The sequence below is a fragment of the Ranitomeya variabilis genome, chromosome 7 (genome assembly GCF_051348905.1).
Source record: "Ranitomeya variabilis isolate aRanVar5 chromosome 7, aRanVar5.hap1, whole genome shotgun sequence".
NCBI classification, from domain to species: Eukaryota; Metazoa; Chordata; class Amphibia; order Anura; family Dendrobatidae; genus Ranitomeya; species Ranitomeya variabilis.
Window position 1 is genome coordinate 42,256,754 of NC_135238.1, and position 142,726 is coordinate 42,399,479.

At 44.8% G+C, this 142,726-nt stretch overlaps 2 protein-coding genes and 1 long non-coding RNA gene across 3 annotated transcripts; all 3 read left to right on the forward strand.

Annotated features, from left to right (window-relative positions):
• The first annotated feature begins 18,206 nt into the window (after nt 1–18,206).
• Nucleotides 18,207–91,785, forward strand: LMTK2 (lemur tyrosine kinase 2). Its single transcript, XM_077274938.1, has 14 exons — nt 18,207–18,589; nt 38,201–38,322; nt 43,859–44,003; nt 52,462–52,535; nt 55,146–55,264; nt 55,702–55,789; nt 73,770–73,903; nt 79,878–79,962; nt 81,373–81,494; nt 81,649–81,798; nt 81,927–84,402; nt 85,930–86,062; nt 86,696–86,950; nt 89,938–91,785. Exons 1-14 carry the CDS (start codon nt 18,493–18,495, stop codon nt 89,964–89,966), a joined length of 4,029 nt encoding a protein of 1,342 aa, XP_077131053.1. The 5' UTR covers nt 18,207–18,492; the 3' UTR covers nt 89,967–91,785.
• Nucleotides 91,786–92,006: 221 nt separating this feature from the next.
• LOC143785804 (uncharacterized) lies at nt 92,007–97,759 on the forward strand. The gene is made up of 4 exons (XR_013218087.1): nt 92,007–93,902; nt 95,550–95,694; nt 95,993–96,573; nt 96,961–97,759. It is a non-coding gene; the product is annotated as an uncharacterized LOC143785804 (long non-coding RNA).
• Nucleotides 97,760–111,714: 13,955 nt separating this feature from the next.
• BHLHA15 (basic helix-loop-helix family member a15) lies at nt 111,715–135,885 on the forward strand. Its single transcript, XM_077274939.1, has 2 exons — nt 111,715–111,818; nt 134,384–135,885. The coding sequence occupies exon 2, from the start codon at nt 134,463–134,465 to the stop codon at nt 134,994–134,996; it is 534 nt and encodes a 177-aa protein (XP_077131054.1). The 5' UTR covers nt 111,715–111,818; nt 134,384–134,462; the 3' UTR covers nt 134,997–135,885.
• The last annotated feature ends 6,841 nt before the right edge of the window (nt 135,886–142,726 follow it).

The window sequence follows — 142,726 nt, forward strand, 5'->3', positions numbered from 1 at the left end:
AGGGAGGATCCCAGGAATGACCCTAGTAGCGGCCAAGGCACCGGAGCCCCTGGACCGCAAGAGGCGGCGCGTGCATTCCAGCGTGGAGGCCTCAGGACGCAAACCGGAAGTGCGCTTACGTCACTTCGGCACGCACGGACTCCGAACTTCACCAGCACGCTGGGAGGAGGACGCCGGGGAGCTCGGAAGGACCCCGGCAGTACATCACTGACCCGCTTTACCTCTCGGAGAGGCGTGGGAGGGGCAGGAAGGAGGTCCCGAGTCACATGGTCCATGGAGATGGGAGCAGCCACGTGGAGGAGGAGAGGCGAACCACCTGACCTCAGCTGCCCAGCGTGGTAAGGCTTTTCCAAGGGCTCCACTCACCGGCTGCGCCAGCACCTGAGACGAACCTCTTCATGCCCCACACTTGGGGACAGGAAAAACATTGGAGATAGCAGGAAGGGGAGGGTTATTTAAGCTCTTTGTGTTTCCTGTCCCCCATTAGGGCGAGGAGACATCCTCCAGGGTGACTGTCGTGGATGGTGACTGGAGAAATATAAACTGTTTCAGAATCAGTGGAGAAGCAGAAATTGGGTGAGATATTCAGTTTAAATTGAAAAAAAGTCAGTTAAAGATCTTCTTTAAAGAGTTATTACCAGAATTTGAAAATTATTCATAGGATAGAGGATAATTTGATTGCTCAGTGTCTGACGACTGGGAATTCCGAGAATGAAGCTCTGTATCCCAAGAGCGGGGTTCTGTAGAGCTACATTTTGAATGGAGCGGAGATGCGCAAGCTGGACCTCTGCTCTATGTCTATGTGACTGTCAGAGAAAGCCAAGTACAGAGCTCATAGTACCATAGACAATGAATGGACAGGAGATTGGGATTCGACAGGGGGTATGCAGAGCTCCGTTCCCTGGATGACTTGGGATCCCAACGGTTGGACCCCCAGGGCTCAGTAAGTTATCTATCAATGCTCACTTACTGATTTACAGTAGCCATTCTCTATTGAAGTCTTTGAGACTTCTAGAAAGCCGATTGCTCCTTGTCTGACTCCATTAGTAAATCTCACTATTGAAATCTATGGGGGAAAGTGTCGCAGTCAATCGTGGTCACAAACGATCCCAACCGATCCAAGCAACGTTTGGCAGAGAGCTACGTCACATGTACATCCGGGAATAGTAGAGACATTAGACAGTCAGACAACCACTGGGGAAAATCAGTTTTGATACGACTGAATACTCTTTAATGAATGGTTTATATAATTCTCCATTTTGCTTCTTTCCTCCCCTCCAGCGACAGGAGAGGGAAACAACTGGACTCGTGTAATTTCTGTGCAATTTATGTACGGCCTGGAGGTGTAGTAAGAATATCCTGATACGATTAATCATAGAGATCTTGTAAATCTGTACCATGGTTGGAACAGATCCAGATCCCTATATAGAAACAGCACAACCATTAGACTTAAAGGGAAACTCCCCATTGTAACCACAGTGGGGTCCTTTGATAATAACCTGCCGACAGCGCAATTTGCTTAAGACCCAGAGAAATTTGCTGCAATCTTGGGAAAAGAGCGCCACTACAGGGGAAATTAGGCATTACATTATATCTAGTCAAATCAATGAGTTGTCTGTGAAATACAGGACAGAATAAGACCCCTTTCTACTAGCTTAAAATTCCCTACGAAAAGGGTGAAGAAAGGGTTATTTCTAGAGTTGGTGCCACTTGATTCGGAGGACCAGTACATCCGCCAAGTTAGTAATCTGTGGCCACTGCACAGGACTCCTGGCATCCTGCATACTATTTTTTTTTACATTTTTTTATATTTTTTTATTTTCCATATCACTATATTTAAATTTTTTTAAATAAAACAATCTTGCAATTTTTCATACTGTCCACTTGGCCTAATATTACTTTCTAGACATTAGTATTAATATACTGACACCATACCCTGTTTGTTTGTATAGAAGTATAAAACTAGCATGCTCTAATCTGGGCAAAAGTAATTTTGAAGGGAGGAGGATCAGGTGAGCTGTGACATCACTTATTGAAACTTGTGATCCTATGTTATCTACTGTATTTAGAGGTGTTATCAGTCATACCGAAGGAGGTGAGCTGTGACATCACTTATTGAAAAATTGTGATCCTATGTTATCTAATGTATATAGAGGTATTATCAGTTATACGGAGAAGGAGGTGAGCTGTGACATCACCTATTGTGAATGGTGGATCCTATCTTATCTACTGTATATCGAGGTGTTATCAGTCATTGTACAGGAGGAGGATGTGAGCTGTGACATCACCTATTGTGAATGATGGATCCTGTGTCATCTACTGTATATAGAGGTGTTATCAGTCATTGTACAGGAGGAGGAGGAGGTGAGCTGTAACATCACCTATTGTGAATGGTGGATCCTGTGTTATCTACTGTATATAGAGGTGTTATCAGTCATTGTACAGGAGGAGGAGGTGAGCTGTGACATCACCTATTGTGAATGGTGGATCCTGTGTTATCTACTGTATATAGAGGTGTTATCAGTCATTGTACAGGAGGAGGAGGTGAGCTGTAACATCACCTATTGTGAATGGTGGATCCTGTGTTATCTACTGTATATAGAGGTGTTATCAGTCATTGTACAGGAGGAGGTGAGCTGTGACATCACTTATTGTGAATGGTGGATTCTGTGTTATCTACTGTATATAGAGGTGTTATCAGTCATTGTACAGGAGGAGGAGGTGAGCTGTGACATCACCTATTGTGAATGGTGGATCCTGTGTTATCTACTGTATATAGAGATGTTATCAGTCACTGTACAGGAGGAGGAGGTGAGCTGTGACATCACCTATTGTGAATGGTGGATCCTGTGTTATCTACTGTATATAGAGGTGTTATCAGTCATTGTACAGGAGGAGGAGGTGAGCTGTGACATCACCTATTGTGAATGGTGGATTCTGTGTTATCTACTGTATATAGAGGTGTTATCAGTCATTGTACAGGAGGAGGAGGTGAGCTGTGACATCACCTATTGTGAATGGTGGATCCTGTGTTATCTACTGTATATAGAGGTGTAATCAGTCATTGTACAGGATGAGGAGGTGAGCTGTGACATCACCTATTGTGAATGGTGGATCCTGTGTTATCTACTGTATATAGAGGTATTATCAGTCATTGTACAGGAGGAGGTGAGCTGTGACATCACCTATTGTGAATGGTGTATCCTCTGTTATCTACTGTATATAGAGGTGTTATCAGTCATTGTACAGGAGGAGGTGAGCTGTGACATCACCTATTGTGAATGGTGGATCCTGTTATCTACTGTATATAGAGGTGTTATCAGTCATTGTACAGGAGGAGTAGGTGAGCTGTAACATCACCTATTGTGAATGGTGGATCCTGTGTTATCTACTGTATATAGAGGTGTTATCAGTCATTGTACAGGAGGAGGAGGTGAGCTGTAACATCACCTATTGTGAATGGTGGATCCTGTGTTATCTACTGTATATAGAGGTGTTATCAGTCATTGTACAGGAGGAGGAGGTGAGCTGTGATATCACTTATTGAAAATTTTGATCCTATGTTATCTAATGTATACAGAGGTATTATCAGTCATACGGAGAAGGAGGTGAGCTGTGACATCACCTATTGTTCATAAATTGTAGATCATGTTCTATCTACTGTATGTAGAGGTGTTGTTACTTATACAGGAGGGGAGCTGAACTATGATATCACCTATTGTGAATAGTGGATCCTGTGATATCCAATGTATACAGAAGTGTTATCAGTCATTGTACAGGAGGAGGTGAGCTGTGATATTGCCTATTGTGAATGGTGGATTCTGTGGGAACTCTGTAACTAGGGTGATTTAGAAACATTGCCATTAACTATAACTGTATTATCAGATTACAGCCACCTTACCCTTTACCAATTGTTTTTTTATTGCAGATTATATGAATTAATCCTTATTATATTGAAATATAACAAATAATGTATACAATTATTTTTAATAATTAATTTAATAAACAATTTACATCACATTAATACATTTAATTTACATTAATTTATTAACCTCTCGATGTAATACTTTCTGTAAATACAGAATGGCACATTAAGAGGGACCGCTGATATTGATGGTATGACTTCTGCCCCGATGGCTAATGCCATTCCTGGATGACCCACTGGCGCAGTCTCCGTCATTGCTCACCCTCTGTCATACGCCTCTGTCCAGACAGGGCAGACCAGGTGAAGGTTGACTGTCTGGGACCTGCCATGATCTCTGCTCTGCATGTGTCCCTCGCCGTCGCTGTACACTGCTAATACCCAGACGGCTTTGGCCACCTGCTGCGGAGGCTCTCCGATGGTTGGGTCATAATTAAGTTCCTCTGATCAGTGTTGAAAAATCATCTAAAATGCCTTGATATTTGCTCAAGGTGACGTGATCTCCCCTCAAAATGGTTTGCTAGTATGTTGAGGAGCATGATGCTATTTGCACACGTGCACGGATGATGATGATCCCACACCTGTATATCATAAAATTACCTGTCTGTACCAGGAAACCGCAGATTGTAGTAGAATTCAGTAGCCACAACAATGTCATACCTGGATCACTGGTTGTCTAGTCACTTAAACTTTAATACTTTTACTAAAAAAATGGCTAAAAGTTAGTTAAATTCATCTTTTACAAAGTATATGTCATTGTCTGAATGCATCGAAAGTGAAGCAAGGGTGCGAATAGTCTAGATTTACGATCTATTGATTTGTATCTGCAGCCCCTATGGAGATCTATGCGTCTCCATAGTAACAGACTACAAACAAATCCTGTGTAGTCTGCTCGTGCAATCATACCAGCTTTATAATCTAATAATAATCTTTATTTTTATATAGCGCTAACATATTCCGCAGAGCTTTACCGGTTGCACACATTATCGTCGCTGTCCCAGTTGGGTCTCAAAATCTAAATTCCTTATCAGTATGTCTTTGGAATGTGGGAGGAAACTGGAGTACCCGGAGAAAACCCACACAAACTCTTTGCAGATGTTGTCCTTAGTGGGGCTTGAACCCAGGACTCCAGCGCTGCAAGGCTGCTGTGCTATCCACTGCGCCACCGTGCTGCCCAGCTTTCATCTGTCTCCTGATTTTTACTAACAATCATCTGGTAGGTTAAAAGCAAGTAGGGGACAAATGTTACAGAAGGTGTGTATCACACTACACAGCTTTTTTGTGATATGTTACCATAGAGACGCACCGGTCTGCATAAGAGATGCAGACACAAAATGATGGGACACTTTGAAATTGGCGTGAAGTGGATTAATTTCCTATGTTAAACATTGAAGCAATAAATGAAAAAGAAATTCCTTGAAAAAAAAGGATCGGGAAACACCATGCTAGAGTGTATTTTTTTTAACAATGGGTTTAAAAACGAACAGGTAGATAGCTGCTAAGTACCTGCCTGTTGTACCCGGCGCCGGCTCGGGGCGATCACTGACCGCTCCTGTTGGCGATTCAGTGGCTCAACGTCAATAGAGGAGCTCTTCCAGGCTGCTCTGTTAATGGGGCGTGACTGCTGACGTCATGCTGATTGACAGCTGGTTCCCTGCAGTCACACCCTGTCAACAGAGCAGAGCGGAGCGGGAAAGAAGCCGCGGCTTTGTCGGCATGATGTCAGCGGAAGCCGCTGAATCACTGTGTCAGGACTCTGAACATTTTTTATTACCTTTTGTGCATTTACTGCCCTTTTCCAAGATGCCGTCTTTGGCTCATGTGCACTGTGTCTTCCTGCTATAAAACTCCACCCCAGCCTTCAGTCTGTGCTAGATTATTCTGCCTTGCATCCAGCTCCTGACCCTGGTGACTCCTTGGCTATATACCTGCTCCTGTGAACCTGTGTGGTGATCCTGCTACTCTGCTCTGAGTTCCTGCTGCATACACCAGTTTCCAGTAATCCTCCTTCATCTGCTGCTCGTGTTTACTTCCATCTGCATTTGCTGGACATGTAAGCTGTTGCTGCTCTGCAAAAACCTGAGACTATTACCCAGACCTCCCTGGTTGAGCTAAGATATTATTTGAACTGCCTTATAAGCATATCTATCTGTGTTTGGACTAAGCAAGGACTTATTCGTGTCAAGTGTCCTCAAGAATAATTGTGCTTCATAGACTTTCTGCGTGATTGCATTTTCCTCTGAAGTTTCCTATAGACTGCTGAGCTGCATTTGATATTTACTCCAAGTGATGTGGACTTGAGTTTCTCTCTGCACCTGTTTGAATCACCGTGTGATAATATAGACTTTACCACTTATAAAACTGTGTCCTGTAGTTGTCTTGTTCCACGCAAAGAGTCTCCTGAGTTATCCCCTATAATTATTACACACTGGCAGGAGGCGTCATCCACACGAACCAAGAAGGAGGACAACGATCGTAAGAAGATGGGAGGCGTCGGACCAAGAAGAGCGACACCCCTTGGACAGGACAGCTCCGCAGGTGAGTATAATTAAAGTTTTTTGTTCTATTACAGGTCGGGTTGGGGGCAGATATACAGCATTATAGAATTTTGTATATCTGCCCTGAAAGGTGGTGGCTAGTGATGAGCAAATATTCTCGCTACTCGAGATTTCCCGAACATGCTCGGGGGTCCTTCGAGTATTTTTTAGTGCTCGGAGATTTAGTTTTCTTCCCCGCAGCTGAATGATTTACATCTGTTAGCCAGCATAAGTACATGTGGGGGTTCCCTAGCAACCAGGCAACCCCCACATGTACTTATGCTGGCTATCAGATGTAAATCATTCAGCTGCGGGGAAGAAAACTAAATCTCCAAGCACTAAAAAATACTTGGAGGACCCCCGAGCGTGCTCGGGAAATCTCGAGTAACGAGTATATTCGCTCATCACTAGTGGTGACTGTAATTCATATTGGCCTAGTCTGGTGACAGTTTCCCTTTAAAGAACTTTCTAAAATCATAGATAACCCCTTTAAGCATTTATCCTATTTGAACACCTTTGGAATCCATCGGTCATGCTAATTATAAGAAAATTAAAAGCTCCCGCTATCAAGTCACGAGATATTGGCAGGAAAAAAAAAACAAACAAATCCTTGATTTTCCACCAGTTTACACCCTGGAAAGTGAAGTATTGCAGTTTGCCCCCTAAAATCAGTTGGGTTCCATATTTTCCAATCTATGATGGGTTCTACAAAAGTTGAGACTTAGCCTCTGATCCATCAAGCCTTTTTTCTGGAGCAGTTTTTTGTGGTGGGTGTGCAAAACTATTTCAATTTTTGACATTTTTACTCGAGTCCCAGCAAGTTTCACCAACTTTTCAGAAAGTGGGCGAAGCATCGCTGTGAGGTGGCATGGCCAAGCGAGCCTGACAAACGCATAACAATTTTACCACAAAGGTGGCATAAACTACTACAGAAATCATACTCCAGTCTCTGACTGGAATACATTTGTTGCGTTGCCACGCTGCCGCTGACAGATGCATTAAATTCTAGATCTGATGCATCTTACTCCGGCACACACTTCATCACTCATGACCGTTGCGCAAATCGTCAGCCTTGATGATTCAAATCAGGGCTTTAGAGTTTACATGAGCGCCAATTTACCGAGCAGTTTCTTGCTAGTTCTCTGGTGTAAAACTGCTTGGAATGATGCAGACTTTTTGTGTCGTTAGCAGTTGTGCAAAAGTTTTACAATTTTTTACGCCAGCCATGACAATTTTTTAAAAAGTGGTCAAAGCTTCGTCATAAGGGGACATGGCCAAGTATAAAGTACAGATCATCTAAATCTTCACGTCAGCACACCTTACTCCAGCGCAATAAGGACTGGCGTACAAAAAGAATAAACCGGGGCCACAGTTCTTGGATTATTAGCTGCAGCGTGTCCTGGATAGATACCTATGTAGGAACGATTTTCCTAAAATCCTAAAAGGATTTGCAGTTTGTGATGCCAATAACAGCCATACAGCCGGCCAGCCCCGCTAAGCCGAATCACATCTTCCCGGCCAAGTCACGCAGAAAGGATACGGCTTAGCATCAGCAACCATGGAACATGCAAAATATTGCAGCTGCTCGGGAGTTAATGGCATACAGAGGGTTAACAGAGTGCAAGAAGATTACCGAAAGGAAGCTTAAAATTACAGGCCGTGCCCATGTCATTAAAGAACATAACATGCTAATATGCATCGGCAATTGCTGGGTCCACACAAGCGAGAATAGAAAAAAAAAAAAGAAGTATGGTATGCAGATATTCTGATATCCTCCGTCTATAGGAGTAACATGTAATGTGCTGCCATAATGGGGATTTATGTTATCATGTAGATTTAAAGGGGTTGCATCCTATTTTCAACTGGTGACGTCACATAGACAGCGCTGCAGCCAATCACTGAGCTCAGAGGCAATGTTGACTTTATGAGCTGATGAACTCACTGACTGGTTGCAGTGATGTTAAAGTGACATCACCACTGCAGCCAATCAATTGGGGCAGCCGCAGAGGGGCAGCAAAGGACTTGCAGGAGGTAAGTAAAGCTAATTGTATTATCTTGTGCATCATTGATCCTGTAGGATAAAATTAGTGAAAAAGGTATAACCCCTTTAAGAGACACCAGTCTCTAACACTGGCCCAGAACTCTAGCATGCTTTACCGCTGTGTTACCTAATAAAATGTTGCATCACATCGAACCCTTGCTCAAACCAAGGAGTTTATTTGGGAGTGTTGTATGGACTTTATATTAAAGGGGTTCTCCAGTAAAAACAACTTAATACCTATCCATGGGAGAGGTGATAACTTGTTGATAGATGGGGGTCTGAATGTTGTGACCAGAACAGATTGGCAGAACAGGGAACTTTTATCCTTATTAGAATGGAGGTTGGAGTGGCAGTGTGTATGCGAATCCTGCCCTCCATTCATTCCCTATGGATCTGCTGAGTGCTGCGCTCTGCTTTTCCTGGCAGCTCCACAGAGAATGAATGGAGTTGGTGTTTAACCATCTGTTGCTCCATTTTGAAACAGGGATAAAAGTGCTCCTTTGGGGATAAAAATCCCCGTTCCTCCGATTGGTGCAAGTCCCAGCAGTTGGACCCCCACGATCAGTAAATAATCCCCTATCCTGTTGCTTGTTTTCACCGAACAATCCCTTTAAGCCTATACACCTCTTTATCAACTCTCTATATAGTAGCTTCTGCAATCAGTAGGGGTCTCAGTGATCTAATCAACACTATCAAAAATTCTGCATATCAAAATGTAGTTTTTTTTACACTTTAGCTACGTAGAGACTATTTGTATTGGAAAAATACCAAAAAATAGTTGTAAAGATGGACCTCAACTTTCAACATCCATAGTTATTCCCTGCAACAACTGGACCAAACAACAAGAAATGTCTTGATGTCAATTCCCCATGAATTCCACCAACCAAACCCACCTATATATAGTAAGTGCCATTTCCAGCCCGGACATATACTGTATGTGGTATTATTCGGTCACTATGTGGTGGTAATAAGCTATGACTAAGGGCAGCCATGCCAGAAACTCGTTAGAGTTGCCTTGTATTTTGCTGTGTGTGGCAGATGGGACTGTGGAAGGTTCAAGGGGAAGAGTCGAAGCTGGGGTGGAGCCTGGGCAGAGTGGCATAATACTCAGAAGAGCAGCAGAAATAATATAAAAGCAGAATCTGGCCATTTTGACTGTGTGACAGTTTCTCTTCAAATTCATACATAAATAGACCATTCATCCAAATACATAAATTTCAGCATTAAATATGGTCTCTTTAAATGTTCTTTTTTTTGGCAAAATTCTTCTATAAAGCCTTTGCCTGCATTAAATACGGCAGAGCTTACAGATGCTTTTATGTAAGGTTGGAGGCGCTAAATATAAATGCCTCTGTCAGATTGCCATGGAAACCGGATTACTAAGGTTCATGGCCAGTGTACTAAAATCTAAAATTCGTGATGAGGAAAAGATTAAATGATGGACTCAAGATGGGCACAAGAGGATGTGGCGTCAGGTCCCCGAGTGTCTGACTGACTGTCTAACAGCCCATCAGTGGGCAAGGGCCCACCAGTAACATTGATTCTTGGGGCCCACTGCTCAGCTACATGCAAACATAACCTGACCCTAGTACACACATTTACTTTTGCCTCTATGTAATATTAATTTGGCTTGTTTAATAAAAGATTAGATTATACCTTTTTTCTGCAAATTGTGAATCAAGTGTAACAGCACTGCTCATTAGTACTCCTTCACAGGGGCGGCCTACCGGAGGATTCCCCGGTCCTCCTGTGGGCCAGTCCGAGCCTCAACCCTGTTGTCTGCTATGAAAAATAAGAAATACTCTGCGGCAGGGCAGAGGTTTGCACATACAGTGTCTTGAAAAAGTATTCATACCCCGTGTACTTTTCCACATTTTTTTCACATTACACCCACAAACACATATGTATTTTATTGGGATTGTATGTGATATGCCAACACTAAGTAGCAAGTATTTGTGATGTGGAAAGGAAATGATACCTAAAATAATATATACCTGAAAACCGTGACGTGCATTTGTATTCAGCCCCCTGTAGTCCGATGCCCCTAAATAAAATCTTGAGTGACCAATTGTCTCCAGAAGTCATAATGGGTTTGGACTGGTTAGATACGGTACTTGGGCTGAGATGTAACTAATGAGGTACAGCTTTCATGCCATTTTTCGCTTTTGGTTTTTTGCACCTCCTTTTCCAAGACCAAGAGGGTTTTTTTTCTTATTCTATTATATCAGTATGGTCTTTGGAGGGTGGGAGGAAACCGGAGAACCTGGAGGAAACCCACGCAAACACGGGGGGAACATACAAACTCCTTGCAGATGGTGTTGTTGGTTGGATTTGGACCCCAGTGCTACAAACCAACAGTGCTAACCACTGAGCCACTGTGGTAACCACTGAGCCACTGTGCTAACCACTGAGTCACCCTTAGATGTTTCGATACCTTTTTTTAATTTAATTTTTGGTGGCGGTTAGGTGACCAAAAAAACATGCAAATAAGATGGAGGCAACGGGGACCTTCGGAAGACCCCCAACTCACAAGTGAACCTTCATCCACAGCAGGCTCTCATTTTTCAGACCTCATTCAGACATCTGATTTTTTGCGGATAGAACTCGTACCCCTTTATAGTCTATGGGATTGTTCGCATGCCGGTGATTTTTTTGCAGATCGAGTGGTCCTTAAAAAATAAACGGAGGCATGTCCATTGAAAATCTGCAGCAATCCACAACAAAATTTGCAATTTTTTTTGCCGCTATGGACTTTCCACTGTGGATTTTCCACTGTGGTCATACCCTAGTTTATTGGTTATGCACAGAATTATAGCCAAATACATTAGGATTGTGATTTATGGAAGAGATGTTTTTATAGAGCTCTGTCTATACCTTGCATGTGATGCTGCAGTAATAACATCCCGCTCATTGTAATATTACCCGTGACTCCGCAGTTGTACGGTCCGATCCCTGATTACTGTTGACTAAGGTGTCTTCATACAGCAAATACATTCTTATTTATATAACCGGCGCAATGTGTACAGTGCAAACTGATTGGGTGGAGCAGAACATCTTATACAGCGCACACACTGTCAGCCGCTGTCAGTGCTCACGAGATTCTGCCGGTGATTACTGAAATAATGAGGAATATGAAAGTAGAACAGTATATTGTACTGTGTGTGGGGGCATCGTACAATGGAGACATTATACTGTGTGTGGGGGACAATGGGGGCACTATATTAAGTGTAGGGTGGGAGGAATCATACTGTGTGTGTCTGTATAGAGGGGAGCATCATACAATGGGGACATTACACTGTGTATGGGGGATACTGGGGGCACCATACTAAGTGTAAGGTGTGGGGACATCATAGTGTGTGTGTATAGGGCGAAACATCATATCATGGGGACATTACATTGTGTATGGGGACACTGAGGGCACTATACTAGGTGACGAGTGGGGGGGAAACTGTGGGAGCATCCTACTGTGTGTGTGTATAGAGGGGAGCATCATACAATGAGGATATTACATTGTGTGTGGGGACACCATACTAAGTGTTGGGTGTGGGGCATCATACCATGGGGACATTACACTGTGTGAGTGGGGGGACTCTGGGGGCACTATACTGTGTGTGTACAGAGAGGAGCATCATGCCATAGGGACACTGTGTGGGGGACACTGGAGGCACCATATTGTGTGTACAGAAAGGAGCATCATACCATGGGGACATTACACTGTGTGGGGGACACTGGGGCACCATACTGTGTGTGTACAGAGGGGAGCATCATACCGTGGGGACATTACACTGTGTGGAGAACACTGGGGGCACCATACTGTGTGTACAGAGGGGAGCATCATACCATGGGGACATTACACTGTGTGGGGGACACTGGGAGCACCATATTGTGTGTACAGAAAGGAGCATCATACCATGGGGACATTACACTGTGTGGGGGACACTGGGGGCACCATATTGTGTGTACAGAAAGGAGCATCATACCATGGGGACATTACACTGTGCGGGAGACTCTGGGGGCACCATACTGTGTGTACAGAGGGGAGCATCATACCATGGGGACATTACACTGTGTGGGGGACACTGGGGGCACCATACTGTGTGTACAGAGGGGAGCATCATACCATGGGGACATTACACTGTGTGGGGGACACTGGAGGCACCATACTGTGTGTACAGAGGGGAGCATCATACCATGGGGACATTACACTGTGTGGGGGACACTGGGGGCACCATATTGTGTGTACAGAGGGGAGCATCATACCATGGGGACATTACACTGTGTGGGGGACACTGGGGGCACCATATTGTGTGTACAGAGGGGAGCATCATACCATGGGGACATTACACTGTGTGGGGGACACTGGGGGCACCATACTGTGTGTACAGAGGGGCGCATCATACCATGGGGACATTACACTGTGTGGGGGACACTGGGGGCACCATACTGTGTGTACAGAGGGGCGCATCATACCATGGGGACATTACACTGTGTGGGGGACACTGGGGGCACCATATTCTGTGTACAGAGGGGAGCATCATACCATGGGGACATAACACTGTGTGGGGGACACTGTAGGCACCATATTGTGTGTACAGAGGGGGGCATCATACCATGGGGACATTACACTGTGTGGGGGACACTGGGGGCACCATACTGTGTGTACAGAGGGGAGCATCATACCATGGGGACATTACACTGTGTGGGGGACACTGGGGGCACCATATTGTGTGTACAGAGGGGAGCATCATACCATGGGGACATTACACTGTGTGGGAGACTCTGGGGGCACCATACTGTGTGTACAGAGGGGAGCATCATACCATGGGGACATTACACTGTGTGGGAGACACTGGGGGCACCATATTGTGTGTACAGAGGGGAGCATCATACCATGGGGACATTACACTGTGTGGGGGACACTGGGGGCACCATATTGTGTGTACAGAGGGGAGCATCATACCATGGGGACATTACACTGTGTGGGGGACACTGGGGGCACCATACTGTGTGTACAGAGGGGCGCATCATACCATGGGGACATTACACTGTGTGGGGGACACTGGGGGCACCATACTGTGTGTACAGAGGGGCGCATCATACCATGGGGACATTACACTGTGTGGGGGACACTGGGGGCACCATATTCTGTGTACAGAGGGGAGCATCATACCATGGGGACATAACACTGTGTGGGGGACACTGTAGGCACCATATTGTGTGTACAGAGGGGGGCATCATACCATGGGGACATTACACTGTGTGGGGGACACTGGGGGCACCATACTGTGTGTACAGAGGGGAGCATCATACCATGGGGACATTACACTGTGTGGGGGACACTGGGGGCACCATATTGTGTGTACAGAGGGGCGCATCATACCATGGGGACATTACACTGTGTGGGGGACACTGGGGGCACCATATTCTGTGTACAGAGGGGAGCATCATACCATGGGGACATAACACTGTGTGGGGGACACTGTAGGCACCATATTGTGTGTACAGAGGGGGGCATCATACCATGGGGACATTACACTGTGTGGGGGACACTGGGGGCACCATACTGTGTGTACAGAGGGGAGCATCATACCATGGGGACATTACACTGTGTGGGGGACACTGGGGGCACCATATTGTGTGCACAGAGGGGAGCATCATACCATGGGGACATTACACTGTGTGGGAGACTCTGGGGGCACCATACTGTGTGTACAGAGGGGAGCATCATACCATGGGGACATTACACTGTGTGGGAGACTCTGGGGGCACCATACTGTGTGTACAGAGAGGAGCATCATACCATGGGGACATTACACTGTGTGGGGGACACTGGGGCACCATACTGTGTGTACAGAGGGGAGCATCATACCATGGGGACATTACACTGTGTGGGGGACACTGGGGGCACCATACTGTGTGTACAGAGGGGAGCATCATACCATGGGGACATTACACTGTGTGGGGGACACTGGGGCACCATATTGTGTGTACAGAGGGAAGCATCATACCATGGGGACATTACACTGTGTGGGGGACACTGGAGGCACCATACTGTGTGTACAGAGAGGAGCATCATACCATGGGGACATTACACTGTGTGGGAGACTCTGGGGGCACCATACTGTGTGTACAGAGAGGAGCATCATACCATGGTGACATTACACTGTGTGGGGGGACACTGGGGGCACCATACTGTGTGTACAGAGAGGAGCATCATACCATGGGGACATTACACTGTGTGGGGGACACTGGGGCACCATACTGTGTGTACAGAGGGGAGCATCATACCATGGGGACATTACACTGTGTGGGGGACACTGGGGCACCATACTGTGTGTACAGAGAGGAGCATCATACCATGGGGACATTACACTGTGTGGGGGACACTGGGGCACCATATTGTGTATACAGAGGGGAGCATCATACCATGGGGACATTACACTGTGTGGGGGACACTGGGGGCACCATACTGTGTGTACAGAGGGGAGCATCATACCATGGGGACATTACACTGTGTGGGGGACACTGGGGCACCATACTGTGTGTACAGAGAGGAGCATCATACCATGGGGACATTACACTGTGTGGGGGACACTGGGGCACCATATTGTGTGTACAGAGGGGAGCATCATACCATGGGGACATTACACTGTGTGGGGGACACTGGGGGCACCATACTGTGTGTACAGAGGGGAGCATCATACCATGGGGACATTACACTGTGTGGGAGACTCTGGGGGCACCATACTGTGTATACAGAGGGGAGCATCATACCATGGGGACATTACACTGTGTGGGGGACACTGGGGGCACCATACTGTGTGTACAGAGGGGAGCATCATACCATGGGGACATTACACTGTGTGGGGGACACTGGGGCACCATACTGTGTGTACAGAGAGGAGCATCATACCATGGGGACATTACACTGTGTGGGGGACACTGGGGCACCATATTGTGTGTACAGAGGGGAGCATCATACCATGGGGACATTACACTGTGTGGGGGACACTGGGGGCACCATACTGTGTGTACAGAGGGGAGCATCATACCATGGGGACATTACACTGTGTGGGAGACTCTGGGGCACCATATTGTGTATACAGAGGGGAGCATCATACCATGGGGACATTACACTGTGTGGGGGACACTGGGGGCACCATACTGTGTGTACAGAGGGGAGCATCATACCATGGGGACATTACACTGTGTGGGAGACTCTGGGGGCACCATACTGTGTGTACAGAGGGGAGCATCATACCATGGGGACATTACACTGTGTGTGGGAGACTGGGGGCACCATATTGTGTATACAGAGGGGACCATCATACCATGGGGACATTACACTGTGTGGGGGACACTGGGGGCACCATATTGTGTGTACAGAAAGGAGCATCATACCATGGGGACATTACACTGTGTGGGGGACACTGGGGCACCATACTGTGTGTACAGAGGGGAGCATCATACCATGGGGACATTACACTGTGTGGGGGACACTGGGGCACCATACTGTGTGTACAGAGAGGAGCATCATACCATGGGGACATTACACTGTGTGGTTGGCACTGGGGGCACCATATTCTGTGTACAGAGGGGAGCATCATACCATGGGGACATTACACTGTGTGGGGGACACTGGGGGCACCATATTGTGTGTACAGAAAGGAGCATCATACCATGGGGACATTACACTGTGTGGGGGACACTGGGGCACCATATTGTGTGTACAGAGGGGAGCATCATACCATGGGGACATTACACTGTGTGGGGGACACTGGGGGCACCATACTGTGTGTACAGAGGGGAGCATCATACCATGGGGACATTACACTGTGTGGGAGACTCTGGGGGCACCATACTGTGTGTACAGAGGGGAGCATCATACCATGGGGACATTACACTGTGTGTGGGAGACTGGGGGCACCATATTGTGTATACAGAGGGGACCATCATACCATGGGGACATTACACTGTGTGGGGGACACTGGGGGCACCATATTGTGTGTACAGAAAGGAGCATCATACCATGGGGACATTACACTGTGTGGGGGACACTGGGGCACCATACTGTGTGTACAGAGGGGAGCATCATACCATGGGGACATTACACTGTGTGGGGGACACTGGGGCACCATACTGTGTGTACAGAGAGGAGCATCATACCATGGGGACATTACACTGTGTGGTTGGCACTGGGGGCACCATATTCTGTGTACAGAGGGGAGCATCATACCATGGGGACATTACACTGTGTGGGGGACACTGGGGGCACCATATTGTGTGTACAGAAAGGAGCATCATACCATGGGGACATTACACTGTGTGGGGGACACTGGGGCACCATATTGTGTGTACAGAGGGGAGCATCATACCATGGGGACATTACACTGTGTGGGGGACACTGGGGGCACCATACTGTGTGTACAGAGGGGAGCATCATACCATGGGGACATTACACTGTGTGGGAGACTCTGGGGGCACCATACTGTGTGTACAGAGGGGAGCATCATACCATGGGGACATTACACTGTGTGTGGGAGACTGGGGGCACCATATTGTGTATACAGAGGGGACCATCATACCATGGGGACATTACACTGTGTGGGGGACACTGGGGGCACCATATTGTGTGTACAGAAAGGAGCATCATACCATGGGGACATTACACTGTGTGGGGGACACTGGGGCACCATACTGTGTGTACAGAGGGGAGCATCATACCATGGGGACATTACACTGTGTGGGGGACACTGGGGCACCATACTGTGTGTACAGAGAGGAGCATCATACCATGGGGACATTACACTGTGTGGGGGACACTGGGGGCACCATACTGTGTGTACAGAGAGGAGCAACATACCATGGGGACATTACACTGTGTGGGGGGCACTGGGGGCACCATATTCTGTGTACAGAGGGGAGCATCATACCATGGGGACATTACACTGTGTGGGGGACACTGGGGGCACCATACTGTGTGTACAGAGGGGAGCATCATACCATGGGGACATTACACTGTGTGGGGGGCGCTGGGGGCACCATATTGTGTGTACAGAGGGGAGCATCATACCATGGGGACATTACACTGTGTGGGGGGACACTGGAGGCACCATACTGTGTGTACAGAGAGGAGCATCATACCATGGGGACATTACACTGTGTGGGGGGCACTGGGGGCACCATATTGTGTGTACAGAGGGGAACATCATACCATGGGGACATTACACTGTGTGGGTGAATACTGCAGAGGTTATGTGTAAGGAGGGTCACTGTGGGACACCATATTGTGCGCATGCGTGGGTGTGAGGGTCATCATACTGTACGTGTGGGGCATCATGGGGACTAGATTGGGCAGCAGTACAATTTGCTGTGGCTTTTTCTATGTTCCAAAATTGGGGGCTTCAAATGTCTTCACCATTACAGCGCCGCTGTGCATCCTGCGTGTCTCCCCGTGCAGGCACATCTGTAGCTGCGGGTGACGGTTTATGTAATGGTGCACGGCCGCACAGCCATCACAGCCCGCACCGGCGGCAGGGCTCCAAATGACGTCACTGACAGTCTTCACTCAGTCAATGACGTCACCGCACTCACCTTGACAGACGAGCCCCGCCTCTTGGCTGCTATTGGCCGGGATAGCTTAGTATCTGCCTTCCTATTGGACACTAGATTTGCCAATCGGAAATAGAGGTTTTTTTTTTCTCGTCTTTTGCTCCCGCCTTTGGCCGCGGCGAAGTCAGGGAACATGGCGGCCGCTGTGTGGTGAAGCTGCCTGGGAAACTGCGGCGGTGACCGAGCTCCGCGGCCTGGTGAACTATGAGAGCTCCGGGGAGTGCGTTCATGACGAGGCCCGAGGGGAGGCTCTGCAGGACGGCTGTGAGGAGCGTCGGTGTGTGAGTGGCAGGCCGGGTCACTGCTCGGACCCCCTACCGTACTCGGGGAGCAGGACGCCGTGTGTGAGCAGCCGGGAGCCGGCCAGGCCTAGGACAGCCATGCTACGTCCGGCGGGGAGCGCCCTGGGCCTCGGCCTCCTGCTGCTCCTGACTCTGGGGCGAGGACAGGCGGCGCCACTTCCTGATACAGGTGCAGGTGAGCGCGGTGCTGCGCCATGGAGCGGGCGTGACGTCACTACTGTACCGATGTGGGTTATATCTGCCTGCTGGGGCCCAGTGTCCCCTGAGGCCTGTCGCCGTCCGCCTGCGAATGTCGCCGTCCGCCTGCGAATGTCGCCGTCCGCCTGCGAATGTCGCCGTCCGCCTGCGAATGTCGCCGTCCGCCTGCGAATGTCGCCGTCCGCCTGCGAATGTCGCCGTCCGCCTGCGAATGTCGCCGTCCGCCTGCGAATGTCGCCGTCCGCCTGCGAATGTCGCCGTCCGCCTGCGAATGTCGCCGTCCGCCTGCGAATGTCGCCGTCCGCCTGCGAATGTCTCCCTTCGTCTCCGTCCGCCTGCGAATGTCGCCGTCCACCACGCCTGTTGCCATCCGCCTGTCGCCGTCCGCCCGCGAATGTTGCCCTCGTCCGCCCGCGCTTGCCGGCCCTCGTTGCCTGTCGCCCTTCGCAACACGTCCGCCCCTTTCGTCGCTGTCCGCCCACGCCTGTCGCTGTTCCTCTGTGCCTGTCGCTGTTCCTCTGTGCCTGTCGCTGTTCCTCTGTGCCTGTCGCTGTTCCTCTGTGCCTGTCGCTGTTCCTCTGTGCCTGTCGCTGTTCCTCTGTGCCTGTCGCTGTTCCTCTGTGCCTGTCGCTGTTCCTCTGTGCCTGTCGCTGTTCCTCTGTGCCTGTCGCTGTTCCTCTGTGCCTGTCGCTGTTCCTCTGTGCCTGTCGCTGTTCCTCTGTGCCTGTCGCTGTTCCTCTGTGCCTGTCGCTGTTCCTCTGTGCCTGTCGCCGCATGTCCGCCCCTGTCGCCCTTCGTCGCCGTCCGTCCACCCGTCACCCTTCGTCTTTTGCAGTGTCCGATAATATATTCAAGAAGGCCCGTTAGGGTACAGTCATTGAGAACATCACCTACCGATGTGGCCGCACCTCCTACTGTTGTGTTCGCAAAATATTAAATGGGAGATATTGTTATCCTTTGTGTAGGCCGAGGTGGGGGCTGACACCTGGACCCCCACCGATCAGCTGTTACAGCGTGTGTAATCATGGCCTGTAGCTGTACTGCGCAGCCCTGTACAGTGAGTAGCCCCTGTTCCTGGGTACTGCGGATCAGCATTTCAGTATGGGCTGTTCTGCAGGATCCGACAGCAGCCGCTACGCTTTGGATGGGGCTGTACAGGGCAGCTCCATTCTATATGGCCATTCCGAGGCTTGTAGCCTCTGATAAGAGGGTGCCTGCCACCAACCGATCTGATATTGATGATCTCTCGTAAAGATCAGTATTTATTACCTGCTCATATTGACAAGTGACAGATAATGAGACCAAGGGTCTGTTCTTAGTATGATAGGGGCAGCTTCTATATGTCACATCACAATGTATACACCGCAATAACCTCCCTATGAAATTATTTCCTTCCAGGGTCCAGAATAATCAGTGAGCGATGTGATAAGAGAAGCTGGGAGGTCGGGTTCTGTCTTCCCCGTACACCATGCAGTGCTTAATTTCCCATGCTTGGCATCCTTTTTCTGTTCAGTTTAACATAGATTTATATCTTTAATAATCCATATCGGTGTTTGGCGTTGGTCTAGGCCCAATGGTGAGGGGCTAGCTTATTCTTGGGCTCTTTTCACACTTGGTAATTTTTCTTTTGTGCATTGTTGTAGCTAAATGAAGAACTTTTATTTATTTATTTTTTTTTTTCTTCATCCAAAGAAGTTTTGAATTAAACGAATATGTAGATATTGTGCAAGAATGACTAAGATGCCAAATTCTGGCAGAAAAAAAATTGCTGTAGCAAAAAAAAGTGGAGTAGATTGTTTGTCTGGTGTTAGTGATACTTTTATTTTTTTTAAAGAGCAGTGATTAAGAGAAATTGTATTGTATTCACAATTTCTGTGTGGATAGAATTATGGTCAGTCTGTTTAATCCAGCCGTGAGAAGCCCCCAATTAGCATTCATGTAGTTGATGGGTGGTCTTTTCATAGCTGTGGTGGGCTTGTGTAAAATGGCAATAACTTCACTAGCACGAAGATCATTGGTCTGTTGGCTTGGAGCCTGTTTAGAGAGACAGATATTCGTAGAAATGCAAATTTCCCAATTGTTTGTTCCCAATGATCTGACTTTGTATATGCAGCATTCTAACCTGCAAAGGGTTCTTGTACAATTGCTCCATTGTCTTCTGTTATCAAGAGGAATACAATGGCGTCAATTGAGTATCTGCTGCACATCTATTGCTTGCGTGTGGACATTAGGTGCTTTTTAGGACGTGCAGTATCTTTACTTGGCTCTCTGCAGCGCAGAAATCAACCTGTGGGAATCCAGGCCACGTGCCATTTCCAGAGCAGTGATGGAATCTTCAGAATTTTGCTTTAGTTTGACGATTCGCACGACCAGCGCCTGTGCAATCCAGAGTCCAGTCTGCTGAGTTATATTCTCATGGCCATACTTCAGCGTGGGTTTTATGTAAAATAAAGTTGCAGCTCTTGAGTAGATCCACTGTGGATCCTGCCACTGCGGCCATGATATGAATTCCAATTTGTGGCTTTATTATGGTCTTAAATGGGTTGTGTATTTATTTGTTTCGTTTTTTTTTTTCAAATACCGGAACAAGGCTGCCTTTGTAAAATGGCAAAACAAAGCTCTCCCCACCTGCAATGACCTGTGTTTGTTGGCAGGGCTACAGAGATGACATCTACAGAATTTGATTACTGCAGCCGATCACTCTGTTATGAGACGACTGAGGCCAGTGATTGTTAGCAGTGGTCATCTACTGTCAACAAAGACTGGCAGGATGCAGCAGGGTGCTGACCATAGTGCATCAGGAGCTTCAGCAGGTAAATTATGCGCGATTTTTATTTTACCGCATAAGGGCATGTGCCCACAATCAGGAACTGCTGCAGGTTTGACTCTACATATTTAAGCCGTCCAACCCGCATTGTCCAGATGTTACAGCATAGTGTATGGAATTTCAAGAAATCACATGCCCACTATGCGTACACAGATGCCCGCGGCTCACCGGTGGAGATGGACATGTGGCTCGTCTCCAGACCGCAGCATGTCAATTTCCCTTCGGAGACTATGGTTCACATGGCCGTAGTAAATTGTGAAGATAACTGGCTCTGTGCTGGTCTGCATAGACTTTGCAATTATATGGTCTGTAGACTGGACAATACTAGTACAATTTTCATTTTGTTCTTTTTTGGTCCTACAATGACCATCTGTTATCGTCGAGCACCCGGACTACACGCTGACTATCAGAACGAGCTCAAAGTTGATTTGACCCCTGCTTTAATGAAACCTCCTTTAAATGAAAATTAAGCCTCACTAATTTTAATACTTAAAGATTTCAGTGCAGTTTATCATTTAATAAGCAGAAAGAAATCTGCCTTTCCATCTAAAACAGTGCCACCAATGCCTATGGGCACTGTCAGCTAATGCAGCTCAGTCCTGTTCACTTGCATAAGGTGAAATTGTGCACATTGCTTAAATGTTTTAACCTGCACTAGAATAATACCAGCAGGGAAGTAGTACGTTGGCGCCTCCACGTTGATTGTGTGGGGTCCTGTTTTTTTTTGTTTTTTTTTCTGTGCTTCAGGCCAGGGCTCAAAAATGACATCTCGTGTGAAAGATGGAAGGATGGCGCTACAATGTCATGCGGGAGCGCATTGCTATTGGAATATGCTGTGATTGACATCGGTGGGTTATTGGACTTAAAGGGCCACTGTCACCCCCTCCAGCCGTTATAAACTAAAAGAGCCACCTTGTGCAGCAGTAATGCTGCAGTCTAACAAGGTGGCTCTTTTAGTTTTTGATTCATTTATTACCTCAATAAAGCGTTTTAAAAATTGGCCACACATACCAGATATTGTACCAGGAGGCGGTCTGAATCGTCCTTTATCAATCTTCCAACTGCCGTCACTCTTCTCTTCAGAGCCGATGGTACCCGCCCCCTTCGCGTTGTTGCTTCTTAAATCCAGCGCCTGCGCTGTGCGTGCCTGCCTGGGGCCTGCGCAGTGTTCTTTGTCAGTCACATCTCAGATGTCGGGTGCCTGACTGCGCCCTGTTACTGAATCCCCGCCCCGCACTGTGTTATTCATTATGCACAGTGCGGGGCTGGGGTTCCTGGGAAGGCGGGGGAGCGTCAGAGATGGGAGAGCGTCCGAGATGGGGGAGCGCCTGAACAGCGCAGTGCGCATGCCCAGGAATGCCATCCCCGCACTGTGCATAATGAATAACACAGTGCGGGGCGGGGATTCAGTAACAGGGCGGCCGCACTGCCCGCACAGGCGCAGTCAGGCACCCGGCATCTGAGATGTGACTGACAAAGAACACTGCGCAGGCCCCAGGCAGGCACGCACAGCGCAGGCGCCGGATTTAAGAAGCAACAACGCGAAGGGGGCGGGTACCATCGGCCCTGAAGAGAAGAGTGACGGCAGTTGGGGGATTCATACAGGACGCTTCGGACCGCCTCCTGGTACAATATCTGGTATGTGTGGCCAATTTTTAAAACGCTTTATTGAGGTAATAAATGAATCAAAAACTAAAAGAGCCACCTTGTTAGACTGCAGCATTACTGCTGCACAAGGTGGCTCTTTTAGTTTATAATGGCTGGAGGGGGTGACAGTGGCCCTTTAATAAAAAAAAAAGAAAAAATCCAACATGTTGGCGTTTTTGCATATACTTAAAGGGAGCCTGTAACCAGTTCAACTAAAACTCCTCTTATTCAGTACCTGTGCTGCATTCTGTAAGTGGTTATATACCCCCCTGTAGACCCCCAAAACTTTTTTCGAGTTGTATGTTAATCCTGTTTGTCTGGTCAGAGGCGCCCTTTCTGCGCTCTATCCCTCCTCCTGGCTGCTGTTGCATGTGTTGATGTGGATGACGCCTCCTGCGTCATTCACATTGCCGGGTGAATTCGTGGCTCGCGCCTGCGCATTGTTTTGCCCTACTGTATGCATGCACACTTGGGTTTTCAGCTCTGCTTGCCGTAAGGCAAAGCACAGTGCGCAGGTGCAAGCCACGGTTTCTCTGCACAGGATTTTGCCTGGCAATATGGGTGACGCAGGAGCCGTCAATTAAAGCAGTGCCATAGAGCGATGTGTGATGTAGATCTGTTTGGCACCAATTACTTTTCTAGAACTCGATAATGACCAAAATAATTAATTGCAGCAGATCAACTTTTCCATGCTATTTGCCATCGTTAGCCACTTGTATTCATGTAACAGAGGTACTCACAATCGTCAAAAATGGTTCAAGTTGGCCTTTTTTGCCAATTCTGAATCTCTTGTGTTTGGCCAGATTTAGTATTTCGGACTAATGATCCTCAGAGCGAAGCTGTTGCTGCTTCATGCGGACACTAATAGCCTCAAAGGGTTTTGTGTAGGATTGCAGAGTGTTTTCAGTGAAGCCGTGCCTGTTACGTTACAAGCCTTGACATTCTTTTCATTCCTTATCATGGCATTGTGCTTGTTGGAGATCTTCGTGTAAGAAGTTCTTCTTAGGCTTTTTCTTAGGGTACGTGTCCATGTTCAGGATGGCCGGCGCTCTGGACGGAGCGGAAAACCCAATCCGCCCAAAGCTCCGCCCCCTTCTGTAGACTCTATGATGCCGGATGTGTTCATCGCACCCCACACATAGGGCCCTGTGTTTTACCTTGCGGCGGCACAGCGTCGCCGCAAGGTTAACGGAAATGCTGCGTTCTAAAAAGACGCGCCGCATGTCCGGAATCGCAGGGCCGCCGGATGTGTGTTACCACGCATAGTGGAGACGGGATTTCATTAAATCCCCTCCATTATGCTGTAACATCTGGACACTGCGTGTTTGACGCTGCGGCTCTACGCAGCGTCAAACATGCAGCGTTTCCTACACACACTCACTCACTCACTCACTCTTGGGGTTGCAACACTAGGAAGGAAAAGTTGTGCCATGATTGAGATCACAGGATGGATAGACGTAATGATATGCAAATGGTGAAAAAATGGAAACATTTTCACAATAACTCTAGTGTCGAGATTGATGGCCGTATGAAGAATGTTTGTCGAGCTGAATGCACCTGGACAAATCATCAAGATCCGCTGCTGGCAGCTCCCTTTGCAATTGCTGACCAATGATGTCCCAGAAGTGCTCGATGGGTGACAAGTCTGTAGACGCTGCAGGCCACAGTATTATGTTTAGGCCACACATGCTGCTCACAGTATCATGAGCAACATGCAGCCTGGTGTGGTCCCGCTGAGAAACTGCTCCTGAGATACTAGAGAAATGGGATCTGCCTGTAGTGGATTTTGATTTTTCTGCTTTTAGTGCCCTTTGGCCAAATTGAGGTTATCCTTGTCCAATCCTCCAAATTAAACTAATTTTGACTAAGGGTGTGTTTCCATGGTCAGGAAACGCTGCGTGTTTAATGCTGCGTAGAGCTGCAGTGTCAAACACGTAGCGTCCAGATGTTACAGCATAGTGGAGGGGATTTCAGAGCGCAGCATGTCTGTTTACAATGCGGCTAAGCTCCGTCGCCGCACCGTAAATTACCCATAGATAATCATTAGATGCAATAAAACCGCATCTAATGATTAGTCACATGCGTAGTAAGTGCGTAAACGCAGCTTACTACGCATGTCTGCTAATTTACATGCGGGCTTACCTGCCCCACTGCCGGAAGTCCCGCATCTACTGCAGTTCTCGCGATAACTTATCTTATCATGAGAACTGCCGTGCACGTGACCGGGGGTTATCTCCGGTCACTGGGCTGGTTCTCAGCTGATGAGCTGATTGTGAGAACGCTGCAGTGTAGGTGATCGCTGGAGAGTTATCTCCGGCGATCATCTACAGGCTCTGCTACATCTGGATGTCAGGCATCCAGATGTAGCAGAGCTGGACTCATCTAGACTGTGTGCACATGCTGCACGCGACATGCTGCACGCGACATGCTGCACGCGACATGCTGCACGCGACATGCTGCACGCGACATGCTGCACGCGACATGCTGCACGCGACATGCTGCACGCTAAACATGGAGTACATACTCACCATCACCTTGTCACCTTGATCCCCGAAGCCATTGTCACCTGTAACAAATAATAAAATAATAAACACAATATACTCCCTGATCCGCAGATATCCAATTAAAACGAGTGTCCCACGATGATCTCCCATGGGGAGCAGCCACATCAGCTGATGTGACCGCTCTCCAGGGGCTCCAGGAATACAATGATGGAAGGTATCCTTCCACAGTGTATTTCCCACAATGTATTCCTCCGCCCCTGTGAGAAAATAGTCCCTAGTCTCACTTGTGGTACTGCTGTGTGGGAGAATTCCCACACAGCTTTGCCATAAAGTGAGACTCTGAACTAAGGTAACCTCAGTGATACACTGCAGGAGGCATTGTCTCCTGTCAGTGTGTCACTGGAGGCCTATAGAGCAGTGACATCACCGGATGTCACTGTTCTATAGGGGAGATCGTCATGGGACATTAGTTATTAATTGGACTACGGCGGAAAGTAAGTATACGGTTGGTTTATTATTTTTGCTTTTTTTGCAGTCGCTCAAGTATGGTGAAATTTAAAAATACAATACTTTTTTTTTTTTTTCTGGCTGTGTCTTTATATTTTTTTTACACTTTAACTACAATAGGATTAGTAATGGATAGGCGTCTTGTTGACGCCTCTCGATTATTAACCGGGCTTAATGTCACCTTATATTAGCAAAGTGACATTAACCCCTTATTACCCCATATCCCACCTCTACAGGGGATTGGGAAGAGAGGGGCTAAGTGCCAGAATTGGCTCATCTTACAGATGTGCCATTTCCGGGGCGGCTGCGGACTCGTATTTGTAGCCGGGGGGGCCAATATCCATGGCCCCTCTCTAGGCTATGAATATCAGCCCGGAGCTGTCTGCGTAGCCTTTCTGGCTATAAAATATAGGGGGGCCCCACATCACTTTTTTTTTTTTTTTTTTGGGTCCCCCTATTTTTATAGCCAGTAAAGGCTACGCAGACAGCTGCAGGCTGATATTCATAGCCTGGGAAGCTCCATGGGTATTAACCCCTTCCCAGGCTACAAACATCAGTCCCCTAGGCGCTGGCTTTCCCTCTCTGGCGCAGAAAATTGCACGGGAGCCCACGCCATTTATTTATTTATTTTTTAAAACATATTGCGTTTAAGGCTTGGGTCAATACCCGGCACTGCCGCGGGCACTCGGGACCGGAGTGTTCAGCTGCATAGAAATACATGCAGCTGCATACTCTGGTCCCGAGTGCCGGTGGCAGTGCCGGGTATTGAAGCTAGAGACTTGTGTGAGTTTCTCGCGAGTGTGACTCCAGCCTAACGCAGATTTCGTGTGTGTGTGTGTGTGTCTTTATTTAAGGCCGGGATCACACATGCTAGAAACTCGGACGAGTGTCGCATCTTAATACCCGACACTGGCGCTGGCACTCGGGAGCGGAGCGTGCTGCTGCATAGAAATACATGCAGCTGCACGCTCCGCTCCCGAGTGCCGGCGGCAGTGCCGGGAATTAAAATGCGAGACTCGTCAGAGTTTCTCGCTTGTGTGATCGATCTATCGTATCCATCGATCTATCGTATCCATCGATCTATCGTATCCATCGATCTATCGTATCCATCGATCTATCGTATCCATCGATCTATCGTATCCATCGATCTATCGTATCCATCGATCTATCGTATCCATCGATCTATCGTATCCATCGATCTATCGTATCCATCGATCTATCGTATCCATCGATCTATCGTATCCATCGATCTATCGTATCCATCGATCTATCGTATCCATCGATCTATCGTATCCATCGATCTATCGTATCCATCGATCTATCGTATCCATCGATCTATCGTATCCATCGATCTATCGATCTATCGTATCCATCGATCTATCGTATCCATCGATCTATCGTATCCATCGATCTATCGTATCCATCGATCTATCGTATCCATCGATCTATCGTATCCATCGATCTATCGTATCCATCGATCTATCGTATCCATCGATCTATCGTATCCATCGATCTATCGTATCCATCGATCTATCGTATCCATCGATCTATCGTATCCATCGATCTATCGTATCCATCGATCTATCGTATCCATCGATCTATCGTATCCATCGATCTATCGTATCCATCGATCTATCGTATCCATCGATCTATCGTATCCATCGATCTATCGTATCCATCGATCTATCGTATCCATCGATCTATCGTATCCATCGATCTATCGTATCCATCGATCTATCGTATCCATCGATCTATCGTATCCATCGATCTATCGTATCCATCGATCTATCGTATCCATCGATCTATCGTATCCATCGATCTATCGTATCCATCGATCTATCGTATCCATCGATCTATCGTATCCATCGATCTATCGTATCCATCGATCTATCGTATCCATCGATCTATCGTATCCATCGATCTATCGTATCCATCGATCTATCGTATCCATCGATCTATCGTATCCATCGATCTATCGTATCCATCGATCTCTGTATAGATAGACACATATCTATCTAATCCATCTAGCTGTGTGTGTGTGTGTATTCTTCAATGGAGTATGTAAATGAAGAGGTTGGACAAGAAATGACATCACAACTTTTTTTTTTTTTTGTATATCTTTATTTAGCTTACAAAAACACACCCAAATCCGCATGAAAAAAACGCAGGTGACCTGCCAGTGACCTCAGGTGCAGATTTTACCTGCGTCAAATCCTGAGCAAATCCTGATGCAATCCTGACCGTGGAAACATACCCTAATACACGCTGAAATACATTTTTCACGCGGCAGAAAAAAAATGTAACTTCTGTGAACTTTTGTAAACTAGCGCATTGGAAAGTATACTGACTAAATAAGTAATTCTGCACAAAATTGTTGGATTCAACGTTGACCACAAAAGACCCCGCTTACAAGCTGATGTCTGGCCGCCTCAAACTCACAAAAAGTGAGAAGATTTTGGCGTGTTGATGGCTGAATCTTTCTTTCCTGGATAGAAATGCAGTGGCTTTCTTCTTTATCCCCATTTAAAAAGAAAAACCACATGAAGTTTCTGCCGAACTGAGAACTCAAGTTTGTGGGGGAGTCAGGAGAGAAAGCGGTCTACCTAAAGCTGTTGTTCATACTTTTTCTATCTTGTGTATAGCCAACTCGGGGCGTCTTCCCCTACCTCCCTCTGCAACTAATGTTTTAATTGTTGCGATACTTCTATAATAAAATAACGTAATTGGCAGTGCATTTCATAATTATAAAATTCCCTGCCGTTTTGTGAATACATCACCTGTGCCCATTGTAGACCATGAACAGAAGACATTTACCTACAGATTTTGAGAAATGAGGGTCAGGTGGATTCAGAATGGATGGTCTCCTTTTTCGGAAACTGGTCCAGCATTTATCTAAGAGTAGAGTTGAGCAAATAAGATTTGCCAAACCCTAGTCAGTAGATATGTGGGTTTTGTGGTCTGCCAGCATCCATGGCACCTTTTATTAATAGGCCCAACACAACATCATGCCTGCCTACTAATCAAGAGGACTTGAGAACGCAGGTAGGATGTGGTTCTTGTGAGTCTTGTCTGACTGCTACGGATGTGACCGCTGGACCAGGTTCTTGTGACTATTTTTTGCTCTACTCATACGCAGGACACATTGCTGTTCCTGTTTTCCAGTTGTACTATATAGGAGAGATGTTCTTTAGACACTGGGTGTGAAAATGGGAAGTGGACTAGGTGACTCACCTTTATAATGCTACGTGTTGTTTTCTGGTATTGAATCATCATCGAAGTATGTCATAATGTCTGTGTGGCTAGTCTTTATCTCAACTCTGGTTTGAGAATTGCTCCATGACACCACGTTTTGCATGACTCCTCTACCTCCTGGTAGTGTAGGATTCCACATGACCGTAATGACCACATGCGGTAAAATGTCACTCTGTGCCATGAGTTGCAGATAGGCTGCAGTTAGGAGGGGGGGAAGGTTATCCATCCTTTCTATATACACACACACACACACACACACACACACACACACACACACACACACACACACACACACACACACACCCACACCCTTTTTGATCCTCCAACTCCCAAACTCCCACCCCTTCATGAAGATGTCAGAAGAGGGAAGGAAAAAGGTTGGACGAGCAATAAATCAAGCGACAAGGTGTTCTTTCAATTTTGACCGTTTAGGTAAACCAAGGAAGCAATGAGGTCAGGCCTCGGGTGGGGGGGGGGGCGCATTTGTACGCAGTTGGGAAGGACCATCTACGACTAGAGTTTAGCTGCCGTACCCCCAGAAAGATTTTTTTTTTTTTTCAAAAAGAAAGTTCACTCCTCCACCTTAAACCAGTTGGCTATGGAAAAGAAAGTATTAAATATTCCAAAGAAAAAGGTTTTGCATCTAGTACAGCTCTAGAATAGGCTATAGTTATTACAATCCCCCTTTTTGGTGAGGGGGGGGGGGGGAAAAAAAATTAATCTCATAAGACTTTAATCGATCTAAGGCCGAGGTCACACTTGCGAGTGTGATGCAAGGAAACTTTCGCATCAATACCCGGCACTCTGCACCGGAGCATGCAGCTGCATTCTACCCTTGAGTTCTTAAAAATAAATAAATAAATAAAAAAATAAAAATTGACTAGGGAAGGGTCTCCAGCAGTACACTCAAGGTCCAGACTGCAGCCTTGAGCACCTTGTTGACTATAAAATTGCTGACCACCCCTGGATTGTTCGGCTTGTCAGTGCGTCCTATAGATTTGACCCTATTGCAGGATCTAGTGTAGCTTCATAGGATCTTAACCTATTTTTGGGGTCTCTTACTCAGTTTCTGTTGAGCCAATATCTTCCTTTAAAAGTTCTAACCCTTTAAACCAGTTCTAGTAGCCTTGACATCTGCCAGCATGATTAATGAATTGCAGGCTAATTCTATAAATCCTCTTTAAAATCGTTCTTGCAGAAAGTCATTAAACCGTCCCAGCTTTTTTTTGCACAAAGTGGCTTCTAATTTTCATAGTTCCTTAGAAATTGTTCTTTCCTTTTTTTGTGGGAACTTTAAGGCTGGGCAGGTGGAAGGGTTTAACATTCTTTGTTAGGACTCTGAAGTGTTTGCTTCACTATCTAGGACAGAGGTATCAAACTGCATTCCTCGAGGGCCGCCAACAGGTCATGTTTTCAGGATTTCCTTGTATTGCACAGGTGATAATTTAATCACCTGCACAGAATGATTCCAGCACCTTGTGGAATGCTAAGGAAATCCTGAAAACATGACCTGTTGGCGGCCCTCGAGGAATGCAGTTTGACACCTCTGATCTAGGAGCTACTCCTTTTTTGGAAGAAATCTTCGACCACCGTGTTCTTCAACTGCAGTCTTCAAGGCCCACCAACAGATTGTTTCCAGGATTTTATTAGTTATGCAGAGGTGATATACTCATGACCTGTTGGTGGGCCTTGAGGATGGTAGCGGAGGAACATTGCCTATTTGCATTATTTCAGGGCACTAGAAAATGTAAAGCAGCCACTAAGGGATTTTTTTGTCTAGGTGGGTAAGATCTCCAATATTCTTAGCATGTTCCTCGGGTGGTCAGAATAGTCCTCAGGATATCCGAGCGCAGTGGACAAGGACTGTTACTAGTTCCTCAGCTGAGCATTGAACAAATCTGTTTGGTTCGCACCATCTATCTTTGTCAAACACTACAGGGTTGAATTTGGGTAATTCTGACCTTTTTTCTTTTGGAAGGAAAGTTCCTCAGGTGGTAGTTCTTCACTCCCCAAAGAGTCCCTTCAAAATTTACTCTGTGAAACAAGTCAGATTGTCCGGAAAAGATAATTACTGACTGGTAATGATTTTTCCAAACAATAACAGCATTGCCCTCTTATTCACACCCTTTTTGGTTATGGACGCTTTTTTTTTTTTTTCTTTTTTCTTTTGCACAATGTTTGTAATCCACCTAAATATCAATACGGTATATTTTTGTGTTGTAGGAAAACCAGGTAGGCAAGGATTAAATCCTAGCACCGCAGCTCCTGGTTAGATGCACCTGGCTGGCTCTGCCTATAACCAGGCTAGGTGTTCACCTTAGTCAGCTGGGGAAGCTGAACAGTCTGTGTGTTGCAGCTGGAGAGAGACCAGTCAAGTATCTCTCTGAGAAGAGACTGCACAGATCCTGTGCCCCAAACTGCAAGTGTCACTGGTCGCGATGAACCCCCACATGTACTCAGCCTGGCTAGTAGCTGTAAATCATTCAGCTGAGGCAGGCGATGAAAACTTAATCTCTGAGCACTAACAAATACTCGGAGATCACCCGAGCGTGCTTGAGAAAACCCGAGCAACGAGTATATTCGCTCATCACTAATAATGAACATTCATGTCAAGCATCACTGTTGGCAAAGGTTTTCCATATTGTTGGTTTTGATGGCAGCGCAGAAATAAGCAACTCTATGACATACCCGGAATTTATTCTTGTGAAGGAGTTTGCCCTGAACAGAAATCTCTGGATCCTTAGTGTGGTTACTGCTTGTTGGGGTGTATGGAGAACTCTATCCTCTAAGTACAAGAACAGCGCAATCTTGGATGAAAGACAAGAGCCGGAAGCTCTGATGTAAGAAGCCCTCATCACTGACACGGCAGCGGCTCCGGCTCTTCTCTCCCACGAGCTCTGACAATAAATAGCATTGAGTGGTGAGCATCTTGGCAAACCACAAGAACACATGCTATATTTAGAGGACGACCTGGCAGGAAAGTGCTGATTTTTATCATTGCCTCTGTTACTCCTGTATATTTTACATGTGGAATCATGATTCCTAGTGCTACGTACAGACTAAGAAGCCAGATGAGATGGGTGCAAGCGGCAGCGTCTGTGCGCCCTGAGCAGCTCGGATGTAATCGTTAGCAGGATTATGTCTTATGTTATACTGCAGACAGCACCAAAGCCAAGGGTTACCACGTTATCAGGACTACGGAATATAGGTATGACCCAAATTACTTAACGAGGATTGAAGTCAAATTCCTGACAAGTGATCTCCTGGCACACAAGCCATCTTTAATAATGTAGTGATGACCGTCTTCTCTGCTGTACTAGCGCACGTGTCGTGGAATCCACTTGTAAATAACTGAGCTAGAGTTTGAGAATTGTCACCTAACTGTAAAAAGTTGAGTCAATTTATAACTACCACTTCATTGTGTCATAGTGGTCTTACTGCTGTTGTGTTTTGAGGAACACCCTGGAGTATGATTCTGGTGATGCCAGTGATTTCCTTTTATTCATGCTGCCCGAACCACGGACCCTGGGTGCACAATTGCAGCCAGCTAGACAGATATTCTAATATATAATCACTATTGTCTCCATTTCATTTTTTCCTCAATTTCCATTGTGTGATACTTGTCCTGCAAAGAAAAAGCCCTCCTGTGGCTTTGATAGGGGGAAAAAAGTATGGCTTTTTGAAGAAGGGAAAGGGAAAAATGCAAAAGTAATAAAAGCTGGCTGTGTCCTTGAGGGTTAAAAAAAAATAATCTAGAATTGCTGGGGGTGTTTTTTTCCAATTTTTCCTTTCAGAAGTGTAATTAAAAGCAATCAAAAAGTCACGTACCACAAAATAACACCAGTGAACAGTAGTAGATCTTGTGACAATAAATAAGCTTCCTACACCTAAAATTGTGAAACTCCTGGCTGAGAATTTGACAACATGAAAACAAATGAAAGTCCCTGGCATGGGTCAGGAGGTAAAGAGGGGAATCCTAAATGCAGGGACAAGAGATTTCTACATAGAGAGGAATTAGCTGGGCATAAAGGCAAAATGAGCAATTGCTCATTTACTGCTAATTCTCCATGTGAACCACAACTTAAAAATAGTTGACTATTTTTATTATACCATCTAGTAAGATGGATGGCTGCAGTATATTAACAGGATAAACTTTGGGAGTTCTTCTTGAAAGGGGTGGTCCAGAACAAATACTGATTTCAACCATAAACGTCTCTATTTTAATAGTTAATATAGTTTAATTTAAAGTCCCGACCCTTCCCTCTCTAATCTGGCTGCTTTATTTTATTACTTTACCTATTTGCGTTTTGATGACTTCGTTTGAGATTTCAAAGTGCATGCTGGGATACTCACACGTGACATCATGAGGAGGTAGAGGCTGCTCGTCACTTCTGCAGCCTCTGTTCCCACCCTCAAACAAAGTGGTGTCCATTTCAGAGGCTGGGCTTTTCCCTGCTCTACTAAGCATGTGTCGGTTGACAAGTCTCACAGCTCAGTACGAGCTCGCTTGCTGTGCAATATTCTCCGTGCACACTGACAGTGCACTTCATTGCCGACTCTAATTAGAAGTGATGAGCAGGGAAGAGTGCACTGCACTGGAAGGGTACATTCCCACGGTCAGTAAACTCTGCGGGTTGGACGCTGCTTACATCCACAGCGTCCAACCCCCCCCACCCCCCCGCATCCAGATGTTACAGCATAGTGGATGGGATTTCAAGAAATCCCATGCCCATTGTTTATGCACCGACGCCTGCGAATAAACCGCGGAGACGGTCATGCGGCGCATCTTTCCAGACCGCAGCATGTCAATTTATTTTAGGAGACGTGAGCCTGTGCAAGATAAATCTCTCCAGTACAATGTATTGGGCATGGTGATTCTGTGCTGTTCAGTGAACACATGCGGAATCGCCTTCTTTCAGAAGCTGGCAGCACTTTGGACGCAGCGGACATGTGCTGCTTCCAAAGTGCTGCCAATTACTGACCATGTGCACTAGGGTGTTTCATTTTTCCGAAGTTATGATTTTCATATGACTTTGCTTGAATCCTTGGTCTAAGTCATCTAAAAGATCCATGTAAAAAATTTTAGCGAAATCAATTATTTAGAGGTTGCACACTTTGATCACTTTTATCTGAAAGTACCGAAATTCATGAAAATGTATCATCGACATCACACTGTGTATGTTGTGTTTCTATTCTGTTTTGCGGGTAGTTTAACTGAAAGAGTACTAGAAAGGGAATTTCGTTACTTGAACAGGTGCCTGGTGGTGAATTTTTGGGAGCTCAACTCCCTTCCAAGGAACAAGTGCTTTTAGTTTTTATTTACCATCACAAGGAAAAGAGACACTCTTGTGTGCTGCTAAATCCACAAGTATTAAACTAAAGGAAGTGTGGAAGAAAGCAAGTTTCCCTGTCATGACAGAGGGGAATATCTGAACTCGTATACAGAAGTTATACAAGGAAAATCAACATCTGGGTAAAGAGAAATCAAGAAACATTGACAAAGTAAATATGAAGCGGCAGATTTGGAAAGGTGATCTTGTTGAGCTATTTGATATTGCCAGGCAAAATGTGATCTTCATGAATAGCCTACTAGAAGACGATAAAGCATTCCTTATGTCACAAAGAGAGGATTATATGAGTTTATCAATGAGTGGTGTAGATAAGGTTCTTGCCTCACAAATTAAAAAGAAGAAAAATGCAGAAAAAAAGGAGACATTCAAGATGAAACATTATAAAGAAATCGCCAAAATGAACAGTGGAACACTCAGTCTCATCATCATCATCAATTCACGAAGAGGACAAATTTTCTGCACCACCAGTGAAAAAATCTTGTGCTGGTCATAGATTAAAGCCTCTTGATCACACTCATGGCTACATGGGATCGAGAACAACTCTCCATTCGACAAGCAAGTACTTCATTTATTGCAACTGCAAAAAGCTTTGGTCACGATGTTTCATGCATTTCCATATCTCCAGCTACCGTTTTCCGAGCTCGGGCAATTAACAGAGGAGAAATGGCTGAGAACATGGAAAAGTCACTGTTTGAAAATCCTCATTTAGTCTTACATTGGGATAGTGAATTGTTGCCTGAGGGAGTGTCAAAACTCTAGAAGATAGAGCTGCTGTTCTTGAAACTGGAAAAGATTTTGAGCATTTGCTTGGCGTACCTGTTGCCCAGAAAGGTACTGGTGAGCTAATGGCTGAAGTTGTTGTTCAGGAGGTGGATCGATTCGCGCTACGTGACCTTATCATTGGTATATCTTTCGATACAACTGCATTTAATACAGGAATGATCCAAGGAGCATGTATCAGAATTGAAACTGAATTTGGGCCAACATTGTTGTGGTTGGCTTGCCGCCACCACACCCACGAATTAATCTTGAAAGGAGTGTTTGGTAACTGTTGTAACATCCCATCAAGTTGTCCTGACATCCAGATTTTCCAAAAGTTCCAAAATCAGTCGAATTCAGTTGATAAGTCCTATTTCACGAAGAAAATCCCATTCAAGGTTTTCTAGAAGAACGTCTGAAAATAGTGCACTACCTCAACAATGTCTTGCTAGATGGCAGTCATCCAAGAGAAGATTACAAAGAGCTATTAGAACTATCATTTCTATATTTTGGAGGCTGGGATGAAAACTATTTCGAATTTAGGGTTCCAGGGGCTCTGACTGAAGCAAGGTGGATGGCAAAGGCCATATATGTACTCAAAATTGTGCTATTCACTAAACAATTGCATATTTCTAATACCGAATTGAAAGGAATAAGAAAAGTAGTGCATTTTGTCTGTCTAATATATGTCCGCTTTTGGCACGAGGCAGTTGTAAGTCGATGGGCTCCAAAGAATGATTTGGAGATGCTACAGCTTTTGCAATATTATCCAGATAAAGATCTCAGAGAAAGTGCCCTCACAGTGTCTAAGGGTACTGTCTCACAGTGGCACTTTGATCGCTACGACGGCACGATCCGTGACGCTCCAGCGTCGCTCCATTGTCGTAGACAGCGGTCACACTTTGCAATGCACGGCACTGGAGCGATAATTTCATGACGTATTTGCGATGTAGAAGCCGTTGGTTACTGTGCGCACATCGTATACAACCTTTGTTACACGATGCGATCATGCCGCCACAGCGGGACACTTGACGACGAAAGAAAGTTTCAAACGATCTGCTACGGCGTACGATTCTCAGCGGGGTCCCTGATCGCAGTAGCGTGTCAGACACAGCGAGATCGTAACTATATCGCTGGAACGTCACGGATCGTGCCGTTGTAGCGACCAAAGTGCCACTGTGAGACAGTACCCTAAGAGTCACATTTGGTATCTGTCAGAAACTAACATAGGATTGGCATTTTTGGATGAACGTATCGGTCAGGCTGAGAAGGATAAGATGTTTGAAAATTTAAGAATGAAACCTGCAAAGAAAAAGGAGCTGAAACAGTTGGAAGGTAAAAAACTAGTTTTTAGGAAAAGACCTCAGCGATTTTGTTACAAGTAAAACAAAGACATTCTTTGAATTGAATTTTGGGATCCACGATATAGAAAAATATTGCAGTGATACACTAAGAAGCTCCATCAATGCTTTTAAGGTGGTGAATGACACCACAGAAAGGGGCATTGCTCTGATAAAGAAGTTTAATAATTCAATCAGAGATGAACAACAGAAACAGTTCTTGTTAAGAGTTGTCGAGTATCATAGAAAAGCCGTCACCAAGCAAACAAAAGGAGTTGCAACTTTCACAGCACATTAGTGTAAATCATTTAATACGCAAGATACTGCCTATCAATGTTACTGTTTATTGTCACTATTCTAAGGTTTTAATTGTTTGAATTTCTAATAAAAAATACTTAACATTGAAAATCTGTTTATTTTTGCGTGCTTTTATTAAACTGATAAGTGTGCAACCTCTAAACATAGTTCGATCATCTTGAAAATTGGCATATATACTTTTTACATTAGTGAGACTTGGGGCGTAAGAAAAGTCTGCAAAAATGTGACATTTTAATTTTTACCATACAAAATGAAACACCCTAATGTGCTCCTACCCCGAGAAGAGAATGCGGTGGGCAGAGACCAGCCCTTCCCCTGAAACTGGCATCTGTCAGTCTGAAATCAAGGTTTTAATGTTCTTGGTGTAAGGCCTCGTTCAGACATTAGTGAAATCAGTTTTACTCAGTGTTTGGGCTGCATCTGTTTTTTACTGCCAATGTTTGAAAAAACAATTGTAAGTCTTCTCCTCCCCATTAGAATGCTGATCGAAAAGCAAACTGGTGGTATCTGTGTGTTGTCCGTGACTTCCATAGACCCATAGACTTAAATGGGTATTTTTGGTCTTGGTCCTGCGGCTGTGTAGCCCCATAGACTACAATAAATGTGTCTGAACTGTGAAAAACAGAAGACAACTGAGGCCTTAAGGCCCCTTTCACACATCAGTTTTTTGCCATCAGTTGCAATCCGTCGAATTTTGAAAAAAAAAACAAAAAAAAACGGATCCGGCGACTAATGCTTAGAATAGAAGCCTATAGCGCCGGATCTGTCAAATGACTGAATCCGTTGACGGATTCCGTGTTTTTTTTGTTTTTTTGTTTTTTTTAACTGAGCATGCTCCGATCCAATTAGCCAGATCTGCTAGTTGGATCCATCCAAAAAACGGATCTGTCGCATCAGTTTTTTACAATCTGCAATGGGTCTGTCAATCCATCGAGCCAATGGATTGTGACTGACGGCAAAAAACTGTGTGAAAGGGGCCTAAGAAATCAAATAGGCCAATACACGCAGTATGTTTAGCTCGATAGTGATCTTCCGGCCGCCGGTCTGTGTATATCTAACAGTGATTTGCTTTCTTCCTTTCAGATGTTACCAGCAGTGACGTCCCGGTGTCCCTGGTGCTGCTGTCTGTCTGCAGTTTCGTTGCTTTGGTTGTGCTACTCATAAGCTGTATATCCTGCTGCAAAGAGACCGAAATAGATTTCAAGGTGAGACGATACCAGCACCGTAATCTTTTATCAAGATGTATGTGGGGTTTGCTATCGGCACTGGGAACTCGTCATTCTTGCTTTTTTGTAGCGAGCAAACATTGCCGAGTGGGTTCCGTACATGCGGTGACCTTGTTCCGCCTCCACATTTACAAGTTGAAAAACTGGGATGCAAATAACATTATCCAGTCTCGGTGATGGAAATCTGAGCACGAATTGCTGGTTTAGCGAGAACTTCCGGCAGCTCGTAGCGCAGATCTGCTCTCCTGTAATGAGTCACATCTGCTCGGTCCTATCCTTCCACACACAAGTGCTGACTGAGGGCCTAATTGTGTGATGTCTGCTTGTACCGTAGTAATGATTTTGGGGAATGACACGCTTTCTTTTCTATTTCTGCTTACATCCAGTCTGGTTACATTCCAGGGAGGAATTTTGGCATTTAGTCAGCTCTAAACACAATGGATTTCACTGTACTAATATTGCTATCCCACACCCTCCCCTGACTCATTAAATGTCAGTGAATGTTGATGTGGACAGGAAGCCTTGTATTTACATAGGATAGATCATATAGGGGATTGATGACGCCATATTTCAATCACTGCCCTTTCTAGGATCTTTGCCATCACGGGACATCATGTGCTGATGGATATATATGGCTAAAATCCATACATTGCAGGCACCTAATGTTTTTTTTATTTTGTTTTCTCAAAGTATGTCCTTTTATTAAATGGGTAAAATTGTAGCTTTGCCATTTACCTCTTATTAACCCCTTCCCGACATTTGACGTACTATCCCGTCGAGGTGGGGTGGGCCCGTATGACCGCCGACGGGATAGTACGTCATCACCGATCAGCGGCGCTCACGGGGGGAGCGCGGCCGATCGCGGCCGGGTGTCAGCTGCATATCGCAGCTGACATCCGGCACTATGTGCCAGGAGCGGTCACGGACCGCCCCCGGCACATTAACCCCCGGCACACCGCGATCAAACATGATCGCGGTGTACCGGCGGTATAGGGAAGCATCGCGCAGGGAGGGGGCTCCCTGCGGGCTTCCCTGAGACCCCCGGAGCAACGCGATGTGATCGCGTTGCTCTGAGGGTCTCCTACCTCCCTCCTCGCCGCAGGTCCCGGATCCAAGATGGCCGCGGCATCCGGGTCCTGCAGGGAGGGAGGTGGCTTACCGAGTGTCTGCTCAGAGCAGACACTTGGTAAGCCTGCAGCCCTGCACAGCAGATCGCAGATCTGGCAGAGTGCTGTGCACACTGCCAGATCAATGATCTGTGATGTCCCCCCCTGGGACAAAGTAAAAAAGTAAAAAAAAAATTCCCCACATGTGTGTAAAAAAAAAATAAAAAAAATATCCTAAATAAAGAAAAAAAAATAAAAATATTATTCCCATAAATACATTTCTTTAGCTAAATAAAATAAAAAAAACAATAAAAGTACACATATTTAGTATCGCCGCGTCCGTAACGACCCAACCTATAAAACTGCCCCACTAGTTAACCCCTTCAGTAAACACCGTAAGAAAAGAGGCAAAAAACAACGCTTTATTATCATACCGCCAAACAAAAAGTGGAATAACACGCGATCAAAAAGACTGATATAAATAACCATGGTACCGCTGAAAACGTCATCTTGTCCCGCAAAAAACGAGCCGCCATACAGCATCATCAGCAAAAAAATAAAAGTTATAGTCCTGAGAATAAAGCAATACCAAAATAATTATTTTTTCTATAAAATAGTTTTTATCGTATAAAAGCGCCAAAACATAAAAAAAATGATATAAATGAGATCGCTGTAATCGTACTGACCCGACGAATAAAACTGCTTTATCAATTTTACCAAACGCGGAACGGTATAAACGCCTCCCCCAAAAGAAATTCATGAATAGCTGGTTTTTGATCACTCTGCCTCACAAAAATCGGAATAAAAAGCGATCAAAAAATGTCACGTGTCCGAAAATGTTACCAGTAAAAACGTCAACTCGTCCCGCAAAAAACAAGATCTCACATGACTCTGTGGACTCAAATATGGAAAAATTACAGCTCTCAAAATGTGGTAACGCAAAAAATATTTTTTGCAATGAAAAGCGTCTATATGATTTTTTATTTTTACGGCTCTGCATTATAAACTTCTGTGAAGCACTTGTTGGGTCAAAGTGCTCACCACACATCTAGATAAGATCCTTAGGGGGTCTACTTTCCAAAATGGTGTCACTTGTGGGGGGTTTCAATGTTTAGGCACATCAGGGGCTCTCCAAATGCAACATGGCGTCCCATCTCAATTCCAGTCAATTTTGCATTGAAAAGTCAAATGGCGCTCCTTTCCTTCCGAGCTCTGCCATGCGCCCAAACAGTGGTTTACCCCCACATTTGGGGTATCAGCATACTCAGGACAAATTGTACAACAAATTTTGGGGTCTATTTTCTCCTGTTACCCTTGGTAAAATAAAACAAATTGGAGCTGAAATAAATTTTGTGTGAAAAAAAGTTAAATGTTTATTTTTATTTAAACATTCCAAAAATTCCTGTGAAACACCTGAAGGGTTAATAAACTTCTTGAAAGTGGTTTTGAGTACCTTGAGGGGTGCAGTTTTTAGAATGGTGTCACACTTGGGTATTTTCTATCAAATAGACCCCTCAAAATGACTTCAAATGAGATGTGGTCCCTAAAAAAAAAAATGGTGTTGTAAAAATGAGAAATTGCTGGTCAACTTTTAACCCTTATAACTCCGTCACAAAAAAAAATTTTGGTTCCAAAATTGTGCTGATGTAAAGTAGACATGTGGGAAATGTTACTTATTAAGTATTTTGCATGACATATGTCTGTGATTTAAGGGCATAAAAATTCAAAGTTGGAAAATTGCGAAATTTTCAAAATTTTTGCCAAATATTCGTTTTTTTCGCAAATAAATGCAAGTTATATCGAAGAAATTTTACCACTATCATGAAGTACAATATGTCTCGAGAAAACAATGTCAGAATCGCCAAGATCCGTTGAAGCGTTCCAGAGTTATAACCTCATAAAGGGACAGTGGTCAGAATTGTAAAAATTGGCCCGGTCATTAACGTGCAAACCACCCTTGGGGGTGAAGGGGTTAAATATCCCTTCTATTCTCAATAATATAGGGATTTTCATTTTTTTTTATTTTTACTGCTATGTTGAAAGGGTTGTCTGGCACTTCTGCTGATATTGTCCGCACATACCTGTGCATGATTGTTTGGTATTGCACCCCTCTCCGGCGTCTACCAGTGAGGATGTGAGCGGTGTCTGACAACCTTTTCAAAGGAAAAAAATAAGTAGTTGACATGTCCTTGGGATGATGAATCCTCATGAGACCAGTGGGCATCTCACCAATCAGTTGAAATCTGCTCGTTCCAGATATAAGCACTGTATGGGGCGGAACGCTGTAGCCCCCTGCATTATTTATGGTCGATGCCGGATCCTGCATTGTATCGACTATTCAAGTAAATAGGAGGGAAGGCGTAGTACAGGGCAGTGGCAGCTCCGTACATTGCTTACATCTCTGAGCTGTCAGAGCAGATCTCGGCTGGCACCCCCAACCGATCCACTGAAATCTGCCAGATATGAGCAATGTACAGGGAAGGTCAGGAAGTTTAGTCCAGAACAACCCCCTTAAGCATTAGGAATACCCTTGGTGTTAGAGGACCGTTCTGCCTCCCAAATCTGTCTTAATCTTTTACTAGATGGTGGCCCAATTCTAGCGCATCGGGTATTCTAGAATATGTATGTATGTATATAGCAGCCACATAGTATATAGCACAGGCCACGTAGTATATAGCAGACAAACATTACGTGGCCTGTGCTATATACTATGTGGCTGCTATATACATACATACATATTGTAGAATACCCGATGCGTTAATACAGGCCACGCAATATATAACAGTGGCCACGCAGTATATACCACAGGCCACGTAGTATAAAACACAGCCCACGCAGTATGTAACACTGCCCACGTAATATATAGCACAACCCACGCAGTACAAAACACAGCCCACATAGTATCTAACACTGGCCATGTAGTATATAGCAGCCACGCAGTATATAGGACAGCCCGCGCAGTGTGTAACGCAGCCTGCGCAGTAAACAGCAGTGTGGACGCCATATCCCTTTTAAAAACAATAATTAAAATAAAAAATAGTTATATACTCAACCGCCGGGATCCAGCGAAGCTCTGGCGATGCGTGCGCCGCTGCCGCCATCCTCCGTTCCCAGGATGCATTGCGAAATTACCCAGATGACTTGGCGGTCTCGCGAGACCGCTAAGTCTTCTGGGTAATTTCGCAATGCATCTCTGGTAACGGAAGCTGGCGGCAGCCGCACGCGCCTCGACGGAAGATATGAATAGGAGTTTTTTTATTATTTTTTAACATTACATCTTTTTACTATTGATGCTGCATAGGCAGCATCAATAGTAAAAAGTTGGGGACACACAGGGTTAATAGCAGCGATAACGGAGTGCGTTATCTGAGGCATAACGCGGTCCATTACTGCTGGCATTAACCCTGTGTTTGCGGTGACTGGAGGGGAGTATGCGGGCGCCGGGCACTGACTGCAGGGGAGTAGGGAGGGACTAATTGGACTGTGGCCATCGCTGATTGGTCGAGGCAGCCATGACAGGCAGCTGGGGAGACCAATCAGCGACGCGGGATTTCCGTGACGGAAGTTGCTGACAGAAAGACGGAAGTACCCCTTAGGCTGCTTTCACGCTAGCGTCGGTACGGGGCCGTCGCGCTGCGTCGGCCCAACGCATACTGTGCAAAAAAATGCCCGACGTGGGCACTGGAAGCAGTCTTACGACGCTTCCGCTGCCCCATTGCAAGCTCCGGGGAGGAGGGGGCGGAGTTTCGGCCGTGCATGCGCGGTCGAAAATGGCGGTCTCGACGCACAAAAAAAAATACATGTAACTTTTTTTGTGGCGGCTGTCCGCCGAAACACGACGCAACCGTCGCACGACTGTTGAGATGTGTGGCACTGCGTCGCTAATAAGTCTATGGAGAAAAAACGCATCCTGCGGGCAACTTTGCAGGATGCGTTTTTTTTTATCCACAACGACGCATTGCGACGTGCAGTGCACGACGCTAGTGTGAAAGTAGCCTTAGACAAATATATATATAACATAGATAGAGAGATATATAGAGAGAGATAAATATAGATAGATTTTGTAACCTCTTTTATTAAAACTGTGTTGTGCTGCCTCTCTGATGTTCCCAGTAGAAAGTTATGAATAAATTGACACCTGGGTGTTACCAGCTGGTGGCATGTCCCAGTTGAGTCTGACATTGTTCAGTCTGGCCATTGTTTTTTGCCAAATTTATTACTAAATGTTCAGAAAGAATATATATGAATATATATATATATATAATAGAGTTGTAAAACAAAGTTTTCTTAGAAGTGTTGTGATGTGAAGTGGTGACAGATCCTCTTTAAGATAAATCATTGTGCAGCCTCCCTTCTACCCTTATTTGTGTTCGATCTTTCTCTCATCAAAGCTTTTATTTTCATTGTAGGAGTTTGAAGATCATTTTGACGATGAAATTGAGTTTACCCCTCCAGCAGAAGACACACCATCCAACCAGTCTCCTGCAGATGTTTTTACCTTAACGGTCCCGACGGTTTCTTTGTCTGTTCCAGCACAGCTGCAAACTCCGCAAGGTCAGGAACGGGCTCTGCTCCCTGTTTTATTTTTGGGTTATATTGCTTTGCTCACCTCTATTCTCAGACCATATTATTTTCCACAAGATCAGTGCACATTCTCCACTTCTGCCTATGACTTTCTGGCCAATGAGCTCCATTGATGGGCAGGTAGTGAAGGTGTTTAGAAGTTGTCCACATTCAGAAACATTTTGTCCCTATAAGTTCCTTCAGTCATAAAACACTATAATAATAATAAAAAAATATATATATATATATATATATATATATATATATATATATATATATATATATATATATATATATATATATATAATTTTTTTTTTTTTTTTTCTCCCCCTTCTCCAGGTCCATCGCTTAGTCTCCGTTGGCAGCAGTGCATACATATGTGCCGCTGAGCTCACCGTATGATTGTCACCCCAGCCAGTTGGTGAACTCGGCAGCTTGTGCTGTCTACTTAGTCTGAGTTGCGATCCTCCGTTGTCATTAGCTTTTTAAATAGAGACAGAGAGCATCAAATGACACTCAATGCTGGACCCAGGCAGGGTATATAAAGCACTAACAAAATTCTTGGGGGGGGGGGGGGGTTGGAATTCCTTGAGCGAGGATAACCCATTTGATACTAATTGAAAAAAAAACAAACTTATGTTCTTTGAGCATAAGGGTGAATAAAGAATTCAGGATGCTGGCGTTCTGTGGTTATTCCCTTATTGTACTCTTTTTGCTATGGCGCTGTCCTTGTACTGCTTAGTACCTTTGATTTACTGTACATACATGTGTATAAACTGACCAGAGTATAAGCCGAGGCATCTAAATTTGCCTAAAAAAACTGGGAAAACGTATTGACTCAAGTATAAACCGGGTATGCATTGTCCCCTAATCCGTTCTCCAGGTATGCATGGCTCCTTATCCCCATCCTTGTATGCATGGCCCCCATGAGAAAAGCATTAAAAAAAAATCCTACATAACTTCCAGCAGCTCCTGCGGCCGAGCGATCACATGTCCCCCCTCATTAAGGTTATGAATATTCACCTCTCCACACCTATGGGAGTGAAGAGAGGTGAATATGCATTACCTTAATGAGCGGGCACCCGTGATCGCCGATGGCTGTAACTGTGCATGCTATAAGGGAAATGAATATTCAGCAGCCACTGATTGGTTACATCTGTGCCAGTAGAAATTATATCCTAGTCCTATCTTCTTTAACCCCTTCCCGACATGTGACGGAATAGTACGTCACATGTCGGGACCCCCGCTTTGATGTGCGCTCCGGCGGTGAGCACACATCAAAGTCGCGACATGTCAGCTGTTTTTTACAGCTGACATGTGCGCGCAATAGCGGCGGGTGAAATCGCGATCACCCGCCGCTATTAACTAGTTAAATGCCGCTGTCAAACGCAGACAGCGGCATTTAACTACCGCATCCGGCCGTGCGGCCGGATATGAGCGCATCGCCGACCCCTGTCACATGATCGGGGGTCGGCGATGCTCCTCCATTGTAACCATAGAGGTCCTTGAGACCTCTATGGTTACTGATTGCCGGTGGCTGTGAGCGCCCCCCTGTGGTCGGCGCTCACAGCACACCTGCATTTTAGCTACATAACAGCGATCTGATGATCGCTGTTATGTAGCAGAGCCGATCCGGCTGTGCCTGCTTCTAGCCTCCCATGGAGGCTATAGAAGCATGGCAAAAGTAAAAAAAAAAAAGTGTTTAAAAATGTGAAAAAAATAAAAAAAACATAAAAGTTTAAATCACCCCCCTTTCGCCCCAGTCAAAATAAATCAATAAAAAAAAAACCAAAACCTACACATATTTGGTATCGCCGCGTTCAGAATCGCCCGATCTATCAATTAAAAAAAAGCATTAACCTGATCGCTAAATGGCGTAATGAGAAAAAAAATTGAAACGCCAGATTTACGTTTTTTTGGTCGCCACGACATTGCATTAAAATGCAATAACGGGCGATCAAAAGAACGTATCTACACCAAAATGCTATCATTAAAAACGCCAGCTCGGCACGCAAAAAATAAGCCCTCACCTGACCCCAGATCACGAAAAATGGAGACGCTACGAGTATCGGAAAATGGCGCAATTTTGTTTTGTTTTGTTTTTTGCAAAGTTTGGAATTTTTTTTCACCACTTAGGTGAAAAATAACCTAGTCATGTTAGGTGTCTATGAACTCGTAGTGACCTGGAGAATCATAATGGCAGGTCAGTTTTAGCATTTAGTGAACCTAGCAAAATAGGCAAGCAAAAAACAAGTGTGGGATTGCACTTTTTTTGCAATTTCACTGCACTTGGAATTTTTTTCCCGTTTTCTAGTACACGACATGCTAAAACCAATGATGTCGTTCAAAAGTACAACTCGTCCCGCAAAAAATAAGCCCTCACATGGCCAAATTGACGGAAAAATAAAAAAGTTATGGCTCTGGGAAGGAGGGGAGCGAAAAACGAAAACGGAAAAACGGAAAAAGCTCCGGGGGTGAAGGGGTTAAGCACAGCGTGACCACTTTAGTCAGTCCTAGCCCCTGATTGGCTGCAGCAGTCACAAGAGTCTCACTGCTGGAGTCCTGCAGAGGAGTATGATAGATATATATATATATATAGATATATAGATATATAGATATATAGATATATAATATTTTATATTATATTATAGTATTATTATTATATATTATTATTGTATTATAAATATAATATAAAATATATTATAATATTTATATTATAGTATTAATATTATATTATATTTATATTATTTATATATTATTTGTATTATATTTATATTAATACCACTATGACCCATTTGAGAACTCCCCTGTGGGGTGTGCAGTGCCCTGATTTGTTGGGGTATTGAAGCAGAATAATGGGTAATGGTAAGATTCGGCACGCACTACAACTGGGGAGTGCGGATGACCCAGATTACTTCAGTCTCCATTAGTTTTACTCGCTCTTCATAAGGAAGTGAAGGTTTTCTTTATGAAGTATGACATTTGTCACATCTAATCCTCTCCAGTCCTCGCTGACTGGGTAAAGAGAATCTCTGGTAACAGAGCTGGATTATATCGGCTCAGGGAGACGCTGCAGAGCACGATTTGCGGCTTTTTCCTTTAATGAAATCCAGCTAAATATCGCTGGAATCATTCAGACTTTAGATTCTGAGTTTGGAGGGTTTTGTGTTTTGGGGGAGAGAGTTATTTTAAAAAACACATTGTCAGTGGTTATATAATAATGAAATCATTATTGATCACTTGCTGCCCCTTCGGTGGTCTCCATGTCTTACGTGTCCACCCCGTCCATCAGTGAGCACTCGCCTTAGCAGTGAGGATTGCACATAGGGTCAGCGGCTGCAGGCAATAGGGGCAGCTATGCAGTGCCTGGCTGAGGCCATGGCTATCTAATTACTGCAATGCCCTGCACATGGGGTAAGCATCATAGCTACTCAGAAGAACTAAACTCTTTCTAATCGGAGGTACCGTATATACTTGAGTATAAGCCGAGATTTTCAACCCATTTTTTTAGGCTGAAAGTTCCCCTCTCGCATTATAGTAGTCATTGTCCCAGGGAGTCGGCGGGTGAGGGGGGCAACAGCTGTCCATCATACTCACCTGCTCCCGGCACGTCCCTGCTTGTCCGGCGCCCGCAGCTCTTGTGTTCAGCGGCCACGTGGTACTGTTCATTAAAGTAATAAATAGGGACACCATTCCACTCCCATAGGCGGAGCGCATATTCATTACTTTAATGAGCGGTACCAGTGAACGGGATACGGCGCTGGATTCCTGTGTTTGACGGTCAGTGACGGATCCTGTGCCCATAGGCTTCCATTATAGCCAACGACGGACAGTGCAGGACCCGTCGCTGAGCGATTTTCCGACGTGCAGAAAAAACGTTCCTCTGAACGTTTTCTCTGCACGACAGACTGCTGTTTTCCGACGGATACAGTGCACTGCGGATGAAACGGATGGCCAACCGTCACAATCCGTCGCTAATACAAGTCTATGGGGAAAAAACTGGATCCTGCACAAAAATTTGCAGGATCCTGTCTTTTAAAAACTCGACGGATTTCGACGACAGAGAAAAGACTGAAGTGTGAAAGAGGCCTTAGGCTACTTTCACTCTTGTGGCGTCCGTCGCAATGCTTCGTTTTGGGAATCAAACGCATCCTGCAAATGTGCCCACAGGATGCGTTTTTTTTTCCCATAGACTTGTATTGCCGACGCATCGCGACGTATGGCCATTCGTCGCGTCCGTCTTGCACTGGATGCGTTGTGTTTACAATGGGACTTTACAATGGGCAGCGGATGCGTTGAACAATTGCATCCGCTGCCTACGTTGTCCCAAATTTTCACAACGTCCGTCGGTACGTCGTGCCGACGCTTAGCGACGGACCCGAACTGACGGAAGTGTGAAAGAAGCCTTAGTCCTCTCATCCTGCTCTCCTACTTCAGAACGCTTTCTCCCCTGCAGATGGAGGGGGACAGGAGCGCTTTTGACCTTTGCCCTATGACTCTGAGTTTTGCAGACGACAGATGGCCTCCTGTAGGTGGTCACCAAACAATAATGCGTCAGAGTTGGCATCTGAATCACATCTCCTAATACTAATTCCAAACCTTCTTTCACCATTTTGATTGGTTCTTTTTGTATCACCCAATAACTTTAACAAATGCCAAGTTTTGATAATTCAGACTTTTAATGTCTTCATTCATTAATTCTGCAATTTAAAAAAAGGAAGTTCTTGAGGTCACACTTTTTTTTTTTTTTTTTTGTAATCTGATAAGATATGAACAGTAGATATTGGGTCATTCCATATCAAGTGATCCAAATATGAATATTTTTTTTACCTTACGTCTTTAGATTTTTTTTATTTTTTGTTTTTATGAAGTACAACTTTAGTTAATTACAAATTAAAAGTTCAGAATTTTTTTCTTCATCAGTTAATTTTTTACAGATTTTTAAAGTTTTGAAAGCGCGGATTTTGGCCTGGTATGGCTTTACATTTTTTATCATATCTCGGGCTAGAATTAAGATATAGAGGCGGGAGAGGCATCATTTTTCTCAGAACGGTACCGGCTTTCTTTTGATATGTCACAAGACTATGTTTCTTTATATTTTGTTTTGGAGAAATCAAATTAAAAATTTTGATGCGCAATTCTGGAAAAAACGTATGTTTTTAAATTGTGAAAACATGCATGTGTTACTTGTGTCCTTGATTATATTTGTACAGGGATTCAACTTGGGATCTATCAAATTTGTATTTTTTTTTTAAGCCTTGAATCATCTGATTTTATGTTTGTGTGAGTTTCTTCCTTTTTTCCTTTCAAATTACAACTTATTGCATTCAACACTTATATGTAACAATAAAGAAACGCAAAAAACAAATACCAAAGTGCCAGAATAAATACATCTTAATCATCATAACACAACTTGCTCAGCATTTTCAACCTGAATTCATTGAACAAGCCAAAAGATAAAAGGTGATCACATCCTCAAGTGTGGTTTTCTAAATACAGTCTGATCCTAATTATATGTTAAAAACCAGATTAAAAGAACCAATATTTCTACCACCTATTTATACATGGAACAATTTTTTTTCTACTATATCACTAAACATGTAATTTCTGAAGTGTTTAAGAAGAATAGTCCAGTAGTTAAATCCTCGTACTATAAAATATGAACTAATCAAACAATTAATAGTAGGTTTTTACACTGGCCTTCTATCATCAGTGTGTCCCTTCTAGTGGGTGAAATGTCATCTTGTCCATAAGCGCTCACTAGCAATGGCCGTCTCCTTCTGTGTGAGTATGTGCGGCTGTCATGGTGCTCGGCTCCACCTGAGTTATATCTGATTTTTGTTCACTTTTAAAATGTCTGATTTTCTTGGATACACACAGGACGGCGCTGGGCCAGAAGGTGCAGAAAAGTCCTTTCAACGTCTTCATTTTCACAATCTTTGTGAGTCCAGTAGCCGCCAGCACCGATCATATTCACAGGTCACATCACCAGTTGTGTCATCCATTGCTGATCTTGTGCCGCCTTCTACCACGTCATGGACGTCACTGTCTTTATTTCCACTACATGGGATGACAGTCCGGTATTGCTGAGTCCCCTGTGATGGGTTCTGCTTCCTGTAACCGATGATATAACAAACTCTCCTCCTCCTCGTAGTCCTGGTTTGTACAATACATGAACTGGATGTTAAGAATATTTTTCTCCCTCCATTTGAGGAGTTGCCTGGGTGATAAGATTTGGTGTGAATACGGCCTCTGGAGGCCCGAGCTGCCGGCCGGTCATCTGCTCTGCAGTCACTGTCTACCCCTGGTCATCCTCAGCCCCAACACTAAATCTAGACCCCACACTGTTAGACCACAAGCTGAACAGATCTGAAATCAAGATTTTTGAACTGACACTGTAATAGTTTTATTTTTTAAAATATGATCCCATCAAGATCCCAGCTTGTATTTTGGTATAGATGTGGCTAGGAGCATAGCAGGCACATGTGCAGCTTTTGAAATTTTTAAATTAAACGTTTTTTTCGGAAATGCGTTTTAAAGTTTTACGCTTGCGTTCGCATAGGTAAAATATTATCAAAGATACTCTTGTGACATATCTGGTGAAAGCCTGTACTGTTCTGAGTAGAATGGTGTTTATTTTGTTTCTCTATCTCTTTTCTAGCCTGAGTTATGGGGAGAAATGTAAAGGCAGGCAACACCGAAATTCGCACTTTTTCCGAACTTTGAAAATCAATTAAAAAAAAAAAAATATATATATATCTAGAATTTTTTCTTCTTCACATTTTGCATTCTCTGACACACTATTACCAAATAACAAAATCTCAAAAGAATTAAAAATATAGTGGTAAAAATCATTGGTTCACTTGACATGGAATGACCCTATTTAGATAATGAGGCAGAGGTGGAGAATAACCTTCTTGTACTTTGTGCTAAAGTAGGCGATCTGGGATCTTACAGTTCCCAGCTCCAGTCCTCAAGTAATCCCATTAGGTTGTGATCTTAAAGGGGCTTTCCATGAAATCACAACTTGTCATCTGGGAACAGAGTACGTACTGGATCTCCCCTATTCAGACTTGACTACTGCCCGGAATCAACCGTGAGAACAGTCTCCCTGTGTGAATGAGGCATGCAGTAGTGGCCGTGCATCCTGTGTGACTGGGGCTCGAGGTAGTGGCCGCGCGGCCCGTGTGACTGGGGCTCGAGGTAGTGGCCGCGCGGCCCGTGTGACTGGGGCTCGAGGTAGTGGCCGCGCGGCCCGTGTGACTGGGGCTCGAGGTAGTGGCCGCGCGGCCCGTGTGACTGGGGCTCGAGGTAGTGGCCGCGCGGCCCGTGTGACTGGGGCTCGAGGTAGTGGCCGCGCGGCCCGTGTGACTGGGGCTCGAGGTAGTGGCCGCGCGGCCCGTGTGACTGGGGCTCGAGGTAGTGGCCGCGCGGCCCGTGTGACTGGGGCTCGAGGTAGTGGCCGCGCGGCCCGTGTGACTGGGGCTCGAGGTAGTGGCCGCGCGGCCCGTGTGACTGGGGCTCGAGGTAGTGGCCGCGCGGCCCGTGTGACTGGGGCTCGAGGTAGTGGCCGCGCGGCCCGTGTGACTGGGGCTCGAGGTAGTGGCCGCGCGGCCCGTGTGACTGGGGCTCGAGGTAGTGGCCGCGCGGCCCGTGTGACTGGGGCTCGAGGTAGTGGCCGCGCGGCCCGTGTGACTTGGGTTCGCGGTAGTGGCCACCTTCACCTTAGTGAACCATGGATCTGGATTAGATGGGTAGTCACCATTGGCTTTCTATTGCGCCCATTCAGGAGTTGAGCGTTTGTTTTTCTTAAACGCGTGCTGTAGAGGATTTTTGATTGTTCGGCGAGGGTCTCCAGCTACAGACCCCCACAGATCTTCAATAGGTATAATACAAAATGGACATATTGGGGAGGGGAAAAAAACAAATGTAGGTATGCTTGGTATTTTCCTAATCACATATAACTAATTGAAGTATTATTTCACCACTGACCTTTAGATGCACCATCACACTCATACATGGGCTGTGCCTGGTTTTGCCAATTTGCCATTCAAGTGACTCTTTTACTTTGCTGCTGTGTTGGACAGGAGTAGTTGTGGTTACGGAGTGAAGAATGGTTACTGTATTTATTTCTTAGTATTGGCTATGGCATGAGATGTGCCGCTCGCTTATCCCACAGTTGTAGCTCCTGCGCTGTGAAGGTGGTGGAATTACCCACACTTTTCATCTTTACAAGTCAGTACAATCTTTCTAAAGGAGTCCTGTTGTTCTCCGCGCTGCATACTCCACGTTTTCTTCGTGGCATTATTCTCCCACACGTCAAGCATTTTTAAATACAAGCGATGTGTTTTGTTTTGTCTTAGTTTGTACTGAGACACTGTCTGATCCAGTTCTCGCTCTTCTATGCACCGTATGTATCTGAGGATTTTCCATCTTTCTGTCCCTCTAGATGCATCCAAGTTCCAAATCGCCCGCCACAGCCTGAGCTACATCCAGGAGATCGGGAACGGCTCCTTTGGCAAGGTATGATTTAATTACCGCCTTAGAATACAGTGTAAGGAAATATTACAGATGAGGCTAGCTTCACACTATGTCCTGAAGGCTCGAAAAAAAAATTATTTGGCCACCTCCAATAGAGTGTAATGAGGCAAACTGAGTCCAAAGTCTGTAACGGTGAAACTGCCATAATTTCCTGCGGTGCCATGCTTGATGCAATAGTAAAGTCTGAATAATTTTGGGGGGGTTTTGGACAAAGCCCCTCAATAGACTGCAAAATATAAGTGAATGTAGCCGAACACATTTGTAATATTTGTAATGTTTCATCTGGTTTTCTTTATTATGTACGTGGGAAGGGGTCTTGTCCCCTGGTCAATGGAGGACTTTGTATCACATAGAATCACCTTTACTGGATAGCTTTTTTGACCACTGCTTGGTAGTAGGAATGAGCATCTATGAGGGGTATTCTTGTCGCCTATCGGTCAAACCAATACTTTCTATTAAACCTGTCTGCTGCTCTACTTGTCGTCAATGATGAGCTCCACTCTTCTGCCCCTTGGTTTAAGTGATTAGTTGGGAGACTTTGGGATCTGAGCACCCCAACTCCCACTGATCAACGCTTCCAAGTGAGGGCTCTGCATAAAATGTATGGAAGTGCAACGCCCACTAGGGCTGTGGGGTACTCAGAACTGGGTCGGGACGATTCTTAAAGGGGTGGTCACGGCAGCAGTGACCCGGTCCGTGGCCCTGGGCGCGCAATAGAAGTGATGAGGTAATCTTTGTAGGGGATTTCACATGACGCCACCTGTGGCGTTCGGCAATAGGTAGCCGACGCTGCTTAAGGAGACCGCTGGGGCCGATGGTGTCGCAGCTGAGATGGTTCTGCTCCCCACAGGTGGAGCAGGGCCCCAGAGCTATGAGTACAGTCTATCAGGGATCATAGACATTGGGGTGCAGAACTGAGGGTGTGGGAAAAGGACTTGAGGACACAAAGACTGTAGTTTCTTTTACTTTTAATGGCAGATGCAGTCCGGGGCACTAGTGACGGGTGGTCATGTAGATCCGGGAAGCTTGGAAGCATTTCAGGGTCCACCTAGCCAGGTGGATTTGGAGGCCTTCCCTTGCGCTGCTCCCTAGGTCCTTGGTGCCTTAAGCTCCCCACAAGTCCTTGTTACAGTCTGTCCATGAAATGGAAAATTTCCCCGCATGGCAGGCAGCTTGATCCTGTTCCAGGTGTCACTCCCTCGTGGTGGCTCCGGCCTCTTGTATGCTGCTGTGCCCCAGGGTGTCAGCTGGGGCCAGGAGACTTGCAAGCTTCTGCCCTCCGGTTTTAGTTGCTGGACCTGCAGTTCCCACACTACCACGGACTCTGGTGTCCAGTCTTTGGCGCTCAGTCACAGCTCCAAGCCCCCAGATTCTCCTCACTTGCCTCTTCCTCCTTCACTGTCTGCTCTCCAGACTCACACTGACACCTCTAACCCCGCCTCCAGGCCAGAATTTATAGGAAAGCTCCCCTAAAACAGGTGTTAGAGCTCCCCCTTCAGGTCTGGAGTCTGGAAAGGTATTGTATGCTGATGTTACCTGGTAAGGGGACCCCTCTTTGCTCCCAGGCATGACATCAAACCCTGTGAGGGAGGCAATGCCACTGTGGCAACCGGACTCCTGGGGTGCCACATAAGTATATATAAAAAAAAAAAAATTGGAGCTGCTATTCCAGTTTTGAAAACGATATGTTCTTAATCAGTTTGGTCCTGGTGAGGAGGACAAGCTATTCTTGAAACAGTGTCCTGAAATAAAATGCCTTGCTTGCTTGATCTGGAGGTTCCTGACTGTCGGCAGCACATCTTACACCAGTTTTTTTGCATGCCTACATTTTATACTGTGCTTTTGGTGGACCTTGTTTGAGAACTGGAGATTCTTATCATATGCCTTACCGGCGTACACAACACGGCCGGGTGAGCAGACATCGCTATACTAGGAACATTTCATCCTGTACCACCACATTGTTCTCTGGTGTTTTTTATCGATTGCTGAAGAAAGGCTCAGAAATATCAAAGTATTTTAAGCTTTAGTTACCCCTTAAAGGTGATTCTCTACCATTTTGTATCCATTATTTGTTTATTTTTTTTCTTCTGGCCGGTGGAAGTCCCTCTGCTGGTACCACTTCAGATCTTCATTATGAAGGACTTCCGATCCCTTCATTCTCAGGATCTGTATAACTTCAAAGGTTTATTCTCATCTTCTCACATCAATAGCCGTTCCCTAGCAATGTAATATTGCGCTGCTGTGCCAGCCTTATATCAGGCTTTATGCCGTCCTTTACAGGATCAGGTCACAGTCGGATGGCTTTGAGTCTACTTATGGCATTTATGAGACGGCTCCTAATTACAATGTTAATATAAAATTTGGGAGTCGCATGTTCGTGAGGAAATCTGTTTTCGCACAAAATCCTGAAATGGCTCCATAGGGGAATTAAACTTGTAGATTAAAAGCGCCGCCATGATCAAAGCCCAGAATGTAATGTCTGAAGCTGAGCCGGATGTCTCTTCCTAAGATTTGTGTTTATGCCTGTCCTCATCTGCTAGTAAATTCAGTGCTTCACCTTATGACTTAATCTAAACCCACCATCCTTTTCAGGTTCTGTTGGGCGAGATTTTCAGAGACAACAGCGTGGCGAGAGTGATCGTAAAAGAGCTGAGAGCCAGTGCGAGCGCAAAGGAGCAGGATCACTTCATTAAAAATGGAGAGCCGTATAGGTAAGTTACACTTTGGATGAAGGTCAACGTAGTAGACGGTCTTTATAGGTGGACACAAGTGTAGATGCCACCGAAACTGAGTCCAAAACGCTTCCATTTTTTTTCAGGGGTTTAGACTGACACCCTGACGTAGAGCGCAGTATAAATATGTTCCTAGTGTAGAAATGCTATATAGCTTTGTGCAGACTGTGCTGGAAATATCTCCCTATGTATTCTCAGAACATGTCCCCGACATACGCAGATATATACCATACAAGCAGTTTCTAGCGACGCACCCCTGATCATATGCCTAAAAGCTGCAAGTCCATGCGCCGTATTTCTATTTACTGGACAAATGTTATCTAACATAGTGATGTATGGCTCATTTCTGTAAAGCTGGACTTGATACTACAGCTTTTAATACATTAATTTTCTTTTTCTTTTTTTTTTTTTCTAAGCTATCTGCATCATCCAAATATTGTGCAGTGTGTCGGGCAGTGCCTGGAGACTTTGCCCTACCTCATGGTGTTTGAGATCTGTGACTTGGTAAGTTATTTACAGCGCCATAAAAATACTCTTGAAGTTATGGATCCCGTGAATGATCACCTGGTTTACAATACGAGTGTCGCTTTGAAAGTTTTCTTCTCATGTCTTAGGCCATGTTCACACAGTGCGTTTTTTACCGCGGAATCGCGGCGGTTTTGCCGCTGCGGTTCCGCAGCTGTTTTCCATGCAGGGTACAGTACACTGTACCCTATGGAAAACAGGACACACTGTGCACATGGTCCGGAAATTTAAAAAAAAAAGCCGTGCTGAATAGCTCCCGGAAAAAAGGAGCATGTCAATTCTTCTTCCTGAACCGCAGCGGTTCTGCACCCATAGACCTCCATTGTGAGGTCAAAATCGCAGTAAAACCCGCAGATCAAAAATATATCTGCGGGTTTTACTGCGGTTTGTTGTGCAGAACCGCTGCAGCCGGAAGTGCGGGGAAGCCGGCGGAAGTGCGGGGCCGGAAGTGCGTGGGCGGAGAGACATGGAGGCGTACCGGCGCATGGGGATCGTGTCGGCCGTTTGATTGATTTGGTATGTGTGTCTGTGTGTGTGTGTATGCGTGTGTGTGTGTGTGTGTGTGTGCGCGTGTGTGTGCGCGTGTGTGTGTGCGTGTGTGTGTGCGTGTCCCCATGCGACGCTAGTGCCTCCATTGTGCTAAGTCGCCGTATGGACTACTACTCCCATCCGGTATTAGGATGGGAGAGTTGTCCCTGTGTCCGGCGACTTAGCACAATGGTAAAGTTACACCAAACACCTACACACAATACACATACATGACACACAGTACAGTACATACAACATATACACAGAGTATATACTCACCAACAGCACACTTGTAGGCGAAGCCCTCGATCCTCCAGGAAAAAATCCCAAAATAATAAACCAAATCCATACTCCCTGTCCGCAGAATCCATAAAACGAGTGTCCCACGCCGATCCCCTGCTCTCCGGCGATACACTGCCAGGAGCGAAGCTCCTAGCAGTGTATCGCGTACTGTCCCGGAGCTCAATGACTCCGGCGTCTCGGTTAACAGCAGTACAGCTGCGTTGAACTTTCCCACGCAGCACTGCCGTTAAGCGAGAGTGCCGGGGTCAATGACCGCCGGTAAACTCGCTCGCGCATGCGCAGTGACACACCGACAGGAACTATGGCTCCTGTCAGTGTGTTGCTGCATCCGTGGAGAGCAGACATATCTCTGGATGTGTCTGTTCTCCATGGAAAATCTTCGTGGGATACGTGGCACTTAAATACGTGGCACTTAAATACGTGACACGTGTCACTTATACGTGATACGTGTCACTTAAATACGTGACACGTGTCACTTATACGTGATACGTGTCACTTAAATACATGATACGTGTCACTTAAATACGTGGCACGTGGCACTTAAATACGTGGCACTGAAATACGTGATACGTGGCACGTGGCACTTAAATACGTGGCACTGAAATACGTGGCACGTGGCACTGAAATACGTGGCACGTGGCACTTAAATATGTGGCACGTGGCACTAAAATACGTGGCACGTGGCACTTAAATACGTGGCACGTGGCACTGAGATACGTGGCATGTGGCACTGAGATACGTGGCACGTGGCACTGAAATACGTGGCACGTGGCACTGAAATATGTGGCACGTGGCACTGAAATACGTGGCACGTGGCACTGAAATACGTGGCACTTAAATATGTGGCACGTGGCACTAAAATACGTGGCACGTGGCACTTAAATACGTGGCACGTAGCACTGAGATACGTGGCACGTGGCACTGAGATACGTGGCACGTGGCACTGAAATATGTGGCACGTGGCACTGAAATACGTGGCACGTGGCACTGAAATACGTGGCACGTGGCACTTAAATATGTGGCACGTGGCACTAAAATACGTGGCACGTGGCACTTAAATACGTGGCACGTAGCACTGAGATACGTGGCACGTGGCACTGAGATACGTGGCACGTGGCACTTAAATATGTGGCACGTGGCACTTAAATACGTGGCACGTGGCACTTAAATATGTGGCACGTGGCACTGAGATACGTGGCACGTGGCACTGAGATACGTGGCACGTGGCACTTAAATATGTGGCACGTGGCACTTAAATACGTGGCACGTGGCACTACAATACGTGGCACGTGGCACTGAGATACGTGGCACGTGGCACTGAGATACGTGGCACGTGGCACTTAAATACGTGGCACGTGGCACTAAAATACGTGGCACTGAAATATGTGGCACGTGGCACTTAAATACGTGGCACGTGGCACTGAAATACGTGGCACTTAGGCTATGTTCACATTTGCGTTGTGCGCCGCGGCGTCGGCGCCGCAACACACAACGCAAAGTAAAACGCAGCAAAACGCATGCACAACGCTGCGTTTTGCGCCGCATGCGTCCTTTTTTTGATTGATTTTGGACGCAGCAAAAATGCAACTTGCTGCGTCCTCTGCGCCCGGATGCGTGCGCTGCAGTGACGCATGCGGCGCAAAACGCGGAGCGCTGTCATTCAAAACACGTCCACTCATTTTGGTGTTTAGTCCCAAAATGGAGGATGGAAGAAGAAAAGGGTTGGACAAGGAAATGACATCATTTCTTTTTTTTTTTTCCCCCACTGCAGTTAAAGCTTTATTTGTGTCAAACACAGACAATTTGCAGAGAAAACTGCATAAAAAAACGCACAAAAAACCGCACTAAAAAACGCACCAAAAAACGCACCAAAAACGCACAAAAAACGCACAAAAAACGCACCTGCGTTTTCTGCAGAGACCTGCAGATTCAGTCAGGAAAAAAAAAGGATGGAAATCCTGAACGTGTGAACATAGCCTTACAGTCATTTTCATTCAAAACTGACACCATGACTTAAAATCACGGGGCAAAGTTCTGGTATAAGTTGGAAGGGAGCACGAGAAGTGTCATGGTTTGTAGGGGTTGTTTTTTTTTTTTTGTTTTTTTTTTGGGGGGGGGGGGGTTATTTTTACTATGCTTTACTTGTATAGCGCCATCATATTCCATAGCATCTTGCGTCCCCATTGGGGCCCAGTCTAAACTCCCTATCAATATGTCTTTGGAGTGTAATAATGTATTTTAGTTGAAAATCAGATTTATTTTTTCTTTCTGGCAAAAGAGAAGACAAACTTTGCTTTCATCAATGCTTCTATCTTCTACGTCGTGACACCCAGAAACCGGACCTGCTTCTTTTAGACTGCAGGAGGTTTGTTCCTTTTTAAAGGGTTTGTCCACTACTTGGGCAACCCTTTCTCAATCCCGGTTTCCCCCCAGTAAGATAACACCTATACTTACCTCTGGGATGGCGCCGGCCCTGGCTCTCCCAGGGATCAGATCGACGGCGCTGTTGCGGTGTCGATATACCGGACCATAATATACCCAGGGACTCCATGCTGGACATGGGAGGGTGAGTACAGGGACTCCATGCTGGACACAGGAGGGCGAGTACAAATTGATTGTTGCATGGGAGTCATTAAGGCAGCCTTAAATATCCTTTTTCACTGTTTCCATACTTTTGAGCTGTAGATCCCTGAGAGTTGTCTCTAACTTTGAATGCAGAAGATTGATGGCTTAATGAGTGCCCAGTTTCTGGTGTATATGTTTTAGTATCTATAACCCAGGAGACTTTTAGGGACACGAGGGAGAGCCGCCGAGGAGCGGGGGCGCCATTTTGCGTCCAAGAGGGTGCCAACCTCCGCTGATAGGCAGGGATTACTCTAGGGACCTGGTAGGCAAGATATCCTTATCTATATTTATGCTCCCAGAATATCAGATTGGTTTTATTCACTGCACTTTTTTGGGTTGGTTTTGTATATTGCTGTCCTACTCCCCTTTTTTTTTTTTTTGGTTATAATCAAGAAAAGTCATTGTGTGCTGTATCCCTGTGTAGTGGCATTTTTCGTGAATCCCCCTATTGGTGTATATACAAGGGATTTGCTAGGGAGATAAGGGCAAGCCGCCGAGGAGCGGGGGCGCCACATTGCGTCCAAGAGGGTGCCAACCTCCGCAGACAGGTAGGGTACAGATAGGGATTATTAGGGTGTAACAGGGATACCCATGCCCACCTGCGAGTGTTGTCTAGTATAGTTGATTAATTATTGCTTGTTGTGGTTTGTTTTTAGGTCATTGGTTGTATTTTTTTTTTTTAAAAAGCAGTTTAATAAATTATTTTTATGGTATTAGTTTTTTTGTTGAGACGTTGTTTACACTAATCCAGCAATATAGGTAATATACTTTTTTAAGTGGCTATTATGGAGGGTTCCTCAGGTTGGTCTGGTCTGTGGACAGAACATTGAGCTCCTTTTATTAAGGGTGTTGCCTCCATTCTGTTTTTACTTAACAGTATTGAAGCTGTGTTATTCACACCTTAATAGAGAATGTGTAATAAAGGCGTTTGTGAAATTGAGCATGGTAATGAGAATATTAAACCTATTTATGGACTACCTGCACTGGTTTCACTAAGTCTAGAATTTAACAAGGGCCTATTGGATTTAAAGAAGTTTTCCCATTAACATAGTTCATTTTAATCAATAAATATTTGAATAGCTTTCACAATTGGCTGTGTTTAAGAAAAACCTTCCTGTCTGTACTCTTTTTCGCGTCCTCCCCTGCCCAGGAGATGTGGTATGATCACACCATGTTCCTGCCCGGTCAGACACGGCCATTACACAGTACGCAGCAGGGGACATTTATAAGATTATCTCGGCACAGGAACATTTTATTTATACACATCCAATTGTGGATATTATTATTATTCCAAGATCTATTGATTAAAATCAACTTTAAAATAAAATTTTATTCGTGGGAGAACCCCTTTAAGGCTTTGTGCATTGAAATGATGTGATATTTAATGGCAAAGTTTTAAAGGCTATAAACACCTTAGGACATGGAAAAATATATATGTATTTTTTTTACACGTTAGAACTTATATTTAGGTAATAAAAATTCAGTTTCCAGTTGCAGTCTTAATTGCTTTTTTTGTCTTTCTTTCCTCCTCCCCTCATTTTCAGCATTCTTTAAAGGCAGTTTGTAGCCTGATCCAAGTCTTTGCTTTTTCTCTGAGTGTCTCTCTCCATGGTATTTAGGCTGGATGTCCAGTTTGTGTATTCAGAGCACTGCTATTCCCATGTACGCCTAGCTCCGCAAACACTCTATTCTGCACTTAATTACTCATGTTTCCTTCCTTGTCTTTTTTTTTTTTCCTGCCCTCCCCGAGACTGTAGATACTTTGTTCCCTCTCTACGCACGCACACACCTCCTTTAGACTGAGGGAGGAGTGTGAGGAGGAGATGGAGCTGTCAGAAGCAGGAGCTCTGATGGACTTGTAGTGTTTTTGCAGATTACTCAGCTAGATAAAGTATTTGCTGACACACAGCAGCAGCAAAATGGTGTAGGGAGTATTTTTGAAGACTGTTTAGAAAATTGTCAACTTTGCACCTAGAAAGCAAATTACCAGTAAAAATAAAATTTGCGCAAAGGTGTACATGGCCGGTTTCACGCAAGTAACATTGCCCTATAAAATATCGTAAAGCTGACAATGTGTTACGTTCTTTTGGAATGTGCGATGACTTGTTGGAAGCAGTTTTGTGGCTCTTAAGAATTGGGATCATGACGCTAGTTTTACATTGGTTTTTTTTACAGAAATATTAGCACTCCGTTACAGCCAATTTTGCAACTACCTGGTTTACAACTGGTTTTGGTTTTCTGCCTTTATTTTTACAGACTTTTTTGGGACCTATTATTACTGCTAACTTGTTAAGCCCCATTTCTGCTCCTGACATGTCTGTTTTTTTTTTAACCTTTTTGAGGTCTACATTCCTCTGTTCTTCTTCCTGGAAATGTATGACTAATTGTCGTATCAATGTTACTTTAAGGGAAAATAAATCATTCCCTAAAGCATGAAGATATGCTAACACGGTACCAAGGTATATTTATTTTCTGTCCCTAAAGCATGCACATTCTTAGCACTTGGTGATCCATTGTATTTGATAGTAACCAGGGCATTTGCTTTGCGCTGTCGCGTCTTTATGGTGTAAGAAATATTTTGCATATCGTGTAATTTGACAAAATTAATGATGAAAAAAGGAAGTAAAAGCAGCCAAACTTTCCCTACTTCATGGCGTTTGTCTGCTGCCATCTAGTGGTGCATAAAGGATAAGTCTTGCTTGCAAAAAGAGGGGGGATAGTAGGCTGATTAATGTTACCACCACAGCAAATATAAATGTTACTGGCTGCAGCTAGTCAGGTGATACTGTGCTGATGCATCTTGGGATTGATAGCAGAGCACAGAAGAGGGAGCAGAGTAGTTTGAAGAGAACAAAAGGAGGAACTACAGGGAAGCAAGTGCACTGTATATAAGATGTGCAGCTTGTGGAAGGGGGGTGCAGGGATGCAAGAAAGAAGCCCCGGGTGCTACTTATAGGGATTGACTTTTTGCACCATTAATCAAGTTATACACGTTTAATATGTTGTGTAACAGGTTTTGGTGTCCTCTTCTTATATACTTGCTGAACTCAAAAGTGTAGTGATCCAAACTTTTAAAATGAAGCAATTTGTCACAACCAAATGTGGCCTTTATGACAAGCCAGTTTTCTTAGTCATTTCCCAGGAGCCATCACTTTTTGTTTTTTTGGTCACCCCCACGTATGTGAGCTTTTACTTTTTTCCCTGATTAATTGTATTTAAGTGGAATCATTTGGTGCACATATAAAGTACTAACAAACTTTCATTAACTCTTTACTGGGAAGTATATAAGACATTCAGCCTCTGTTGCATTACTAAATTTTACACTCTTCGTCACGCTGCACTGTCTTAATTTTATTTTCAGGTGAATTATGAATATGGCGATGGCAAATTTACTGTATATTTTTTTGTTCTCATGTATAATATACACTTTGTGGGGGAAAAAAAAAATCACTTGTTTTTGTGTCTCAATTGTTTGAGATCCATAATTTTACAATTTTCTGCCAGTGGAGCTGTATGAGGGCTTACGGTCTGTGGGTTTCATTTGTGCAATTTTTATGGCATATGGGGTTTGAAACCTATTCTTAGGCAATCAATAGTACATCAGTGGGGGTCTGATTCTTGGGACAGACATCGGTCCACTGTAAGAAGAGGTTACAGCGCTCGTCAGGGAGCGGAAAGGCTTCTCTGCCACATAGGACTCTAGTAATGGCACATGGGAGGTGGGTACAGATTGTTATAGGGCCCAGGAGCCTCCGGTTATGCCTCTGATGGTCACCATCCTCTGAGTTCTCAACATATAGCTACTGATTTCCATCAGAACAAAATCTTAAATTGATATTCGCCTGGTGGCTCAGTGGTTAGCACTGCAGCCTAGCAGCGCTTGGGTCCTGGGTATAAATCCCACCAAGGACAACATCTGCAAGGAGTTGTCTGTTCTCCCTGTGGTTTGCATGGGTTTCCTCCGGGTTCTTTGTTTTTTTTCCCACACTCCAAAGACCTACTGATGGGGAATGTACATTGTGAGCCCCAATGGGGACAGTGATCTAAAGTGCTGAGGAATTAATGGCGCTATATAAGTGAATAAATGAATTTTGGCGATTGCATGTGAGATGTATTATTGGTTGCAGTACTGGCTTTTAATGCACACTTTGTGTACTCGAATTATTAATTTCCCATGAAGTGATGCTCCAGAGGAATTGTAGGGATAGGAAGGAGTCTACAGAAAATGACTGAGGGTCCCTGCAGGTAGACTCGGTGTGATCGACTTAGGCCCCTTTCACGCATCACGGTCATTCCACATCAAGTGGACCAGTTTTAAAAATCGTCCCCACTCGACCTCCGATTTTGCTGAAAATTTATAAGGATGTAGATGTATGTTTGAAAAGAGGTTCTGTAAATTTTTAGGGCCAGATCTCAAATACATTGGGCACTGTTGACCTTTCACTGGAGGTTCCACCAAGCCTGCGGCTTCAGTTAAGAGGATTTTGCAAACTTTGGCACATAGCCATTAGAGTTCTATACTGCCTATGATGCTGAAATTTGGCATACTAGCTCAACTTTTGCTGCTAAACACGATAAAATTATTACCAGCTATGACAAAACAATATTTCGGCCGCAATTTTGTGTCAAAGTAGCTTGAAAAACGCGTTGCATAAAATTTATGCCAAACTTTGCCCATATATAACTCAAGACCAAAAACCAATAGTAACTGGTGCTTTGCCCTGTACACCAAACATCTACATGACTTTGCATTGCTGCAATATCACGGTCAAAGCATATGTATTTGTGGAAATATTCACACCCACATATGATGAAAAACTTTAAAAAACGAATTTTACCTATTTTTAGGTCAAATTTCTCAAAAAGGTACCCCTAAAATATATTAATTCTGATATCATTAGAAAGAGCACATTTCCAGTCCACCACCTGACAGCACCATTGGAGGACGTCCTTCTTATCTGTAGTGGGACAGGAACCACAAGTTAAAAGGACCCTCCCCACTCCACCCATCAGTGTTTTTCCTGTCCCACTGCGGATAGGAACTGCAAGACGCCCTCCGACGGTGCTGTGCAGATGGTGGGGATCGGGGGGCCCAGCCTTTCCCTTCCCCGCCGCAAGATATCTGCGGCTGATACCTGCCATGGGGGGTCCCTCAGCCTCCCCAGTGTAGCGCTGCTCCTGGGGTCCGGTCCGCTTCCTCCTCGGGGGGCTCTCGGCCCGGGTGCCTGCATGCCGGGAGGTGTATGCGGCGACCGCTTCCAGCAGCGGCCGGCTCCAGCGTGCGGCCGCGGTTTCCGGGTCCAGCGGCCGCGTCACTTCCGGTCGCGACGACCGCGTCACTTCCGGTGCGACCAGCATGGAGGATGACGCCGGTAGCAGCGCCGGCCTCGGTGAGGGGCTCAGCGCGGTCACCGCAGCGGCGGTAAGGAGGGCAGGATCAACCAGGTAAAACCTATATAATCTCACCAGGGGGGTCTGTATACCGCCGGCCATCCTGACAAAGGGAGCACTCGGCTATACGTAGAATTGTCACTAATGGAGGAGACTGCCAGACCTGAGGGGACTGACCAGCTTCAGGGGCACGTGAGTGGGCTATGCAAAGCCATACCACAAAGCTCACCCCTCCCCCTGCTTCCTACTTACGGTGCCACGTGTCTCTATTTTACCCTAGGCTGAGCCTTCCATCCCCACAGCCGAAAGAAAAAAATCGGGGAAAAATAAATGCCCGATATGTTCCACTAAGTTTCCGGAAAACTGGCGGAAACCATTGTGCAAATCATGCACATCCAAAATTGTGGGTGATGAGCAGACAGCGCTGCTATCCAGTATGAGGACCATGATACGACAGGAGGTTCAGGCTTCTATCTCAAGCTTGAATCTACCCCAGGCTACTCAGTCAGAACCGCAGACTTCACGGAAGAGGCCGAGGGAATCTAGCCCCTCTTCCGAGGGTGAGGTTTCGGGGGATTCTGACCAGGAAGAAAGAGACGGATCTGTGGGCAGAGGGAAGAGATATCTCTTCTCCGCAACAGACACTGATGAGCTTCTTTATGCTGTGCGTAACACCATGCAGCTACAAGATACACCAGAGGAGACCTCGATCCAGGACGAGATGTTTGGCGGATTACATGCCCAAGTGACAAAAGTCTTCCCCGTCAACAACCACATTCGTTCCATGATCCTGGAAGAGTGGCAGGAAGCGGAGAAGAAGCTAGTGATTCCCAGGGACTTTAGACTTCGTTTGCCCTACAACCCTGAGGACATTAAAGTGTGGGATGAAGTTCCCAAGATCGATGTCCCACTAGCAAAGGTGGCGAAGAAGACCTCAATCCCATTTGAGGACTCTTCCGCATTAAAAGATCCTATGGATCGTAAAGCAGACGGTTTGCTAAGGAGAACTTGGGAGTCCTCCGCGGCAATAATACGGGCCAATATAGCGGCAACCTCCGTAGCCCGGTCAATGCACTTATGGATTGACGATTTAGAGGATCACCTCAAAGCCAAAACTTCCAGAGAGGTTATCCTTAAATCATTGCCATTGCTCAAACTCGCAACAGGCTTTATGGCAGACGCTTCTGCCGAATCTGTAAGGTTCGCGGCTAGAAGCGAATCCCTGTCTAATGCGGCCAGAAGAGCCATATGGCTTAAAACCTGGTCGGGGGATCTCCAGTCAAAAAGTAAATTGTGTGGAATCCAATTCTCAGGAAATAAAGTATTTGGGCCAATTCTAGACAATATTCTAGAAAAGGCCTCAGATAAAAAGAAAGGTTTCCCTGAGGAGAATACCAAAAAATATCAGCCCTTTCGTAGGTCCCGACCTGGTCAGAGGACAGACTACAAGGGGAAAGGGAAGACTGGGAGGTGGTCTTATCCCAAGGGTGGAAAAGGTAGAGATTCCATCTTCCCTAGTGCAGGTACACCAAAGTCAAATAAATGACATAAAGGTGGGAGGTCGATTACAGAAATTTCTAGGGGGTTGGCAGAAGGTGTCCCAGAATCCTTGGATTCTACAAGTAATTGCACAGGGATACAAATTAGAATTCTCCGGCAGTCCCCCAGAAAGATTTGTAGTAACCCGACCATGCCCGCTCTCCGACTCCTCCATGTGGACAAACATCCAGGAGCTGTTAGAATTAGAAGCGATTGTGCCAGTTCCCATCTCAGAAAGAGGCGAAGGCCATTATTCTCATTTATTTTCAATAAAGAAACCGTCCGGGGACTCCCGGACGATTATAAACTTAAAACCATTAAACAAATGGGTACGGTACAAAAGATTTCGGATGGAATCTATAAGATCCACGACACCTCTAATAGACAAAGACATGGTAATGTGTACCCTAGATCTGAGCAATGCATACTATCATGTCCCGATACACCTCTCCTACCAAAAATTCCTGAGGTTTGCCATAATGAACAGGGGGATTGTACATCACTTTCAGTTCAGATGTCTCCCCTTCGGGCTTGCTTCAGCGCCCAGGATCTTTACCAAGCTGATGTCGGAAGTGGTGGCCTATCTGAGGAATCAGAATGTGACCATAGTCCCATACCTGGACGACTTCCTGATAATGGCGAAATCACAGAAACTCCTCAAGATAGACTGCACTTTCACCCTTTCCATCCTACAAGAGCTGGGGTGGATTGTGAACTGGAAAAAGTCCTGCCTGGTCCCAAAATCCAGAATAAAATTTTTGGGGGTGATCTTGGATTCCAACCTAAGAACATCTTTCTTACCAGAAGACAGACAAGAGGCCTTGATCAGACACATCCATCAATTCAGAAGAAGTACCCCCTCCATAAGAGATGCAATGAGGATACTTGGCTTCATGACAGCATGCATACCCTGTGTGAAATGGAGCCAATTCCACTCATGGGAGTTGCAAAGAGAAGTCCTAGGATCCTGGAACAGGAAACAGAGTTCCCTAGACAGGAAGATGCTTGTGTCTCCGTCAGTGAAGAGATCCCTAACCTGGTGGACCAGACCGAGGAACCTGAGAGAGGGAGTACCGTGGGTACTCGATCCCTGTGTTACGGTTACCACAGACGCCAGTCAATACGGATGGGGCGGTCATATAGGAAGAACATACTACCAGGGAGAATGGACTCCTCAGATTGCGGCAAGATCATCAAATTTCAGAGAGCTGTATGCGATCTGGAAAGTGTTGAGCCAGGCCCAGTCATTGGTCCGAGACAGACACGTGAGAATACTGTCCGACAATGTCACAGCAGTGGCATTTCTGAGACACCAGGGAGGTCCGAGACATCCACCACTGCAACACTTAGCAGACCAGATTTTCAGGTGGGCAGAAAGATCTGTCAAATCCATCTCGGCAGTTCACCTGGAAGGTACCAAGAATCAACTAGCAGATTTCTTGAGCCGAAAGTCGGTACATCCCGGAGAGTGGGAACTGAACCCGGAAGTATTCAGCTGTCTATGCCAGAAATGGGGCACACCTCAGGTGGACCTCTTTGCCGCCAGGTCAAACGCAAAGGTCAGAGCATTTTTTTCTCTGAATCCTCTAGATGGAGCCACAGCAGTAGACGCCTTGTCTCAGTATTGGGGAGAAGGCCTCCTGTACGCCTTTCCGCCTCTTCCTCTGATATCGAAGACACTCAGGAAGATACGAGACGAGAGAGCAACTGTAATCCTGGTGGTTCCCTTCTGGCCAAAAAGAAGCTGGTTTTCTCTACTGTCCAGGATGTCAACAGAAGAACCAGTCTTTCTACCGAACAGGCAGGACCTTCTGCTTCAGGGTCCGGTGTTCCACAAGAATCCAGACTCTCTGCACCTATCTGCTTGGATCCTGAACGGCAAGCCTTAAGATCCAGAGGCCTGTCAGAAGAGGTCATTATCACTCTCCAGGCAAGCAGAAAGCCGGTGACTTCGGCGATTTACAACAAGATCTGGAAGCGGTATTGTTCCTTTCTGGGAGAAGGTCATGTGGATACTTCAAAACCAGATATCCCCAAGATCCTCGATTTCCTGCAACTCGGATTTGACAAGGGCCTTCGGCCTAGTACTCTAAAAGTACAGATTGCAGCACTTAGTGTATTTTTTGATACATCACTAGCCTCCCATCCCTGGATAGCAAGATTTTCCAGGGCCACACAGAGAATGAGGCCACTTGTGAGGAAATCAACTCCTCCTTGGGACCTAAACCTGGTCCTTAACACTTTGTGTAAAACCCCTTACTTACTGTCAGAAGATATGGACATAGCCAATCTCTCCTTTAAAACCGCCTTCCTAATTGCCATCACATCGGCTAAAAGGCTAGGGGAGATGCAGGCTCTTTCTATCCAGAACCCATATCTTCAAATCTTTGACGACAGAATAGTCTTCAAACATAACCCAGCTTTCCTCCCCAAAGTAGTATCATCTACCAATATAAATCAGGAAATAATCCTTCCTTCTTTCTGCCAACACCCTAAAAACGCAAAAGAAGGGGTCTACCATAACCTTGACGTTAGGGAGACTGTTCTAAAATACCTGGGGGCGACAGAAAGCTGGAGACGGGACACTAACTTATTTATTCAATACGGTGGTCCAAATAGGGGTTGCAAGGCAGCAAAATCAACCATTGCTAGGTGGATTAAAAACATGATTAGCCTAGCATATACAAACCAAGGGAAAGATCCCCTGGATACTCTTAGGGCCCACTCAACACGAGCTATCTCTACATCATGGGCAGAGAAGGGGGGAGCCTCAGCTGAGCAAATCTGTAGGGCGGCGACTTGGACTAGTCTTTCTACCTTTGCTAGACACTATAAAATAGATGTCGTATCAGACCAATTAGCCTTTGGTAGGAAAGTCTTACATGCAGTAGTCCCACCCTAGTTAACATCCTTTGGTATTCTCCAATGGTGCTGTCAGGTGGTGGACTGGAAAACTGTAATTAGTTCTTACCGGTAATTGTATTTCCAGGAATCCACCTGACAGCACTACTAGTTCCCTCCCACTGCAAACTTTTACTACTGACTAATGTGATGTAACATTGGTGTGTAATTGTAAATAAACTCTTTTTTGCATCCATCCAGATGTGGTACTTAGAAGATCACTGATGGGTGGAGTGGGGAGGGTCCTTTTAACTTGTGGTTCCTGTCCCACTACGGATAAGAAGGACGTCCTCCAATGGTGCTGTCAGGTGGATTCCTGGAAATACAATTACCGGTAAGAACTAATTACCGTTTTTTGTCTACAAGGATCATTGGTGGTTTTTTTTGGGGAGTCTCTCAGTTTAAGAAATGAAAAATGCCACTGAACATGGTGTTATTTATTAATACGCAATGAATGGTAACTGCACTATTCAAACCCTTGCGTTGGTCCATGGTGGTTATACCACAACCAATTCCCTAAGAATTGGTATTATAATCCTATTAAGAATTGTAGTAATGCTGTCTTTCGAGAATTGGCAGCCCCATCGCCTAGGAGCCATGGCCGATAGCCGTGCAAGGCGAGCCTCGGGCGGTCTCTATCGCAGGTTCCGAAGCCTGAGGGTGGGTGTCTTTGCCTAGGATCCCAAGCTTAATATTGGGTATCTTTTGTTGGTTCCCAAGCCATAATGTTCAGTCTAAGTGGTCTGGAATTGTTGCTGAATTTGCAACATAATCGGCTCAGAGAAGCTGTATTGTCGGCCCATTGCTGTTGCAGCTGTGCTGGAATTTTTGCAATGATTGACTGCTCGGGAATCCAGCATGTATAATTTCTCACAGGCCAGTGAAAGAAGCTAGCTGGTCCATGAGGATGCATAAAATTAATGCATCATGCTCTTCGACGGAAGTTTCAGAAATATTTCCAATCCACCAGTTCCTATCGTAAATGCAGGGAATGTATTGCCCTGGCTGGAGGTTTACAATTGGCACAAAAGGCATTTCTGATCTGACAGATCTATCTACATAGGCAATGAAAGATGATGGGTCATTTGACACCCTTGAAATGCGAATCTTTTTGTCATCAATTGGCACAAACTGGTGATTTTCTCTTGTTCCAGCAATCGTATGTCCATCTTTGAACCTTTCCTCTTGAACTACCCGTATTTCGTCAATTTTTTCTTTTGGAACAAAAAAAAACTTGATTCCATGCAGTTGCTCATTGCAAAAGTTGAATAAATCCACCGGGTTCAGTATTTGGTTTTCAGTTGGGCGTTGAAGACTGGCACGAGCTGCCAACCTCTTTGCTGTCCCTCCAATCCCATCACAGGGCCACTTTCCAAGACTGGTACCAAAAAGATTCCATTCAGCGCTGATATTGAAATCAGCATTGTGGTGGCACAAGTAGAGAACATTTTTGAAATTTTTGTACTGGGCTGCAGATCCATCGCTGAAGTAGTGGATATGACGAATCCCATAGATGAGAGTCTTGAGATACTCCACAATTACTGTTAAGAAAGTGTGGACTGCAACTGTGTCATGTTGTGAGCAATCACTGATTATGCACAAGCTGATGTTCTGCGCAGCTTCAACATTTAACTCCTTGAAGTAAATTACAAATGGGTGTACTGTAGCTTGACTATTTTCCCAGTGGAAACCTTGAATGGCATCTTGAACAATAAATGAGTAATTTTCAGCAAAGTCCATAAGGATCACAAGCTCTCCAGGTCTCAGATTTTCCTTCAACGATTTCAGATATCTACTTTGATACTTGGCGATGTAGTGATGGCTACAAAGTTTAGAAATTTTCAAAACCAATTCTTCAATGAAATCTTCTATAGTCAGTTGTTACGTACCAAGCGTGTCTCGATCAGTGTGAATCCATTGTTTGAACTCGATAATATCTTCAGGGTCACTGTTGACAAACACATTGACTAGAAATTCTTTTAAAACTTCAGGACCCGGGCATTTATCACAACGGCCAAGCATACAGTCCTTGGATTCAATTCCACAGACCATTTTGCATATGAGCTCTTTGTAGTCATCATTGATTGGGCATGCTGCAAGCATTAGTTTGACATTTTGGTGAATGGTACACACACAAACGGAATGTGTTCCAGCAGATCCAACGGTTACGCACCACTTTGGCTGAAGCTCACAAAACTTGGAAAACCCAGTTTCAGGGCCATTCCGATCCCGATAGGCAACAAACATTTCCCTCCTATTGCTCAGTAATAGTCACTTTTGCATCTGCTTTTTTTCTCCTGCTATTCGCACTGATACATAGTCTTTTTTACCAGGGCACATTCGACTGAATTCATCATCCTCAAAAAATGCCTGCACCTTTTTCTTCACTTCCTCAGAAACTTTCTTGCCACACTTGATTCTAGGTAAGGCTAAGATCCCATGTTCACATTTAAGCTTTCGAGCTTGTTTGGCCATTCGTTCAGAGACACCGAATTCGTCTGATATAGCCTTAATGGACCAACTTTTAGGTGCCAATGTCAAGATTTGGACCTTTTTAGACAGCAATGGGCCGACAATACAGCTTCTCTGACCCGATTATGTTGCAAATTCAGCAACAATTCCAGACGACTTGGACTGAACATTATGGCTTGGGAACCAACAAAAGATACCCAATATTAGGCTTGGGATCCTAGGCAAAGACACCCACCCTCAGGCTTCGGAACCTGCGATAAAGAGACCGCCCGAGGCTCGCCTTGCACGGCTATCGGCCATGGCTCCTAGGCGATGGGGCTGCCAATTCTCGAAAGACAGCATTATTACAATTCTTAATAGGATAATACCAATTCTTAGGGAATTGGTTGTGGTATAACCACCATGGACCAACGCAAGGGTTTGAATAGTGCAGTTACCATTCATTGCGTATTAATAAATAACACCATGTTCAGTGGCATTTTTCATTTCTTAAACTGAGAGACTCCAAAAAAAACAAACAATGATCCTTGTAGAGAAAAATGTGCTCTTTCTAATGATACCAGAATTAATATATTTTAGGGGTACCCTTTTTGAGAAATTTGACCTAAAAATAGGTAAAATTCGTTTTTTTTAAGTTTTTCATCATATGTGGGTGTGAATATTTCCACAAATACATATGCTTTGACCGTGATATTGCAGCAATGCAAAGTCATGTAGATGTTTGGTGTACAGGGCAAAGCACCAGTTACTATTGGTTTTTGGTCTTGAGTTATATATGGGCAAAGTTTGGCATAAATTTTATGCAACGAGTTTTTCAAGCTACTTTGACACAATTGCGGCCGAAATATTGTTTTGTCATAGCCAGTAATAATTTTATCATGTTTAGCAGCAAAAGTTGAGCTAGTATGCCAAATTTCAGCATCATAGCCAGTATAGAACTCTAATGGCTATGTGCCAAAGTTTGCAAAATCCTCTTAGCTGAAGCCGCAGGCTTGGTGGAACCTCCAGTGAAAGGTCAACAGTGCCCAATGTATTTGAGATCTGGCCCTAAAAATAAACAGAACCTCTTTTCAAACATACATGTACATCCTTATAAATTTTCAGCAAAATCGGAGAAGGTCGAGTGGGGTCCACTTGACATGGAATGACCCATCAGTATTTTGCCATCAGTCGCAATCCGTCGAATTTAAAAAAAAAAAAAAAATGGATCTGTCGCAGATTGTGAAAAACTGATGCAACAGATCCGTTTTTTTCACCGCATCAGACCGCCTAATTGGATCCTAAAAAATAAATCGGAGCTTGCTCAGTTTTAAAAAAAAAAAAAACGAATCAGTCACTGGATTCTGTCATTTGACAGATCCGGCACCCGTACGCTTCTATTCTAGCAAATGACGGACGGTGGCGGATCCGTCGCCGTCCGTTTTCTCGACGGACACAAAAAACTTTACTTTGTACCCTGTCCCTGGCCGTCGGACAAACAATTTTCAATAGATCCAGCGAACGACTGATGAAACGTGAGGCCATCCGTCGCAATCCGTCACTAATACAAGTCTATGAGAAACCAAACGGATCCGGCGGCATCAGTCGCTGGATCCGTATTTTTCAAAATTCGACGGATTATGACTGATGGCAAAAAACTGATGTGTACTGTTGGGGTGGCCCTTCCGACAAAAATGGGAAGAGGACAACACCTTAGTTTTCATTCCGCTTACCTTGAGGCTTCTATGGTGGACGTGCTCGGCGTCTACTGACTGCATGCACGTATGGCTCGCAAAATTCCTCCTTCATTTCCGTAGTCCAGGTAAAAGAAAAAATAAAGGCGAACTGGAAGAAATTGAGTTTCCAGCGTCTTGTGTGCTTTATAGGGCACATTGTAAAGCTGACGGTGACTTTCTCGCACCCGATCTGTGTGGTCTCCGTGCTGCGATATTCAGCATGCATTCGGTAAAGGCACATGGGTGAAATTGTGATGTAAATGGCAAGAACCAATAATTACCCATAAAAGGAAGATTGCTGTGTGCGCCGCTGGGAAACACGACACTTGATGAGCTGAAGACTGTGAAGCCGGACAACTTTACTAATAATAACCCTGTTGACTGATTAGTCCTAAGTAATGTATTTAGTTGCTGCTTTTTAAGCATCTCTGAAGTGCAATCAGCAGACTAACAAGCTGACGATGAGCTGTTGCTTTCTGTTGCAGGGCGACCTGAAGACCTATTTGAGTAATGAGAAGGAGAAACTGAGCGGGGACTCGGAGGTCCTGCTGCTGCAGCGCATGGCGTGTGAAATCGCTGCCGGCCTGGCCATCATGCACAAACACAATTTTGTACACTGGTATGTTCACATTACGCACTGTATAGATTCGTATTTAATGGTGAAATAAAATCCATGTTCGATCTTCCAAGGGACAGAAAAGTAGCCCTGCTCCTCTAGGAATGGTGAGAAATGTCTGAAAACAACTTACTGTGGAGGGACACCCACTGATCGGCAAATTGTCCGCTATCCTGTGGGTAGGTGACAATTTGCCACCAGACTTCCCCCTTTACAAAAGTATGCCCACCTCATGCATATCCCCATCATTCACCTTTTAAATGTATATCACCATTGGGATCTTCATCCAGCTTGTACGCTTGGGCTTGATACATGTTCCACTATCGGTGGAGAGGTGATCGGAAATCCTATTGTATGGGAATTCTGAGAACCTGCAAGCAGCACATGATGGGGCCCCATTCTCGAGATTCTAAACCCACCACACTATTGTATAGACTTTTAAAATATAAGTAAGTTGATCCCTTTATGACCCTAAAGTGATGCTCCCTCAGGGAGAAATTACGCTTGTAAGGTCTGTTTATTTTTGTCTGCAAGTGTAAAGTGTTACGATGCACTTGCGGCTCCGCAAATTCACGCTTTATTCCCTGCCGTGTATTCGAGCCAACGACCGGTCAATCGGCCGGAGGAGCATGGCACTGTGGAGGGAATACAGCGTGAGGCTGAGGAGCGGGGAGTTTATCTTCAAAACGTGTTTTCTCCATGCTGGAGCATCACTTTGGGGTCATATGTCATACTTCTACACCCCCACAGTCATATGCGTTGGGGTTGTAGACGTTTCAGACTGACTTCCTTTAAGCATTACTGTCCCTACTTTAATCAAGTGTTCTCCCTGTGTAATGTGGGACAGGAAAGGTCTGCCAATACAAGAGACCCTCTGCGTAATGGATTCCTCTATGACGGAGCTCTCCTGATCAGAGGACCATCCTAGAGGAATAGTACATAGTCGTGTATATGACACTGGGTTTACTAACCTAGTCTACCCCCAAGTGTAACTACCATTTTATAAAACTTATTATGTAGTCTAAGCTGTACACAGTGTTGCAACTTGGACGGATATTGGGTAAAGAACCCTACTGATCGAAGCGCCGCTCTTAGAGCGGTCTATGGAATCAGCAGTAAGTCCATACACAACTGTGATAGTGAACATACAGGCCCATAGACTTACTAATGAGCACGTACACCGCTCTATGCGCACATCATGCAGGAGCTTTTCAATTCGGAGTGGTGCTTTGACCGGTGGCGGTCTCGGGATCCAGTCTGCATCACGATGACATCTATAACATATAAAAAGTCTTACACAGTGATGGTTACACTTAAAGGGAATCTGTCACCTCCTTTATGTTCCTTAATGTTGTATTTTGTCACAAACCAAGGTGTGCTCTGGCCAAGAACTGCGCTACATAAAGCTGCTATGATGTCTTCTGCGTTGACTGTTCAGAAAATGTTAGTGTTAATGAATTAATGCACTGTTATCTGATGCACAGACGTGGTCCATGGTGGCTGCCGCATTAAGAAAAAAAATGAGTTTTACAGCAGAATTTTACACTTATCTGTAAGCTATGGCCACCACATGAGGACGGGTTTCAGCCAACTTTAGGGCTATATAGCAGTATTTCTGCAGTTGACCCACCATTTGGTTATGTTCTTTTGGTTTCTTCTAAAGGAACAGCTGGACGTTGCTGAGGCACCTTGTGCTGTTACATCCCTTCCTTCGGTATGGATTATTTCAGTGTGCAGACACCTAATCTGTGGCCTGAGAAAGCTCTTGTTGCCCTTCTTTACTAATAGTTGACATGACACTCGGTTTGGAGTGGATTTACCGACCTCTTGGTTTAAGAAGTCCCACATGCCGTCTAGACCAAGCTCTAGGCATCTTGGTCCAGGAACTGCATGTTCGCCATGTTTCTGGGCTTTGTAGTTCTGTACCATCAGCGCGCTAAAGATGTATGTTTTACTAACCGCAGTCACAAATGTTTTCTTCTCCAAAATCAGATGTGTTGCATACACATACCGTGGACTTCTGTGCATAAGGAGTTACCACGAGGATCAGATCGAAATGGATAGAAAGGCTTGTGATCTAATGTGGAAAAAAAACAAAACCTGTCCTTGTAGTGAAGGCTAAGATCACTTGGATGATTAGTTCTCCTAGAGGTGGATCCCATACTATACGCACATCAGCAGCGGGGATACATTCAGCGTAAGCTCGGCTGAGGCCGATCAGCGTCTCCTCTTAGACACGGTGTCAGCGCCATCTGCTATGTGTGTGTTGGTGAATTAACACTTTACATTAGATATTCGTTATACATCTGAAGAAGTCATTGTTGCCGTGTGGTTGAAAGTCTGCATTCTCTACCAGTGGCCGGAGTTGGGGTCAGGGTGGATTTCCTTGGCTTTATTATATGTATGTGTTATTGGATTCATACTACAGAGACTTAAAGAGAGAACCAAGGATTAAACCAAAATGAGCAAATACCCTGCAGTTTGCAAATAGTACATGTAATAACATAAAGTACTTAGTTGACACCATTTGGATCAAGAGCGTAAAGGCCATCCCACCGCGATCAGGCTGGACCCTAATTCTTGTATAAACATAGCTTAGTTCACCTCTAATTTTAGAACCGTACCCATTATCCCCACCGTGTACAGATGCGCAGCAGCACGGCTCTGTATACAGTGTAGTTGACGCTCTTGGGTACTGCAGCATGGCTCTGTATACGGTGTAGCTGCCGCTCTTGGGTACTGCAGCACGGCTCTGTATACAGTGTAGTTGCCGCTCTTGGGTACTGCAGCATGGCTCTGTATACGGTGTAGCTGCCGCTCTTGGGTACTGCAGCACGACTCTGTATACGGTGTAGTTGCCGCTCTTGGGTACTGCAGCACGGCTCTGTATACAGTGTAGTTGACGCTCTTGAGTACTGCAGCACGGCTCTGTATACAGTGTAGTTGACGCTCTTGGGTACTGCAGCACGGCGCTGTATACAGTGTAGCTGCCGCTCTTGGGTACTGCAGCATGGCTCTGTATACGGTGTAGCTGCCGCTCTTGGGTACTGCAGCACGGCTCTGTATACGGTGTAGCTGCCGCTCTTGGGTACTGCAGCATGGCTCTGTATACGGTGTAGCTGCCGCTCTTGGGTACTGCAGCACGGCTCTGTATACAGTGTAGTTGCCGCTCTTGGGTACTGCAGCACGGCTCTGTATACGGTGTAGTTGCCGCTCTTGAGTACTGCAGCACGGCTCTGTATACAGTGTAGTTGACGCTCTTGAGTACTGCAGCACGGCTCTGTATACAGTGTAGTTGACGCTCTTGGGTACTGCAGCACGGCGCTGTATACAGTGTAGCTGCCGCTCTTGGGTACTGCAGCATGGCTCTGTATACGGTGTAGCTGCCGCTCTTGGGTACTGCAGCACGGCTCTGTATACGGTGTAGCTGCCGCTCTTGGGTACTGCAGCATGGCTCTGTATACGGTGTAGCTGCCGCTCTTGGGTACTGCAGCACGGCTCTGTATACAGTGTAGTTGCCGCTCTTGGGTACTGCAGCACGGCTCTGTATACGGTGTAGTTGCCGCTCTTGGGTACTGCAGCACGACTCTGTATACGGTGTAGTTGCCGCTCTTGGGTACTGCAGTACAGCTCATGTGAGTGGTAGCTGAGCTGCAGCAACTGAGAGCAGTCCCTACGGTGCAGGGCTGTGACCTCTCTTGCACGCCGTACTGCGGTCAGCAGTCTAATGTGCACAGAGGCCTTGTGGACGCTCAACAACCGGTCTGTAGTGGTGGACATAAGAACACTCTTGTTCTGGGCCGAGTATGGCTGCACCTGTAAGATGCTGTGTGCACATACCCTTAGGGAATAGCCACACCGAGGCCCCAGTTAGTCATAATTGTCGATCTTCATGCCAGGGGGTGGGGTGGAGTGCGACGCTCCCGATTCATTAGGAGGCATATGCCTGTTAATGACAAGTGGGGTGCACCGCGCCAGAAATCTGACACCAGTTCCCATCATGAATTTGCCCCTCCCGTGCCCCTTCCCACCTCCTCTCCGTCCACTTTGACCAAGCTGGTCGAAAATTATGTAAGAAAGGCAAGTCACAAAATTTTAGCATAGCCTCAAATTGCACCAACATTTTGTGACTCTTCAAACCTTTTTTACGCCATGTCGGCTTTGATGAAACGGCCTTGCGTTTTGGGCTTTGTGGAATGGAAATTCTCCAATCAAAACTCATGGTTTTTGAAGATTTTTCTGCTTCAGAAGCTCAACAAAAAAAAACCCTCAGTATAAACACATCTTTGAGGAGAGTTTCCTGACGAGGTTAACTCTAGAAAACTCCAGTTTTGACTTCCGGTGTGCTCACAGCCTTAGACAATGGGACCTCAGAAATGTCACCGTGGTATCCTAGGCTAAAAAATGGTTAGGAGGAAATGTGATGAATGGTTGCTTCTATTAATAATAATAATTACAATTATTATTATCTCTTTATATAGCACCAACATATTCCGCAGCTCTTTACAGACATTATCATCGCTGTCCCTGATGGGGATCGCAATCTTAATTCCCTATCAGTATGTCTTTGCGGTTTCTAGTTGCTGCCAATTAGTGAGATGATCTGGTATTTAGTGCGTGACCTGTGCCATAGTGTGGTAGGGCCTGTTCTCACAGAGGCTTTTAACATTGATTTTTGCATTCTGAAGCTGGTCCGCTTCACAATCTAAGTCAAAAGTTGTGTGAACAATCCCTTTTGCTTGTTTTCATAGTCCGAAATGGTGATCTGTCCTGAGTCCATTGATGGAAGGGCCGTTGTGCCACCTTGGCCGTATGTCGGTGGCTGTGCATCCATCGTGTGTAGTAATGTGATGTCCGGTGGGCGCAGTCCATGCCCACGTGCGAGCTCCCACTGTCTACTTCCAGCAGCATTATCCTGGTGCTGTCTGAGTTACAGGCAAATCTCCAGCATCAGTGATTTTGTTGTTGATGGTGAATGATTGCCGCCTCTCCGGATACCCGCACCCTCACCCAGCGTAGTCATGCACATTACTATTTGCCAGGTAAACCTGTTTTTGGCCAAGCTTTAGTAAAAATGTCCATACACAATAGATGACCGTAGGTTGATCTGGGTGCTTGTTTTTTCCTTCTGAAATGCTGGTCTATTGGGCTAAATTATTTTTGCTAAATGGTTTCCTTCTATAGCTTTGTATTGCACTGTCTCCATGTCTCGGGCCCCTGTTTGACATCTGCAACCCATACAGGGACTGCCTTGCAGCTGTCAAACAGTGGCCCGAGACATGCAGGGATTGGAATATATTTTACTCAAGAGGCGAGCTGCTGCCAGGAGGGTCTGGCAGCGACTTATTACGATTTCCTCATTGAGCACGCAGTCAGATCACTTTAACGCCAAAGCTTTTGTTGGGGATCCCGCCATATTGCCATTACTACATTGTTACTATTGAGGTGTTTCTTTTCATTGCCTTATTCACTTAGACCTGACGGGTATTTCTGCCCCCCAATCCAATGTCTATGCAGCTGCGTATGTCCAAATAGAGTAACCCCTTTAAGCGATTTCGGTGTGTCGCCCGTGGTTTAGTGTTTCTGAGCATCTTCATGGTTAAAGATTGTTGTGTCTGGCAGCACGGACCGGAACCAAAGCAGCGGGTCACTGGCTGCAGGGACAGTGGTATTTTCTGGGTCACGTTTTTGCAATATGAAAAGGTTAAATGTTGCACCTGAATGCTCTGCTGAGAGCCCTCCCTGTGTGGTTTGGCTTTAGCCTGTCTAGAATATCCTGTGAGGGAAGAATTTCTTCGGAATATTTACTTGTACTGACATTTGTGCTGAAAGATACAGACCGGCCGACATAGCAGCCCGGATTGTGTTCACGACTGCACAGACATGGCTTTTTCATTACCGTGTGTATATAATAGATGGATATCGCTTTTTTTTTTTCTTCCAGATCTCATTGATATGACCCCGTTTTGTTTTTCAGTGATCTGGCTCTACGAAATTGCTTTGTGACATCGGACTTGACCGTAAAAATCGGCGACTACGGTATAGGATTCAGCAGGTATAAGGTATGTATGGAAGAACGGCCTGTGTAGTGTCATGGATTCTCTCTGGCGTACCTCTGATTATCAGTTTTGTTAAAATCGAATATTGGATGAGTGTATCCACTAAATGCAGCATGCAAACTGGAGGATCATCAATGATGCAGCATGCCAGTGTACGGACATATTAACCCACCGCTGTGGAGCTCTGTGCAGGAGTCTGTGCTTATCCCCACGCTCCTCTGGGGATGGCATGGCCACCTCTCTGCTGCTCCTGGCCAGTCTACATGATCATCATGGCTGCTGGTCGGCTGCAGCACTCACTATAGTGGAGAAAATGGTTTTGCAGGACCCTGGCTCAGTGGCCACCAGATGGGACCCGTGCGATCTGCCCCCCACCTGATATATACCCACCAGACGGCGGCCGAAAGACTTTTTAGGCTGCATAGGAAATCCAAGGCAAACTTGACTTCTGGTTGCCTGCTCACATATCACAAAAGGTGGACTAGTCACAAAAGCAAGGAATCCTCTTATATAAAGATCATATCAGAAGAGGATGTGTGCAACAAAGTTCAGCGACAGCTCTTCCCATAAGGAAGTCTTCCTTTTTTCTTTTTTTTTTTTTGCCTCAGTGTGACTATGGACATGTCTAGAGTGTATGTTCGGAGTTTGCTAAAACTACCTGGTAAGCTTAAAGGGTTTCTGTTTTTTAAATGACAGATGGAGGCCAAGACAAGTCAATATGGCCCCTGGGAATCCGCTCTCCTGCACCAAGGAGAACGATGGCTGCCTGACCACCAGTGTCTCAGCCCTGCTGCCAATCAGGGGTCCAGTGGCTGTGATCACTTCTGGTCTGGCAGACACCACTGGAGCAGGAGCCGTTTTATAGGGAGACTATAGCCTTTCATATCAATAGCTTCTCCCCTGTTACTCCCTTTAAAGAAAAAGTTTGCTGTTAACTGGCCAATGTGCGTATCTTGTTACATAGGTGTGTGAGCTTGTCTGCAGTGTTGGAGCTCCTAAAGCTTTGCCACTTTACCTATATGGGGAGAATTTTTAGGGAAAGGTTCTCTAGGTGTGTAATTGTGGTGTAGTTTAACATCTCGTCAATAGGGGGCAGCAGCGCCCTAATTCTGAGACCATGTGTTGCTGTAGACAGTATAGCGCCATGGCCGGTGCTGTGTGAATGGACAAAGTAAAAAGTCTCATCTGCAAGTGGATTTCCTTTTTCTTTTTTTTTTTTTTTTTAATAGGCGCCAGTTGCACATCAAACGAGTAATAAATGGAATGTTAATATATAAGCCTAATAAATATCAGGGAGCGTACTGTATGTCTTCCCCATGCATGAAGTTGATCTGTACTGGTATCTTTGCTTGCAGTAAGTTTATTTTTAATGTATTTTTTTTTTTTTTTTTGTTCTTTTTAAATAATGTGTAGGAAGACTACATGGAGACATCTGAAGAGAAATGTATCCCGGTGCGATGGACGGCGCCAGAGCTTGTAACTTTATTTCAAGAACGAGTAATAGTTGCAGATCAAACCCGTGCCAGCAATATATGGTACGTCCGGAGTCAAAGGAAGCTGCAGACTACCACTTTTACTTTTTTTTTTTTTTGGCTACCGATCAGTGCTGTTTTTCTCTCAACGTAAATTTCTTCCAGAATTAAAGATCTAATTGTATTAATGCTAATATTCTCTGTTTTTTCCCCATAGGTCTCTCGGTGTAACTCTGTGGGAACTTTTTGATGGCTGCGCCACTCCTTATGCTGAACTTTCAGACAACGAGGTCTTATCCTATGTTATAAAAGAAAAAGAAGTTAAACTCCCTAAACCTCTACTTGAACAGCCATATGAAGACAGATGGTAAGAAGCTTGTTCTTATGGAGCAGCTCCATCTTGTTCCCATTGCACTTGTCTTCCACTATTTCCTCCAGTGTTAAAGAAATATGTTCCTTTAGGCAAACGCTGATTTTTGTCTTTTCTTTCCTAAGGTTTGAAGTCCTGCAGTTTTGTTGGCTACCTCCAGATAAGAGACTGACGGCAGAAGAAGTCCACAGACTACTGACATACCTCCGGATGCAGAGCTACAAGGAGAGTGAAGTGGACTTCGAGCAACGCTGGAATTCCCTGAAACCAAACACTAACAGCCGGCAACCTGCAGTCAATAATCTGGCGTTTCCAATCTTGGAGCACTTCAGTGGCGATGAATTGGGCCGTGAACTGGATGAAGTTCTTACGGTGACTGAAACTAGCCAGGGCCTCAGCTTTGAGTACGTGTGGGAGGCAGCCAAAGAGGATCATTTCGAAGAGCACAGTCATCCGGACTCGGACACTACGGTCAATTACAATAGCATATTTTTCCCTGTGCCTGTAGATATTTTTCAGAAATCTATTTTGGAATCGGAGCAGGGAATCCCGGAGCAATCTAACAGAGACGATGGCCTTTCTGTGCCCGAGGTTGTTCCTGTTTTCGATTCCCACAATGCTTCTGTATCCAACGAATACTACATCCGATTGGAAGAGCAAGGTGAAAGCCGGTTGGACTTTGATAGCCGCAGTGATCACAAAGAACGCAAAGATGAAAACCTACAATTCATTGCACTGACCGATCTTAGCTCTGCGGGAGCCAGTAAAAATAACAATTGCTCCAAAGTACCCGAAAAGTCAAGTGTTCCCGAGTACCTTTCCTTCTCAGATCGCCCAGATTTTCCTCCCCATAAAACCGTAACCAACGTGGATCCGTCAGACAATAGATCAACCGAAGTGTCTCTTTGTGACTTTACCGAGATAAATGATCCTGACTCTCCTCTGACTGGTTCCAAAACTGACTTTTCAAAAAAGGGGGTGCACCATCTTTTCGATCCAAACACTTTCCTCTTTGACAGTATTTCAGACTCGAGGTTGGGACTAGCAGAATTGGAAGAACTGTCAGACAATTTTTTCTTCTTACAAGAGAAGAATCTATTGTCTGACCATCCCAAGTCGTTGCAGAGCAATGTTGGGTCAAAGAGCATTTATGAAAACGGTAGTAATTTGGACATCGAGTTGACCCTGGCGGAGCTCGATAATTCCTTCCTAAATTTCTCGAGCGAAGTGTTGACGGGCAAAAAAGAGAGCGCTCAAATAATGGTCTTGGGACCAATAGAACAATCTGGTTCTGCTGCACATGACAATTTTTTACAAGAACTTATTACCGACCCACAACTTTCTAAAAAAGAAATAGAAAGCACAGCCAGGGATGTTTTTGGAGATTCAGCTGAAGAATTCGTCATAATTGACTCTCAAGCCGGTACAGAGAGCAATGATCTGTCCTTCGATCCTAAGGTTCATAATGATGACACGTGTAATGGTCAAGTCTCTCCTGAACCCAACGATGAGCAGTTCACTGTAGATGCTAAAAATTCCAGAGGACATGTCAACGGGGATCTTAATGGATCTCCACTATTAAAAACCTCTGCGTCACTTGATGTAACTAGTCAAGACAGCTTGTTAGATGATACTGCGTCCAACTGTACACCACCCTTAGTCCCATCTGTAGGAACACCCGACTCTCTCGACTCTCTAGATGTCCAGAATATTTTAGAGAGTGACGATTCGCACAAGTTTATACCGTCTGACAAACCCGCCGATAGCGGCTATGAGACGGAGAACTTAGAATCACCAGAGTGGACCTCGCACGTCACCGGCTCTTCCAGCCATTCTGTGACCAATTCTGAGGTGTCCTCTCTCGCCACACCTATTATTATAATATCAGAAGTTGGTGAAAATGACGTGGAACTTGATTTTATAACTCAAAAACCTACTAATGGCGGTAACCATTCCTATCGGGACTCGGCTTATTTCTCTGATAATGAATCGGAGTCGGAGAAGAAGCTCGATGCATCAGAGTTCCAAGCCATTGAAAATGAGAGTACAAGTTTGTCATTGGAAGAGACCGCTAGTAGCTTTCAGAGAAAGGTCCTAGTCCCAGAGGAGTGGGCTGCAAATCTCACTTCAGACCTAAATTTTCCAGCTGATGACATCACATCCGAAAATGATGAGGAAATTGTAAACCCGTTCGGTCCTTCCGAAGTGTACTGTTCGGTGAATGCCATCAAAGATCTGCCGTTTTTGAGCCACAATGAAGGGCAGAAACTTAAAGAGCCCGACATGGAGGGGAAATACCTTGGAAAGCTTGACGCCTCTGGGCTGCTTGATTTATCTGAGGATGGCATGGATGCTGACGAAGAGGACGAAAACAGCGACGACTCTGATGACGACATAAGAGCCTTCAACCTTCACAGTTTCAGTTCAGACAGTGATGACGACACCATCCATCCCGTTCCTGTCGTGCACATGGAAAGAGATGATGGGAAGAACTTAAAAAGCCTGATCAAAGTTCGCAAACCTGCTTCAGACAAGCACATGAAAAGAAGCAGGAAAGCCGTCACCTTTTTTGATGACGTTACTATTTACCTATTTGATCAGGTAAACTATTTGCAGTCTATTTTTTGGGGAGTGGGGTCAGCACCAGCCATTTGTTTAGTGTGTATACTATATGTAGTGAGGCTATTGTCCTGGATTAGTACTGGCTGGTTACACAATCTGGGTGGTTCTGTGTTCTTCATTAATGGAAATGAGTGAAACCTTGACAATTTGCACATGCAAATGTATTTCCTCTGTCTAAATTAGCAACATTTCCTTATGTCAGACTTGTATAATTAAAAAAATGATGAGTTGGAAAACTGGGGGAAATTGCTTATCTGCAGAATGAGGCCAACCTGCAAATTTTACTTCTAAAAGCCTGAGAGTAAATATACTCTACCTAGTTGTACACTAGATGGTTTTTCTTCTTGGCTTCTTGAAAGAAAACCTCGAAGTAATATTAGCTGCAGAGCAAAATAAGAGGTTTTTGTTTTTAGTAATTTTTATTCTTTAACGTGGAGATATTTGCAATCCAAGTATGACATCCACATGGACTTATCAGGACTGGGGGCGTGTACTTCTTCTCCCTGTAAGATGCTGACCAATTGTAAGCAGGCAGCAACACAGCATGAAAAGAACTTGTGCCCCTCCATGGCTTAGAGCAGGTTTCTCAGTGTGTGAAATTTATGAATACAGCTCTGGTCTAACCTCCTGCATGATTAGAAAGCACCGATGACTGATATCTTTCAGATAAAGTCCCTGTGGGGGTAAAGGGCTGCACAACTGAGGTTAGCTGTCACATTACAAACCCTCATATCCTCTCTTCCTTACATAGTACTGTCAGCTTTGCTATATACCCCTCCCTTACCGCCACCATCTCCTCCTCCACACTGTCCTGTGATGTCACCCAGCACACTAATGTCTGGTGTTCTCCACAGGGAGATCAGGGCTGTCATTGTATCTTACACAGGAGTAACCTGCCTTTTCTGGGCCCCTCCTGTGTGTGACAAGACACCTGCTCTACTCTCACTGCTGAGTGATTATTAGTTAAGCACAACAGACCAGTGTGATACTGACACCTCTCCAGACAGTCCATGTGTGGGTAGGGGCAGTGCAGCAGAGGTGACAGTGCTATTAAGAGGAGAGCTGATGGAAGGGTTTGTATGTGACACAACTAAACTCAGCTGTGCTGTCCCTTCTCACTGACTCATGCAGGTGGTTACGGCAGATGTTTCAGTAGGTGAGATGTAATGATGCAGCTCAGATTGAAATCACCTATTCTAAGCCGTGGGGAGGGGGGACAAATTCTTCTTTGCTTTTGAGTGTTGCTGCCTGCTTATTATTCATTAGCATCATATAGGGGGAAAAAGTATGTGCCCTCAGAAAAAACTGGAGTTGACTCCCTTTTTTTCCCCTCATTAATACCTCGATTTCTAATATTTCTGTCATCGAGAGGCAAAAGTAAAGAACAAAATAAATCATTTTTGTTCCCCTCTGCATTTACTATTCTTAGAGTGTTTAATTCACTGATACATTTGGTGAAAGGTCCTCTTTAACACCCATTCACGGTCCACTTCTCTTTTAATTTAGGAAACCCCAACCAAAGAATTAGGATCTCGAGCTTTGGACACCAGCAGTCAAAGGTCCAGCAGCAGCAGTCCAGTGTCTCCGTCTGCTCCTGGATATAGATTTACGAATTCTGAAAGCTCTACGGATGAAGAAGGTACGGGACCTTTCCAAAGTCTTTTCAACTTAGATTTGTTTTGGACGTGACCGTTCTTCGGGATAGATTTCATACCACAAATTACAATACAATATATGTGAACAGGATTTAGAAAAAATGTTGCAGAAATTTTCCCTGCAAAGAAATGAATTTTTTTCATTTCTGCCAAAGAATGAGCATTCTGTGCATCAGAACTGGCGCGTTCCATCATGGATTTCACCCCTTTTACTCCATAGTCGTAAAATCCATAGTGAATCTGCTGGATTTTGCAGCGTGATCCACTGCAGAAATGGGACCCCCACAGACATTAGATGGGTGTCGGTCGAACGATGACTATCTCCTGAGTCCTCCCTACACAGTCGTACTTCTCTGGCGGCAGCTTATATAGTGAAGAACTAAAAGGGATTGACAGATTAAAATGGGAAATATCAAATCCATATTTCCTTGACATCATCTGTCGGAGGTTGGGGGTGTGTTTAGAGACCCCCATAGACATTTTCTATGGGCTTGTCTATTGGTAGGTTCAGCTGTTGTTAGTGTGTGTATGGGGGCCTCTACAGACGTGGAAGCTTTACTGTAATCCCATTATGTGTGCAGTTTCAATCCTGTAAAGTAAGATATCTCTGTTCTTAGGTGGCGGATTTGAGTGGGAAGACGACTTCACATCTCCGGAGCCAGCCTTTATAAACAAACCAGCAGCGAACCCAATCGGCTCCAAATTGTCCGTCAATCCATCAAAATACTTCTCCCCTCCGCCACCTCCTCGGAGTCCCGATCAAAGCTGGACCCATGCACCCGCCCCATTTTTTTCAAGATTCTCCATTTCTCCAGCAAACATAGCAAATTTTTCCCTGACGCACCTCACAGACTCTGATATGGAGCAGGGCGGTAAGTGACCACTTCTCTATGTATTGTCCAGTTACAAATATATTAATTTTTTTTTTTTTCTGGTTAAGAAATGGCTGTTTGCACTTGAAAGTGATAAGATAACCAAAAAAAAACAACAAAATCAGCTGGACCCAACGTTTATTTCCAGATTAGTGGTAAAGTGACATTGAACTAATGTGTGATTGAAGCAGATGTGTGCAGGTATGAGAGAGGAGCAGGTGGAGAACCGTGGCTGCGGTTAATGATTTACTGCTGCTAGTTGTAAGGAGACCATGTGGCTGTAGGAACTGCTGGCTTCTGCTCAACTCGCCCTTTTAATTTTGCCATATTTTTTGCATGGTCTGGAGAACTTGCAGCCCTATTTCCACACGACCGTGGATAGCCAGCTCATTGCAAACTGTACTACTTAACACATGTGGATAAAATACACATGACAGTAGGAGGTGACGATATACTAAATGGGTGCCTAATACATTGACACGTTAGCAAATGTTTTGATTGGTGAAACCCCCTGCTAATTGCTAAAGCGAAGCTCCGTGCCCCCTCGGCTTTGTGGTGCCATCAAAAGTTTCACAGAATGGTTTACACTTTACACAGCTGGCAATGGAAGGGGTTAAGAGAAATTAATCCCAGGTGTTCTATAAAAGATTTCTACAAGACTGTTTGCATAAGGAACAGGCAGAAGATCTCGCAGACTGACAAACACCCTGGAGGATGTTTGTCTCCTGTTTACCAGTATCATTCATTTCTAGGTTCCTTTCATAAGCTAGCAGGTGCTATAAACCCTCATGCCAATGTGCCAGTTTCTGCACTGTGGGTCAATGGCCATCATAGCGTGGAGTGCATTGTATGTTAAACAGGCCTTTAGGGAACACGTTACTGGTTCCACAACTCCTAGCACAAAAGGTGCTGTTTGTAGCCGGTCCTGGGATCTCCCTCAGCCAGTCAGCAGTGAGGAATGCATTGCTTAAAGGGGTTCAGCAGCGCATCTCCTGTACCCACCTCCACACGCTCTGCCATACCCGGGATATGACCGCTAACGTAAATGACTGGCCTCGGCAGCGCTCCTTACATCAGCGCTCCTGCCAGGTGAGCATCAGATTCTTGGTGCTTGTGCTGCATTAATTGCAATTTCTGTTGCTTTTAACACTTGGAGGTGAAGAATGTTAATAATTGTACCTGATTACTTTAACGGAAACCTGAAAGGAGATTTGGGGGCGGCCCGAGCCTTGGGCGGCCCGAGCCTTGGGCGGCCCGAGCCTTGGGCGGCCCGAGCCTTGGGCGGCCCAAACGTGACTGACTGCATTATTGCAGACGTATGTTTTTGAAAACCTACTTTGAAAAGCTGGCTAGAAAAGACTAGTATCAATTACTAGTCCCAGAGGCCAAGCTTCTCCCCGCCCCGTTTCCCTTGACTGACAGGTCTTTCCATACACACAGGGATAAACCTGTCAGTCGTAGGGAGTGGAGAATTTGCTGGGTACCGGCGTCAGACTAATTACCGTATTTTTTGGACTATAAGACGCACCGGACCATAAGACGCACCCCAAATTTTCAGAAGGAAATTGGGGGAAAAAATGCATTAAATGGGGGGGTCTGTCTTACAGTCCTAAATTCAGCTTACCTGGGGAGGATCTGCAGCGGTGTCACAGGGGGTATTTGGTGGTCCAGCGATGATATGACCCAGACTGGTGCGCAGGTTCGGCATAGTTCGGCAGTGGGGGCTATGGCGACATTTTGTGAAAACCCGGAGCCCCCACATCCATTGCTGCGATGCTATGGTCTCTGGGAAATCCCATCCCAGTCTGGTGCTGCAGGGCGATGATCTCTCTCCCATCCCAGCCCGGTGCGGCTGGTGCTGCAGGTTCGGTGGTGATTGGTGGTGCGCAGTGGTGTGGGGACTACGGTGAGATTTTGTAAAAGCCCAAAGCCCCGCACTTCTATTGGCTCGATGCTGTGGCATCTGGGAAAATGGCCACCGGAGGCGGTGATTGCGCAGATTGAGATTTTGTCCCGAGATCTCAATCTGCACATGCTCCGCCTCTGGCAGCCATTTTCCAGGAGGCCACAGCATCAAGGCAATAGAAGCTCAGGGGCTCCGGGCTTTCACAAAAATGTCACTGGAGCCCCCCGCACCGCTAAACCTGTCGCACCAGGCTGGGATTGGAGCGAGGTCATTGCCCTGCAGCGTCGGACCACCGAAAGAATCTCCCGACTCCTGCTGCCACCACGCTAACTGTAAGTACATTCCGACAAGAAGACGCTCCCCTGTTTTCCCCAAAAAATTTTTTGGGAAAAAAGTGCGTCTTATAGTCCAAAAAATACGGTAACCAAGACACAATACCTGACTGGCTTTTCATAGTATGTTTTCTGTCTCAATCATGCTGCAGTTGCTTGGGCAGTACGATTTCTCCGGTCAGGGTACCTTATATAAAATAATTAAAGGGAATCGGTCAGTAGGAGCAACCCTCCTAAGCCGTCTATATGGTCATGTAGGTCATAGGAAGCTGAATAAAATGATACCTTGATGTCTGCGATCTGATATCTTATTCTAGAGAAATCCACTTTTTTTCTTAATATGTAAACAAGCTGTTGAGATCTATGGGTCAGATATAGATCTCCCTGAGAATCCAGACCGTTTTATAAATGAAAGGGGACATTACCAGTGTGAGACACGTAATGACTGACAGTCTGCTCTCCTGACTTGCATGTCTCGCTGGTAACACCTCCTTTTCATTTTAAATCTCTGGAGGCAGATTCTCAGGGGAGAGCCTTGTCCAGCCCATAGATCTTAACAGATCTTTTATTCTGCTTTCTATGACCCTCCCGAAGGTTGATCCTACTGGTGGATTCCCTTCCAATTGTTTTCGTGAAAGCTCTCTACAATTTTTCCGAATTTGTAATGTCTGTGTTTCCTATTACTCAGACCCTGTAGTCTTAAAATTGTATACATCTTCCTCTAAATAATATATATATTCTACCAACAGGTAGCAGTGAGGATGGTGAGAAGGACTGACTCCATACTTGAAGAACTACTGCTGAAAATGCGCTAAGCGGAGGACATACGTGCAATCTTGCGATCTCTGTACGAGAGGTCTGGGGGACGGCGTGTAAAATGTACAGAGGGTGTAAATGACTATTGTGCAATCGTCCTCTCCACTCCTCCAGCCATGCTGGGGGTCCGCGTGCTACTACTGTCTGTACGTGCGGAGATGGGACTGGGAACGCCACATCTTATTGTGCCCAAATAGTGTGTGATTTCCAGGCTGTGTACATAAGGTATATAATGTATCTCCAGTGTCTGTGCTCATGTAACGGTAAGTGACGTGTACCCAATGACGTTATCAAACACTATGTATTGCTCATTATTGCACTGTAATGTTTCTTGCATATCGATATCTGTACAGATTATTTTTTAAGTAAGAGGAAACACTGCTTGTTATACATTTTATCTGTATGAATGTTTGTGTAAATTGTGTAATAAGCTGCTGCTGGGACTCGAGCTCAGTCTAATATGCTGTATTTTTTTTTTTTTTTTTTTTTTATCAGCAATTCTTCCTCGGTTAACCGTTAGGGATTTCCTTTGTGTATCTTATAGAAGTATATGTTGTACGTGGACTGTCAGTGGTCGGACGGCGCTGACTTTTGTACCGGCAGTCCCGATACTAGGTCTAGGAATGGGTTGGCTATTTGACAACCTCTAGTTGAGTCTTAATTCTTCTTGCATGCTGCACAGTTTCTGGAATCGAATCCAACACATTATAATTTACTGCACTACATAAAAGGACTCGTCTGCTTCCCTGACATGTGAGATTTAGTAGTAACCTTGTGTTGTGCCACAGTTTCTCTTTCAGGAAACGTATCCCTAAGCTCTGAGTTTTTACTGTTACCCCTGTCAATGGGGTGTGCCACTATACGTTGTCACTGGTTGTATGTCGTCAGACCGGGTAGAAACGACGACGCCCTTTGTCAGGGGGAACGGTAACACAATTTATACGTTTCCAGGAGGAATGACAGAGGAATGGCGCAATGCAAATTATTTACTAATGCTCACATGCCAGAAGAAAAAATCATTTTATAGGTCTAGTTCACGTTTTGCTGTTATCGGGGGTGTTTTGCCACTTTTTCTTTTTTTCCTAATATTTTTGTACATCAGAACCAAATGGAGCGAGGTGCAAAGGTTTCTTGTGTTAGATAAAAATCAAACTAATTTCTGAATTTTAGCCTTATTGCTGCCTAAGACTGGTTAGTCTCCAAAATTAGGTCCTTTTGGTTCCAGATAAATAGAGCATCTACGAGTGGCCATTCCTTAGAGGCAGACCATGAAGTCGTTGTAGTGCCCCTGAGGGAGCGGTGGGTAGGAAATTGGCCTGAAGACCATGACGGCCTAGATTGTGAAACAAACAGATCCTCATGTTCCCGGGAGAGAAATCTGGAACCATAGAGGGGTCCCACCTTCTCTTTCCTGTAGGTCACTGGAGCTCATTCTCTAATATCTGTCTACAACCAGTTTTTTTTTGTTTTGTTTTTTTCACTTTTTGTTTTGTTTTTCTATTTTCTTGTGTTTACCCTTTTTGACCAGGATGACATGTCTCACCTCTCCTCGCCTATAATGCTGATTTTTGACACAGATGTTCTGTGTAATACCTGACTAACTTTTTTCATATTTTTTTTTCTTTTTTCTTTTTGTTTGTTTGTTTTTTTTTCTTCTCGTGCAGTTTAATAAACTTGACAGGCTTACCCCATGATTGGGAAGGTCTCCTCTCTGCTGCTATGCGGGGTATAGTATGAGCTTTTGTATATTTTGTCCATAAATATACCGGTGTGTATGTATGTGTATATATATATATATATATATATATATATATATATATATATATATATATATATATATATATATATATATATATATATATATATATATATATACATATATATATATACACATATATATATATATATACACATATATATATATATATACACATATATATATATATATACACATATATATATATATACACATATATATATATACTGCCCCTTCTGATGGTGCGGATCACACTGCTGGTCCCATTGCTGTTTGCAGTGCGTATTTGTGGATATTTTGGGTTTATTTCTGACTAGTGCTGATCTCTGGTCGTAGTGTCTGTGGTACTAGGAGTTGTTTTTTTTTTTTTTTTTTGTAGGTTTGCCCCAAGCTAATTCTGCTTGAAAAATGGCCAATTAGGATATACAGTGTGAGATGGACTAGAGATGAGCAGTGTGATTTGCACTGCCAAGTCTGATTTTCCATGTTTGGCTGTCTTCACTTGTGCTCCGGCCTGGGACTAGCCTTGTCGTTAGGCTGCACATGGCATCATGTCATTCGAGTAGTGATGAGCGAACGTGCTGGGGTAAGGTGTTATCTGAGCATGCTCTGGTTCTAACACTGTCTTCTGTGTGCCTGAAAAATGTTCGCGTCCCCGTGGCTGTTCGTCTGCAACAACACAGGCAGTGATTGTCTAACAAATAGGCAATCCCTGCATTCAGGGGCTTGAACATATTATTCGAGCACGCGGAAGTCACCCTGTTAGTACAGAAGCATGCTCAGATAACACCTTATCCCAGCACGTTCGCTCCTCACTGTTCAATGCCTATAAACATAGATAACGATGCGTGATGTGTAGGGATGGGAGTTGCAAACACAACCATAGAATATACAAAAAGTATGCTAGCAGAAAGGGAATAGGCCTCTCCTTTGAGCGCAGTCCATATATTGGGAGATTTTACTGCACAGAAGGGGGTATAAGGTCCGGACAGTGGCCCCTGTATTGCTCCCTACTAAGTCAAGGTGTCGTCATAGGTTAAAAATAAAGTTGGACTATTGCAAAACTAACTCTGTAAATAAACGAGCATTAGTCATAGGAATACGCTATCTGCTTTGTAACTGAATAAATTAGGTGACAAAACATGGTTGCACATCAGGGTATAAATATTTATTGATTTTTCCATTCATTTTTTTTCATAAATGATCAATGGAAATATAGTAAGAAACCAAAACTAATGAAGGAAAGCTTGTTCCTTTCTAGATACTATATATGGACGAAGGTGTTCAGGGAAATGTGGCGTAATGAATCCTATACCTATGGGGAATTATCTTCCACCTTCATAGAATATGTTCCCGTCTCAGCAGGGGCCACAATGCTGCATCTCGTGGACGGCGCATGGTACTGAGAGTAGGAGGCGCACAGGTTTTCTCCAACTAAAATACGAGCTAAACCCGTTGTATTGTTCCTCGGCTCTGGGAGATGGACGTCTTAATGAATGGAATATATCACCAGATTGTCCGGGATCAGTAAACCTTGCAGTCTATTCATTTACATTTCTGTTCTTTTTGGGCTCAAGTCCAACGGGCGGCTCTGAGTGATTGACGGCAGTCTCTATGCTCACATTAAATGTAACTGCACTTTTAGGTAGTTTTCAGAATAAGTTGTGGGGGCTGTACATGAGGAGTGATACCGTCTAGTCATTGTGGCACTATAAACAGCAGGTGTCATTGGATTTCTTACTGTGGGCAGAACTGTAGACAGATTTGAGCAGAGTTGAATAATCCGTGCTGAAAAAGTGGGATTTTTCTCTGATATATTCAGAAAGGAAGTTTTAAATTAGCTTATACTGTTGATTAATGAAAAATGAAATTAGAAATGTTTTCACTATTTAAACATGCTGTCAAACACTGATGAGACCGCCCACTGGACTCCTAAGCCTAAAAAGAGCAGGAATTTAAGGGAATAGATTAACTATTACTGAATATTTTTTTACAAACCCATATATCAACCTACTCGGCTCTATTCCACCAGAGCAGGCGACGTGTTCAACCCATCATGTCCCTATTTATTTAATCGGGTTCTATGGAACTCGACATTAGAAGACCTATCCTTTTGGAGGGATATCCACGTCATACAGTTAGGTCCATATATATTTGGACAGAGACAACATTTTTCTAATTTTGGTTATAGACATTACCACAATGAATTTTAAACAAAACAATTCAGATGCAGTTGAAGTTCAGACTTTCAGCTTTCATTTGAGGGAATCCACATTAAAATTGGATGAAGGGTTTAGGAGTTTCAGCTCCTTAACATGTGCCACCCTGTTTTTAAAGGGACCAAAAGTAATTGGACAGATTCAATAATTTTAAATATAATGTTCGTTTTCAGTACTTGGTTGAAAACCCTTTGTTGGCAATGACTGCCTGAAGTCTTGAACTCATGAACATCACCAGACGCTGTGTTTCCTCCTTTTTGATGCTCTGCCAGGCCTTCACTGCGGTGGTTTTCAGTTGCTGTTTGTTTGTGGGCCTTTCTGTCTGAAGTTTAGACTTTAACAAGTGAAATGCTGCTCAATTGGGTTGAGATCAGGTGACTGACTTGGCCATTCAAGAATATTCCACTTCTTTGCTATAATAAACTCCTGGGTTGCTTTGGCTTTATGTTTTGGGTCATTGTCCATCTGTAGTATGAAACGACGACCAATCAGTTTGGCTGCATTTGGCTGGATCTGAGCACACAGTATGGTTCTGAATACCTCAGAATTCATTTGGCTGCTTCTGTCCTGTGTCACATCATCAATAAACACTAGTGACCCAGTGCCACTGGCAGCCATGCATGCCCAAGCCATCACACTGCCTCCACCATGTTTTACAGATGATGTGGTATGCTTTGGATCATGAGCTGTACCACGCCTTCGCCATACTTTTCTCTTTCCATCATTCTGGTAGAGGTTGATCTTGGTTACATCTGTCCAAAGAATGTTCTTCCAGAACTGTGCTGGCTTTTTTAGATGTTTTTTAGCAAAGTCCAGTCTAGCCTTTTTATTCTTGATGCTTATGAGTGGCTTGCACCGTGCAGTGAACCCTCTGCATTTATTTTGATGTAGTCTTCTCTTTATGGTAGATTTGGATATTGATACGCCGACCTCCTGGAGAGTGTTGGTCACTTGGTTGGCTGTTGTGAAGGGGTTTCTCTTCACCATGGAGAATATTCTGCGATCATCCACTAATGTTGTCTTCCTTGTGCTCCCAGGTCTTTTTGCATTGATGAGTTCACCAGTGCTTTCTTTCTTTCTCAGGATGTACCAAACTGTAGATTTTGCCACTCCTAATATTGTAGCAATTTCTCGGATGTTTTTTTTCTGTTTTTGCAGCTTAAGGATGGCTTGTTTCACCTGCATGGAGAGCTCCTTTGACTGCATGTTTACTTCATAGGAAAACCTTCCAAATGCAAGCACCACACCTCAAATCAACTCCAGGCCTTTTATCTGCTTAATTGAGAATGACATAACAAAGGGATTGCCCATACCTGTCCATGAAAGAGCCTTGGAGTCAATTGTCCAATTACTTTTGGTCCCTTTAAAAACAGGGTGGCACATGTTAAGGAGCTGAAACTCCTAAACCCTTCATCCAATTTTAATGTGGATACCCTCAAATGAAAGCTGAAAGTCTGAACTTCAACTGTATCTGAATTGTTTTGTTCAAAATTCATTGTGGTAAAGTCTATAACCAAAATTAGAAAAATGTTGTCTCTGTCCAAATATATATGGACCTAACTGTATATAGGTGGAGGACTGACATCCAGTACCTCCAACCACACAGCTGAATTCTGCTCCAGCCGAGGCTCGAATACAAGCGAAGTAGAGGACAGAACGCAGTCACCCTACTTATCGGCTGCTGCACAATACTGCACATGATCTCCCATTCAGGTGTAATGCTACGTTCACATTAGCGGCGGGCGGCGCCACATGCGTCATGCGCCCCTATATTTAACATGGGGGCGCGTGGACATGCGTCGCACTTGCGTTTTGCGCCGCATGCGTCGCTGCGGCGCCCTCGTCCGGGCGCAGAGGAAGCAGCAAGTTGCATTTTTGCTGCGTCCAAAATGAATTAAAAAAAGGACGCATGCGGCGCAAAACGCAGCGTTGTGCATGCGTTTTGCTGCGTTTTTGTTTGCGTTGTGCGCTGCGGCGCCGACGCTGCGGCGCACAACGCAAATGTGAACGTAGCATAAGAGTGATGGACAGCAGTGCTCGACACCCACCCTAAGCGGTGTACACCTCCGCTGTGTTGTCTCTGGCAAAGTAGGTTTCAGCTGATTGTTGGGGGGGGGGAGAGAAATGTGTCTCCGATTAAGAGTCCTACTCTTTATGAAAACACAGGGGGATCCTTTCATTTGGCTCAGCAAAATATGCTAGAGTGCATCTGCATTGACGAACTAGGCCCCCTGAGAATTTCCAGTATAAGGGGATGAGTGGAGGTTCTTATAGTGTATACACATGCCTCCCACTCATTTGTGTATTTAAAGGGGCTGATATTGGTTACCATACCCCCTTCACCCCTCATTTAATACCCGTTCACACTCCACAATTTTGACCAGCAATGAGCGAACATTCTCTGGTGCTAAGGGTCTTCGGCGTGCTCGACAAGTATGTTCTAGTCCCCGCAGTTGCATGTCTCGCAGTGGTCAGGCAATCCCTGCATGTGTTGCGTCTTACAGCTGTGAGACCTGCAGGTGCGGGGACTCCTGTTTTTCATGCATTCCGTAGACACTCTGCTAGCACCAGAGCATGCTCGCTCATCACTAAAGGTACCGTCTCACAGTGGCACTTTGGTCGCTACGACGGCACGATCCGTGATGCTCCAGCGTCGCTCCATTATCGCTCCAGCGTCGTAGACTGCCTTCACACTTCGCAATGCACGGCGCTGGAGCGATAATTTCATGACGTATTTGCGATGTAGAATCAGCAGAGGTGGAGAATATCGTGCACACCTTTGTTACACAATGCGATCATGCCGTCACAGCGGGACACTTGACGACGAAAGTTTCAAACGATCTGCTACGACATACGATTCTCAGCGGGGTCCCTGATCGCAGTAGCGTGTCAGACAAAGCGAGATCGTAAGTATATCGCTGGAACGTCACGGATCGTGCCGTCGTAGCGACCAAAGTGCCACTGTGAGACGGTACCCTAAGGGTTATAATTTCCCAGGTGACTGGATCAGATCGCGATATCTGCCCTGATAACACATATGGGGAATAATGAGGGGTCTACTCCACACCATGTACCGTTTCGTTCCTGCTGCCCTCTCACCGCTTCCTGACACTGTACCTCGATGTCTTGCTCTTTTGGTTCTGAACTCTGCACTGATCCCATTTCAGCAATCCGTCAGTATTTCTAATAGTTATTGTACCCTAAACCCTGCTCTAAATATGAGATTAAAGCATGTGGATTTATTTTGCAACCTGCTGTAAAGCACGACCTTGTACTGAATATCCAGTATGCGTGCAGACATTGATTGGGGGAGGCGATGTAGGAGGTGCGGGAATGTGTGTAAATTGCCTTAACTCGAGTATATGCAGTGGGGTTTCGTTTTTGTTTTTTTTCCCCCCCATAATAGGGTCGTTTTGACTTCCAATTGAAGGTAATGTCGGCAACTTTGTAAGCGTTAGTGACTGCGGACTATATTTACCGAGAGAAAAACCCGAACTTGAATTCCAATGAATCTGCTGATCGGATTGTTGCCTTGCACAATGACTGTATATACAGAAGAGCGCCGGGGATTGTAATTTACATAACGTATGTAAGGTAGATGGCAATATCTTACTGATGAATTTTCAGATACTATTGTCTTTAAATGGTGTACATTTTTGTTTTTTCTTTTTAATTTGTAAAATTTTTATTGTACATTTGATTCTCATGCATAGTGTGATTCCAACTGCTTGTAATTTAAAACACTATTTAATATTCAGAATAAAAGCTATATATTTATAAGAGCTGTGTCAACGCTTTTTTCCTTGCATTTCTGTACATTTGTGTAAGTGAATATATTGAGTAATTGAGGGTGGGGAGGGACCATGTACTAAACTACACTTCCTTTTTTTCTTTTTTTTTTTCCCTTATATACATATCACAAAATAAGCTGGATTATTTGCTACGGATGGTGCTATTTATTTTTATTTTTTTTAATTCGTCCATCTTTGTGTGTATGGTCATACCGGGATCCACCCCACCCCTCGTTAATGTATACATGCAATTAATGCATCCCACTGTGAGTCTGTGCTCTTCTACAGGATCACTGACCTAAAATCACAGCCGGCAAGATTGTAGTACTTTCCTGGCACCTTTTATGGAATCTTCCAAGTTTATAGTTCCCTGATGAGTCCCTTTCATTCTTTTTGGAAAGAAACGTGCCATGTTGGAACAGTGCTCATTTCTAAAGGGCCATTTTGGGGACTTTTTAATAGGACAAGGTTCCTGTTTCTGAGGCTACTTTACAAGGAAGGTGGGCATCTAGGGTTACTGTCCATAGGAAATACTAGCTCCCCCCATTAGGGCATGCTGGTGGCGAGAGCTGGATTATCTGTTGGTGGACTTTGAGGACTGGAGTTGAGGAACATTACTCTACATGGGACTTGTTCAGGTAGGCTCTTTGCCACGTTTCTACACATTTATTGTGATCAGTTATATAGCACCATTAATTCCACAGCACTTTGCACACATTATCATCAATGTCCCCGATGGGACTCCCAATCTAAATTTGTTATCAGTATGTCTTTGGAGTGTGGGAGGAAACTGGAGAACCCAGAGGAAACCTACGCAAACACGGGGAGAACATACAAACTCCTTGCAGATGGTGGTCTTTGACTTGAACCTAGGACTCCAAAGTAGCAGGCAGTTCTAACCACTGAACCACTGTGCTAACCACTGAGCCTGCCTTTAATCTAATCAAATCATGCACATTTTCCATTCTATATCTCTCTCAAAAAAACGGATCAGTTGCATCAGTTTTTCACTATTTGCAAAGGATCTGTTTTTTCAAAAATACGCTGGATCCTGCCTGATGGGATAGATGTAGATGGATATATGGATAGTTAAGCTACTTTCACACATCAGTTTGTTTCCGTCAGGCAGGATCGAGCGAATTTTTGAAAAAACTGATCCGTTGCAAAGAGTGAAAAACTGATGCAACGGATCCGTTTTTTTTTTTTTTTTTTTTTTTTTTTTTTCTAGAGAGCGAGAGAGAACGGAAGATGTACATGATATCAATGGAAAAATGCATGAAAAGGCCATCAGGCGCAGTCCGGCGCTAATACAACTGAGAAAAAAACGGATCCGGTGAAAAAAAGATCAGTTTTTTCAAAACTCGCCAGATTATGCCTGACGGCAAAAACCTGATGTGTGAAAGTAGCCTAAAGGTACCTTCACACTAAGCGACTTTGCAGCGAGAACGAAGACGATCCGTGACGTTGCAGCATCCTGGATAGCGATCTCGTTGTGTTTGACACGCAGCAGCGATCTGGATCCCGCTGTGATATCGCTGGTCGGAGCTAGAAGTCCAGAACTTTATTTCGTCGCTGATCACCCGCTGTCCATCGCTGGATCGGCGTGTGTGACGCCGATCCAGCGATGTGTTCACTTGTAACCAGGGTAAATATCGGGTTACTAAGCGCAGGGCCGTTCTTAGTAACCCGATATTTACCCTGGTTACCATTGTAAAAGTAAAAAAAAAAAAAAAAAAACAGTACATACTCACATTCTGATGTCTGTCACGTCCCCCGGCGTCCACAGGGTTACGCGCTGCTGCTCAGAGCTTCCTGCACTGACTGTGTCAGCGCCGGCCGTAAAGCAGAGCTCAGCGGTGACGTTATTGATGTGCTCTGCTTTACTGCCGGCGCTGACACATTCAGTGCAGGAAGCTCTGAGCAGCAGCGTGTAACCCTGTGGACGCCGGCGGGGGACGTGACAGACATCAGAATGTGAGTATGTACTGTTTTTTGTTTATTTTCATTCCATCCATCTGTTTGTGTCTGTCTATCTATCTGTCTATGTGTGTAATGGAGTGTGGGTTGGACAAATGTAAAAGAGGAGGTTGGACAAATGTAAAAGAGGAGGTTGGACAAGACATGACATCACAAATCTTTTTTTTTTTTTTGTTCAATAATACATCTTTATTTAGCTTTCAAAAACGCAACAAAAAACGCATCTGCGTTTTCTGCCAAGAGCTGCGGATTTAGTGTAGAAAAATCCGCAGGCAAATCTGCAACGTGTGCACATAGCCTAAAATACAATTATCAGCATTTCATAAGGGTTTTTATACTTTTATTAATACATCACAAGTTTATGCAAAGACTTGATATTTACAGTGTTTTCCCTTATTTTTCAAGACTTCTGTAATTCACTCTGGCAGCTGGATGTCAGCTTCTGGGTAAGGTAATCTTACAAGCAGCAATGTCCTTGCCTGTAAAGCCCTTTTTGTGATAATTTTCATGGCAAGTCATGGCTGCAATTTTTTGCCGGTCATCTGATTCTAACAATTTAGAGTTAACGTACATTAGCACAATTAAAAACTAAAGTAATTAAATTTGTGAAAGACAAAATGTGTTAGTCTCAAAACCTTTGGTGGTCATTGTATATTCGCACTAGCCTTTATGGCATCTGTGACACCTTTCATTGACTTTATAATAGACCCAAAAATCCAGACAAATTCTATTATTTTTCATAGCAAGACTGTTCTTCATTTAAAAAAAAAAAAAAAGCAACCAGCACCAGGGCTGTGGAGTCAGTAAGCCAAACCTCCAACTCCTCGATTTCCATGGACTCCACCAAAATGGGCTCCGACTCCACAGCCCTGACCAGCACAGCAATTCCAGTTCTGTGTCAGGGTGGTCTCACATTCTAAAATCCCATATAAATTTCCAAACTGGCCACTGACCTATCGATCAGCCAGGGGAGGGTGCAGCTAGTTAGAAAATACAGTGGAGGATGAGGAGCTGTAAGTGCACCGTTAAACCCCAATGCAAACCCAGGCAACGGCGCACTTACAGCTCCTCATCCTCCGCTGTATTTTCTAACTAGCTGCACCCACCCCTGGCTGATTGATGGGTCAGTGGCCAGTTGACCTCCGCTAGATTTCCTAACTGGCCACTGACCTATCAATCAGCCAGAGGAGGGTGCAGCTAGTCAGAAAATACAGTGGAGCTGTAAGTGCACCGTTACGCCCCAGTGCATTTCCAGACTGAACTTCAAAGTGACTTTTCTCGAGGTGGAATCAGCACTTTGGGGTCATAAGAGGATTTACTCCTCTGTTAGAGGGCTACACAGTCCTATAAAGAGTATTTGGGAAGAGGCGTGGTAAAATTTCCCATTTTAACCAAATTTGAGCAAGGGTACGTGGACATGTTTATGCTATAAAAGGTCATTTTGAAAACCGCTCCAGTATCAGACTCTATCCATAAATCAAAGTGGCACAGTTTCTGCAAGAAGGCAACCAGATGATTGATATACGACCTCTCATGAACTTGAAGGACTGATGTTGAGAAACCTCAAACTAGGCTCCTAATGTGGAGTGGTCGCCGCTATAACAAATAAGTAGGGCACACCCCATTGACGAGGAGTAAATTTGAAGTAAAGATGTTCCAAAGTTGTGTTTTTATCACAAGGAACATGTTTTCCCAAATCAAGATGGTTGCTTTCAGGAGGAGACACCAGCAAGAGCCTCGAAACTTCAAACCGTGATGTCTCAGGAATACTTCTCATGTTTCTAAAAACACTTTGAGGAGGCTGGAAAATGGCTCTTCGGGTATTTTACTATATCAGTCTAGTTTATATTATAAATGTTCTTGTCTTAACATCAGAAACTTTTCCATATCTTTGGGACAGTTTGGCAGTAGACCTGCATTCCTTCCAGAACTTTGGTGACAAATATTGGACATCTGAGAGGTTGCCAGATTTGATAATGTGGTATACATAAGCAACCGGTGCAATGTCCTTGGGGTTTTTTTTATTCTTTATTTGAGGGCATATAAATTTGCTTTTCAGCTCTTAAATTTTAAGATAATCAGATAACAAACACAACTAATTGTGTGGATGTGGTCTCTAGTCTGATTTCTAGGCCTCACTGATTGCGTACAATTTGTTTTATTACCTTTAAAGAAAATCCTTAAAGGGATTGTCCAGGCTTGGGCCTCAATTCTGCGGGCACTCTGTGTGACTCCGGACTTGTGAAACTTCACAGAGCACAGCGTATGCTGTCGGGATTCTGCGGGAGCGAGCAGGCCTGTGGATGCAAGTATGAGATGTGCATAGTTACATCCCGACTAGACTTGCACGTGCTCACTTAATGCTAGTGAACTGATTGAGGCTGACCAAGTTTAGTCTGAATGTGGCCAGAAGTATTCAAATTGCATACTTATGGTCACATAGTGTGCGGTTATCAGGAATCGCAAGTCTGCAGTCACACAGTGACTCGAACCACAAGCCTGGACTGCCTAGGATTTAAAAAAAAAAATCCATAAATTGCACCATGCCTTTCCCAAGAATGTCTCCATTCCCTTGAAAGAGGATAATACCGGACACTACAGGTCTGGGGCTGAGTCTGGAAAAACATCATAACCTTTTTAATGGGTTTTTCAGGAATTGCAAAAAAAATATAATTGGCTCGGAGGCTCATCCAGTATGGGACATGGTTTGAGATTTTTTTATTTTTGTCTTGGAAAATCCTTCAGGTATGATTCCATGTTCAGATTTATTTATTTTTTTAAATGCAATTTTTGACGCAAGGGTAAATCATAAATGGAAGATGACTGTGAGGATGAGACTGACGCTCTTCCTGTTTTGTTTTTTTAAATTTGCTTTTGGATTTAAAAACTGCATTAAAAAAATCTGTACGTGTGAACACACCCCCAAAGGTGTTCTGCTGCTGAAAACTCCAGTGCTCAAATATAGTGTGGAGGTCTGCTGTTTAAATCCCCATAGCGCCACTGCAGGCAAACCTAAGCATTACACAATCCTAATGGATTACATGGCCAATAAGTCTCTTTACTCTGGCACGTCACATTACCTCTTAGACCCCAGTCAGGTGCCTCTCATACAGCCAAATCAGATCTCATGCTTAGCACTAAGGAGCGGCAACAGCCTGTAACACTTATCTGCAAACTGAGATCCCGGTTTGGGTCATCTGTGTCCTCAATCCATAGACACCATAGAGCGATAAACATGCTGTATTAAAGGCTTATTCTTATATTAAATGTGTAAAATTGCAAAATGTCTTTTAAAGTCAAGCAATTTTGCTAATAACTTATTAACAATTCTCTCCATTCTCAAGAACAGAGGGCTTTTTAATTTTGTTGTTTACTTGGTTACCGGCTACCCCTGCATTGATCTGTCTCCTGAAGCATAGTCCTCACAAGCTCTATCCAGTAGCGCTTGTCTGATGTCAGAGTGCATAGTTTGGTCCTCTGTCACTCCAGCTCTATCTCCCGCCCAGTGCCACCTATTCCAGCTTTACTGATCGCCTTATATGCTGTGACTTGAGGCAAAGGAGTCGTCAGTCAAGCTGGTGGGGAATAGAGCCGGAATGACAGAAGCTTCAGATCTACCATAGCTCTTCAGCCTCATTTGCATATAAATTTCAATGCTGATTTCTCGATAATGAAGAAATGGACTGACCATGTAAAGATATCGCTGGACTTGCCTTTGAAATACATGCACATACAAATAGTTTGGGGGGTGAAATCCTGCTGACAGATTCCCTTTAAAGAAGCATCTCATAATCAACATATGGGAACAGTCAGACGGCCGAATAACTGGGACAAGTATCGCAACGCTCGGACTGGCGAGTGGCTCTTCCAACCAGTGTGTCACAACCTATTTTTATGGAGCTGTCACGCTAAGGTTGGGAGAGCCGACGGCCAGTCCGAGAACTGTTGCGATCCTTGACCGAGTTATACAGCCGTCTGACTATTTTCTAATAATGAAAAGCAAGATCAATGTCATGTTTCGGGATTCCTCGTCTCCTTTTTCGTCTATAAATGTCACACAGAATTTAACTTGCATCTGCTACTAAAGATTACGACCAGGTATTTTCCCAAGTATTCTCGTATGTTGATCAATATTAAACACTTATGTTAACGAGGTGGTTAGCTTCTTAAAACCCCTTCATCTCTTACCACAAAGTGAAAGTTACCCTCGTTTTAATTGATTTTTTTATCCTCCTTTTTTAATTTAGTGTTACTCCACATAATAGGAAGTAGACATGCTTGGACTGGCCCACTGGAGAACTGTAGAATCCTCCGGTGGGCCACCACCCTCTTATATGAGCATACTTGGTGCTATATACTGGAATCACTGTGTACAGACAATGGCGGCATCTTATTCATGAAACAATCTACCCAGGTCATTGTTATATAAATTTGTGATTGAGGATGATGTCACATTTGTATGTAGTCGAGAACTGCGGCAATGGAGTTGGTTACTGGTGGGCCTTTGGCTGCCCAGTCCGACTCTGGAAGTAGGAATAGAATTCCTCCCCGGGATTATGTTTGGTCATTTGAGTCATGTTTGTTCTTCTCTGTTCCCTTTAAAATAACAAAGTGTGAACACGAGCCAAGTGCCTGTAGCTGTTCTGCTCCATAACATAAATCCTGTTTGTCGGGCAGGAGGCCTGTAGCTGGCGGTGGCCTTTTCCCCGATGCTGTAATAAGACGTTTATCAGTTGAGTGTGTGCCGATAAGGTCATCATAACAGATGAGCATGATTAAATTTCATGCTTAACCTCATGGATATAATGCCGGTTATTCTCCCCCGTGTGCCGGCCTCTGATACTGAATTGCACAAGACATTAGGATTTGGCAATGCAATAAAAGGACAAGTGTTTTTCTCCACACCTCAGTTACAAAAGCAAAGGGTGAGCGTGGATTTCAGAGTCCACTTGTCAAGCTGCTCTGTACCTGTGTAGAAATGATGTTGTCATGTCAGGAGAGGTACTACATCCTCCCGTAAGGATCGTATGTGCTCAGGTTGGCGATCTCCGGCTTCCATTAAGAGGGTCCGGTTTCGCCTAGAAGTAAGGGGTCATCTGTGGTTGAGCAGCAATATTAATGCAGAGCAGATAGAGGGCCAAGCAGAAGATCGCCCTCTACTGGCTAAATGTCTCCTAACCGTGTACACAGCGAGGCATTTCTGTTGCAAACAATCTCTTAAAGAGGTTGTCAACCTTAAAAAAAAAATTTTTTAATGTGTGTAAAATGATGATACAACTTTTGAAAAAGCCGCCCGATCTTGATATATCAGCATCTCCACTTCTGGCTTTGCAGTGATGCAGGACAAAGCTTCCACAGATGGCATGTGATCTGTGTAAAGGAGGCTGGCTGGCTGGCTTATTACAATAGATAATCCAGCCCCCTTCTATGGGTATGAATCTAGCATGAGAGAGAAGGTGGCTGGCTTGGGTATTGAAATGAGCCGTGAAACCAGCCCCCTGTGCTGTAGACCTCCAAAGGCATCGCTGTCTCATGCCTGTGCACTTTGCTCTGTGGTACATAGGCTGGTGACAGAAAGTGTGTGTTTGTGTTTACTTATCAGCTTAGTAATGAGGGGGTCGGGCTGACAGCTTTTCATTACTAAAGGTACCGTTACACTAAACGACTTACCAACGATCACGACCAGCGATACGACCTGGCCGTGATTGCTGCAGCGTCGCTGTTTAGGTCGCTGGGGAGCTGTCACACAGACAGCTCTCTCCAGCGACCAACGATCAGGGGAACGACTTCGGCATCGTTGAAACTGTCTTCAACAATGCCGAAGTCCCCCTGCAGCACCTGGGTAACCAGGGTAAACATTGGGTTACTAAGTGCAGGGCCGCGCTTAGTAACCCGATATTTACCCTGGTTACCATTGTAAAAGTAAAAAAAAAAAAAACACTACATACTCACATTCTGATGTCTGTCAAGTCCCCCGCCGGCATCCACAGGGTTAAAACTGCTTTCAGCAGGAGCGCTCGCTAGCGCTGCTGCCGAGAGCTTCCCTGCACTGAATGTGTGAGCGCCGGCACTAACAGCGGTGACGTCACCGCTGTGCTCTGCTTTACAGCCCGTGCTGACAGTCAGTGCAGGGAAGCTCTCGGCAGCAGCGCTAGCAAGCGCTCCTGCCTAAAGCAGTTTTAACCCTGTGGACGCCGGCGGGGGACGTGACAGACATCAGAATGTGAGTATGTAGTGTTTTGTTGTTTTTTTTTTTTTTTACTTTCACACTTGTAACCAGGGTAAATATCGGGTTACTAAGCGCGGCCCTGCGCTTAGTAACCCGATATTTACCCTGGTTACCATTGTAAAACATTGCTGGCATCGTTGCTTTTGCTGTCAAACACGACGATACACGCCGACCTGACGACCAAATAAAGTTCTGGACTTCTAGCTCCGACCAGTGATATCACAGCAGGATCCAGATCGCTGCTGCGTGTCAAACACAACGAGATCGCTATCCAGGATGCTGCAACGTCACGGATCGTTGTTGTTCTCGTTGGAAAGTCGCTCAGTGTGACAGTACCTTAAGCCTAGGGCTAGGTGTCATTGACAGCTGCTGACACCAAGCCCTAATCCCATTACCCTGATGCCACTACATCAGCATGAAAAAGGTGGTATTGAGCCAAGAAATTACATCAGAAAAACCTTTTTTTTAAATATATTTTGCTAAAAAAAAAAAGCCTTCATTACTGTACAAAACGTGCGTTTTTTTCCGTACCATTTTTCCTGCGAAGAGATGCAGAAACCTTGCAGAAATTTCTTCAAGCAAATACTCAACATGCTCACATAACCTAAAGCTGTTATTCCAGAATTGTTTTGTGGCGGTCATCGACTTAAAGGATGCCTATTATCACATCCCAATTCATTGGGACCATCAAAAATTGTCCAAGGACGGGTCAGACATTACCAGTATACAGCCCTTCCATTCGGACTGTCAGTAGCTCAGAGAGTATTTTCCAAGGTAATATCAGAGGAGATGGCCTACCTTCGTTCTCAAAACACCCTTATCCCCTCCCTGGAAGACTTCCTTATAGTCGGAAGATCACTATGCAGAGCAGGAGAGAGCGGTAACTGGTCCTGGAAGAGCTGGACTGGATGGTAAATACCCTCAAATCGAGGCTAAAACCAGAAAGGATACAATCCTTCCTGGGGTTCGCTTTGGACTCCGAGTGCCAGATCTGTCTTCTACCAGAGGACAAAGTAGCCAAGATAATGGCCCTGCCACTGTCAGCGATACATCAGCCAAAAATGACACTAAGAAAAGCAATGACCTTGCTAGGATCCCTAACATCTTGTATCCCGGCATTAAGATGGGCTGAATTTCACCTAAGGCAACTACAGTGGGAGGTCCTGTCTGCACAGAGGTCGTTAAAAGGGTATTTAGAGGGAAAGTTATATCTTTCTTTGGCAATAAAGGTACCTTCACACTCAGCAACTTTACAACGAGAACGACAACGATCCGTGACGTTGCAGCGTCCTGGATAGCGATCTCGTTGTGTTTGACACGCAGCAGCGATCTGGATCCCGCTGTGATATCGCTGGTCGGAGCTAGAAGTCCAGAACTTTATTTCGTCGCTGATGACCCGCTGTCATCGCTGGATCGGCGTGTGTGACGCCGATCCAGCGATGTTTTCACTTGTAACCAGGGTAAATATCGGGTTACTAAGCGCAGGGCTGCGCTTAGTAACCCGATATTTACCCTGGTTACCATTGTAAAAGTTAAAAAAAAAAACACTACATACTCACATTCTGATGGCGCGCTGCTGCCGAGAGCTTCCCTGCACTGACTGTATCAGCGCTGGCCGTAAAGCAAAGCACAGCGGTGACGTCACCGCTGTTACTGCCGGCGCTGACACATTCAGTGCAGGGAAGCTCTCGGCAGCAGCGCGCCATCAGAATGTGAGTATGTAGTGTTTTTTTTTTTAACACTTACAATGGTAACCAGGGTAAATATCGGGTTACTAAGCGCGGCCCTGCACTTAGTAACCCGATGTTTACCCGGGTGCTGCAGGGGGACTTCGGCATCGTTGAAGACAGTTTCAACGATGCCGAAGTCGTTCCCCTGATCGTTGGTCGCTGGAGAGAGCTGTCTGTATGACAGCTCCCCAGCGACCACACAACGACTTACCAACGATCACAGCCAGGTCGTATCGCTGGTCGTGATCGTTGGTAAGTCGTTTAGTGTAACGGTACCTTTAGGGAATCCCTATCTTGGTGGACAGTAAGAAAACATTTGTCCTCAAGAGTGCAGTGGATAAGACCAGTGGAGGACATTATCACGACAGATGCAAGCAATACCAGATAGGGGGCACATCAATGGTCTCACTCAGTTCAGGGGACCTGGTCTCTATAGAGGGGCCATGGTTCGAACTTGAAAGAGCTGAGGCCTGTGGAGTGAGCTTTGAGACGCTTTCTCCTCTTCCTCCAGGGTTGCCATGTCCGAGTCATGTCGGACAATCGCGCAGTCATGGCTAATATCAACCGCCAGTGGGGAAGAAGGTCCGATATCCTAATGATGGCAGCGGACATCATACTCCAGCTAGCAGAGCAACACCTACTGTCCCTTACGGCACAACACAAAGTCAGACTTCCTGTGAGAATGGTCTCTAAATTCCCAAATTTTCCAACAGATAGTGTGGGCATTGGGACAACCGGAGATAGATCTGTTTGCCAGCTTACACAACAGAAAAGTGAGGAACTTCTGTTCGTTAATCCCAAAGGAAGAACCCATTCGCAGTGGATGCTCTTCAGATTCCTTGGCATTTTCAGGATGTCCTATGCACTTCTCCAATAGCGATGATTCCAGCATTCGTGAGGAAGATCAGGGAGGGAGGATCAGGTGAGGGTAATTCTCATTGCTCCATTCTGGCCAAAGAGACCATGGTTTTCCCTGCTAAGGCTAATGTCTGTGTCCGATCCAAGGATTCTACCAGAGATCCCGGACCTTCTTACCCAGGGGCCAGTTTGCCACTTACTCTCAAGTAAAGGGCTTCCATCTAGCAGCATGGAATTTGAGAGGGCATTACTGATTTGGCAAGGGTTCTCACCAGGGCTAGTCTCCATCCTTTTGAAAAGTAGGAAACAGATTACATCAAGGATCTATGGTAGAACATGGAAAAGATTCTTGGATTTTTTAGGGCAGTCCTTACAGGATGAGGCCCCGGTTGGGTCTATTCTAGAGTTTCTGCAGTCGGAGTTGGAAGTAGGGTTAGCAAGGTGCAGGTATCGGCCCTGAGTGCCTTGTATAATTGCAACCTAGCAGCAAATAAATGGGTGTCTCCGTTTATAAGATCCTGTAAAAAATCAAGACCGGTTATAGTCCCAAAAATTCCTCCATGGCACCTGAACCTAGTTTTAGAGACGCTAGCAAGGGACCCATTTGAGCCCTTACGGGATTTATCTGCGAACTTCCTTGCGCTTAAGACTGTGTTGCTAGTGGCCCTAACATCAGCCCGCAGGGTGAGCGATATACAAGCCCTGTCCATATGCCCCCCCTACACACAGGTGTATGATGACAGAGTTGTTCTAAGGCCAGACCCGGCATATCTCCCCAAGGTGGTTCTTAAATTCCATAGGAGCCAAGAGATTACTTTGCCTTCTTTCAAGGGGAAGAAAAATTCCATAGCTTAGACGTGAGGAGGTCCATGTTAGAATATATGTCCATGACCAGTCAGTGGAGAAAGGACCAGTCCCTAGTCGTAGCCTTTTGGGGTAGCAGAAAGGGGTATGGGGTGTCTGAGTACCATTGCCAGATGGATCAGGCAGGCCAATAGTTTGTCTTACACTACAAGTGGTGCTCTGGTTCCTGAAGGCATCAAGGCTTAAGGTACCTTCACACGAAGCGACGCTGCAGCGATAGCGACCAACGATGCCGAGGTCCCCGGGTAACCAGGGTAAACATCGGGTTGCTAAGCGCAGGGCCGCGCTTAGTAACCCGATGTTTACCCTGGTTACCAGCGTAAAAGTAAAAAAAACAAACAGTACATACTCACCTGCGCGTCCCCCAGCGTCTGCTTCCTGACACTCAGTAAGTGTCAGGAAGCAGACGCTGGGGGACGCGCAGGTGAGTATGTACTGTTTGTTTTTTTTACTTTTACGCTGGTAACCAGGGTAAACATCGGGTTACTAAGCGTGGCCCTGCGCTTGGTAACCCGATATTTACCCTGGTTACCAGTGTAAAACATCGCTGGTATCGTTGCTTTTGCTTTCAAACACAACGATACACGGCGATCGGACGACCAAATAAAGTTCTGGACTTTATTCAGCGACCAGCGACATCACAGCAGGATCCTGATCGCTGCTGCGTGTCAAACTAAACGATATCGCTAGCGAGTACGCTGCAACGTCACGGATCGCTAGCGATATCGTTACAAAGTCGTTTCGTGTGAAGGTACCTTTACTCCATCAGAGCCATGGCTACCTCCTGGGCAGACAAAGTGGTGGTATCAATTGATCAGATCTGTAAGGCCGCTACCTGGTCCTCACCATCTACCTTCCTTAAGCCCTACAGACTGAATCTGTCCTCCTCTGCTGACTTGACCTTTGGTAGAAGGGTGCTGAAAGTGGAGGTTCCTCCCTAAGGCTTTTCATTTCTCCAAAAATCTCTCAGGTGTGCTGTCATGGGTGAAGGGAAAATACCAAGGTTACTTACCGGTAGCTGTTTTTTCCTGAACCCATGACAGCACCCATATATTCCCCCCTTCTCACCTTTTGGGTGTCCTCTATAGTTTGGGTCTTTTTTATAATGTGGTGTTGGTTATGTGTGTAAATTTAACCGAAAGTCCTCTCATACTCTGTAACCCAAATGAAGTTCGGTAGAGCTACTGCTCTTTTATTTCAGTAGGTTTTTTTTTCAGACTCTCAGGTGCTGTCATGGGTTCCGGAAAAAACGTCTACCGGTAAGTAACCTTGATGTTTCCTAATGCTCTTACAATGGACACACATCTTTTCTCAATGAACATCGGATGATTTTTCATACGCTCGTGTGAACCCAGGATTGTCCAGGCTTTGGGTTCAAATCTACAATCACTCTCTGCACAGTGCGTGCTGTCAAGATTTGCCGGGAGCTCTTACGATTTGCATATTTCCAGCCACATTCCAACTAAACGTGTGGCCTCGCTCAATTCACTTATGTTGAACGAGACTGCTCTCGTCTAGTGGGCATGTGACTGCATGTCTACAAATCACATACTCGCATTCATGCGCCCGCACCAGAGAATCCTGACAGTGCGCAGTGTGCACGCTATAAGGAGACTGTCTGTAAACATGAACCCTAAACCTCTTTAAGGAAATAGAGCTCTGGGATTAGCGCTGCTGCTAATCTGGTGTACTGGGTCAAATCCAACCATTGTCCTCGTGGGTTTCACATAGTGATAGGTTAATGGACTTCCTACTAAAGTGGCCCCAGCGGGTGTCAGACAGGAATATTAGGTTGTGTGGTGACGATCTGGGTGCTGCATCGCAGAATACGCTGATGCAACCGAAACCAATAGTTGGGTCTCCCCTAGTGTGCCCACCTTTACTGTTCTCAGGGGTTCTCATTGCTCTACATCCAAATTGTTTGTCTCCGAACTTTACCAAAAACAGAATCTATTTTTTTGTATTGGTCAGTGCATGCTGGGAGTTGTAGTTTGGCCACTTTGATGCTTTTGGGAATAGTCTCTTCGCCTGTAGGATTGCAGACGTCTCCATATTGGGGCAGTATAATGCAGGGCATTGTCTCGGGAACATTGTGCAGATACGTATCGTATTTACCTAGGCGTTCTTTCTAAATAAGAACGGGAACATTTCCTTGCAGAATGACAATGGGGCGACGACTGGCAGAGCGGAGCGTGTGCCACAGCTGGGACAGCTTCTGGGGCTTGTTTGGTTTTTGCATGTGGGATGCTGCCAGACCCCACCCCTTCCCTAACTGTGCACTAAAGCGACGTGTACTATCCCCAGGCTCACAGCAGTCGCCTGCTACCTACCTCCCTGCTCCTGACCTGCACCTGTATCCTCACCTGGGCTGAAGGCACTGGACAAAGCAGGTAATGTGCATGGGGGTCACCCTAACCACCCTAGGCCATGGATGGGGGGTTATATGGTGCGACAGCCAGATCCATTCACGTGCAGTTATTCTGATTAGCTTCTCCTACACGAATAGTTGTACTTTATAAGACTGGGTATTAGGAGAACAAGGCTGTCACTTAGGAAAGTGATATGTAGCATGCACAATGGACGCCTTCATGCTTGTGACTCACTTGTGTGCACAGTGATTGCCAAGGTCCACACTTTGCACCTTAACCCTGTTGGGCACAAGGTGCCCAGAAATGCACAAAGTTCATCACTAGAATCTATTGGTCACGGATCCGAAATCGTAATTAGTACCGATGGGTGGCTCGATAAATATCAGGACCCCCCGGATATGATTGACGGTGACAAGTTTAGTGGCCACGACTATCAACCTGGAGGGTGAACTGTGGGCAGAACATCAGTGGGGGTCTTGACTAGTAGAATCCCCCAATTCACAATATCTGTATGATGTCAGAAAATGCCAGATCCTTCATGCAATACAGCAGGATTGTGGAGCCGGAGGACGCTTGTGTTCCAGGGGGAAATGCTTTACGGTCAGATTGTCCTTCAGACATAATGAAAGACGACCGAAAATATTCACACAATGGTTTTAGCATCCTGGCTGCCAGGTCCTTGTCCACAGACATGTATGTACCGTGTGTCCCCGGAATAAGAGAGGGTCTTATATTATTTGTTTGCTTCATAAGATTGGATAGGCGTTATTTTCCAGCGATGGTTAATTTTGTTTTTCCATGAACAATCCACACATACATACACATGTATACAGACACTGCACATACATACACATGTGTATACACACTGCACATACATACATATGTATACACTCACTGCACATACATACACGTGTGTACACTCACTGCACATACATACACATGTATACAGACACTGCACATACATACACATGTGTACACACACTGCACATACATACACATGTGTATACACACTGCACATACATACACATGTGTATACACACTGCACATACATACATATGTATACACTCACTGCCCATACATACACGTGTGTACACTCACTGCACATACATACACATGTATACAGACACTGCACATACATATACATGTGTATACACACTGCACATACATACACATGTGTACACTCCCTGCCCATACATACACGTGTATACACTCACTGCACATACATACACGTGTATACACACTGCACATACATACACGTGTATACACACTGCACATACATACACATGTATACACTCACTGCACGTACATACACATGTGTACACACACTGCACATACATACAGATGTGTATACACACTACACGTACATACACATGTATACTCACTGCACGTACATACACATGTGTACACACACTGCACATACATACAGATGTGTATACACACTGCACGTACATACACATGTAACATGTATACATACATATGTATACGCACACTGCCCACACATACACATGTATACACACACTGCACATACATACACATGTATACAGACACTGCACATACATACACATGTGTATACACACTGCACATACATACATATGTATACACTCACTGCCCATACATACACGTGTGTACACTCACTGCACATACATACACATGTATACAGACACTGCACATACATATACATGTGTATACACACTGCACATACATACACATGTGTACACTCCCTGCCCATACATACACGTGTATACACTCACTGCACATACATACACGTGTATACACACTGCACATACATACACGTGTATACACACTGCACATACATACACATGTATACACTCACTGCACGTACATACACATGTGTACACACACTGCACATACATACAGATGTGTATACACACTACACGTACATACACATGTATACTCACTGCACGTACATACACATGTGTACACACACTGCACGTACATACAGATGTGTATACACACTGCACGTACATACACATGTAACATGTATACATACATATGTATACGCACACTGCCCACACATACACATGTATACACACACTGCACATACATACACATGTGTACACACACTGCACATACACATGTATACACACACTGCACATACACATGTATACACTCACTGCACATACACATGTATACACACACTGCACATACATACACATGTGTACACACACTGCACATACACATGTATACACACACTGCACATACACATGTATACACTCACTGCACATACACATGTATACACACACTGCACATACACATGTATACACACACTGCATATACACATTTATACACTCACTGCACATACATACACATGTATACACACACTGCACATGCATACACATGTGTATACTCACTGCACATACACATGTATACACACACTGCACATACATACACATGTGTACACACACTGCCCACACATACACGTGTACACACACTGCACATATATACACTCACTGCACATACATACACATGTATACACACTGCACATACACATGTATACACTCACTGCACATACATACACATGTATACACACACTGCTCGCACATTGACATGTATACGCACACTGCCCGCACATACACATGTATGTGTATGTGCGGGCAGTGTGCGTATACATGTGAATGTGCGCACACACTGTACATACACCTGTATATATTTATATATGTGTATGTACAGTCTGTGTGTGTGTATATATACATGTGACATGTGCAGTGTATAAATAAGTGTATATGCAGTGTGTGTGTATATACGTGTGTGTGCAGTGTATATAAATATATATACATGTGATTGTGAAGTGTGTAAATATGTGTATGTACAGTGCGTGTGTGTATATACATGTGTATGTGTATGTGCAGTGTGTATAATATATTTATACAATGGACATGTCACATATATACACACACACTGCATATACACGTGTATATATATTTATACACACTGCACATACACATGTGTAAATATTTCTACACATTGCACATGTCATATGTCTATATACACATACGCTGTGCATACACACACAAAAAAAAGGATTTAGTCAGCCACCAATTGTGCAAGTTATCCCACTCAAAAAGATGGGAGAGGCCTGTAATTGACGTCATAGGTAGAACACAACTATGAGAGTCAAAATGAGAAAACAAATCCAGAAAATTACCTTGTCTGATTTGGCAAGATTTATTTTGCAAATTATGGTGGAAAATAAGTATCATCACCTGGTATGGCCACCTAAAAACATACAGGATTTCTGGCTCTCACAGACCAGTAACTTCTTCTTTAAGAGGCTCCTCTGTCCTCCACTCATTACCTGTAGTAATGGAACCTGTTTGAACTTGTTATCAGTATAAAAGACATCTGTCCACAACCTCAAACAGTCACACTCCATACTCCACTACGGTGAAGACCAAAGAGCTGTCGAAGGACACCAGAAACAAAATTGTAGCCCTGCACCAGGCTGGGAAGACTGAATCTGCAATAGGCGAGCAGCTTGGTGTGATGAAATCAACTGTGGGAGCAATAATAAGAAAATGGAAGACATTCAAGACCACTGATAATCTCCCTCAATCTGGGGCTCCACGGAAGATTTCACCCCGTGGGGCCAAAATGATCATAAGAACGGTGAGCAAAAATCCCAGAACCACAAAGGGGGACCTAGTGAATGACCTGCATAGAGCTGGGACCACTGTAAAGGCTACTATCAGTAACACACTACGCCGCCAGGGACTCAGATCTTGCAGTGCCAGACGTGTCCCCCTGCTTAAGCCAGTACATGTCCGGGCCTGTCTGAAGTTTGCTAGAGAGCATTTGGATGATCCAGGAGAGTATTGGGAGAATGTCATATGGTCAGATGAAACCAAATTAGAACTGTTTGGTAGAAGCAAAACTCGTAGTGTTTGGAGGAGACAGAATGCTGAGTTGCATCCAAAGAACACTATACCTACTGTGAAGCATGGGGGGTGGCAACATCATGCATTGGGGCTGTTTCTCTGCAAAGGGACCAGGACTACTGATCTGTGTACATGAAATAATTAATGGGGCAATGTATCATGAGATTTTGAGTGCAAACCTCCTTCCATCAGCAAGAGCATTGAAGACGAAATGTGGATGGGTCTTTGGGCATTATAATGATCCCTAGCACACAGCCAGGGCAACGAAGGAGTGGCTTTGTAAGAAGCATATGAAGGTCCTGGAGTGGCCTAGCCAGTCTTCAGATCTCAACTCCATAGAAAAAGTTTGGTGGGAGTTGAAAGTCCGTGTTGCCCAGTGACAGGCCCAAAACATCACTGCTCTAGAGGAGATCTGCATGGAAGAATGGGCCAACATACCAACAACAGTGTGTGGCAACCTTGTGAAGACTTACACAAAACGTTTGACCACTGTCATTGCCAACAAAGGTTATATAACAAAATATTGAGATGAACTTTTGTTAATGACCAAATACTTATGTTCCACCATAAATTGCAAAATAAATAAATCAAGGTGATTTTCTGGATTTGTTTTCTCATTTTGACTCTCATAGTTGTGGTCTACCTATGATGTCAATTACAGGCCTCTCTCAACTTTTTAAGTGGGAGAACTTGCACAATTGGTCGCTGACTAAATACTTTTTTTCCCCACTGTAAATTTGACTTGCAACTATTTAGCATGTGATTAGTTATGCAGATTTATGTCACTGCATTATTACAATGATGACCGCTTGCAGCTAGCTTCTATTAACTGATCTCTTCCTCCTTCTCTTTTGCATTCTCCTCCTTCTCCTGCCCTTTTCTCTTTCTCCCTTATTTTCCCCTTCTCCTTCTCCCCCTTTCCCTCCTTCTTCTTTTCTTTCTAAGATGGTCCATGCTGTCTTGATTGGCCGCATGTCTCTTTACCTGAACTCAATAACCTCATACATGCCTATGACACTGTAGAGTTTGGGTCAGGAGATCACCAATGGTCAGTCTGTCCATCACAATCCATATTCAGACCATGAAAAAAACGATGTGTGAAATTGGCCTAAATTCTATCAGACTGATGGAGATCTAATGTATAATCTGTGACATTGGGCCCTCAGACACCGAGGTTTGGATGTGACGGCTACCTCTGCACCTCCCAGATCTTACCCACACTGTGTGGATCCAGTTGGCTCATCCAATCCTTTATCTACCTTCCAGTCCTGCTTCTCTCTATATATTAGCCATTTATATGTACATCAGGCTTTTTAGCTGTTTGCATTATTATGTTAAGCTCTAAGGAGTATTTGAGTTTATGATTCATAGTTTCAATATGACACCGCCATAACAAACTCCCCGCAAAAGCAAATCGCTTGCTTGTTAATTGTTTTCAGTTTTCTACAGGGTTAGGCGATGTCTGGACTGGCAGTGGCTCTCCTGACAACAACAATTTGATAGTCATATATAAAGCTGTCGAATTCGGGTTAGGAAACCTGCGGCCGGTACCGTAAATGCCGGCTGTAAATTTGGTATTATAAAGTCAGTGTACTTACATGTGCTTATGATATAACCTTTACCCAAGGAAATTAGTGTTTACCATATCACCATTTTCCAAGTCCACGCAAACAGCCCTCTATGAAATAGTTTTGTCAATATACTTTCTATGAGGTATCTGATGTTTTCTTACCCTTTGCTCTCATATACTGATCAATAAGCATTTATAATAGATATTTGGGGATGAAGGGGTATGGACTGGCCCACAGGAGAACAGGAGAATCCTCTGGTGGGCCACCACCACCAACTCTATATGAGCAGTACATGGCACAATACACTTGATTCACCATATACAGGCAAAGGCAACATCTTATTAGTTTAACAATTAACCTAATTTATTGCTATGGAATTTTGTGAATGAGGATAACGTCAAATTTGCATGTAGCTGTAAAGTGGGGCCCTGGAATTGAAGTTACTGGTGGGGCCCTAGGCACCAACCCCAGTCCCACACTGGGTATGGGAGCATATTGCTCAGATTTGTACATTGCATCCTTCTGTTATGTACACGATAATAAGTCCTTGTCCCAACATGATAGTATTTAGTTCAGTGGCAGAGAGTGATGGGTATTAGGCAGGTAGATGGATCAATAGTACAGTCCATCCACTGTACTCTCTCGGAGGTCTCACTCATCAATAGTGATGGGTATTACTCGGGCAGATCCTTTACCTGAATGTCAGCAGCTCAGAGAAAACCCATAATCCCAATACTACAACTGGGGTTTGGATTCTCGGGTTCTGCGGAGGCTGACAGAAGGCGAGTCTAGTGGTTGTGTCCTATACGAGCCCACCAGGCGAGCACCTCCTGTATTTCTACAGTTTCAACTAACATGGATAGGACCCTCTTTGGTTAAACAACGTAGCGAGAAAAAGTCAAAACGGCAGAATTTCGTTTTTTTGGTCACCACAACATTGCATTAAAATGCAATAACGGGCGATCAAAAGATTAAAAACGCCAGCTCGGCATGCAAAAAATAAGTCCTCACCCGACCCGAGATCACGAACAATGGAGACGCTACAGGTATCGAAAAATTGTGCTTTTTTTTTTTTTTTAGCAAAGTTTCGAATTTTTTTTTACCACTTAGATAAAAAAGAACCTAGTCATGTTAGGTGTCTATGAACTCGTAATGACCTGGAGAATCACAATGGCAGGTCAGCTTTAGCATTTAGTGAACCTAGCAAAAAAGCCAAACAAAAAAACAAGTGTGGGATTGCACATTTTTTTGCAATTTCACCGCACTTGGAATTTTTTCCCTGTTTTCGAGTGCATGACATGGTAAAACCAATGGTGTCGTTCAAAAGTACAACTTGTCCCGCAAAAAAACAAACCCTCAAATGGCCATTTTGACCAAAAAATAAAAAAGTTATGGGTCTGGGAAGAAGGGGAGCAAAAAATGAAAAATGCAAAATCCAAAATACCTCTGTTCTTTAAGGAGTTAATACTACAATAATGCAGTATATAGTGAAATCTCTGAGCTTCACAGGCCCAAGCTGCCGTGATAATTCATCAGTTCCCCTAAATTACGTAATTTAAATGCTGCTATCTGGGATTGACAGCTGTATTTATATGGTAAGATTGCAGTGATCGGAGTAAGCTCCGGTTGCTGCAGTTACAGGCAGATGCCGGCAATGTAACGCAGCCGGCATCTGCCTCGTATCAAGCTGGTTCTGTTCCTGAGCTGGCTTCATACTTTTATTAGCAATCTATGGTGAAAATGTACATCATAGGTAGTAAAGTAGTTACATCAACTTCCTTTTCCTCAAACATAGATATAAAAATGTACAAAAATCAGCAGTTTGTGTTTTGGTGTTGCGGCATAATTACCCAAATTGATGACAATTACAAATATTTACCCTATAAGTTAAACACAAAAACAGGAGGAAAAAAAATAAAAACAGCAGACATTTTTTACAATTCTGACCACTGTCACTTTTTGAGGTTATAACTCCGAAACGCTTCAACGGATCCTGATGATTCTGAGACTAATTTCTCATGTCATATTGTACTTTATTATAGTGGTAAAATTTATTTGATATAACTTGCGTTTATTTGTGAAAAAAAGCAGAAATTTGGCGAAAATGTTGAAAATGTCACAATTTTCAAACTTTTAGTTTTTATGCCCTTTAATTAGCAAATCATATCACACAAAATACTTAATAAATAACATTTCCCACATGTCTACATTACATCGGCACAATTTTGGAAACATAATTTTTTTTGTTAGGGAGTTATAAGGGTTAAAAGTTGACCAGCGATTTCTAATTTTTTTTACAACAAAATTTGCAAAACCATTTTTTTTAGGGACCACCTCCCACTTGAAGTGGCTTTGAGGGGCCTATATGACCAAAAATGCCCAAAAGTGACACCATTCTAAAAACTGCACCCCTCAAGGTGCCCAAAACCACATTCAAGAAGTTTATTAACCCTTGAGGTGCTTCACAGGAATTTTGAAAATATTTAAAAAAAAATTAACATTTAACTTTATTTCACAAAAAAAATTACTTCAGATCCAATTTGTTTTATTTTACTAAGGGTAACAGGAGAAATTGGACCCCAAAAGTTGTTGTACAATTTATCCTGAGTACGCTGATACCCCATATGTGCAGGTAAACCACTGTAACACACCCCTAACCCTAATCCCAACCATAACCACAAACCTAATGCTAACCCTAATTCCAACCCTAATCCCAACCCTAACCCTAACTTTAGCACCAACCCTAACCCTAATGGGAAAATGGAAATAAATACATTTTTTTATTTTATTATTTTACCCTAACTAAGGGGGTGATGAAGGAGGTTTGATTTACTTTTATAGCGTTTTTTTAGCGGGTTTTTATGTTTGGCAGCTGTCACACACTAAAAGACGCTTTTTATTGCAAAAAATGCTTTTGCATCACCACATTTTGATAGCTATAATTTATCCATATTTTGGTCCACAGAGTCATGTGAGGTCTTGTTTATTGCGGGACGAGTTGATGTTTTTATTGGTACCATTTTCGGGCACATGACATTTTTTGATCGCTTTTTATTCCGATTTTTGGGAGGCAGAATGAACAAAAAACAGCAATTCAGGAATTTCTTTTTGGGGGGAGGGGCGTTTATACCATTCCACGTGTGGTAAAATTGATTAAGCAGTTTTATTCTTCAGATCAGTATCATGACAGCGATATCTCATTTATATCATTTTTTATGTTTTGGTGCTTTTGCACAATAAAAACTATTTTATAGAAAAAATATTTCTGCATCGCTTTATTCTGAGAGCTATAACTTTTTTATTTTTTTGCTGATGATGCCGTATGGCGGCTCATTTTCTGCGGGACAAAATGACGTTTTCAGCGGTACCATGGTTATTTATATCCGTCTTTTTGATCGCGTTTTATTGCACTTTTTGTTTGGCAGTATGATGATAAAGCATTGTTTTTTACCTCGTTTTTTTACGGTGTTCACTGAAGGGCTTAACTAGTGGGACAGTTTTATAGGTCGGGTCGTTACGGATGCGGCGATACTAAATATGTGTACTTTTATTGTTTTTTATTTACATAAATTGATTTATTGGAAAATATATTTATTATTTTTTTTTCTTTATTTGGGGATTTTAAAAAAATCTATTTTTACACATTCACATTTTTTTTTTTTTTTATTACATTGTCCCAGAGGGGGACATCACTATATAATGTCAGATCTCTGATCTGACACTTTGCATAGCACAGTGTCATATCAGCAATCTGACAGGCAGTGTAGGAAGCTTGCCAGTGCTGACAAGCCACCCCACTGAAGGACCCGGAAGGACCCCGCGGCCATCTTGGATCCAGGGGTCTCGATGGGGACCAGCAAAACAACGCCACCACATCACGTTGTTCTGGTGGGAGCGCGCAGGGAGCGCCCCTCCCTGCGCGATTATTCTCTATGCCCCTGTCACTACTGACAGCGGCATCAGAGGGGTTAAATGCCCACGATCGGCGCTAGTTAGAGCAGTACTAGTACGGCGCATGTCAGGAAGGGGTTAAAGTGAATCTGTCACCAGTTTTTGCCGCCTAATCTAAAAGCAGTATAATGTAGGTAAAGAGACCCCAATTCCAGTTATTGGGCTGCTTGCTGAAATTTTGATAAAATCACTGATTTATAAGCAGGAGATTATCACTAGAGGACTAGTAATCCTGCTGCTATGTAGTCCTCCATGTTTATGAGCTCTGTATAACCCCGCCCTCACCACTGATTGGCCACTTTCTGCCTATGTACAGTGTACACAGAAAGCTGCCAATCAGTGGAGGGGGCGGGGTTATACAAAGCTCAACATTAGAGAACTGCTAGATCTGCAGCAGATAAAAGAGGGATTTTATCCAAACTACAGCAAGTAGCCCAGTAAGTGATACATCACTGGAATCAGTGTCTCTTCCCCTATATAATGCTGCTCTCAGATGGGGGAGCAAAAACCTGGTGACAGATTCTACGGATAGTCAGATACACACAGCACCTTGAGGTCCAGTCATTGCTAGGAGGAGACAATCTTCCAAGAGCAGGAATAGAAAATAAAGCAACCAGATAGGAACACATTGTTCCTGATAAGTAGTAGGACAGGCTCAGCCTTGCCGGAGCTGTGGTCTTACGTGTCGTCATACTTCAGTGCAAGTGACCTAGAGCCGGGGACTCTGAAGGCCAAAAGCTCTCGGTACGGTAGAAGAACAAATAGAAAATACAGCTATTTGCCATGATGGGAGAGGTGAGGCTGTTCCACCGTCAGCAGAGGGTCACTCAGCGTCCTGTTATGGACTGGTAATTTAGGAGCGACATGCGACTAGCTCTGAGCAGGTGGTAACTATACAGACCGCAGTTCCTGATCTTAACACAACACTAGCAGTAGCCGTGGGATGTTCCTGTCACTCCCTGGACACCTCGTCACAGCCGGAGAACTAGCTACCCCTAAAGGTAGAAACAGGAAAGCTTCTCTTCAACATATTCATTAATGATCTGGTAGAAGGTTTACACAGTAAAATATTGATATTTGCAGATGATACAAAACTATGTAAAGCAGTTAATACAAGAGAAGATAGTATTCTGCTACAGATGGATCTGGATAAGTTGGAAACTTGGGCTGAAAGGTGGCAGATGAGGTTTCACAATGATAAATGTAAGGTTATACACATGGGAAGAAGGAATCAATATCACCATTACACACTGAACGGGAAACCACTGGGTAAATCTGACAGGGAGAAGGACTTGGGGATCCTAGTTAATGATAAACTTACCTGGAGCAGCCAGTGCCAGGCAGCAGCTGCCAAGGCAAACAGGATCATGGGGTGCATTAAAAGAGGTCTGGATACACATGATGAGAGCATTATACTGCCTCTGTACAAATCCCTAGTTAGACCGCACATGGAGTACTGTGTCCAGTTTTGGGCACCGGTGCTCAGGAAGGATATAATGGAACTAGAGAGAGTACAAAGGAGGGCAACAAAGTTAATAAAGGGGATGGGAGAACTACAATACCCAGATAGATTAGCGAAATTAGGATTATTTAGTCTAGAAAAAAGACGACTGAGGGGCGATCTAATAACCATGTATAAGTATATAAGGGGACAATACAAATATCTCGCTGAGGATCTGTTTATACCAAGGAAGGTGACGGGCACAAGGGGGCATTCTTTGCGTCTGGAGGAGAGAAGGTTTTTCCACCAACATAGAAGAGGATTCTTTACTGTTAGGGCAGTGAGAATCTGGAATTGCTTGCCTGAGGAGGTGGTGATGGCGAACTCAGTCGAGGGGTTCAAGAGAGGCCTGGATGTCTTCCTGGAGCAGAACAATATTGTATCATACAATTATTAGGTTCTGTAGAAGGATGTAGATCTGGGGATTTATTATGATGGAATATAGGAATATAGGCTGAACTGGATGGACAAATGTCTTTTTTCGGCCTTACTAACTATGTTATCTTGCCTCAGAGAAAATCCCCAAAGGATAGGACAGCCCCCCACAAATAATGACTGTGAGAGGAGAAGGAAATGACATACGTAGTATGAAACAAGATTTAGCAAAGGAGGCCACTTCTAGCTAGATAGTACAGGAAAGAACACTGTGCGGTCAGTAATAAAAACTAGAAAAAGTCCACCGCAGAGATATGCAAAAATCTCCACACCTGACTAAAGGTGTGGAGGGCAAAATCTGCTGCCCAGAGCTTCCAGCTTAGCTGAATAGATCCATACTGATAAGCTGGACAAATGAGCAAAACATAGAATGTGCTGAACAATAAAGTCCACAACAAGTGGACTGCAAAAGGACAAGCAAGGACTTAGCTTTGCAGAACTGGTCAGAGTGTCAGGGAAATCCAAAAGAGCAGTGGCTCCAAGCAGGAACAATTGACAACTGGCATTGATTGAGGGATAAGGCCAGATTAAAATAGCCGAGCCAGAAAGATGATCAGTGGAAGCAGCTGCTGATGCTAAATCCAAGAAGCAGCTATACCACTCAAAACCACAGGAGGGAGCCCAAGAGCAGAATTCACAAAAGTGCTACTTACAACCACCGGAGGGAGCCCAAGAACGGAATTCACAACAGCGTCCCCCTCGCTGCCAATGGGCGGCGAGGACTTTTATCTTTCTGGTGACCTAGAAGACATTTCCGATATTAGTTGGGACCAGTCCAGACTCATACAGACATGATCCGCATGCATTTCTTTAGTAGTTTTTCTTCACCTCTTCCTCATCTTTCCCTGCACATGACAACTCATTTAATCAGCCATCAAGGTCCTCTAACAGCCGCGGGTGGAGTGGTGTTCCACCCGTGGATGTTAACCTGTTATATACTGCTGTCAATCACCGACAGTGGGATTTAACACACGCAGGCGGGAGCGCGTCATTTCTCCCTCCCTGCCCTGCTCTATTTAGCACAAGCGATCGGATGATCGCAGCTTCTAGTCTCCCATGGAGAATACTGAAGCAAGGGAAAAGTACAAAAAAGTTTTTAAAAATATTAACTGTATTGCGACCTGCCGCATTTATGACATATCCATTCATTCCTCTGTAAACTGCCATAGAGGTGACCAAGTGGTCGATGTGGGGTCACAGGATCCCTCCTGATGGAAAATGCTCCAGTCTAAGCACTGTCCTATCAAAAGTCTGCAATAAAAACGCATCAGGAAAAAAAAAAAGATTTAAAAAAATGCTTCAGGAAATGAAAAAAAACTTCACCAAAATCTCCTCACAGAGGAAGTATTTTCAGCTCTGGTGGCGGTCGACTGTAAATGGTGCGCGGAGTATAACTATACCAGCACAGCGCCATACAGTGTTAGTGGCCGCTCCGAGTACTGCACATCAGCGCCTATTACACTGACTCAGCTGCGCTGCTGCACGATGTCAGCTCCCACTGATTTCATATTGATGACCTATCCTTGTCGATAAGTCAGCAAAGAGAAAAACAGTGGGCAACCCCTGTTAGGCGAGGATCCGGCCGCAACACATGCAAAGATTTCCTGTTTGTAGGGCAATCCTTACATGTGTTGCAAATGTCGAACAACTGCGAGACATGCAGCCGCTGGGACTCGACATATTATTCGAGCAGGAAGATGTCACTGGGTTAGCACCCGAGCATGCTCAGATAACACCTTATCAAACCACGTTTGCTCATCACTACTGGGAACCATAATTTAGCAGTGAAAAATGCAGCCTTAATCGTGATGTAGAAGTTTAAAGGGATTATCTAGGACTCTTTTTCCCTATGGGTCCAGCAGTTAGGCAGCTGTCAGTCAGCATGATGTCAGCAGTGGTTCCCTGTAGACAGAGTCGGGCGGAATAGAAGGAACTGTCCTGTCGATGTGACATCACAAAAAGCCAATGCCAAGAGTGAGAGATCGGTGCACAGCAGAACAGGCAGGTAGTTAGCAACTACCCGCTGATTTCTGCTACGACCCCAAGGAAAAAAAAAACAGTCTTTAACATTTCAATTTTATATTTCATGGCCACCGGATGCTGTGTAACGTTAGCCATAATGATAGAATTCTATCTGACTGCAGCTGCCACTAGGGGGAGCACTTAATGGTAATACATTGGAACTCCATGAGAAAATAGTATCCAGTAGGCGCCCTCTGCTGGGAAAACGCCAGATAGCAGTCTATTATTTCATGCAAGGTTTTGGATCTGTTTTATCTAGACAAGAAAAAAAGTATATATATATATATTTATCTGTTCTGTATTCTGTAGTGATAAAAGTTCTGTTTGTGGAAATATGTCCCATCATTTCTTTCTGCTGCTAATAAATCCAACGGCTCTGACCCTTGTAGGATGCAGTGAGGAGGGTCTTTTGCTTGTGTCCCCCATAGGAGCACCGATCCTCTACCTTATAATGTTGTTTTGCTCAGTCTTGTTGTGTATTGTGGACCTGGGTCACCGTGTGCCTGTTTTCTGCCCTGGCACTGTACCCTACCCTGGCACCGTACCCTACCCTGGCACCGTACCCCCGGCTTATTTCTGAAGTTCACCTTTGTATTTCATTCTCCCAGTGATATTTTGGCCTCATTGACTATTATCAGGAGGGCAGGATGATCTGAGATTTATTTATAAACTGGTTTCATCATCAGAACATTGAGCAGAAAATAAAAAAAAACAAAAAAGATTCCAACGCTGTGCCCGGCGCAGGACAATAAAGTCTTCTCCATCGCTTTCTACCTTCTGACTTCTCATGACCAAGTCGGTGGTGTAGATCTCAGAAACTCCTGTGAAACCTGCACGACTATGCAAATGTGCCGCGCCGAAAAGCCCGGTGTGACTTTCATATGACAGTAACCCAGATGTTCAGCTGCAGATCTGTTCCTAACATCTGTGAGAGGGAGCGGTGGTAAAATATGTCGGTGTCCATTCTACCAATGCCCCCCCACCCCCCAGGGTTACAGGAGCAGAAGGTGATCATCGAATGAACGTTAATATGGAATCAATGGTGCAGACGTGCGTTCACACAAGGTGGATTTTTGACAAAGATGTCTGCAACTAAAAACCTGTTGCAAGCACTTATTAAGCCATAGACGGGCCGCACCAATACCAAGAGGGGAGCACTGGTTAAGCCATAGATGGGCACCAATACCAAGAAGGGAGCACTGATTAAGCCATAGACGGGCACCAATACCAAGAAGGGAGCACTGATTAAGCCATAGATGGGCCGCACCGATACCAAGAGGAGAGCACTGAATAAGCCATAGACGGCCACACCAATACCAAGAGGGGAGCATTGATTAAGCCATAGATGGGCCGCACCAATACCAAGAGGGGAGCACTGAATAAGCCATAGATGGCACCAATACCAAGAGGGGAGCATTGATTAAGCCATAGACGGGCCGCACCAATATGAAGAGGGGAGCACTGAATAAGCCATAGATGGCACCAATACCAAGAGGGGAACACTGAATAAGCCATAGACAGGCTGCACCAATACCAAGAGGGGAGCACTGATTAAGCCATAGACGGGCACCAATACCAAGAGGGAAACACTGATTAAGCCATTGATGGGCACCACACCATTAATAAGAGGGGAGCACTGATTAAGCCACAGACGGGCCGCACCAATACCAAGAGGGGAGCACTGATTAAGCCATAGACGGGCACCAATACCAAGAGGGGAGCACTGATTAAGCCATTGATGGGCACCACACCATTAATAAGAGGGGAGCACTGGGTAAGTTATAGACGGGCAGCACCAATACCAAGAGGGGAGCACTGATTAAGCCATAGACGGGCACCAATACCAAGAGGGGAGCACTGATTAAGCCATAGACGGGCACCAATACCAAGAGGGGAGCACTGAATAAGCCATAGATGGGCTGCACCAATACCAAGAGGGGAGCACTGAATAAGCCATAGACGGGCCACACCAATACCAAGAGGGGAGCACTGAATAAGCCATAGACGGGCCGCACCAATACCAAGAGGGGAGCACTGAATAAGTCATAGATGGGCCGCACCAATACTAAGAGGAGAGCCCTGATTAGGCCATAGACAGGCGCAGCACCAAAACCAAGATGGGAGCCCATGCACACTGTCAAATGGACGTGAAAACTAGGAGGAGCACTGACAAACATAGAAATTGTTACATCTAAGTATATAAAATCAAAAATTGCTTCACATTTATTATGAAGTCACAAAAACATTGTTCCAAAAAAGCAGACAAAATGGTTCAAATGTTTTCAAGACACAGACTTGTACATAAGAAGGGGGTTGGACACGGAGGTCCCTTCACCGCTAACACTCTGTGATTCTGTAGGAAGCAGTTGGGCTTCTCCGGGGAGATGTGAGCATTGTGCTGCTCTTATCGGAGCCGCCGTGACTCACATTTCCTGAACAGATAGTTGTAAAAGCTTCTTAACTGATTTTCTTTTTTTGTGTTTTTTTTTTTTTTATCCTGCAGTTTCTCAATCACTTGAGTGAAACGTTATTTAATAGTTTTTGAGGTTTTTTTTTTTTTTTTTTTTTACATCCGATTAGTACAAAACCCCGCACAGTTGTCTCATTGTGTAATTCGTTCATCTTGTGTGGTGAAGAGGTAGTTTAAGAAATGTATAATGGGCTTTCTCCTTAAAGGAGCACTTACAAGTATCACAAAAAAATGCATTTAATGTTCAGTTGCACCTATGTAGCTGGAGGTTCTTGAGATGTGAGAGATGAAGTAATGATCTCGGGGGGGGGGGGGGGGGCAGCGATTTATCTGGACTTCCTGACTGTAGTGCCAGTGCGATATGGCTATCCCCAGACTATAGCCGCCGGTCAGTTCTGTGTTTCATTGTGATAAGATCCCTTTAAGGGTGGGGGCACACGACGTCTTTTTCAGGCGGAATCTGCCTGAATAAAAAAATTGCAAAACAGCCTCAAAAAAATGAACATAGTACAGAAATGTATAAAAGACAGTGCTGCCATCTTTTACCACTTCTGTGTTTAAAAGTGGTTAAAAGTAGCACAGTCATTTTTTTGGGCGGCTTCCATTTAGAAACCACTCGCTAGTTATAGTTTAAAGTAATTATTAACAAATGTCGCTGGTGGCGAAACAATGGCGGAAGTGCCGCCAACGAAGCTCCTTCAGTAAAAAGGCCACCAGCTTTTTCGTGAAGAACATCTTGGCTGGAGGGCAGGAAATAGAGCTGGAGTGACAGATGCTTCAGATCTACACATAGATCTTCAGCCTCATTTGCATAACAATTCAAATGCTGATTTCTCAGTATCGGAGAAATGGATCGGCCATGTAAGGACTTGTCTTTGTCCTCTGCATGTACATATAGTTTACAAATAAAATCCTACAAATTAAGTGCAGATTTACTTCCGTCCAACTGGAAGAGAAGGGAACGTAAGGCTTCAGCCAATCAGCCGCCACTGATTGGCTGCAGTGGTCAAGTCACACCTCCTTCAAACAAATGGAAGAAGACTGGACGCCGGAAGCAGAATGAAGGAGCAGTGCCGTCTGGTATTTTTTTTTTTTTACTTTTGCACCACTTTAGGCCTATTAATAAAATTTGCAAAAGTTATAGACAAACCCTTTAAACATGATTTTAGTGTGTAAAATTAGTAAAACAAAAAAAAAACCCTATATATTAATTAACCATAACAATAAAGCCCCTGAAAGGTGAAGTACATGACATTGGCTCAGTGGTTAAGTGCTGGGCTTTAATAGTGTAATAGGCTTTTACCCTATTAAAGAAAAAGATGTAAAAAAATGAATAAATATATTTGGTATTGTGGCGTGAAAATAGCACAGGAGGAGACGGAGACATTATGGCGGCTGAATGCCATTACGTGCATGTTATTGAGGTACAGAGCAGTGCGGGGACATGGAGCCGCACAATGGGGCTTTGTGTCTGGCGCATTGGTTTGGGCACAGCTATTTGGCTGGCAGAATTTCATGAATAATTATAGGTTCTGTTTGTATCTGGTATGGCCGACTGTGTGTGAATGTGCGCCAGTAATCTCCATGGCTTATGTCTGGTCAGCAGTCGGGTCAACTCAAGACACCATCCACACTCGCTTCTGAAAGTTGGCGCTTCTTTATGGTCCCACATGAAAACATGACGCTCCCAAAGCCTATTATAGTGCCTCCTAAGAGTATGAGAGCCGGCCACTTCTGGATGTAGCATAGAAGCCATCAGTCCATGGATGTAGCATGTTAGCCAGCCACCTCTGGATGTAGCATGTTTGCCGGCCACCTCTGGACATTACTCCCTCGGTGTTCCGGCTACCGGGCTTCTGCACCTCAGAAGGAGGCAGCCTGTGTAGGGCTGGTCCCCTTCTGGTATCCTCTCCTTTGCTACGACTTCTTTTGCACGCTCGCTGCAATACAATTCTGCCTTCGATGTCTCTTTCTAAGAGCTGCAGCTCTGAGGGCATGCACAGCTCCGTGTCCTTCTCCCTCCTCAGACTACAGTCTGGAACTTTCTCTGCTGATGTTCTTTCCTTCTCAGTTTCATCTTTCTGCCAGGAGCTGCAGACCCCCACGTCTGCTCAGCTATTCTCCTATCGTACCAGCTCCGCCTCAGCTGATGTTCCACGACAAGCTCCCTTCTGGCAATCTCTCTAGCACATCTTTCTGTTTCCTTCCCCACTGTCTCTCTGACAGGAACTGACTGACTTTCCCTACAGGACCACAAAAAACAAAGAGACAGCGCCACAATGGATGGTGAAAAAATAGGAGCTTACATTTATTCTGCCTCCTGTAGCGACGTTTCGGTCAACAGTGCTTGATAAAGGTCTGTTTTTTGTGGTCCTGGTACTGTCCGGGATGGGCTCCCTGGTTTTGGACGTGCGCCCTTGTGTCCGCTGAGACCTTCAATCTTTATATAAAAGGGTGCGTTTTTGACTTTCTTTTGTTTTGACTCTGATGACTTTCCCTACAGGTCACCAGTTTTACAAATGTGGGGAGTGACCTAATAAATAGGAGCAAGAGCTCCCCCTGGCGGCCTGGAGTGTGAAATGTGTTGCATGTTTGTGATACCTGGATGCATTTATCCTTCTTTGCCTCCAAACGTAACACCACTCTCCCCTAGAGGAAAATGACATTACTGCAACGACCAGGACCCTGGGGCGCCGCAGTAGCATAGTAGCTGGGTACCCCTGGATGTAGCATGTTAGCCGGCCACCTATGGATGTAGCATGTTAGCCGGTCACCCCTGGATGTAGCATGTTAGCCGGCCACCTCTGGATGTAGCATGTTAGCCGGTCACCCCTGGATGTAGCATAGTAGCCGGTCACCTCTGGATGTAGCATTTTAGCCGGCCACCTCTGGATGTAGCATGTTAGCCGGTCACCCCTGGATGTAGCATGTTAGCCGGCCACCCCTGGATGTAGCATGTTAGCCGGCCACCTCTGGATGTAGCATGTTAGCCGGTCACCCCTGGATGTAGCATGTTAGCCGGCCACCCCTGGATGTAGCATGTTAGCCGGTCACCTCTGGATGTAGCATGTTAGCCGGTCACCCCTGGATGTAGCACGTTAGCCGGTCACCCCTGGATGTAGCATGTTAGCCGGTCACCCCTGGATGTAGCATGTTAGCCGGCCACCTCTGGATGTAGCATGTTAGCCGGTCACCCCTGGATGTAGCATGTTAGCCGGTCACCCCTGGATGTAGCATGTTAGCCGGTCACCCCTGGATGTAGCATGTTAGCCGGCCACCTCTGGATGTAGCATGTTAGCCGGCCACCCCTGGATGTAGCATGTTAGCCGGTCACCCCTGGATGTAGCATGTTAGCCGGCCACCCCTGGATGTAGCATGTTAGCCGGCCATCCCTGGATGTAGCATGTTAGCCGGCCACCTCTGGATGTAGCATGTTAGCCGGCCACCCCTGGATGTAGCATGTTAGCCGGTCACCCCTGGATGTAGCATGTTAGCCGGCCACCTCTGGATGTAGCATGTTAGCCGGCCACCCCTGGATGTAGCATGTTAGCCGGTCACTCCTGGATGTAGCATGTTAGCCGGCCACCCCTGGATGTAGCATGTTAGCCGGTCACCCCTGGATGTAGCATGTTAGCCGGCCACCCCTGGATGTAGCATGTTAGCCGGCCACCTCTGGATGTAGCATGTTAGCCGGTCACCCCTGGATGTAGCATGTTAGCCGGCCACCTCTGGATGTAGCATGTTAGCCGGCCACCTCTGGATGTAGCATGTTAGCCGGTCACTCCTGGATGTAGCATGTTAGCCGGCCACCCCTGGATGTAGCATGTTAGCCGGCCACCTCTGGATGTAGCATGTTAGCCGGTCACCCCTGGATGTAGCATGTTAGCCGGCCACCTCTGGATGTAGCATGTTAGCCGGCCACCTCTGGATGTAGCATGTTAGCCGGTCACCCCTGGATGTAGCATGTTAGCCGGCCACCCCTGGATGTAGCATGTTAGCCGGCCACCCCTGGATGTAGCATGTTAGCCGGCCACCTCTGGATGTAGCATGTTAGCCGGCCACCTCTGGATGTAGCATGTTAGCCGGTCACCCCTGGATGTAGCATGTTAGCCGGCCACCCCTGGATGTAGCATGTTAGCCGGCCACCCCTGGATGTAGCATGTTAGCCGGTCACCCCTGGATGTAGCATGTTAGCCGGTCACCCCTGGATGTAGCATGTTAGCCGGTCACTCCTGGATGTAGCATGTTAGCCGGCCACCCCTGGATGTAGCATGTTAGCCGGCCACCTCTGGATGTAGCATGTTAGCCGGTCACCCCTGGATGTAGCATGTTAGCCGGCCACCTCTGGATGTAGCATGTTAGCCGGCCACCTCTGGATGTAGCATGTTAGCCGGTCACCCCTGGATGTAGCATGTTAGCCGGCCACCCCTGGATGTAGCATGTTAGCCGGCCACCCCTGGATGTAGCATGTTAGCCGGCCACCTCTGGATGTAGCATGTTAGCCGGCCACCTCTGGATGTAGCATGTTAGCCGGTCACCCCTGGATGTAGCATGTTAGCCGGCCACCCCTGGATGTAGCATGTTAGCCGGCCACCCCTGGATGTAGCATGTTAGCCGGCCACCTCTGGATGTAGCATGTTAGCCGGTCACCCCTGGTTGTAGCATGTTAGCCGGCCACCTCTGGATGTAGCATGTTAGCCGGCCACCCCTGGATGTAGCATGTTAGCCGGTCACTCCTGGATGTAGCATGTTAGCCGGCCACCTCTGGATGTAGCATGTTAGCCGGTCACCCCTGGATGTAGCATGTTAGCCGGCCACCCCTGGATGTAGCATGTTAGCCGGCCACCTCTGGATGTAGCATGTTAGCCGGCCACCCCTGGATGTAGCATGTTAGCCGGTCACTCCTGGATGTAGCATGTTAGCCGGCCACCCCTGGATGTAGCATGTTAGCCGGCCACCTCTGGATGTAGCATGTTAGCCGGCCACCTCTGGATGTAGGATGTTAGCCGGTCACCCCTGGATGTAGCATGTTAGCCGGTCACCCCTGGATGTAGCATAGTAGCCGGCCACCTCTGGATGTAGCATGTTAGCCGGCCACCTCTGGATGTAGCATGTTAGCCGGCCACCCCTGGATGTGATCTATTATGCCCTATTCCCCTCACCCTTGTTGGACGTCTTGCCTCGCTTCAGGCTCTCTGTTACGCCTTCATCTTCTCTGCATACAAGGTTCTGCCATGTTCCTGGGCCTATCTTTGTATCTTTGATGTGTGTTTGCTCTTTATTTGTCACGTTGAAGATCAGATTTCTTATCTGTAATCATCAGGCTCCGGGCTGCCTTCATAGACTACAGATTAAGGCTCATTAGTAAATATCACTGGAAGATTTAGAAATCCTAATCATACACTTAACCCCATTCACGTCCCACACAAAGAGCCAATTGTCCCACGGCCACCATACGTCGCCGCCACTAATGAGCGCTGGGCTCACCGGGCTCGTCTTACAGCATTTTATATCATTAGCAAACCCTTTACTTTCCATTCATTGTTCTGAATAAACATATAGAATCGTCATCGAGTACGGGGTCCCATAATGTCTATCCCTCCGGGGCTGCACGACCCCCAAGCCCACCAGACATTGATCATTTGTAAAAAAGAAATGAGCACAAATTATGAACAAAAATAGAAGAATTAAATATATAACACAATGAATGAGTTTTCTTATAGGTGTGATCAAGTAAAACAATCAAAATTACCGTATATAAGCCCTTGTCACTTGACACATATATGCATTCTTTTTTTACCAGGCGTAAAAACTGCTGTTCTGAATCCAGCGCTATTTTTCTTTTGTTTCTGAGTCCCTCCGTTCCTGAGATATGGTCCTTTCTTCACTGTATATAGATGTAGACTTTTTAGCCAAATGGGCGTAGTCCTGAACTCTTCTCTGTGGGTGTCTACTTGACAATCCCGCCCCCTTGGCTAAGGAAACTAGAATTATACACAGTGAAGAGGAGGCCATATCTAATAAACAGAGTGGTGCAGGAACAGAAGAAAATAACATCAAATTCAGGAGAACTGCGGCATTCACACCAGGTAATATAAAAATTATATATTTAAGGCAAGTGACAAGTCGTCTTTAGGGCTGTGGAGATTTTTTACACTTTTGTTTGGATACGCCCTTCCCTCGCCCCATAATAGGCTGATTCCAATCAATCAGGTTAGATCTGCCAGAGAACCTGATAACAAGTGTTCAATTCCCCACCAGCGCCTCCGCAGGAGAAATGAGGAATTTCATAGTTTACAATATATTGAATATGTAATGCAGGGAAGTGCACAGTCCTCCAGAGCGACAGACGCTCTTTGTAACGTTGGGTGATAAGTGAGGGTCCTGAATTGCGGACCTCCTCCTGTATTAAATCAGACGCTCCTAGTATTGAATGTGAAAATTAGTTTTGTAAATCAGATAATCTATTTAAAAGCAGAATATTATAAAAGATCATAGAATGCACAATTTCCTAGTTTACCTCCGAAGCCGGTTTAGATAATTGTGGTCTTCTACTACAGTCCACTATTCCATTACCAATGGTGGCACTGAGCAATAGCTGTTTGTCTTTTTTTTTACGAGAGGCACCACAATGTCTTTCGTTGGGCGGCGATTTGTGATTTTTTCCACCATGCACCAGGTGCAGTGAACTTTCAGTACCCAGTTTCAGGGCAGTTTCTAATTGACTCGTGTTTTCACAGATCTCACTTTGATGAATAAAGTCAGAAGAAGCTTTTTGGGAGAAAGATCAATCCGCCTTGTTTCTTTTTACCCTAAAATATGAAGACAAACCCAAGATCAACGAGACGAAGACTGGAAATCGACTTGGAGGACGAAGAGAGTCCGGAACAGCAAACTTCCAGCGAGGATGATAACGATAAGTGCTACGTGTATCGCGAGAAGAGTAAGAGTAAAAGCCAAGAACCCGGTAAGAGCGGCAACCGGAGGAAGAGACAGTCATCCCAAGGGAAGGAGCACAGCGTCCGTAGGCTGGAGAGCAACGAACGGGAACGGCAGAGGATGCACAAGCTCAACAACGCCTTCCAGGCTCTACGAGAAGTCATTCCACACGTCAGGGCGGAGAAGAAATTGTCCAAAATCGAAACGCTTACCTTGGCCAAAAACTACATAAATACTTTAACCGCCACCGTACTGAATATGTCCAGCGGTGGCTTGCCCGGGGACCCGAGGACGGATACAAGGAGAGGGGGAAAGCTCTATCGACATTACCAGCAGCAACACGGGGAGGAGGACAATGATGAACACCTAGAAAAGTACTCTACACAAATCCACAGCTTTCGGCAAGGTAGTTGATGCAAAGCTCAATGGATTTGCTTTTTTTAAACTTTAGTGCCGAAGAAACATAAAAGACTCTATTGTCCTATGACAATGATGTATCATACAAAATATTCCATCCAGAAACCAATTATCCGCATTTTACTGGTAATTAATGGGAACTTGGCACATTGGACGTGATATCTGCACATAAACAGGGAAGGAGGAATGGAGCAGATTAATATATAAGTTTGGTATAGGTTCTCGAAATTCCTGCTCTTTTTAGGCGTCCAGTGGGTGGGCCCATTACCAAGTAGGACCGCCCACTGGACCCCTAAGCCTAGAAAAAGCAGGGATATAAATAATCTTTCAACATAAAGCTATATATGAATCTGCTTTATACCAACAGGACGGCATGTACAATGTGACAGGTTAACCTTTAATGGTGGATAATTGGATTTAGGATTAGCGTAGTATGAATGTTATGTAAATTATTAAATTATGGGGTCGCAATGAGCTGTAATGTCATAATCACTGGTTTTAGGATAAATATTTTGTAAAGAGAAAGGGACCTTGTAATAATGTCATTGGCACAAGTGATAAGTATACCTGCAGCAGTAACGTCGTACAGAACATGAAGACAATTGAATATCCTAGGGCTGGACTGGGGCTGAGGATATCACTGCACAGAGGGAAAATATGTTTAAGGCTAAAACGTGAATTCTCCCATAAGAAATACTCTACTGACAAATAAATGACCTTTGGGGCCCATTACTGTGACGGAGCTCTGACCGAGACTGATAGCATATGAAGGTTATGATATACATTATATAGAAATATATGCTATATAGCAGCTATGGGGTTAAATCCCATAAAAACGGAGCTGCATTAAGCACTTCCCTGCTGCAATCGTCATTCTGCACTGGAGAAAATATATTGAAAAAAATGTGAAAAAGTCCAGAAGGTCAACATGATGTATATATTATATATTTTTTTTCCTAAAAAAAAGGACTTTTTTTTGTCTTGGGTAAAACTGGAAAAATAAGAAAGTAATTTTTTTTTCCTATAATTACTGGAAATATTGGGGAATGGTTCCACTGTACAGTAAAGCACATTGAGTAGGCATTATAGTGTAGAATGAGTAGATTCTGGCAGAGGATGAAGAATAGAAAAGGCAAAAGCTCAACTCTTCATTATAGTGAACTATTGATTGTACAGGGTACTTTTTTTTTTTATTTTTTACGAAACAGCGCCACAGCTATCTACTGGTTGTGTGTGGTACTGCAGTTCAGTCTCCATTACATTTAATGGTGCTGAATTGCCATAGCAGACACAACCCAGGGACAGGTGAAGAACACACTTTGATTTTTTTTTTTTACCTCTGCCATTAAACAAGGTTTAGCTCAAGGTGCGAGAGAATGTGTATATTATCTTTAGGTGTTTTGCTTTATAACAAAATATGATGTTTTTATGAATATGCTGCTGTTTAAAGGAAACCGGTCATGAAGATTTTACAAGTGGAACCAGTGGTATGGCTGTATAGGTTGTAGTACAGCAACAAAAATAATGCCTGTTTTGTAGTAATCCGATGTGTAAGCGCTGAGAAATCTAGCTTTGAAACTACATGCAAATTAACCTGGAAGTGCATTGGGGGTGTGGTGAGGCACTGACACGCCCCCAATGCACTTTTAAGTCTCATCAGATTCTTCACTCTGAGCACTGCCTGGGTCTGGTTCTTGGTCATTTACTGGCCTGAGTTATCCCACCATAGCAGTCTCTTGAAGAATGTCCACTGACCACTATATTTGTAGATTATGACCAATTTCCAAATTTTGGTGTTAAGCATAGGTTACCAAATAGGGGGCGTGACTGAGCATAGCCAACAAAAGTCATTATAATTTGACCATAACAGTGGTGTAAAGTACTAGAGAAAAAAATCTTCTGTTCTTGCAAAATATTTCTTGGGATGTCACATGGCAGCTAAAATATGCGCCACCCCAGGAGGTGTTCTGTAGCCAGGGACATAACTACTTTTCTCTTGTACTTTACACCACTTTATGGGTAAATTATAATTGTGTTTGCTGTGCTCAGTCAAGCCCCCTCTTAGCTATCCTACGCTCGACACATTCCTCTGTATCAATTTGGTGCACACTTCTTAATGAATTTTGTGTTCCAGCTAACTCTTCGAAACTAGTTTTGGGCACCAGTCTTGCTGATGAATTGCAACCCCATAAGGATAAAGGAACAGCCATTATGTTGACGTTTCTTCCCTGTAGCAGTCTATGACCATCTTTTCCTTCTCGCCGGATAAAGGAACAGCCATTATGTTGACGTTTCTTCCCTGTAGCGGTCTATGACCATCTTTTCCTTCTCGCCTTCAGCACATACAGCGAGTCGAATCGTTTTATCTAGAAGACAGTTACCTCTCCTGGTACAGAATGTCTTAATCTCTCAGCTTCTGTTTTGCCTGGAGGCGACAGGTGGATGTTGGTAATGAATGGCCTCGGTGCAGCACTTTAGCATCGACTCTGGGCGCTGCTGCTTTTTGTGACAGTAGCAATGATCTTCTGGCAGCAGATCACGTCCCAGACTCTTCGGAGCAGGATCTGCACAGAAGAATTAATTTTCAAAGTAAATAAATGGCAACCGCTGAAATGTCAGGAAAGTTTGGAAGATCTCGTCTTCCTTTTTGCCAGAGGGGCACACAACGGATAGACTTGCCTGCCAAGTGACAGTCTTTAAAGATATCTAGCTATGTGTGTACCTTGTTAGTGAGCGTACTCGCTTCTCCAGGTATATTAAATCACTGTTTATCTTCTGGCTTAGGAGTTAGGAAAAAATCTTGTTTGATCAATCTGCATTTCCTTCTTATGGCATTAGCCAGTTGGCAGCGACACGGGAGCTAATGACATCACCGGTAAAGTTAAACATTTGCTGCAGTTTTAGAGTTCTGAAAAAGTTGGTGCGACACGGGGAGCCGTGTTAGGAGAGCTCTCGCATGGAGATCCTATGGGTTCTCCTGGTCTTATTATCTGAGTGCCGCCCAAACAGCACCCCTGACTTCAGTCAATTGTGTCAGTCATTGCAGTTTATTTTCAGAGAATGCAATAACAGACAAACCCCATGCACTAGAATGATGCCATCAGGCCATGTTTGCATGGCATTTTTTTTCAGTGGAGCTGCTTCAATATCCACATCAAAAACTGCATCAAATTCTCCATGATTTGGATATTGAAGCAGAATGAAAATCCACATAAAAAACCCCATGTGAACCTAGACCTTAGGGTATGAGCACATGGCATCTTTTTCAGGTCACTTCAAGAACGAAGGCAAAGTCGCCTCAGGAAAACGGCCACAGACTGCGCCTGGGAACATTTGGCGGCTGCGCTGGCATCTAAAAGTTACGATGTGCACATAGCCATAGGCAGATTTCTGCCACTAAAGTGTAAGAAAGCAGCCATAGATATTCTCATATGTACAAGTGAGACATCTAAATGCACACTAGTGGTTTTGGAGGCGACAGGTTCCCTTTAAATGCTCGAAGCAGCGGCTGCAGGGGGAATATAAACTTTATTTCCTCCCTGTAGCTGCTTCAGTAAGGTTTGAACACTATTTACCTGCAGGTGAATAATACCATGGTGCACATAGATGTGGCACTCTATACTGTTATAACTACGTACTGAATTTGGTATATGCCACTTTTCATAGGACCATACCTAAAGGTTATGGTAACATGAAAGTTTTTGGTCCTTATGAAAAATGGACCGCACACTGCCTCAATGTTAACGTGGTAGCTCACATTAATGTTTTTTTTTTTTTTTACATTGACCAATAATGTTTTTTTGGGGATGAGACTAGCCTATACATATCAATGGGTGCATTTAAAAAAATGGATCAGCGTTGCATCAGTTTTTAATTAATCGATTCGAAAGATTTTATAGAAAAATGAAACATACCTTTTATTATTTTTAATGTAAAAAAAAATAAATAGATATCCTACAAATGGCAAAAATTGATCATTTTTCATACATGGTGCACAAAAGAAATGGGTGAATTCAGCTCCGATACATGTGCCACATGTTTTTCTGCAGTACCCATTTGCAGTCAGGCAGCTATTAAGTTCTTTAGTTGCTCTCCGATGACGTAGGGGGGGAAAGAAAATAAAGACATAGCTAAAAAAAAAAAATACTACATAATAAATCAGCATTTTTTAAAATTATTTTCCAGTGAGTTTTCTGCATTTTGAAGGATGTATATAGACAAATAACCTATAGAGAAATATATCAGCCAAAGTTTGATGGATGTACAGCAGTTCTGAGGGAAAAACACTAATCACAACGATTAGACTTTTCCTGTTCTTTTGGACCCCATTACAATAGGCAATTACATGCCTCTTGGACCAAGCTAAATGCTGGTATCTGTCGTGTTAATTGTAAGATCTGTGTAAGGACAGGACATGATACCCCACATCTCCGGATCCAGGTACAGTACAATAAATGTCTATATCAAAATGGCCAGGGCATCCAGCATTGAATATGTAAAGATTTAATAAAATGGATTTTATATGCATCATGTGTGTTCTGACTTCTTGTCTCACTTATTGGATCCAGTGTCTAAGGGGTAACGTTTCTCCTTGTAGAGAGTGGCATACTGGCTCTGGCATTGCCAAGGTAAGGAGGCTTATTCGCCGTGCAATGCTCCTCTGGGAAATTTAATATGCAAATTGCCTTTTCAGAGAGGAAGAGGACTTGAACTCATTAGCGCCACCATGAAGTCTGTGTTACTGTTCAGATTTGGCCCTCCGAACACCGGGCGTTTGTCGAGATGTCATGTGCAAACACTGCTTCTGAATGGCGGTAAAATCATTACTGCTGGTCAGACAGCCGCAGTTCCCTCACAGCTGTGATTGGAGGTAAAGTTTACCTCTGGTCACTGGCATCGGCTGATGGGACTACTGCTCCCATCAGCCTACACCAGCTGCCACTAATAACAGTCAGAGCAGGCAGTGGCTGATGGGAGTATTCATCAGCCGGCACCTGCACTCTAAATAAATAATTAAATATAAAAAACGGCATGGGTTCCGCTGCATTTTTGATAATCAGCCAGGCAAAACTGACAACTGGGTGCTGCAACCCTCAGCTGTGAGACTTAGCATGGTTGGTTATCAAGAAAAGAGGGGTTCCCATAATATTTTTTTATTTAAACAATTTTAAAAAACGGCAAAGTATTCCTCCCATTTTTGACAACCAGCCAAGCTAAAGCAGACAGCTGGGGGCTGGTATTCTCAGGCTGGTAAGGGGCCATGGATATTGCCCTCCTCAGCCTAAAAATACCAGCCTGCAGCTGCCCAGAAAAGGCGCATCTATTAGATGTGCCAATTCTGGCGCTTTGCCTGGCTCTTCCCACTTGCCTTGTAACGGTAGCAAGTGGGTTTCATATTCGTGGGGTTGCAGTCACCTTTGTATTGTCCACTGACATCAAGCCCACGGCTTAGTAATGGAGAGGCGTCTATAAGACACCTTTCCATTACTAATCCTATAGTTGTATGGTAACTAAACACAGCAATAATAATGTCCTTTAATTGAAATAAAAACAAAACACACTTTTCCTTTTTTATTTAAAAATAACAAACACAGTTATACTCATCTAACGCCCATTCCATTGAAGCCTTTGTCTCCTGTAAAAAAAATAAAATAATAAAAAAAACATATCCCTCACCTGACGTCGTTCTGTCCCACGCCTGTCCATGTCTTGGGATAAACAGTTTTCAACCTGGACGGTGCCAAGATTCAAAAGTCAAGGCCGAGAACCACTAAGGAATGAGTGGCTGCACCTGGTCGACATCGAGGCTGCATGGGATGGAGGGATGGATGGATGAGGGATGGATGGATGTATGCCTGGACAGATGGATGGATGAGGAATGGAGGGATGGATGGGTGGTTGGAATACATAGTGTCCCATGCCGTTATCCAGCTGTGCGACATGTGCTCTTCAGCATGAATGGTGGCATCATGCGACCGTTCATGCTGAGAAGCAAGGACGAAATGAGCTGCAGTGAGTGGGCCCCTGAACTACAGTGATTGATGTCACCAGACAATACAAACGAGCCATCAACCCCACAAATATGAAACCCACTTGCCACCACTACAGCGCAAGTGGGAAGAGCTGGGCAAAGTTCCAGAATTGGCGAATCTAATAGATGTGTCTTTTTTTCTTGGCAGCTGAGAGGTGCTATTTTTAGGCTGGGGGTGGGAATATCCATGACCCCTTATCAGCCTGAGGATACCAGCCCCAAGCTGTCTGCTTTAGCTTGGCTGGTTGTCAAAAATGAGTGGTATCCCACGCCGTTTTTTTATTATTTAAATCGTTTAAAAAATAGCATGGGGACCACTCTATTCTTGATAACCAGCTGTCAGCTTTCGCAAGGCTGGTTATCAAAAATACAGGGGAACCCACACTGTTTTTTAATAAATTAATTTATTCAGAGAGCAGGTTCCGGCTGATGAATACTCCCATCAGCCGCCGCCTGCTCTCACTGTTAGCGGCAGCAGGCATAGGCTGACGGGAGCAGTAGTCCCATCAGCCGACACCAGTGACCTGAGATAAACTTTTTAACTATGATCACAGCTGCGGGCTCACGGTCATTTGACAGCATGGGAATTGTGGCTGACTGGTGGTAATGATTTTACTGCCGATCAGAAACATGCCAGTGTGGCAAACACTGGATGCTCAGGCCCCCATTCCAAGAAATGTCATCCCGGTTCAGGTACTGTTCTGGTACCCAAACTTTTTTTTATCTGTTCGGCCAAATCCGAACATCCAGGGGTCTGCCTATCTCTACTTAAGATAAAAGCCAAATCAGAATCTCAACTTGCAAACACGGTGTTTCAGGCTATTTGCCAATTGGGCCCAGCAACTGTGTTTGGGCATTTCACCACCCCAGCAGGGGGATGTAAAGAGAAAAAAAATATCTGCCTTCTTCCTTAGATTAAGGAAGTTCGGGTGATGGGAATATCTGACTATATGGGAAGGCCAGAATAACCAGGTTGTGTTCTGGAAAGAGGGCAGCTCAAAAAAGAGAGCAACGACCGTAGAGAGCATTAAGCAGCAAATTAAAATCATTGGGGAGGGGGATGCAGCTGAGGCTTCGGACTAGAGAGCTCCAAACTCCCCCATACACAGGCTCAACCAAACATTCTGGTGTTCTCTATGAGAATGGCGAGAACAAAAGGATCAGCAATTGGAAATCCAACATGGCAGATCCTTCTCTCCCCCAAATCGTCTATTGGGGATACTTGGGAGGCACCCATACATATTATACTGCTTACTGATTCCATAGATATTGGCGTGTACGGTCAACTTTCATCTAATGTATATGGGGCTTTAAGTATTTCAGTGAAACAGCAATAAGAAGAGAAACACCGTGAGGACACTTCTGCTTGGCACAAAGCTGATGAAATTGGATAATTTAAGGCCCATTAGAGTAATGTTGGCCTAACCCACAGGTATTAGACAACAGTATGGGGGCCTCTCGACTCCCACCCTACACAGATTGGGTTGAGAGATAGAAGGATCCCACATGTCCGATTTTAGGCTGCTGATCCTTTTGTTCTCCAGGAGATAAAACATTGTCAAAGGAGTTTGGCAGGGGCTCTCTTGATGAGAACACAGGAGCACTCCTGTGTATGGGAGAGTTAGAGAAGACAGCTTTTGGCTAAACAATCCTTGTTGGCTCCATACATCTTGGAGAACCACAGATCTTCCGTGGA

Bases quoted from the DNA above. Each gene is read 5' to 3' on its own strand.
- LMTK2 (XM_077274938.1), top strand. From the start codon at position 18,493: ATGCTACGTCCGGCGGGGAGCGCCCTGGGCCTCGGCCTCCTGCTGCTC. The intron at 38,323-43,858 runs GTGAGACGATAC...TTTTCATTGTAG, and splicing joins AGACCGAAATAGATTTCAAG to GAGTTTGAAGATCATTTTGA. The intron at 44,004-52,461 runs GTCAGGAACGGG...CTGTCCCTCTAG, and splicing joins ACAGCTGCAAACTCCGCAAG to ATGCATCCAAGTTCCAAATC.
- BHLHA15 (XM_077274939.1), top strand. From the start codon at position 134,463: ATGAAGACAAACCCAAGATCAACGAGACGAAGACTGGAAATCGACTTG.